Here is a 142,729-nt window from a genome sequence, read left to right as displayed (position 1 = left end):
ACAGGAAGTAAGAGCAGGAAACAGTCGGAAGTCTAAATGAAGGACAGTGAGGTGTGTAGGCGGGAGGGGAAGTGATATGCGATGGCTGGGGGCAGTTAGTTTCCTGACTCAGAGATCATATTCTTCCTAGGCACTAGACCACTGTAGCAGGATTGCATACTGCTAGAGGAAGGCCTGGTTCTTTAAATATTAAACAACCTCCTGCCTTGGTTTGCTGGCTTCTGCTAACTTTCAGTGTTGCTTCTGGAATACTGATAATGCCTCTCTGACACACCTCTGGTACCAGGAATAGTTCTCCTTGCTCTCACCACATGGCCACAAGTGTGTTTCCTCTCTGTGACCAAATACATTAGCAGTACCCTTCCTTGCCTGTTGAGTCTGTGGTAGAAGGATCTCCAAAATTTCAGGTGGTAATTTCAGCTTCCAGGCTGGTGAATCATTTGAGTCCTGGTAGATGTATTCTATTCTTGTTTGTTTTTAACCTTTTACTGGTCCTCTGTGAATTTCATATCATGCATCCCAATCACACTCATCTCCCTGTCCCTTTGTATTCCCCCTGCTGTTGCAACCCAAAAAAACACAAAGCAAGCAAACAAACAGAACAGCAACAACATCTCACTATGGAAGCTGTGGTGTGTCCCAGTGTGTCCCACACTATTCCCTTTTGTTCATGCATCTTCACTTGCAAATGTTCATTGCAATGAGCCATTGGTCTGGTTTGAGGCCCCTGGTATCAGCTATACTATCAATAATGGATCCTCACCAGGACTCCTCTCAGATATCCTGATGTTGCCCTGTGTTGCAGCTTTGAATCTGTAGGACTGTCCCCTTCACATGGTCCAGCAGTTCATAAAAGGGGTAGAGATTGGGGTGTAGTAGTAGCTGAGTTGGTCAGCCTGGCAGCTCTCCTGCACCCATGCCACCAGGGCCAGCTCTCCATCACTGCCCCAGCTAGCCCACCCAGTGCCATAGCCATCAAGGGGCAAGGCTGTCTCCCTGTGCCCATGCCACCAGAGCCAGCTCTATTGCACTGCCCAGGTAAAATGCAGGCATGGCCCACTTTCTTGAGTGTTGCAGCTGGGGAGGGATAGGGCCAGCTCGCCTGCTCTCATGACCCTGGGGTCAGCTCTCCTGCCTGCTGCAGTTGGCAAGGGACTGTGGTGGTGGTTGGGGATCTCTCATGTGCCCATGTCACCTCATGGCAATGTATTCTACTCTAAAGAATGAAAATGACCAGCCAAGAGATCCCAACATTGAGAAGAAGAATCAAATGTTTAGAATAGGTTCTCAGGTTTAGTGAGAGGAGATGCCCATATTTCTGTCCTTATTTCCCAGACCCCTGTGCTATGTCTATAATACACTTGGACTATGTAGACTGCCCTCCATAGTGGCTTCTGGCTAAGTATGTATATTCTAACTTGTCAGGTAGCATCCTATGCCCTGCCAGCTGCTGTTACCCAGCCTGTACCTGAACTGAACCTTCGGTTATCCCTTTATTTACCCAGGCTACCTGCTTCTGAGTGATGTCAAACATTCCAAGACCTGTGATTACTATGGGCACAGGACTGTTGTATTTCTTTTACTCCATTGAGTTCCTAGGTCAAAGGCAAGGCCTTATAGGATATTATCATGATGAATAGTTTGAATCTAAAATGTCTCTGGGGGAGTCATGTGTTAAAGGCTTGGTTTTCAGCTTGATAGGCTTTGGAGGAAATGATTGGATTGTGAGGGTTCCTACTTTGTTAGTGGATTAGTCCACTGACTTAGCCATAATTTGGTGGCCTTGCTGGGAGGTTATGGAAACTGGGAGGTCTGACCTAGTTACAGGAAGTAAGTCATTAATGGCATGCTCTTAAAGGGTCTGCTTTTGACCATACTCACTCCCCCTTTGCTGTCGTAGATGCCATCAGGTGAACAGTTGCTATTGAATGTCCCTTCTTTGGTATTTAGCACAGGCTCATAGAGATGGGATCAAGCAGCCTGGGGCTGAAACCCTGGCACTGTGGCCACAACATTTTCTCCTCACCACAACTGCTATTTTGCTGCAGTGAAAGACTAACATTGACCAACTAAAATGACTAACTGCATTGCTTTTTCCTTTACTGTGATAAAATATAATGAGCAAAAGTAACTTAAGAAAGCATTTATTTTGGCTTACAGTTCCACATAGCTAGGTGTCTGTAATAGCAGGGAAAACATGGTGGTAGAAGTAAGAAGCCAAGATCATATTTCAACCACACACAGGAAACAAAGAAAACAAGCAGAAATCAGGGTGAGGCTAAAACTCTCAAAGCCGCCCCCCGCCCCCAGTAGCATTTCCTCCAGCAAGGTTCCATGTCCTAAAAGTCCTACAACCTCCCCAAACAATGCGACCAACAGGACACCAAATATTTAAATACATGAGCCTATGGGGGACATTTCTAATTCAAACTACGACACATATAATGCATTTATTAATATATAGAAGGTGTCACTTGCAAATGCATTGTGAATAAGAGGGGCAAATTCATATTCAGAATAGACCTTTATTTTGCTAAAGAAAGAAACATTGTCCCAGGATGATCAAAGAGATCCAGTGTCATCCACAGCTGGATTCCTTGACCAGTGGGGTCCTTCACATCAGCTTAGTGTTGGTCCTTGTTGCTGGTATCTTGGGATCTTAGCAGAAGATGAGGCTTATCAGCCTCAATAAACTTGCCGTCAGTTTTCATTGATGGCACTATAGTCTCTCCCCCTTTCATGACTCTTTGGAACAAACACTGGGGTGTTCACAGACTCTGACTGACCATGTGATTTTTCTGATTCTTGCCCATTCTGGAGAGCTTGGCTATCACGGATGTACTTTGGTACTTGGTCACACTGAGTGCAGACCTCTTCACAATGTGTGTCCATCTTAGAGATCTACCACCTTAACTGCTGTCCAGACCTCCTCCTCACTATGCCCTTAGACTGGTATAGACAAACAGCTCTTTTGATTTTACTTTCTGGGTGAGATGAACTTGTGAAAAGCAGACATTGCTGTAAGTTCTGCCAGTTGGTAACACTCATTTAGCCTGCTGGTCTCCTTGAGGGCCCTTAGTGACAGGCCAGTCTTGGCTGGTCCTAGCATATTTTAAAGAACTATTTGCTATTTTAGGCTTGAACTTTTTTATTCCTGAGGGAATTAATTATAAGGAATAGAGGGTTTCTCACTAGACCATAGTTAAGAGCTGATGAAAACATGTGAATGTCATGGGACTCTGGGTTTATTTGAACTGCCTGCTCATGCGAGTTGTTTGTGTCTTCCACTGTCATGGTCAGTTAAGCCCAACCTGACACCTATTACTTCCACTTGATAATGGGATGTTTTTACACAGGCTCTGGTTTACTTTTGTACATTCTAATAGTGATAGGGAACTTTTATGTGTGTCCAGTTTTAGATATTGTGTGTTCTGTAACATCCAGCTCATAAAGAACCAGGGACTCATGTTCATAGTGTTCCTCAGTCAGGAATTCATTCTGACTAGGACCAGGAAATACCACTCAAAACAAGAAAAGTGATTTTAGAGGGAAAATTAGCCATCTCTAAAATCCTAGGTGCTGTGATTCATCTATTAATAATGCATGTTACCTCAAGAGAATTTTGAAGTTTGAGGTATAAAAAAGTAGTTTTACTTTTTTTTTTCTTTGTATGAAGGTATGTCTCTGTATTTTTAATTGTTAATTCTGTACCAGCAAAGAGCTACATACTGGCTGGATTTTGGTGTTGTCATGTCTATGGCCTATTACCAGGTTTTCTATTTTGTAAATATTTTTCTTCACTTGCCTAAAGGCAATCTAAATATGTATCAGAAGTTGTCTCATGCTGACTGGTTGTAATAAATATCTGACAATCAATAACTGGAGCAGGAAGTACTAGGATAGAACTTCTGGACAGAGGAGGATGGAAGAAGAAGAAAGCAGCAGCAGAAGAATTGAGAGTGGATATAGAGAGAACGGACACAGAAAGCAGTGGAGCAGATAAAGGCGTAGAACTAGCCATGAGGCAGGTGATAGGCTAGATAGTCGCCATTGGGTTAAGTTTAAATGGCAGCTGGGAGACTGCCCCAGCAAAGAGCCCTGTGACTTATTTATACTGCTGGAGGGTTCAAGAAAATCCCACAAAATTTTGCACCCAACATGGGGCCCAGAATCCAAGCTTGGGCACTTAGATTCATTCTTAGGCCAAAAGTTTTGGCACACTGCTCTGTGAGTGGCAGGTGGCAGAGATCTCAAAAAAGCTGAGAGGCAGCAGCAGTGGTGGCAATGGCAGCAGGTGGTGCCTGTGAGTGACCAGAGCTGTAAGCAAGTGGCACAGCAGACAGGTGTTGGAGTGAAGTGTATGTATGGTGCCTGGAAGTGGGTGGAAGGTAAGGTTGGTGGAGAAGACAGGAACCACATACTCTACTGTGAGACCTGAGTCAGTACAAGGGGATGCAGCAGAAGAGGAGCTGCAGCATTCAGGAAGCTGAGGCCCAGAAATCCTGAGCAAAGCCAGAAGCTGAAGACCTTGAGCTGGTAACATTTATGGAACAGGCCACCCAGAAGACAGCGTTTAGGGAAACTTAGATAAAGAAATAAATATGTAAGTTTAGAAACACTAAGAGAAAATAAATAGAAATGTCTTGTAAGCATGCTTAGATGCTAAAAGGAGGACAGAAATTTAATGTAGACACTCATAGAAAGAAATACTAAGTTAAAAAAATAATAAAATGAAGACTCCAAAGGAAGTAGAGAAAGAAAAATAGATAGAAATGTTTTGTATATGTACATAGACCCTGAAGGAGGAAAGAAAGTGAGTATAGGCAGTCATAAAGAGAAATGTTATAGTTATAGTCTCAACAATAAAAGAACTTCTGGGAAATCACCATCCAAGACCCCAAGCTGTACTACAGAGCAATAGTGATAAAAAAAAAAAAAAAAAAACCCTTATGGTATTGGTACAGAGACAGACAGGTAGATCAATGAAATAGAATTGAAGGCCCAGAGATAACCCCACACACCTATGGTCATTTGATATTTGACAAAGAAGCCAAAACCCTACAGTGTAAAAATGATAGCATTTTCATCAAATGGTGCTGGTTCAACTGGGGATCAGCATGTAGAAGAATGCAAGTTAATACATTCTTATCTCCTTGTACAAAGCTCAAGTCCAAGTGGATCAAGAACCTCCACATAAAACCAGATATGCTGAATCTAATAAAAGAGAAAGTGGGGAAAAAACCTAGAACACATGGGCACAGGGGGAAATTTCCTGAACAGAACTTCAATGGCTCAGGCTCTAAGATCAACTATAAACAAGTGGGATCTCATAAAATTGAAAAGCTTCTGTAAGGCAAAGGTCACTGTAAATAGGACAAAACAGCAACCAACAGATTGGGAAAGGAACTTTACCAATAATACATTTGATAGAGGACTAATATTTAATATATACAAAGAACTCAAGAAGTTGGACTCCAGAAAATCAAATAGCCCTGTTAAAAATAGAGTACAGAGCTAAACAAAGAATTCTCAACTGAGGAATATTGAATGGCCAAGAAGCACCTAAAGAAATGTCCAACATCCTTAGTCATCAGGGAAATGCAAATCAAAACAACCCTGAGATTCCACCTCACACCAGTCAGAATGGCTAAGATCAAAAACTCTGGTAACAGCAGCTGCTGGCAAGCATGTGGAGAAAGAACACTCCTCCATTGTTGGTGGGATTGCAAGCTGGTACAACTACTCTGGAAATCAGTCTGGTGGTTCTTCAGAATATTGGACATAGTTCTACCTGAGGACCCAGCTATACCACTCTTGGGTATATACCCAAAAGATGCTCCAACATATAACAAAGACACATGCTCTACTATATTCATAACAGTCTTATTTATAATAGCCAGAAGCTGGGAAGAACCCAGATGTCCTTCAACAGAGGGATGGATACAGAAAATGTGGTACATTTACACAATAGAGTACCACTCACTATTAAAAACAATGATTTCATGACATTTGCAGGCAAATTGATGGAACTAGAAAGTATCATCCTGAGTGAGGTAACCCAGACACAAAAGAACACGCATGGTATATATTCACTGATAAGTAGATATTAGCCCAAAATCTCAGAATACCCAAGATACAACTCATAGACTACATGAAGCTTAAGAAGAAGGAAGACTGAAGTGTGGATGCTTCAATCCTATTTAGAAGGGAGAACAAAATAATTACAGGAGGCAGAGGGAGAGAGGAAAGGAAGGAAAAAGGGGTGCAGGATCAGGTATGGGAAGAGACAGGAGAGAAATACAGGTCAGGAAAATGAATAGAAATATGTAGCAGTGGAGGTAGAGAATTGGGGGTAGCCACTAGAAAGTCCCAGGAGCCAGGGAAGTGAGAGGTTCCCATCCCAACAGGGATGACATTAGCTGAAATACCCAACAAAGGGAAATAGAACCTGTAGAGACCATATCCAGTGGATAAGCACGGCCCCTAGTTGAGGGATGGGGCCATTCAACCATCTCAAAATTTTTAACCCAGAATTGTTCCAGTCTAAAGGAAATGCGGGGACAAAAAATAATGGAGCAGAGACTGAAAAAAGGGCCATCCAGAGACCACCCTACCTAGGGATCCATTCCATCTGCAGACGCCAAACCCCAACACAATTGCTGATGTCTAGAAGCACTTGCTGACAGGAGCCTGGTATAGCTGTCCTCTGAGAGGCTCTTCCAGCACCTGACTAATCCAGATGCAAATAGATACTCAACAGCCAACCACTGGACTGACTCCGGGGAACCCAATGGAAGAGCTGGCGGAAGGACTGAAGGAGCTGAAGGGGATTGCAACCCCATAGGAAGAACAATATCAACTAACTGGACCACCCAGAGCTCCTGGGGACTAAATCACCAACCAAAGAATACACACAGAGGGACCCATGGCTCCAGCTACATATGTAGTAGAGGGTTGTCTTATCTGGCATAAATGAGAGGGGAGGCCATTGGTCCTGTGGAGGCTTGATGCCCCAGTGTAGGGGGATGCTAGAGTGGCAAGGCAGGAATGAGTGGGTGGGTAGGGGAGCACTCTCATAGAGGCAAAGGGAAGGAGGGATGGGATGAGAATTGTGCAGGGGAGACCAGGAAGGGGAACAACATTTGAAATGTAAATAAATAAGTTAACCAATCTTTTTTTAATCTTTTTTTTTTTTTAAAAGACCTGCCTGTCCAGCAAGCATGTAGAATTCCTACAATGCCTCTCCATGCAAATGAGGCACCTTCTCATACCTTTAACTCCACATAATGGTACACACCCAGCCAGGAAACCCCTACCCCATTCCAAAACTATATATCCCTGATTCACCCTGAATAAAGGTGAGCTGCGTCTCTGAAGCTGACCCCCAAAGTCTGTCATCTCCCTCACACTCAAAGGCTGTCTGAACTCTGATGCCCACCTCTGACCCCTTTCCTTACAGGCTGGTGACCTGCAGTCCCCAGGGACAAGGGAGGTCCACATCTTTGCTTGATTTTTTGAATGATTTTTGTTTTCTCCTGATAGCAGGAATAACTCAATATTAAAGGTCCCTTCATGTTTTTTAAAATTTTTCTCTAATATTGGGAATAACTTTTTATCAATTGTCCCCTTCATTGGGAAAAAAAATTAGGACAAGCTCAACTTTTAGTACAAAACCAATCAAAATCAAAGCGTAAATTTCGGGAGGTATTAGTCATACAATCTGTTTTGCATACAGAAACTGCTGAATGTATTCAGAAGTTCAGAATTTGTTATTTCTACAGCTACAGTGTAATTTGAAACAGAGATCACCATCATCCATTATATACAACCCGTTTTCTATCTCATACAGGTTTGTCAGGACCTTTGGCACTAGGAAATGAGGAGATAGTCCAGTTATTAATAGGAAATGTGTTAGAAGCTTCAAATTTTCATAAAAGTCGTCATGTAAATAGTAGAGGTTTAAAGAAAAGGTTTTCTCTAGCCAGGTAACAAGCCAAGGAAGTTATAAAATCGTCCTGCTTGTTCTTTGTATAATCAAGCTCCATTGCCTACCCAGAAGTAATACTAAAGGGTCCCAAAGAAATGAGATTTGGCAGATGAATGTGTTTCATTTTGCAGAGTTTGGAAGATTAAAGTATGTCCATCATACACCTACGCAGAACTCCAATGGGCTTCTGCCTTGAGTTAAAAGACTGATTTTGTAATTACATACTTATTAGAAATGATGGCTATCTTAGGGATACCGTTACAGATTAAAACTGGTAATGCTCTGGCATATATACCCAGCAAAATGCAACATTTTAAAAAACATTATAACAAAACATGTTACAGGTATTCCTTACAATCCTAAAGGTCAAGAAATTTTGGACCGATCTAACCACACTTTAAAAGAAATGGTCATAAAAACAAAAGAGGGTATGGGATCTCCCGGAGACAGATTACATAATGACTTAACTTTAAATTTCTTAAATGTCAAAGAGATGGGTAGCACAACTGCTGAAAAACACTGCGTTTTAGACAGAACTGCTGAATTAAACTATCCTATATACTTTAAGGATGTGTCAGCGTCAGGATGGAAGTCTGGAAATGTGTTGCATTGGGAAGAGGATATGTTTTTGTTTCTACAGGAAACAAAAATCTTTAGATTCCTTCAAAATTAATAAAGATTAGATTTCACCAGAGAAGACCTACTGAAATTTTTTTTGCTGGTGTCATGGAATAAGAGACTCAGAAAAACAACAAAATATATGACATGAATATTGATCCTTTTACATGGGAACAGCTCAGAGACTGGCTGAGACATGAAGGTCTCAGCAGTAGCCAGTGAACATTTTTGGCTACCTGGTTCTCATGACTCATTATTACATGCCATTCTTTAATATGGCATGAGTGGGGATTTATATTACAGTTTGGTTATGCAGTCCAAACAGACTTATTCAAAAATTGGCAGATACCTTTCACCATCTCAGACACTGAACAGAGACTCATCATCTGATTTATGCACACCCCACATTCCATAAATGTGTTAATACAAAAATGTTGCTACAATATTACCTTTAAATGTGTGTGTATTTACAGAGTAAAAGGTCCAGACACCAATGAAGACAAAGCAAGTACTCCAGGTGATGCAGCTTCACAGACAGCCTCAATTACTGTTTCCTCAAACATTGCAACTAGGACAGCTTAGAATGTGGCATTTAAGATGTTTGAATAATAAAAGTGTTTCCTGACAGAGAGATATATCATCTTCTGGCAGTATCCCCAGTCTACTTTGAAGAAGATGATGGGCACCAAAGAACCTCCATCTGGACTTTGATTCAAATATGGCAAAGCTGGAATCTGCCCTTTACCTTGACTGCTGACAGCATGCTCTCTAAATTGTGGACCAGCAGAACACTGAGAAGTCAATTGACCCTTTGCTGAAACAGATGGGACAATCCTTCAGAACTCCTGCTTTACAGAAAAGTCTGTCAGATCTTCCACGCTTGATGGCTAAAAATGGATGCTCCACCAACACAGAGGAAACTTGAGTGACTGCCAGTTAGTTAGAAAGTCTCTGTCATTTCTATAGGTTTGGAAGCTTCTTGCCCTGCACTTTCTGTTTTCTAGGAAGAGTTTATCCTTCTCAGGTCTCTGAGTGGGTTGAAGACTAGATAGTTACAGTCTTATAGATTTCCTTGTTATCAGATTCAGAAAAGAAAGCTCATGAAAGAGATGTAAGTTTAGAAAGATTAAAGACAAAAAGGATTAAGTTGTTTAGGGTCTAAAAAAATGTTTTAAAGTTGATAAATGAAAGTTATGAAGGTTAGAAGATATATATGTTTATATGATGATAGAAAATGATTTACATATTAGAAATGATTTAGGTACAGAACTTTGGACTCACCATGATAATGGAGTACTTTCTCCAAAGTCACCAAAAGAAATCAACTGGACATCAAGAATGTAATTCTTTCTGAGGGCTCTCATAATTGTTCTTATTGTATATAGTTCATTAATGTTAGAGATAAAGCTATTTCTTAGACTAAATGGGTGAGATGTTGGGATAACTTTTTTTTTACTTTGAAGGTGTGTCTCTATATTTTTGATTGTTAATTCTGTTCCAGCAAAAAGCTAAGTGCTGGCAGAATTTTTGTATTATCATCAGGTTTTCTATTTTGTAGATATTCACTCTTCCTCACCCGCCTAAAGGCAATCTAATGAAGTATCAGAGGTTGTGTCACTGCCGACTGATTGTAATAAGGATCTGACAACCAATGTCTGGGGCAGGAAGTACTAGGACAGAACTTCTGGGCAGCAGAGGCAAGGAGAAGGAAGCAGAGGCAGGAGAATCATGAGCAGACATGCAGGGAACACACACGGACCGCAGTGGAGCAGATACAGCTATAGAGTTAGCCATGTGGTGGGTCATAGGCTAGATAGTTGGGTTAAGTTTAAATGGTAGCTGGAAGATGGCCACAGCAAAGGGCCTAAGCTTTAAACTTTATTAGAAACCTCCATGTCTTATTTATACCACTGGCAGGTCTGATAAAGTTTCTCTATAGTTTTAGATTAAATTTTCCTTAAAATTTGCCAAAAAATGATCTTCAAAAATTGGATGTAATGTGTAAAGTAATTGTTCAAATTCCCCCTAACACTTGCCACCTATGGCAGGAGAGCTGGCCTCTGAGGTCATGAGAGCCGGAGAGTTGGGCCTGTCCCTCACCACTCACCACTTGTATGCTGTGAATTAGGCTTGGCGTGGGAGAGATTACACACACACACACACACACACACACACACACACACACACCTGCCCTTGCCACTTACGGCAAGTGGGAGAGCTGGCTCTGAGGTCATGAGAGTGCGAGAGCTGGCTCAGCCCGTTGCCTGCTGCAGCACTCAGGAGAGTGGGCCCTGCATCTTACCTGAGCAGAACAACAGAGCTGGGCTTGGTGGAGTGGGTGAGCTGTCCTTGGGCTCTGGTGGTATGGGAGTAGGAGAGCTGGCAGGCTGACCGACTCAGCTACTTCCCAGGCCCAGATCCTGGGCACTGAGCTGGCTCACCCTAACATCTACCCCATCTATGAACTGCTGGGAAAGTGTGAAGGGGCTGGTCCTGCAGAACAAAAGATAAAGGATCTTCATGGCACAGGGCAACAACAGGATATCTGAGAGGAGTCCCCGAGAGCATCCAATAGTGATACGTCACAGAAGCCAGAGGCCTCAAACCCAACCAATGACTCATTGCAAGGAACATTTGCAAGTAAAGAAGCATGGACAAAAGAGAATACTGTGGACACACTGTGACACACTACAGCTTCCACGATAAGAGTTTTTTTCTTTTGGGGGAGGTTGCAAGGGTGGAGAATGGGTACAAAGAGATGGGGAAGTAATCGGGATTTGGGTGCATGACGTGATATTTACAAAAAAATCAATAAAAAGTTAAATTAAAAATTGCTAATAAGTGACCTTAAAACTGGATATAATGCATAAACCCATTGTTCAAATTCTCTGAAATGCAGGCCATGGCAGGCCTTGAAAGCAAAGAGAGATACTCATGGTTGAATTGCTACTAGCCCTTTACTTGAAGCTATTTTCCAGGTTGTAAGGTGGAAGAGAAAGGCCCTCTCACAAAACAGAAATTTTGAGCCAAGGAGATATAGATTGGAGTTTGGGTGCTTTCGGTGATTGGAAGTTACGAGACAAATTCCTGTAAAGAATATGGCAGAGAAGCACTAAAATTGAGATATACAGTCCTTTTAGATTGCTGGCCAATTCTCAGGGGTGTAAATACAGGAGACAACTGGAAAACCCAGAAGAATGTAGCAGCCAGGATTCTAAAGAGCTATAGACAGATCTGAACAGCCACATGGTGTGTGTGTTCACACACACACACACACACACACACACACACACACACACAGAGAGAGAGAGAGAGAGAGAGAGAGAGAGAGAGAGAGAGAGAGAGAGAAACAGAGACACGTGGTTAGAGTTCAGTTTCTTCTGAGTGGAGAGAATTGCAGTTGAAACCCTGAAAATACCAGATTCTAGGAACAGTGGGTAAATCCTAAAGATCAAATCAAAACAAATGCCAGGCTAATCCAAAGCCAAGTCATGATAAAGATAGCCCATTGTGGTACGCTCACTGGAAGACGTTTTCAGATTTTTAACTCTCAGAACCCAATCAAGAAGGATGAGGCATGTGAGCAGACTGATGGGCAGGAAGACAGACAGGCAGACAGACAGACAAATCAAATGATCAAAGAGAAATAGAATAGAAATTGAGACCTAAGTGGTTAAGAGATTATTAGTCAGAAGCTCACAATAAGTAACTATCACTTAACTGTCAGATCTTGTTTTAAAAAGGGAAAAAAATAGGCAAAATGTAAAAAATGAGGAATTTAAAGAGATTCTAAATCCATTATTTAAGTAAACAAAGTTTCTAGAACTTAAAAATATAGCATCCAGAGGTGACCCAGACCCAAAGGACATGTGTGACAGACAGGAACCTAGCATAACTGTCCTCTGAGAGGCTCCACCCAGCAGCTGACTCAAACAGATACAGAGACTCACACCCAAACATTAGATGGAACTCTGGGAGTCTTATGGAAGAGTTGAGAGAAGATTGAGGAACACAAAGAGGACAGGAGCTCCACAGGAAGACCTACAGAGTCAACTAACCTCAATCCTTGGGGACTCCCAGAGACTGAATCACAAACCAAAGAGCAAACATGGGCTGGACCCTGCATATATTTAGCAGATGAGCAGCTTGGTCTTCATGAGAGCCCCTCAACAACTGGTGCAGGGTTGTCTCTGAGTCTGTTGCCAGCCTGCCTGTAGATCCAGCATTTAAATCCCTAAATGGACAGCCTTGCCTGGCCTCAGAGGGAGTGGATGCATCTAGTCCTGTAGAGACTTGATGTGCAGGGAAGCTTTCCTTTCTCAAAAGAAAAGGGGAAGGTGGAATGGGGGGAGGACTTGCATGAGGGGATGCTGAGAGGAGAGGAAGGACTGATATTGTGTTATAAGGTGAATAAATAAATAAATTAATTAAAAAATATAGCATCCAAACTTGAAAAAGCTTTTGATAGGTATTAATTTAAAAACAATGACTGAACTGGGAGACATATTTATAGACAATACCCAAATAGAATCACAGAAAAATAATTAAAAAAAAACTATTGTACTATTTGGTCAAAAGTTGTAATTCACATACAACTTAAGTCTTGTGATAAGAGAGAGGGAGAGAGAGACAGTGAGAGAGAGAGAGAGAGAGAGAGAGAGAGAGAGAGAGAGAGAGAACATTGACTCACGCATTTAAGGAGCTCAGAAATTTAATTCCGTGTTAAAATCAAGAAGAAAAATACAAAGGAGTCACACTTATCAAAGTCGAAGTAAGGGACCACATGGCTAGAGAACATACGGTGAGTCCCTTTATTGTGACACCAGCAGGGTTGGCAGCAATCCTTCCAACAGAAGTATGACAACTGGCATGCTATGAGGGGACATCTGAGCAGTGCTAAGTGGAGACACTAACCTCCATCTCCAGACACACGGACAGCAGTCTATAGAAACAGAGCTCACGAAAGGTCTCACAGAGAAGTCTGGCCTGAGAAGAACACCCTCACCTGATGACGGGCTCCTAAGAATTCCCAGAGCCAGTTCATGTTTGATGGGGAAACATTGGATGCCTTTTACCCAAACGCCAAGAACAAGACATGTTCTTCACTTACTGGTTTCATTTAGGATTGTGTTGGAGCTCTAAACCAGAGCAGAGATATGGGGAAAATAACAAAAGGCATCTATATTAGAAAGGAGCAAGTAAATGTCATTAAAAATGATGTGATGAAAAACTCTGAAATACAAAATAGCTACTAGAATAAATATCATTTAGCAAAGTATATTTTGTTTCTACATATAAGCTAACATATTCAAACTGCAAGTAAAAAGTATTATTATTATATCATAATTAAAGTGAAAATTTATTGATAGTGGCATGCAAAAGCCTGAACTGCTGAGGTCAACCTCCAGAGTCCAGATGATTGAAGGAGAGACCTGACTCCTGTAACATGTAAACTGTAGTATGTGCATGTTCACACATGCAGTTGCATACACATACATAACAAGTCAATGGATCAAAATGGGAACTGAACAGATCTTGGGTCCCAGCTCTTACCCCAGTAGTAACACCCACCCCACACTGTTCTGATACAACCAAGATAATAGGAAAGACAGGCTCCAGTCAGAGACAGGGCAGGTAGCACTAAGGAGATCCAGATGGGGAAAGGCAAATGCAAGAACATAAGCATCAGCAACCCAGGGTACTTGTCATCATTAGAACCTAGTTCTCCAACACAAGAAAGTCCTGAATTCCCCATATCACTAGGAAAGCAAGATTCAGATTTAAAATCACTTCTAATAATGATGATAGAGGACTTTAAGAAGGACATAAATAACACTCTCAAAGAATTTGAGAACACAGGTAAACAGGTAGAAGCCCTTAAAGAGGAAACACAAAAAACCCTTAAAGAATTACAAGAGAACACAACCAAACAGGTGAAGGAATTGAACAAAACCATCCAGGACATAAAAATGGAAGTAGAAACAATAAAGAAATCACAAAAGGAGACTTCCCTCAAGATAGAAAACCTAGGAAAGAAATCAGGAGTCATAGACTCAAGCATTACCAACAGAATACAAGAGATAGAAGAGAGAATTTCAGGTGTAAAAGATACCATAGAAAATATTGACACAACTGTCAAAGAAAACACAAAATGCAAAAAGTTCTTAACACAAAACATCCAGGAAATCCAGGACACAATGAGAAGACCAAACCTAAGGATAATAGGTATAGATGAGAGTGAAGATTTCCAACTTAAAGGGCCAATAAATACCTTCAACAAAATTATAGTAGAAAACTTCCCTAATCTAAAGAATGAGATGCCCATAAACATATAAGAAGCCTATAGAACGCCAAATAGACTAGACCAGAAAAGAAGTACCTCCTGTCACATAATAATCAAAACACCAAGTGCACATAACAAAGAAAGAATATTAAATGCAGTAAGGGAAAAAGGCCAAGTAACATGTAAAGGCAGACCTATCAGAATTACACCAGACTTCTCACCAGATACTATAAAAGCTAGAAGATGCTGGACAGATGTCATACAGACCCTAAGAGAACACAAATGCCAGCCCAGGCTACTATACCCAGCAAAACTCTCAATTACCACAGATGGAGAGACCAAGATACTCCATGACAAAACCAAATTTACACAATATCTTTCCACAAACCCAGCACTACAAAGGATAATAGTGGAAAAGCTCCAATACAAGGAGGGAAATTATACCCCAGAAAGAGCAAGAAAGTAATCCTCTTCCAACAAATCCAAAAGAAGATAGCCACACAAAGATAATTCCACCTCTAATAACAAAAATAACAGGAAGCCATAATCACTGTTCCTTAATATCTCTTAACATCAATGGACTCAATTCCCCAATTAAAAAAACATAGGCTAATGGATTGGATACATAAACAGGACCCAGCATTTTGCTGCATACAGGAAACCCGCCTCAGTGACAAAGACAGACTCTACCTTAGAGTAAAAGGCTGGAAAACAATTTTTCAAGCAAATGGTCCTAAGAAACAAGCTGGAGTAGCCATTCTAAAATCTCCAACCCAAGAACACAAAGGGAGGGACTCATGGCTCCACCTGTATAGGTAGTTGAGGGTGGCCTTGTTGGGCATCAGTGGAAGTGGGGGGCCTTAGTGCCTGAAAGTTTAGATTCCCTAGTGTTGGGGAATTTCGAGAGCAGGGAGACGGGAATGGGAGGATGGTGGGAGCACACCCTCATAGAAACTCCCAGAATTATATGGATTAGACATGACAGAGGCAGGCCTCCAGAAGACTAGATTCCAGAATTCAAACAAAAAATTATCTTGATACTAAAATTTGTTTTGAGAATTGTATATTGCAGAATACACAGCCTTGGTGTATCTACTTATCAAGCAAGCTGAGCAGACCTGCTTGAACCTCTGATGTCCTGGAATTTCAGCTGGATGCAGTGAAGACTCAGCATCAGAGGCTTATCAATTTACTCTTCCCCCCTGCCCCTCTTCTAATATCTCAATGCCCATAATCAGCTTGAAGAAGTTAATGAAGATTCAGCACCCCTATTCCCTGGGCTTGGGGGACTGAAGTGGTTAATATTGGGCTGTCTTTCTAGGGAAAAGAAGTGGTTTTGTTGGAACAGGGAGGATTAGCTAAGATTTATTGTATAGCCACAACCTATTGGTAGAAATATGTATAATTGTTATTAAGATGAAGTTATAATTTCTTAAATGGTACAAAATTTACTTTGATTTCAAATTTAAGGTTTTCATTGGTATGAGTTTCTTATTTTATTATATAAAAGTGAGATGAATATTGTTACTCTCATAGGCATTGTGCCTATATAACACATTTAGGAATACAAGGCTTAGACCCAGTCTTTCTTTAACTTTTCTAACTGATTTGAGATGGTTAGCCTGTGAGTTAAGGGCCTATAGCAAATTCATGGCTCTGAGTTTATTGTTAGGGTGTTTTCTATATTTTATTTAGAAATAGCCGAGAGGAGTTAACAGACAACAGTCTAGATTGCCTTACATGGATAGTTGGTTTTCAAAACGTCAGAAGTCCACAGAATTGACGTTACAAACATTTCTGGATTAATGTTCATTTTGATTAGAGACCTGTCTGCTCCTGACAGCTTCCTGTCTTGGATTCTAAGAAGAAATTGAGCATCTTTGGAGTTACTCCAGTTGTGGTGAGACAGCCACTAGACAACAATTGCCTCTTTCCATCTACAGACAAATTACTGTCCAGAAAAGGACACACTTGCAGAATAGTTGACTGGTTATATTCTGCCAAGACAGAGTAATCAGCCCTTAATAATCCTGCATCACTAGATCTGTCAGATGATCCTGGGCCAGAAGGCTGAAGATCAGATGCTCTAAAATTTTGTAGTATAGGGACTGTCCAGGTGTTCAGCGGTCTCTATAAATTGGTGAAGTTTTAGAAGCTATGCTTTGTGCTTCTCATAATTTCTGTTATCTCAGTCATTCTGGATTTCTGACAGGGTTGAAGACTTATATAGTCTCATAGCCAATCCAGGCTATTTACTTTGAGAGAAAAGATTTGAGGGGATAGTTTTTAGCTGACATTCATTCTAAAGCCAAGAAAAAAGTCAGGTTAAGAACTAAGTCTTTTAGTTAGGAGAGATGACAGAGGTTCTGGTTAGTCAACAAAATGATGGACTGGGTATTGGGTCTATCTTGTACCTTACGGACACTAATTGGTATAGTTATGCTCTAATTGTATCTTGAGAGAAAAGTTTTATTTTAACAGGAAGGGTGATATGTAGGGGGAGCTAAGGTGGGAGGAGTAAGGAGAGGGAGAGGAGGAGTAAGGAGAGGAGGAACTAGGTGACGGGGGGGGGGGGGGAATATGGAGGTGGATGTTCGCATGTCTCTGCCAGTCAAAGATAGTTGATAGTTGATATATTTATGTTGGGTATTGGGTTATACTTCTGATTGTATGGGCATCTTGTTATTGAGCATTACCAAACTTATAAAGCCTTTGATTAACATTAAAAAAAATGTATAAAAGCAAAAAGGAGAAGGGGGGAAGGAATAGGGGTTTTCTAGGGAGGGGAAATTGGGAAAGGGGATGGCATCTAAATGTAAATAAAATATCCAATAAAAATAAATTAAAAAAGAAAATGGACAAAAATATAAAATAACTCTTTTTTAAAAAACACAAAAAGGGCAATGAATTTTAAAATGACTCAAACAACCAAAGAATTGAAAGAAGACAAAGGAGCACATAAAAAAAAACAGAAATAAACAAACAAAAGAACAAACAAAAACCAAAAGGATTTGGGGGAAAGCCTCACCATTGACTAGAGTAAGTAGAAGAGAATATCAGGGCTTAAAAAGTGGTTGAAAAACTATCACAGGTAAATAAGAAAAATGTAAGGCAGGATGACCAGAATACAGAAGATCTGCAGAACATCACTAAAAGGGCAATTGTATGTATAACCAGGGTATAGAAAGGAGTAGAGAGACAAGGATAGAAAACTTGTATAATAAAATACCCAAAACCTCTCCTAACTCTTGGGAAGATATGAGTACCTAGGTACAAAGGCATCAGGACTCTAAATAGGTATGACCAAAAAATATCCTCATTGACTCTTTATGGTTGACCTTCCAAACCAAAGAAGAAAGAAAAATATTGAAAGGTACAAAAGAGAAATGCCAACTCACATACAAGGGCAACCTAACAGAGTATCAGCAGGTTCCTTCGAGGAAGCTCTAAAGGCCAGAAAAGCATAGAATGATGGATTTCAAGCCCTGAAATTAAATAACTTCCATGTAGATCTCCATCTCCATCAAAGTAATCCTTAAAGATCAGAGGGTAAATAGTGAGCTTCCAAGAGTATCAACAGCCAGAGGAGGTCATGACCGTGAAAACCACTCTGGAAAAAAAAAAAAAAAAAAAAAAAAAAAAAAAAAAACACTTAAAGGAATCCTGATTTCCGAAGAAGAGGAGGAGGTGGAGGAATAGGTGGGGAAGGAGGTGGGAGGAGGAGGAGGGAGAGAAGAAGAAGGAGGAGGAGAAGGAGGAGGAGGGGGAGGAGGAGAAGGAGGAGGAGAAGGAGGAGGAGGAGAAGGAGGAGGAAGAAAGAAGAAAGAAAGAAAGAGAGAGAGAGAGAGAAAGGAAGGAAGAGAAGAAGAGGAGGAGGAGGAAGAAGCAGAAGCAGGAGAAGGAGGAGGAGGAGAAGAAGGAGGAGGAGGGGCATAATTATAAAAGCATGAAAAATTTAAAAATTCACACCAGAAGAGTAGATGATCAAATGAGAAGCAAGAGAGGATCAATCACTATTAATTCAGTAAACCTCTAAGATGAACGATGGAGAAAGAAATGAACATGGACTGTTCAAAACAGCCAGATAAAAACGGACATGACTTCAGGAACTTGTCCATCCATTCAATACCAACTCTGAATGTCAATGGCCTTAATTATCCAATTAAAGATCGGACTGATTGAATTAGCTAACAAGATTTAACAACTTGCTTCCTGCAGGAAGTTTATCTTCCCAGTCAAAATGTGACAATTATCATGTGTGAAAAAAAAAAAACAGCTTAGATGCTAAAATCAGAAGAGATTAAGGTCACTATGCACAGGTGAAAGAACTATCCACTATGAAGAATGCTGAATACTGGACAGCCCAATTTTATAAAACAGATAGTGCTGGATTTAAGACAAAAATAGGCTCCCAAGAGAGTTTTAACTCCCTGCTCTCATCAATAAAGATCAACAAAGAAACAGAGTTAAATTACACTATAGATCAAATGAATTTAACAAGTGTATACTGAAAATTTCACCTCAAAGTGGCAGAATACACAATCTTCATATGAGTGCATGCAACTTTTCTAAAACGAGTCATATTATTGTAAGCTTAAATTTTTCAAACCCTATGTTTAATGATGGTTCTTAAACACCTTAACCTCCCTTCTCTAGCCCACCAGAGGTAGTAGAAAAGAAAGATTATTAGGATATGGAGGAAGTGGATCTATTTTTTGGAGCAAATTCCATTTGCTTTGTCAGGAAATCAACATTCAGTTCACAGGATTCAGCAATGGCAGCTCGATCCACTCGCAAACCCTTCACAAATATACCAGCAGTCCATCCAGTTCATAGGTCAGCAGTGCTGGCACAGCCTAGCAGGAACAACCAGGCCTCAGCTGAATTGGCATGAGTCAGCAGGAAGAAGCAGGACCACCAGGGATGTCAGGGGAGAGGTTCTTTGCTGTGCCTCTGTCAACTAAGTGAAGATGAATGAAGACTCGAGTCCAAGAAGCAAGCTCTACAAGCAAGCCTCTGTCACTGTCCGATGAGTCCAATTTATACTCCCTCCAAACATCATGTATCCTCCAAGAGTCTTGCCTCACCCCGTGTAGTGCCTCAGTATGTGAGTCTGTCTTAGCAAAACTCCACATGAGACTCCAGATGACATCACTCTGCCAGCTGGCTTGAATCCGAGGAAGTGGCAAGAAGTTGCAGAAACCTCTCTAGAAATTTTTGATGTGTTTCTCTTTATGGAGTCATGACAAATGGAGCTCAACAAGGCATGTAAGGCAGACCAGTACATGTATGTCATTAGGGAAGAACCCTTCATCACTTGTCCTTTCATGTGTTTGCTTTAGCAAAACATCCTTTCACCTGTGTCTGCTTCAGTGAAATGGTTCCTTCACAAGTCTATTTTAGAAAAACATCCTTCCACTTGTGTCTGCTTCAGGAAAATACCCCTTCACACGTTTGCCCCAGCAAAACAAACATCATCTAGCACAATGGCTGTCCCGAAGAACCCTTAAGTTTCCACTTCATATTTTAATCCATAAAATACATGGAGTTACTAGCAAGGGAAACTGCAGAAACTACACAAACACATGAAGACTAAATTGTGTACCTTTTAATAGTGTTGCTGGAGAAATTATAGTTTTCATAGAGTCAAATGAAGATTCTAGCCCTGCACAACAGAATCTGTGAGCTATGACAAACATGGTGAGCATCTACATTAAAAAACAAGCAGCGAGATCTCAAATGAATAACTTAATGATACACCCCACAGCCTTTAATGAAACAAGAGCAAACCAACTCTAAGTTAGTGGAAGGGAGAAATAATAAAGAACAAAGGAAAAGAACTGTAGTACAGACTAGAAGTACAATACAAGAGAACAATGAGACAAAGACTGTTCTTTCAAATGTAAACAGAATCAGCAAGCTCTTGCCCAGACTAACTAAAAGAAACATAGAAAGGACTCACAAGTAGAAAAGAAAGGAGGCATTACAACAAACACTACAGAAATCGACATGATCATTAGGAAAGATTTTTATAATTATAGTACTATAAACAAGAAAACTTGAAAGAAATACATAACCCACCAAAATTATAAGAATATAAGAAACCTAAATATATCAGAACCAAGCAATGAGACTGAAGTAGTAATTTTTTTTTAAATTTCCTTGACAAAGGATAGTGTATGGCTAGATATATTCACTGCTGAGTTTTACTATGCATTTAATGAAAAATTAATACTCATGTTCCTCAAACTATTCCACAAAATAGAAATAAATGAACCTAGAATTACTCTGCTACCAAATTCTGATATACAGAAGGATTCTGTTCCACCAGATAGATACCTGCTTACTCACTTTCATTGCCGCCTATTCACAATAGCTTGGCAATGCAATAAGCCCACTTGTCCATCGACTGGTGAAAGGAAAGTGAAAATGTGACACATACACACAATGAAATTTTATTCAACTAGGAAGAAAACTGAAATTCGCAGGAAAATGAGTGGAACTTGAAAATATACTGAGTGAGATAGCCCAGGCTTCTAAAGTCAAGCCCACACATCCTAACAGATCCTAACGCTGACTCTTTAGATTTTTGTGTTTAATTTGAACTGCCTTTAGTGGTCAGAAAGCTAGAAAAGACACAGTGAAAGCATAGGAAGGGAACATTAGAACACAGGCAATATTAAAATCGAATGGGGAGTCCTAGGGATGGCAAAAAGATGGTAGTTGTAAGAAGAGTTAATCCAAGCCAAGAATATATGGAAAATGATTATTTGTATTTTGTATATGAAATTCATATGGAAATCACTACTTTGTAAGTTGATTCAAACATATAATTTAAAAAGCAAGTTTTCAATGGTGTTATGGATAGATAATAAGTTTAAACAGAAAAACAAAACCCAATGCCATATCTGGGATACCTCCTTATGAGTTGTTGGTCAGGGAGGTGCCTGAGACCCTAAAATATGATAGTCTCTTGCTACTGCCCTTGGGTTGTCCACTAAATTAGATAGTAAGACATTATTGCTGAAGACATCATAGACTTTGGTGGCAGGACAGAGAGAAATCAAGCTGAGACCTAGCTGGTGGCTAGCTTTCAACTGCTGTGAGGTACTATTCAGGCTGCTGGAACACAAAGTTATCAATGATCTTACCTAGTGGCCCCCTGCATGTCATAATTTCAACCTACCAGGCAAGATGTGCCTACTAGTGCAATAGTGGCACAACTGTTATAGAGGTAACCACTTCAGCCTGAATTTAAAGTCTGTTCCACAGGAGGGAATTCATGCCTGGTATTGTGAGCCTAGTCAAAAGCCCAAGACTGGGAAGGTCCTGGCTACTATAAGGAACCTACTACTTTTGTTCTGCTAAACAGACAAGTTTTCAAATTACATTTTTAAGTACTTACATTTATTCCATGTATTAATGTTTCTTGCACTAATGATATAGGTATAGTCTTTGTTCTTATCTGGTTCTCACAACAGCAGAGGAGGCAAGAAGTAACAATGGGACAGGACAGGAAGTTCAAAAGGACAGAGAGACTTAGCGAATGGAATAGTTTGTTCGTTTTAACAGTGATGGATGAGGGTAGAATTGGCTCTGTAACCCAAAGCTCTATTTCTTGCCTTGATCACTGTAGCAGGGCTGCATCCTGCTCAAGCGCAAGCAACCTGGGGCTATTCAATATGGAGTCCCTCCTGCCTCGGTTTGCTGGCTTTCCCTTAACTTTCATTGTGGCTGTAGGAATAGGAATCTTCCTTCCAGACAAGACTCTGGTTGCAGAAATAGTTCCCCTTGCTCTGTATTTCCTCATCAGAGTAAGCTGTATTAGCTGTGTTTTTCTTATCTTAGTGATTCAGTGGCACAGAGTCTCCAAATCAATCGTACATGACAATCTCAGCTTCCAGGCCAGTGGAATCTTGGTAGATGTGTGCATTCTTAGGACTTATGGTATTTAGAGACACAGAATCTAAATCTAAGGAGAAAGTAGGAACTCTTTTGGTTCTCAGGGCTAGGGAAAGAAGCCCACCTATTTTCTACCTCAAATTCTAGACCTGTATACTCTGCACAGACTGCAAACTACTGTGCCTATTGGCTGCTTGTTAAAAGTACAGGTTTTAACTTATCAGGCAATATGGGTATGAATTTCCAGCTATGGTCAGCTAGCCAGCACCCAAGCTGAGTTTTCAATCTGTTATTGGTCCCTTCACACAGATTGCTTCCTTCTGAGTGATGGGGCTTCATTATAAGATCTGTGACTCTTAGGTGCATGAGAATTACTGCCTTACTTCTCTTGCTATGAATTGTGTGCCTTCAGTAAATGCAAGGTCATACAGGCTGTCATTATGCTGGGTAAGTTATTATGCTTTGCATAGAAACTATTTCCAGAAGGCTCATGTGTTGAAGGCTTGGCTGCCAGTCATTGTGATTGTATCATTGGTTCATGACAGCTTTCACCTCCTCAATGGATTTACTCATCAGTGGGTTCATAAAATTTGATGATGCTATTGGCAAGTGATGTAAAGTAGGAAGCAGGGCCTGATTTCAGAAAGCCACTGGAGGCACATCCTGTAGGGATTTAGCTTACTTGTCCACCATGTGGTGAACAGCTTGGCTGTGCTCAACACAAGCCCACAGAACCAAACCAATCAATCGTGGCATAAGCCTCTAAAGCTGTAAGCCAAATGGGTTGACTCTACCAGCCATTTTGTCACGATTATGAGAGGTGATTAAGACTTTGGGCAATTAAGTGCACAGGTGACAATTGAAAATACACTGTGAACAAGAAGGGCAAATCCATATCCAGACTGGGTTTTATGTCTGTAAAGACAAGCAGTGCCCCTTCCTTCATGAGGAAGGTGATTCAGCACCATCCATAGTTGACTGGCTTCCTTGAGTGCTGGCCATTCATATCCTGTGTGCAGTGCTGGCCATTCATATCCTGTGTGCAGTGCTGGCCATTCATATTCTGTGTGCAGTGCTGGCCATTCATATCCTGTGTGCAGTGTTGGCCATTCATATCCTGTGTGCTGTGCTGGCCATTCATACCCTGTGTTCAGTGCTGGCCATTCATATCCTGTGTGCAGTGCTGGCCATTCATATCCTGTGTGCAGTGCTGGCCATTCATATCCTGTGTGCAGTGCTGGCCTTTGCTGTTGGCATTTTGAGTTCTTAGCAGAAAATGAACCAGATCGGCCTTGGTAGACCTGTGTTCAGCCTCTCTCCATACTCCTGGAGCTTTTTATTCATAACTACTTTAAAAATATATATATTTCATAAAATCTCTCATTACCTCTCTTGGCCCCCCATCACTAACTCTGAACTCCTTCTTTCCCAACAAGTCCTCCTCTTACTTTCATGTCTTTCTTTCATTTGTTTTCTCTTTTGTTTTTGTGACCCACTGAGTTTAACAGGGGTTGTTTGCATGAGCATAAATGTCATTGATCTCTTGTATAAAACTGAGATGTTGGCTAAGCATCAAGCCTTTAACCCTTCAGGGCCAGGGTCATTTCATCTACTTCATGCTGCCCATTCCTGCTCATGGTGACCTTTTTCTAGCATTGGGTACCCTTTAGAAGTCACATGGATGGAGCAGGCACCCACTAGTCCCTACCTTGGAAAGCTTCCCCCACGAGAAGCCCTATATAAACCCTGCCTCCTGCTCAGTTCTTTACTACTTCTCATCTGAACAGAGGCAGCTACCCTCTTGTGTCTCTTCCAATAAATCTCTTGAATGAGGTTTGTTGTTCGGCGTGACTTTGTGGTATTCACAGCAAGGTCCCTTGAATTCATGAGATGCTGGCTAGAAAGTTAATTCCTGTGTATTAAGTAAGATGTTTAAAAGAGAAAAATAGTGAGGGGGTTTTAAGTTTCGCCAGATGAACTTTTTTTTTTTTTTACCCATAAATAGCATTGTTAAATCACATCACTTATTATCAATGAAGACAAAAGAACTGATTGGTAGCATGACAGTAATTGGCAGGGTTGCAGTATCTGCCTCTCTTCTAGGGATGGGAAAGTTCATGTGCATTGACAATTTGCTCATGAAGGTAGCTTATGTGGTTTAAACATTGTGAGCTGAGGACAAGACAGTCTGTGGCTTGTGGTGCTAACAGTGGAATGGGGAGCACATGAAGCCACAATCCATAAACCAAAGCCGACAGCAACCAGCACAGGTGTTACTTCCCTGACCTCAGCCCTACTTCAGAACTGACCATGAAAGAGGCCGGCCAATGGTTCACGTTCCCTTTCTAGCTTCCAAAACATTAAAAAGAAACTCATGGCTTTCTCTTACAGAAGTTTCACCTTGGAGAATGAGAAAGGTAAGGTTCCAATGGAGGGACTGGACCAGTACAAAGACTTCTAGGTAGGTTATTTGAAATCCAGCTCTTCCACAGATGAAGCCGGTCCTGATAAATCTCAGAAGTTTTCCAGGTATAGGACAATATACAGGTGATGATTTGTGGACCAAGCTGTGCTTACGTTAGAGATGCTGTCTTAGTAAATAGATGGAAACTTTAGTTTCAAAACCCAGCAGTCACATGGGGCATAAACACATTCACATGTATTTGCTGTTGTTACTGGGGTCTCCCCTGACAAGACAGCAATGTCTGCGGGTCGGTAAAGGGCTCAGAGAGAAACCACTCTGGAGACAGTTTCAAAGAACAGCATCTGCTTTATTGCACACGAGAAACTATTTACGTAGTGGAAGCCTACGAACCGTGATTGGTTAGCACATTACCTCGGAATGGACGCTGAGTGTTCATACTGTAAGTGGTAGAGCTGGAGGGGAAAGATTTCCCCCAATACAAATGATACAGCTCTGAGAGGAAAGGGCTTCTGGCAGTTTGGAGCCAAGGAATACCACAAAGTCACACCGCACACAACATGGCTAAAACCTTATCTACATCAGCACTAAAATAAACCTAAAGACAGGAAAGTTGCCTAAACAGAAGCTCTGTTACATAGATTTGTTTTGACATTAACCCCAAACAGAGCAACAGCATGATGTAATCCAGTGACTAACTCCATCATCCACTGAGTGTGGGCTGAGATGCAGCTCTGAGCTCCGCATATCAAACAGCATTCAGTGCTTGGGCATCAGCGTGCCGGCAGGTCTTCACCACATCTCCAGAAGAGAAGTTGCTGTGGAGATGAACTTTCCAGCCTTTCACAACAGATCATCTCTCGCCTCGTGCATTCATTAGATGATGTTGGCTCTCTGACAGTCTCTGGTGGTACCGATAACCTCCCACTACCAGCCCCATAACATGCTGGAATTCAACTCTCTGCTAAAGTTTCTTTTGTTGCTCGTTTTTTCTCTCACTAAAAGAAAAAAAAAATATCCAGGTTCTCATGAGGCAGCCCAGGCTGGTCTGGAATTCTGTTCTCCGCCTTCAAAGTGCTGGGGTTACAGGGATTGCCACAGCTCTCAGTTGCTTATATTTCCAGAGTTTTCTTTTGGAAGATGGCTACTCGTTCATTATGTCAGTGGTTTCCTCATCTTCATCTTTATCCACCTACACCACAACTTCTTCTAAAAGTATTTTTTGCTTCATTCTCCACTCCAGAGTCACCCAAGTATCCACAAGTTAAACCCATAGCATCCACAACAGGCTATTTTCATCTTCCTCATCACCACAAGACCGGCACTGGCCCACTGCTGGCTTCTTTTCCACCAGCATCAGGTGACTCCAGAAAAACAGCCAGCTGTCTGATGCCACCTTTACACTGCATGCCAAACTTTACACTGTATGTCAAACTTCACACAGAGACTTATTTGGAAAGACACAAAAGGGTACCTGCCTCAGGCAAGAAATAGCAAAGAACTGAGCAGGAGGCAGGCTTTATATAATAATGTTTCTTGGGGATAGAGATTTCCTGGGTGGGAATTCCTAGAGTGAGGATTGGTGGGATTTCAAGCCCGGAGCTTAAGTGGGCTCAGAGATTGGTGGGTTTTCAAACTCAGAAGTGAGCCTACACATACCACGGGGGTCTCTATGGTGAGGGGGCACACTAAAGTGGATGTGGAGAGCTCAGAGTCGTTCGCTGGCAGCTGCTCAGCTCAAGCTACGTCAGAATTCAGTGTTCTGACTTCTGGGAATACTCAGGGGCATGGTGTGCCATGCTTATTATTTAGAAGCATAGTATGCCAGGCAGGCGAGCTGCCAGGTCATGCCTGCATTTTCTCCTATAATTACTGTCCATTCTGAGGGGTCACCACCATAGCTCTTGTCTAGACTGTTGCTCACCCGTCCTTTCTCCCTGTTCTTTCCAATGTCCTAAATATCCTAATGAAGCCATTAGCCGTTGCTGGTAGACTATGGCATGCACCCACATCCTTTTGACTTGCTTTTCAGGGGACTAAACCTAGATGGAAAATCAAAGAGCCTCTCATGGAATCTGCCTAATGACAGCATCTGTTTTCTTTGTTGGTGCCTTTCAAGACCCTCCTGCATAAGGTTGTAATGTGGTCCTAGTTCATTTTTTAAAAGGCCTCAACATATTTCAAAGATTTGTAATTCCTTCCCTGAAGTCTACCAAGGTAGTTGATTCTAGGGATTTCACAATGAAGCCATAGCTAAGCTGGTTGAAAACTATGAAAGCCATGAGTGTGGATATCACCAGTCTGAGCTGCCTGCTCATGCAGCTTATGGCTTCTGGGTCTGCCCGAGCCTAATATGGCACACATCCTACTTGATCGTGTGATGGTTTTGTATGGGTCCCATTTTAAAGTTTGTGTGTTCAGTTTAATAACAAAATCATGAGTGATAGCTGGAGGCCTATTAGATTTGAATTTGGAATATGCCCTACTGTTGGAGACCGCACTAGCCCCAAGTTGGGGCAGCCAAAATAAATGTTGCAGCCCAGGCAAAATGTTGAGGCCCAGGCCGACCCACGTTTGGGCGGCCACTGTATCCCGGCCCAAGCTGCTGCTCCGGTCTGCAGGTCGGGTTTCAGCAAGAGCGAGGGTGAGGGCAGATTCTACCTAATTCTGATGTGTATGAATCTCTCTCTATATATATTCTCCCTAATGTCTGATTCTGTCTGTCTGCCTCTGCATTTTATATGTCTTACTTCTAAGCCACGCCTCTAAGTTACACCTTTAATCATGCCCTTAGGTCTTGTCTCTAACTCTGATCTCTATAATCTCACATACCTTTAATCTCAAGGTATCTAAACCAAGATTATCAGAGTGTGCTCAGTTGTTGTAGGCTATTGTAATTCAAATCTCATGTCAGGGTATATGGCTCAAGATGGCTGCAAAGCTGATAGCCACTTTCTGCTAAAAGTCGGCCCCCAACACCCTACAGCTTGTGTGTATTCTTCGTTCCTAACTAATGTCTGTTTGGGGAAGTTCTAGAAACTTCCTGTTTGGAGGAGATAGGTCATTGCATGTGTGTCTTTGAAGGTTGTGTCTTGTCTTGATTCTCCGTGTTTCTGCTTGGCTTCCTGTCTGCTAAGAGATGAGCAGCCTCACTTTCCTCCTTGTCCCACTGCTGTGCTCTTCTGCATAAGTGCACAGAGCAGAGTAACCATGAAGCGAGCCTTTGAAATCACGAGGAAGAGAAGTCTGCCCTTCAGGCTGTTCTCTCAGGTATTTTGACCACAGTTATAATGAAAGTGACCAATCAAATGTGGAGGTTTTTCTCTACCTACATATGACCATGTGGTTTGTAAGCCTTTGGAGTAGATTGGTGGGAGGAGTTTGAAGAGTTTGGAGATGTGCATTAGAGAAATGACAGAAAGCTAAGCTTCACGGGTGATTTCTGCTCTTTCCCTGAGCTACATCCCCAGTAACATGTCTATTCTTTGGTATGTTTTTTGATAGGATGTCTTTTGCCATGCATATTTTAAAAATCTTTAAGTGTACATGATCTATGTGCATTTTTTATGTTTCTCTGTATGGTTGCAGGCATGCCATTGCACACCCATGGAGGTCAGAGGACAATGGTCACATGTCAGGCCTCCCCTTCCACCTTGACATGGGAGCTTTTATCTGCTGTTTGTGGCCTGCACTAGGCTAGCTAGCCTGAGGAATTCTGCTGTCTCCACTTCTCATCTTGCTATAGAATCTCTGAGATTACATACGGTGTTGGGAGCGGACTCTTAGCAGAAAGCAGCTATCATCTTTGCAGCCATCTTGAGCCATATACCCTGACAAGAGACTTGTTTTTCAACAGCCTACAATAGCTGAGCACACTCTGATAAACATCTTGTTTATCCCACATATCTTGTTTTGCTATTTAGTGCCCCCAGCTGCAAGGGGCACGTGGTATCCACGCCTACAAGGCATGTGGCAAAGCATATAAATACCCAGGATTTTCTTTCAATAAATGAGACTAGAGACTTGATCAGAACCTCTGTCTTGTCTACATTCTTCGCATCTCTTCCCCTCCATCCCCACTCTCTCTCTTGCTAGACCCTGACCCATGGACCAGAGCAGCAGTTCAGGCCAGGACATAGTGGCCCCCAAGCCGGGCAGTGTGGGCCTCAACAATATGGAGGCTACCACATCTGGACTTATGTGGATTCTGGAGATGGATCCAAATTCAGGTCCTCATGATTGAATGACAAGTGCTTTACACACTGGGCCATCTCTCTAGTTTCCAATTTAAAAAATATACTTTGCTCAGCTGGAGTGTGGTGGCACATGCCTTTAATCACAGCATTCAGGAGGCAGAGGCAGAGGCAGATGGATCTCTGTGAGTTCAAGGCCACCCTGGTCTACAGAGTGAGTTCTAGGACACCTAGGGCTATTCGGTGCAGCCCTGTCTCATAAACAAACAAACAAAAACCACAGAAACAACAACAACCCCCAATACACACACATATGTATATATATACACACACATACATATATTCATATATATATATATTGCTTATACAGAATGTTTTTCTTTCTTGATTTGCAAATGTTCTTTTTCTTTAGTAAATGTTTTTGAATCATCCAGTAGTACAATTTTCAGACGAGCTTAGATTCTTATAAAAATAAAGGTTAACATTATCTCATTGCACAGAGGAAAAGCCATGAACCAAGTTACAAAGATTGAAGAAAGGCCTGTTCGATTGAGGGAATTTTTATTACGCAACATTACATTAATTAATTTGGCCATCTTTTTAGTATTTACTGAGTTTCTACTCTGAGCACTGGACCACTCTGAGTCTTTTTCTCTGAGCTAAACATAGCTAGTTGGAATCCTGAGGCAGAGTTGGCTTCACTGAGAGGTCAAACATTCACATTATGCCTTTGAGATGAACAATTTTAGTAATGGCTGCTTTGACGTCTTTGTTCCTCAGGGTGTAGATGAGAGGGTTGAGGATCGGTGTGAGAATCGAATAGACCACATTCCCCATGATGTGGAAGTCCAGGGGCAGGTCAGCCCTGTAGGCCACATAGGCTATGGCGATGGATGAGTAGTAGGTGCCCACCACCAGGAGGTGGGAGCTGCAGGTGGAGAAGGCTTTGGAACGCCCTTCCTTGGAGTTGATCCGAAGCACTGACATCAGGATTCTCACATAGGAGAGAAGCACCAGGAGGAGGGGGAGGAAGGATACCACCATGGCAATGCAGAAGCCCATGAGTGTCTGGGGACTGGTGTCAGAACAAGAGGACTGGACCAGAGCCAGGTGGTCACAGAAGCAGTGGTAGATGTAGGCGATGTCATTATATACCATCTGAGAGGTCTTTACTACTGCTGGGACAGGCAGGAGGAGGGCAGTGATCCAGGCACTGGCTGCCAGTGCAGTGTTTGTCTGTGGGGTCATGTGGACGGGGTAGTGCAGTGGGCGGCAGATAGCCACATAGCGGTCATAGGCCATGACCACCAGGATGAAGGCTTCTGAGCATGTAAAGCTTTGGAATAGATACATCTGCAATAAGCAGGCAGGGAAACTGAGGAAGCGGTCTCCCAGCAGGAGTAGGGACAGCATCTTCGGGACAGTGGTTGTGGTGAAGAGGATGTCTAGAGCTGAGAGGTTGATTAGGAAGAAGTACATGGGCTTGTGGAGGCTGGGCTCAGCCACCACAGCCACCAGGATCAGGGTGTTCCCCACCAGGATGAGCAGGTAGAACAGAAGGAAAAGAAAGAAGACAGGGAGGTAGAAGCGCTCTGGTAGGGAGGGAATGCCCACCAGGTAGAAGACAGTAGAGCCATCTACTGACCCATTGCAGGCTGTAGCCCCCATAGTGGAACAGCATCTGGGGTCTGGGTCATGGGTGGCTGGAAAATCTGAAAACCAGAAAAACAAAGAATTCTGTCAAAAATAATTCCATAATGTGTATTCTTTTTTTATTTTTTTTCATAATGTGTATTCTTAATTAATCTGAGAACAGTTATTTACAACCAACTCCAGAGGATTGATGTTAGGCTGTGGGATTGGCTCCCACCATCTGAGCTCCAGCTCTGCCAAGTATCAATTGACAGTCTACCAAACTGAATTTAGCCAACAACCCAACTCAAGAAGGCAGGTCCAGATCCCAGGCTTTCTTGTGGGAAGTCCAGAGGTAAACGGTTGGCCATTGGATCACTAACACAAAGTGCTTAGGAAAGACTCCCTCCAGACCTTATCCCAGACTCCACACTAAGTGATCCAGCTTGTTGGATCTCTGACATCAAGTTCTTCAACCTGTGCCCTACTTTTGCACTCACTCAAAGCTCCAGCACGTGGCTTTGCAGGGACAGCTTTGTCCAAGGTTCTCGGTAGCATGTTGCAGTTCACACATTCATCAGGTCTCCTTCTTTGTGCTCCTCCACCTGGGACTCTATTGACTGCGTGCAAGCTGGGTATACTGAGCTTTTGCTCTTTAGTAGGATATAGTAAGCCACGGCAGCCCAGCACCCCACTGTCACAATTAGGAAAACCTGGATAAAAGACATAAATCATCATTTCACTGAGATAGGGTCTCATGTAGGCTAGCCTGGCTTTGCATTCACCATGTAGCTGAGGCTGATCCTGAACTCCTAATCCTCCTGCCTCCACTCACCAAGTGTTGAGATTACAGACATGTGCCACCACATTCTAAAACTCAAACTAAAGAAGCAGAGCTGCAGTAAGGGTGGAAGGAATTGGTCTTGCCCAGGCTGGGGGACCTTCCAGAGTGAGTACAGTCATTGGCTTGTTTTGTTTCTCCCTCATAGTCTCCTATTTGATTTGGCAACCATCATGGGCTGGCTTGAACTAGGCAGGCGAACTTGGATATGAGAGAAAGCAGTAAGTTTTTGTCAATCAAGAGAGGCTTACAAAGTGGATTAGACAGTTAAAGCACTCTAGTTGTATAACTAGTCTTTTCATAAGTCATCTGGATTCTGGGGCTCTGCTAAGAAGCCTGGGGGGCTAAGCTTCACTAAGATCTCCCAGGAACCACTAGTACTTAAAAGGCCACGGGAGAGGGCCTGCCTCACATGTACACTGCTCTTCTCTTAACATTTCCCAAAGATTTGGAGCTGTGTGTATATGGGAAAGCAGGATATGGAGGTGGGTGGGAGGGACAACTAAGGCCCTCACCCATACCCTCCAAAATGAAGCAAATCTCCCACAGTCTGTCAGCACTGAGATGATAGATAACCATAACCCAGGAAAGGTTAGACTCTTACTGCTATTGAAGAAACCAAAAACCTGATCCCAATACCAATTAGCCTGAAGTGCTCGGCACCCAACTCTACCTGCCTAAGAGAGAAATGGGAAGTGTATCTGATGAGACATGCATGTTATCCAATGTGTCCATGCATCTACAGATATTCATGTCCATCCCACAGCAAAAGTTATTAGACATGCAAAGTTGGGAGGATATGACCAAAGGGAAATACACTAAGGCTGGAGGTGTAGACGCAAGGTAGAACATCCACTTAGCACGTACAAGGCCCTGGATTCAATGTCCAATATTGCAAGACAAAATGAAGTAAAACGTAAAAATAAATTAGTTAATTTAAAACATCTAGATCCCTAAATGAGTAAATACGGACATTAGTCTATAGAGGAAAATGTGAAATGACACATCTATTAGGAAATACCCCAGAACTAAGGTGTCCAATATTTGAAATTAAGAACTTGATGAATATAGCTCAAGTCTGATTCAGATGAACATCAAAAGTCAGCCATAGAGCCTGGACTGAGCCCGGACCTGTCCCCACCAACCCTGTGTTTTGTCTGCTTTCCCAGGGGAGTCTGGAAGCCCAGGTGAGAGATTGGATAGGATAAGGCTTTCTCTTACTTTTTCTATGTCCATGGCTGACAGTACCACCTCGTTGGCACTTCAGAGGCTGCTTGTCAGTCTCTTAAATGTGAAGTGAAGATGGCTGGTGACATGTCTTTCTGACCCTCTACTATCCGAGCACTCTTGAAAGCCCGTCTGGGATTCACCTCCACCAACCAAGCAGAAAAACAAACAGCAGAGAATTAACTCACAATGACCCAACCTGCCTATGCCTGCCACCTCATTACCTAACAATGAAGACATGCAAGCATCACTTCCCTCAAAGTCATGAAAGGTAAAAAAAAAAAAAAAAAATCACTGTGTATTGAATGGACTTGGATCAAATTAGGTCTCAAAGGACAGAAGTTCAAAGCCATCAAATCCAATTGTATCCTCTTCCCACCCCTCCTCTGCTTCATCTGTTAAACAGTGAGGCAGGTTGGTGTCGAGGCTCAAGGCCAGAAATAGAGAAGCCAGCAAACTCCTTGCAGAGACAGGTCTTGAACCCCAAATCTTCCAGTTCCCTAGTTTGGCCACCTGCAAGCCCCTCCTCTTGCCCCGTACTTCTGTGACGTTATCTCAGATGTCTCTTCCTCTAAGCTTTCCCCAGCTCTGCTTGGCTCATAAAGACCCCGTCCTTCCCTCTGTGACCAGCACATTACTAACATGGCTCTGGCTGCACCAGCCAGGAGCATTTTCAGGGTGGTTACAGAGTTGAGTGTTTCTACTGACCACTGCTCCCAGCCCTTCCCAGGAGCTGTCACTTGCAGGCGGGAGACACCATGTGGCTTCTCCTTCAGCTTGCCTCACTCTGCTGGTGATCGTGAAGCGGCAATAAAGGAGCCATCAGTGATGAAATCAATTAAATTGGTTTAGCCCACCCTTTCATCATACGGAAGGGGACACAGAATGAGGCTTGTAAATGGACTGTGATTGTCCCAAGGTCTCCAGGAAAATGGACTCTCAGTACCAGACATAGACTATCAACAGGTCTCAGTGGTCGGCCCCCTAGGGCCAGGGATAAGTCTGCAATGAGCCTGGCTGCCCTACAAGCCTGGATCACTGTGGAACCTAACAAGTGAGTCTTTTGTGCTCACCCCCAAGGCACTGGAAGTATTTGCTCCCCTAAACTGCTGTTCCCGTGGAGTGTGCTGGAGCGATGACAAGGTCTGGGAGCTGTAGCCAAAGAATAGCATGAAAATGCTTCTGAAAAAAAATGGTATTTGATACTGTACTTTAGAAAGCATTGGCCGTGTGTTATAGCATTAGATTCCTTTCGACTTTTATTCCGTAACCCAGAGGTAAGTGATGTTTTTCTGAATTACCATTCCGAAGGAATGTTGAATGCTTCTAGCTACTAAGGGTGAAGGGGCCTGGTGGGGTTTTCCCTGTTGGAATGCTCTAATAGTCCAAGAGTGAGCCAGAGAGAGGAAGAGAGGAAGGAGTCGTCCAAATATCCAGGCTGAGGCTGCACTTTGCAGACAACACCCCTACCACACGGTCCTGCCAGGGAGTGGTTATGCTTCCTCAGCAAATGAAGAGACCAAGAGTCAGAAGAGGTGAGGCCCTCACTCAAATCAACAGCTGGGGAAGCTGTTTCTGAACCAGACAGCCACAAAAATCTGAACCCACCTGACAAACTAGAGTCCTGGCTGCTGGACCAGCCTTCTGCCTTGATTGCTTTGTTTGGGTCTCTGAGCTCAGTCTTCACATCTGTAAAATAGGAGTTTAGAAAAGACCATCTCCTCTAATTCAATAAATATTTTTAAGGTGGTCTGTGCATTTTGCTGAAAAGGAGGTTTAGAGGTAGCTGGCCCAGGCCCCCTAAAGATGTATATCAAGAACCAAGAACTGTCCCAGTTTGTGTGTGTGTGTGTGTGTGTGTGTGTGTGTGTGTGTGTGTGTGTGTGTCCAGGTCCAGGTGTGGTGGCCAGAGGCCAATGTTGAATGATGCCCTCAGTCACTTTCCTCACATTTCTGAGGAAGCATCTCTCACTGAATCTGGAGCTCACTGATTCAGCTGTGCTGGCTGCCCAGGGAGCTCTGGGGATCCAGCTGTCACTCTCCTACCTTCACTCTAGCACTGGGGTTGTGGCTGAGTGCCTGAATGCTACCATGCCCTGTTTTTATGTGGCTGCTGGGCTTCTGAACCCAAGTCCTCATGTTTGTACTGCAAACACTTTACTGACAGAACCATTTCCCCAGGCCAGGTTCTGTTTTTAGGTCCCAACTGCAAGCTTGATTCTCCGGTGCCATTACACTTCACTGTAACCTGAAACTCCACACAAGCTCTCACAAGGCTGATTGTGCTGTTCCCACTCAAGAGGTAGGTGTGTGTGAGGCTCAGAATGTAAGTATATTAGCTTCCAGCTTAGACCTGGTTTCTAAAAAAAAAAAAAAAAAATTTATTTAATTTATGTACATGGGTACACTGTAGCTGGCTTCAGACTCCCCAGAAGAGGGCATTGGATCCGTTACAGATGGTTGTGAGCCACCATATGGTTGCTGGGAATTGAACTCAGGACCTCTGAAAGAGCAGTCAGTGCTTTTAACCATTGAGCCACCTCTCCAGCCCTAGACCTGGTTTCTATCTTGTCTCTACTACCTTAGCCTTCCTTTCTCTGACCTGAAGTTTCCCCACCATGACTCTGAACGTTAAAAGATGTTTCTGTTAAGTAACTCCAGGTCTCCAGTGCCATGGGCTTTGCCTCTTGGCAAGTCCCTTCTCCCAGACCTTTAGTCACCTACAGTCTCTGATTGGCCTGCCACCGAGTCTGATCCAGGGTCAGTCATACAGACCAGGAACACAGCTGATGTGACTCCAGGAACCAGGATATCCACACAGAAGGCGGGTGTCCTCAGACTGCACTATGGCCCTGCAAGTTCCCAGTGCCCTTGACCTTATCTTCCACCCTACCCTTTACCTGCTGCTTCGTCCTCTGTCCCCAGCCTTCTTACCTGTCTGATCTGGTCTATCTAGTGATCTAGAGAGGCACCGCACCTGGAGTCGATAGAAGAAGCCAGAGAGGGGTGGAGCCATGACTCATTAAGCCCTCGTCTCCTCCCTAGAGTCAGGCTCTCTGGGACTCTTCCTTCAAGCTGGCTCTTGGGACCACAGAGCTGGCAATCAGACGACAACTTTGTGGAGTAAAGTAGAAGTCCTGGCTCTGAGGTTTGCTGATAATGAAAACGGCATCATTAACAAGTCTCCTGGGTTCCAGACTCCATCGCCTGGAACAGTTACATTCTTAATTTCCCATCTCAATTACACAACCACCAGGGAAGACGTCGAGATTATCTGGCTCAAAGGAAGGAGTTGATGGTGGCTGTCTCATGGCCCAAGCCCCCAAAGATGGACAACAGAATTACAGAAGTGGAATAATGCACGCAGGAGTGAAGAGTGCCAAGGTCGGGGTTTTCTGGACCAGCAACTCAGTGGTCTGTCTTCTCTCAGCTCAGACCTGAGTCTCACTGAGCCTCCAAGTCAATTATTTCATGATGCTTCACATTGGCTTCCCCAGAACTGCAATCACGTATAGTTGTGAGCCGCCGTGTGGTGCTGGGAACTGAAGCCAGGTCCTGCAGAAGAGCATCCCATGCTCTTGACTGCTGAGCCAGCCTCCAGCATGCCCTTGCTGTAGACGAATGACGGTGGACTTGTTAAATGAAAACTCCTTTTCACAGTCCCTTCCCTGTCCTTCCTCCCAGGCATAATCACCTTTGGGCTTGTGCTCTTCCAGGGTTTTTTGAGCATTTTTGTGCCCGTTGTCTTTCCCTTTATAAATTAAATCAATTTGGGCATATCGTGTAACATGCCTTGGCTTATAGTAAGGCTTGGAAGCTTTTTTTTAAACACATATTTAAAGTTCTTATTAGTTTCTTTTTTAGTTATCATGAAACTTGACACATTATTCTTTGCTTATAATCACCCCATTACCTTCTGCTGTGCCCCCTCTCACTGGTCCCTCTCCTTTCAAATGTCCCTTCTCTGCTTCCATGACAGCTGTGGTTAAATGCGATTCAGCATGAAAGGGAAAGTGTACACACGTGAGCCATGTCTTCCCTTGTTCTTAGCTACTCTCCCCACTTACTGCTTCTCCTCTAACCAACTAACCAGGCCACTTTTACTTTCATGTCATTTATGTATGCATAGATATTTAAATTTTAATTTTTTTATATAAGAGAAGATAAACTTATTTGAGTCTGGCTTGGTTTACTTAACCTGACTAGCTCCATCTTCACCTGTCTTCCTTTGGTGGTAGTGTTGGTTTTAGGTGTTTTGTTTTTTTGAAATAGATGTCTCTCTACATTATCCTGGCTGTCGTGGAAATCACCAGGCTGGCCTCAAACTCAGAGATCCACCTGCCTTTGCTTTCCAAGTGCTGGGATTTAAGGCATGCACCACCATGGAAGCTCCATCTATTTGCCTTAAATTGTGTAATTTCATTCATAATTTATTCAGTGTGTATATATACCACGTTTTCTCATCTGCCCATATTTTAGCTTTTGTAAATAGTGCTTCTATAAGCATGGACACACAGTTGTCTCCATAGTGTGGGGTTTAGATTACTTTGGATACACAGCAGAAGCAGGCTGTATGGTGGTTTTAGTTTTAGGGTTTTTTTTTTTCCAGGAACCTGTACAAGAGGTCCTTTCCCTGTATTCTTATCTGCACTTTTTTGTTGTTTGGTTTCTTATCGTTTTGTGTGTGTGTGTGTGTGTGTGTGTGTGTGTGTGTGTGTGTGTGTGTGTGTGTTGTGCATGTGCCATGGTGTGTATTGGTTCTCTCCTCCTCCAGGTTTCAGGGATCGAGCCTGATGGCTGGGCTTGTATGGCAATCACTTTTGCAGGATGAGCCATCTTGTTGGCTTCTGGATGACGGTTCTGACAGGTGAGATGGACACTCCCCGTGCTGTTTGCTCTGCATCTCCCTGATAGCTAGGGATGTTGAACCTATTTTCATCTGTATTTCCACCTTTGAGAACTGTCTGTTTAACACATTTGTCCGTTTTCGATTGGATTATTTGGGGATATTTGATTCTTTAATCCGTTATAGATGCCAGCTTTTGACTACTGCCTTGTACAGCTGGCGGAAATCTCTTCCATTTGGAAACCTCTCTGCTCCACCAACACTTCTCTCTTCTATCATCTCATGCAGTCTCACTTGCCAGTTCTTGCTGTGACTTCTTGGTATTAGAATCTTTTTCAGAAAGTCTTTGCTTATTCCTGGACCTTGAAGCTCTTTTTCTCGTGGCTTCGGGATCTCAAGTCCTCCACTGAAACCATGGATTCTTGTTGAATTGAGTTTTGTATAGAGTGAGAGGCAGGAATCTGGTTCCATCCTTTTAGATGTGAACACCACGTTTTTCCTTCACCATTTGTTGAACAAAAAATGTTTTTTCCCATGTGTGCTTCTGGCCATCTTGTAGAAAACCAGATGGCTTCTATTCATTTGGTCTGTTAGTGTGCATCCTTTCCCTTTCTCTCTGTGTGTCTTTGCTAGTGAGGTATGTTTCTTCTAGACAACAAACAGGTCTTTTCTAGTCTGCATTTTTCAACCACAGTGTTAAGATTCTTTGCATTGAGCATTATTGCTGAGAAATATTTGCCTGGTTCCTGTAATTCTGTTGATTGTTTTATTTCCTGTGTGAGTGGAATGTTGTTTCTTCTCTTCCTCTTTGTGTTAAACCTGTGCCCCAATCATTTAGACTCTTCTCCCTCTGTCATACTTCTTTTTAAAAAATTATAATTTATTTTAAAAGACATTTATTTTAATCTTATACACACGAGAGCTTTGCCTGCATGTATATACATGTACCGCATGCATGCTTGGTGCCTGTATAGACCAGAAAAGGGCATTGGATTCCTATATGCTCTTGCACAGGCAAACACTTGTGCACTTACATGTACCACATACACTGAAAAAGCAGGAGCTGCAAACATTGCCTCACTCTGTACACATGACTCATGCCTCCATGAACAGAGTCTTGGGTTTGAGATAAATTCATGCACACAGCTTTTTGATTTGCTGTGACAAAGGTAAACAGTGAGCCTATTTCAGGAGAGTTTTAGTTACCCTCAAGTTAAAAATAATTCCACAGATTTACCAGACTGATGATTCTCTCGCTCTGTTTCTTGTTTCTCAGTCACTACCACAGAGATCCTTAGTAAGCTGTAGAAAGCCACTACTTGGCAGCACAAGAAGACCTGGAGGCTATTTGGTATGATTTACTGAAACTAGAGAAATAACACAGACTAGAAGAACCCACAAAGAGGCAGCAGTTGTAAGTAGAAAACAAATAAACAAAAACAAAGGTTATACTCCCCTTTTAAATGCTTCTTATTTTATTCTGTCTTTCATAAAATAGTAAAAACATTAGCAATAATTTTTTTTAAAAAACCAACATCTTAAGACTTACTGTTGTTAGAGTCTGACGCAGCTCAAAGGAGGCAGAATAGCCCAGAGACTGACCCCAACAGACTAGTGTTTTACTTGGGAGAGTCTAGGGGCATCAAAGGGCAAATACAGTGGGAAAGGGTGTCTGCCAAAGGGAAGGGGTTATATTTGGGATTTATATATGGGGTTTGGGAAACAGGAAGTTAATTAAGCAGCTTCAGGAAGCTACGTGCCAGTCCATTTTCTCTCCAAACAGGGCTGTTTTATCTTTAGAAACTGTCTTGCCCAGCTATCTGGATACAGGTCATAGTGAGTGACCTGCACACAATGGTGGTGATGGGGAAGGGTCTGGAGTTCCTACATAGGGCCTTGGTCACTGTCTGGAAGACTTTGCTCACAGTGTATCCTAAATACTAGTATAAAATTACGAGTTGAGATAGGATTTGTTCTATTCCTTCTAAGAATAAAACTCCTCTCATTTCTAGGAAACGGCAAGCTGCAGCTGTAACAGCGGTCATCGGAGCCTGTTTGAAACTCTTTTGAATTATTCAGTGATGGCTCCCCGTAAGTGTACATACCTCTGAAAAGCTGGTCACGCAAACCACTTCACCCGAGCAAATACCTCTGCAGCTGGAGGCAAGTCAGACCCTCTCCTACCTGCAAGGTCACTAACTCCTGGTCTAAATATGAAGCTTCCAACAAACTACGAGCCTGGTTGCCAGGGGAAGGAACTAGATTCTTAGGGCCTCGACCTAACCAGTGAGTTAGTTCCTTCTGAGAGATGGCAATAAATAAGAAGTCGGGCCTAGCTGAAGGAAGTAATCCATGGAAGCCTGTTCTTATGGCTTACCTTTGTTGTTTCCAGTAACTCTCTTCTCTTTCCCCGCCCCCTCCCTCTTTCACTGTGCTTTCTATGTCTCTGTCTCTCCCTCTCTTCTCTTCTTATTCACATTCTGCCACGAAGCTTCTATTTAAGCACAGGGAGCTAATGAGCTATGAACCAAATCCCCTGAAACCCTGAGCCAAAATAGATCATTTATCCTTTAAACTGTTTTTGTTGAGTATTTCTGTCACCACTGTGGGAGAGGTAACAAATACATCTCGTTTCCTCAGCCCTGTGCACTAAGAAGCAGACTGTGCCACACAGCATAGCATCCCTCATGTAAGCTACTACCCATGATCCACCTCCTGTTGCTGAGACAAAATACCCTGATACGAAGCAACTTAGGGGAGGAAGGGTTTGTTTTAGCTCACAGTTGTCTTCAGTCCATTGTCTTGAGGAAGTCAGAGTATCAGAAACTCAAAGCAGCTATTCATGTCTAGTCAATAGCAGAGAGAGCATGGGTGCATGTATCCATACTACAACACAGCTTGCTTTATCCACCCCTACACAATCCAGGACCCAAACTGAGGGAGCGGTGCCACCCACAGAGGGCCAGGTCTTTCGGGGTTTTTTTTTTTTTGTTGTTGTTGTTGTTGGGGTTTTTTTTGGTTTGGTTTGGTTTGGTTTTGGTTTTTTTGGTTTTTTCGAGACAGGGTTTCTCTGTATAGCCTTGGCCGTCCTGGCACTCACTCTGTAGACCAGGCTGGCCTCGAACTCAGAAATCCGCCTGCCTCTGCCTCCCAAGTGCTGGGATTAAAGGCGTGCGCCACCACTGCCCGGCGGGCCATGTCTTTCTACATCGATTAATGTGATGAAGACAATTCCCCACAGATATACCCACAGGCCAAACTGAGCTACAAGCTCTCTCACTGAGATGCTCTTCTTGGAAGAGTCTAGATTGCAGCAAGTTAACCTTAAGACCAATGAGCACAAATAGTAATAAATCCAGCCTTGTTTCAGATACTGAATAATGGTACACATTTATTATTTATTTTTATATACTCGATAGTAATGTCTCTGTTTCACTTTTTATTGTAATAGTCTTCTTTCCTTTTTTTCTTGGTTAGCCTGACTAAATGCTGATGCATCCAAATAGCCATCCCAAACTTTGTTTTCTGTTTAATTCTGTTTCAGGTATTCCTGCCTTAATTTTTATGATGTATTGATTATTGTATATTTGAGTTTAGTTTGCTCTGCCTTTTTAATTTCTTATAGTTGAAAGTCAAGTCATTTGAGTTTTTTGCCTTTAGTGTAAGCATGTCTGTCTCTGTATCCCACAAGTTTTGGCAAACTGTTCTTATTTTCATTCCTCTTAAAATTGTCTCTAATTTTCTTTGTGATTTCTTCTTTGATCCATCAATTATTTAGGACTGCTATGTCCAGTGCCCACATTTGTGGATTCAGCATCTAATGACTGTGGTCTTATTACTTTAATGATACCATCAAACCTGATGACACACACATGTGTAGTCACAGCTACTTATGAATGGAGCCAGGAGCATCATGAGTTCAAGGCAACCAAAGAGTTCTCATCACAAAAAACAACAAAGACCCACTGACAATAAAAAAACAAAAAAGAAAACACACACACATCCCAGAAAAAAACCAAAAACCCTCAGAAACAGTAAACGGGTTGTTTAAAGTATACATTTCTCAAAACCGAAAAGAGTGTTTGAAATAATGGAGTTTTCAAAGGAGAAGCAAGATTTTACTAGATAAATACCTAGGAGTATATTATGGAGGAACAAAGGAGAGAGTAAAATTAAAGTGAATCATACTATTAATGAAAAGAGAAAACACAACGTGAGAGTTTGATATTTTTATTTGCTACCGAGAACATACACTGAAGAAATTAAATCACTACAGACATTGTCCTTGTAATAAAGCAAAGCTTCATGGCTTCAAAATGACTGCATGAGTGTATTGACCAGATTTACATTATGTGGCAAAACACCTGAGCAAATCAGATTACAAGAGGAAACGTCTCTTCTTGGCTAACAGTTCCAGAGGCATTGCTAGGATGGTGTGGGAAGGCGGAGGTGGGAACTGGCTGGAGCTGTGGCTCAGCGGGCACAATGTGAAGGGCATTCCTGTCAGCCCAGGTCACTCTCTGCTGCTTGGCTTCCGTAGGTTCAGCAGCTTTCTCTGGCATGTCTGTCTCCCGCCATGATAGTCCACCACACAGTAGTCTCACTACAATGGAGCCAGCTGATCATAGATGTCTGAGTCTCACTACAATGGAGCCAGCTGATCATAGATGTCTGAAACAGTGAATTAAAATAGATCTTCCTGCCTTTAAACTGTTTCCCTTTTGCATTTATCACAGAGATGGGATGTCTGACATACAATAAATGCAGTCACATGTCACACAGTGATGTGAGATAGTCATGTTTTCCTGATGTGACTGTACCAACGGCAGCCTTCAGAAGCATCACCCTAAGAATCAAGTCTTTAATACACAGGCTTTTCAGGGACACTCAACATCTCAACTATTAAAAAAAAAAAAAAAAAAAAAAAAAAAAAAAAGCCCACTCCTGAAAGGTGGGAGGTGCAGGTAGAGAAGATTTTCAAACACCCTGGACTGGAACTGAGGTAATCACCAAGGCTGGGATTCAGACATTGGAGAGCAACACCAAGAGAGTTGGGGAGAGGGAGGACATCATGATGATGATACAGAGCACATGGGGGTCTGGAGAGTTCCTAAGGAGGAGGCCCAGGCCACAGCTAAGTAGTCACAGAAGCAGTGGTAGATGTAGGAGATGCTAACCATACTCTTGGGAATCTGTGAGAATTCCAGAGTGGGCAAACAGAGGATGAGCGTCCAGGCATGGTTTCCACTGCAGTGTTGGTTTGTGGGGTCATATGGATACCAGAGAATCACAAAGCAGTCATGAGCCATGGCCACCAGAAGGAAGGCAGAAGAAACTGTGGGCTGAATACCTCCGTGTGCAAGAAGAGGAAGTGGACCCCAAGCATGGCCCAGTGTCTTTAGAGAGCAATTTTAGCAGAGAATGCCTAGCTCTGAGAAGCTGATGATGAAGAATTCTGTGGGTGTCTTAGGGTTTCCATTGCTTCAACAAAACATCATGACTAAAAAGCAAGTTGGGTAGGAAAGGGTTTATTCGGCTTATACTTCGGATTGCTGTTCATCAACAAAGGAAGTCGGGACAGGAAAGCAAATAGGAGAGTAATCTGGAGGTAGGAGCTGATGCAGAGGCCATGGAGGGGTACTGCTTACTGGCTTGCTCTCCATGGCTTGTTCAGCCTGCTTTCTTATAGAACCCAGAACCAACAATCCAGGGATTACACCACCCACAATGGGCTAGTCCTTCTCCTATCAACTGCTAATCTTGAAAATGCCTTACAGCTGGATCTTATGGAGGCATCTTCTCAATTGAGATTCCCTCCTCTCAGATAGCTCTAGTTTGTGTGTCAGGTTGACATAAGACCAGCCAGCACAGTGGGCTTGTGAACTGGGCTCTATGAACAAGATCAAGCATCACTCACCTGGAAGAATAAGTAGATAAGAAACAAGTAGGCAGAGGATGGTGGCACTTGCCTGTAATCCCAGTACTTGGGAGGTTGAGGCAGGAGGACAGCAGGTAGGGTGGGTTAGGAGTCCTCTGGTCTGTTACAGTTCTGCTGTTGTGTGAACTCTTTCATAGCTGTGCTCAAGAACAGCTCAGTTTGTTAGGGCCAGCAGTCTCAGGGTGTCAGCCCATCACTGCTGGAATCTTTGTGCTTAAATAGAGAGACATGGTGGTGGGAGCCCAAGGCTTGAGCTCCTTACCTCCTGGAGGACAGGAAGCAAAGGTGACAGGGACAGAGGACCATGTGCAACCTCTAAGGCAGTCACTTACTTTCTCTATCTAGACCCCTCCTTCTAAAATAGTACCACTAGTCCATGACCAAGCATTGAGGAAGTGACCCTATGGTCATAGTCGTCCCATAGCCTTCCATAGTGTGTCACTGGTGGGTGTCAGCAGGTAGAACTAAGAAATCAGGACAAATCTGGAAACAAGAGCAACAGGGAACGCTTGAAGGTTTTGAGTAGAATATGCGTTAGTTTTTCCATCCACCATCATTGTTATCCCAACATTTTCTTTGTGTGTGATAGTGTGTGTGTGTGTGTGCATACATATGTGCGTGCATTCCATAGGTTAATGGTTGGTAGCTTCTGCAACTGCTCTCCACCTTAGTTTTTGAGGCTTGGTCTCTCACTGAACCTAGATCTCACCTCTTAGGCTACACTGGCTGGCCAGCAACCTTCAAAACTCCTTCTGTCTCCACCTCCCCAGTGCTGGGGTTAGAGGCACGTGCACTGCATGGCTTTTCACATGGGTGCTGGGGATCTAAACTCAGCTCCTCACATTTGCACAGAAGCACTTCTCCAAATGAGCCACTAGGAAATGTTATTGCACAATGAAGACAGTCGGGTTTATGGAAAACCTAACAGCAATAACTGACAATACTGATCCTGTTTAAAACATGGCAAAGACTGGGGCCATGGTCAGCAGCCTCAGGGGCCTAAAACTCAGTTCCATGGAGGGAAAAAATATTCCAATCAGCTTATCTCATAATGGAAAAGATGGGCTTGAAAATTAGCCACTTCCTTTGAATAATATATACATAATAATGTGGTCTTTGGGGTGGAATGATGGAAGATTTAACACTCAGGAGCTAGACTGACAACTTCAGAACAGCTTTCTAATCTGAGATCCTTTGGTTCTAAAGAAAGAAAAGTAACAGTCAAAAACCAGAGTTCAAGGTCAAAGGGCAGATAGTATCTGTCTGAGAGAAAAAGAAGCTCTGTCAATTGCTCAAATACCCACGAGAAACTCAAGTCATATCTTTAAGGGCACAGCCAGCCTTTCTGCTACTTCCTGCTGCCGTGGAGAAAGGGACATTCTGGGTGTGGCAGTGTGGACACATCCATTCTATGTATGTAGTTCCTGGCCCATCCAGTATCATAGTTCCTGAAGAGGAATCTTCAAACTGGGGCCTTCTGACAGCAACAGATTCACTGGGTAAGAGTGAGTGAAGTAAGTCTCTCTCTCTCTGTATGTATGTGTGTGTGCGTGTGCGTGTGCGTGTGCGTGTGTGTGTGTGATGTAGTGTTTACTCTGAGCTCTCTCTCTCTCTCTCTCTCTCTCTCTCTCTCTCTCTCTCTCTCTCTCTCTCTCTCTCTTTCCAGGGTTTTTCTGTGTAGCCCTGGAACTTGCTCTGTAATCCAGGCTGGCCTTGAATTCACAGAGATCTGCCTGCCTCTGCCTCCCAAGTGCTGGGATTAAAGGTGTGAGCCACTAGTCCATGGCAATCTCTGTGGTCTTCTTAACCATACCTGAGCCCTGAGGAGTGGCACTGGCCTCAGTAAGGACTCAGCTCAGGAGCAGTAAGGGGCAGCTGACACATTCCCCTCTGCTCCGCAATGGATTCCATTTCTCTTCTCATCTAACTTTCCTCTCCCTCCATCTGGGTGGAGGGATGCTAGCCTGGCCTTTACCTTGGACTTGTTCCTTTGGCAGCTGTCCAGGCCAGGTGGTGCTGGCTTGTGGGGCACTGCTTCTTCCTCTTCAGTGATGTTACAGCAGTTCTGTGGGTTCTCCAGCACTGCCTCCAGCTTCCTCTCTCTTCTGATGAAGTCTTTCCAGTGTAAGAGTGAAAATGGCCCTGCAGAGAGCTGTGTCTGCACCCTCTTTCATGACTGTAGAAATCAGACTGTGACAGGGTGCCATAGATGTGTCACCTTCCGGTCAGATCGGGTCAATGTCAGAGCTTGTCTAGTGACTAGACTTCCAGGCCATGACACTGGCTCCTTCTCCAGCAAGCCAGTCTGCCTGAACAACTTAGACATTCTCTCTGCTGTCTACCCAGAAAGAAATGAGGCTGAAGGTTTTTTTTTTTTTCTCAGTTTCTCAGACTGGTACCCGAGACAGGTATAAATTTCAGTTTTGCTCTGAGAAAATTTAAAACAGGTTCAGATGGCCTGGGTGATAAAGAGATGTTCTAAATAGTTAGAAAAAAATGTTCTCAAATGTGACTTAAAGGAGAGAGAGACTAGTCCCGTCTTCCTGAAGAAAAGTCCTGGCAGTCGCTTTGCATCTGGAGGGTAAATGTTTAGCAACTGCAGCCCAGGTCACCATGAACCTGTGGCAATAATTTTGACTGGTGAGTTCATTGATAAAAATATCTGGCGTGAGTTTAGCTGAGCTCTCCCCCAGTGGACCAGTCAGCAGAGATGCTGCATCTTTTTAAATGTTCTTTTTGCTTTTCCCATCCCAGGAAGCACAAATTGGTACCTTTTTCCAAAGGTTTCAACAGTTCTGCAAAGGGGATCCCACTGACTGGAACCATGTGCCAAGTTTTCTGGGAGATTCTGAAACACCAGAGCCAGGTTTTTTTTTTTCTTAATCAAGCAGTTTTGTGTACTACACAACTGGCATTTTCCTTCTGCCCAGCCCCCCCCACACACACACACACTTTTGCCTAAATAAAAGTGGTTCAGAGAAAGGAGTGAATTGGTTGAGGTCACACAGGCAGTTGGTGGTAGAAAAATCAGAGAAGCCTTCTGCCTGCCCCATCTCCCTGGGGTGCACTGTGGAAGAGGCACTGAAGCCCACATACCTAAGGATTGCTGTGTATCCATTTCTCTCACTGTTCTTGGAGGTTCTGGACCAGTCTCCTATAAAGCCAGACTGTCAGTGGTTCTCAGGCCACTAACTTCCCACAGCAGAGATTGGGCAGTGCTGTCTTAATGACTTTAGGGCTGTGTGGGCAGTTCTGCTGTAGAATTAGTGGCCAGTAAACTCTGTAGAGAGCCTCTGGTCCAGTTCCCTTGTGGTTGCCAAATGAATGGGGAGGCCCCCAAAGGGCTAAGACACTTGGTGGGAAACTTCGGAACAGAGCCAGGCACCTGAAATAAATCAGAGCAGGAGAGAGTAGCCATCTCCACCTGTGAGAGTCCAGATCCCTCACTTTCTGCCTCCCCAAACATGTTCTCCCAGAGCTGGCTCCCTCCTTGGACTACATATACACCTAGCCCTGGACATGTTATTTTGTTTATGTGTATGTCTTTTGCCTGCATGTGAATGCCTGGGCCCAGGGAGACTAGAAGAAGCCATTAGATTCCCTGGAACTGGAGTTATGGATGGTTGCACACCATCATTTAGATGCTGTGTAACTGAGCCTGGGTCCTCTGCAAGAGCAACAAGCTCTGAGACAGCTCTTCAGCCCTAGAGAATTTTAATTCTAACTTTCCTGTCTGGGACCTCTGTAGCTTGTCCCAGGGCCCCAATCCAGGATGCTATAGATGACTCTCTCCCATCCAGTGCTGCCTTATTACAAATGGCCAGCTTGGGGTGGAGCTTGACACCATCAGTCTCCTGGGATTTGGGCCACTAGGGATCTCTTTTCCTGAGGCTCTGGTTTGTTTTGGGGGCATTCTCGGGTGGCTTGTTCGCTGCTACTCCTGGGCTCTGTGAGAATCAGAACAACAAGATTAAGCATCCCCACCGGCATGACTTGTGTCCTCTGGGGCTCCCCCACCCACGGAGCAATGCTGGTATCGTTACGTAAGGACACCATAGGTCTGAAGTCCCACTGTGCCTCGTCCATGTCACAGTGATGCAATGAGCAACAGCGAGAGAATTCATTCTGGGGGTATAAAGTACCTGCGTCCTTGGCCCACGAGGACCCTTGGATGTTCTGAAGCTACACAAGTGTGACCAAAGAGAGAGTCGTTTGGTCCCCAGGCTACACTTTCTGTCACTCTCTTACCTATTTTCTCTCATCCACTCCTTCTTTTTCTCGGCTACGGTATGAGTAAGTTCAGCCTCTGCCAGGGAGCCCTCCATGACTTCATCTTCTGCCAGCTGCCAGTGTGCTTCTTTTCCCTGGAGTAACCAGGTCTAGCTGTGAATGCTGCCATTTTAAATCACAGAGATCTCTGGTTCCTCAATCATGCTGTCCTGTGAGAAACTGGTTTGATCATGAACAGGTAGTGGTCAGTGGTCAGTGTCAAACCTGGCATCCTAGCCACTGTGATCTGTGCTCGGGGTGGGGGTGGGGTGGGTGGGTGGGGGAAACAGGGAGGGAACAGCGCAGGGTTGCCTCCTGGAAGACAGTTCCAAAATAGAAAATAGAAGCAGATGAGGGGAGCTTGGCCAGGAAGAGATCAGCAAAGCCAGAGGGCGGAAGCTCGGAGGTATGTTAGGGAGATAAGGAGGCTCTTGTTTAAGTGCAATGTATGTGTCTTTTATTACCACTTGTGATCTCATGTGGACCAGGCTGGCCTCAGAATGACTATGTAGCTGAAGATGACCTTAAACGCCTTATCTTCCTACCTACATCTCCCAAGTGCTGGGGTTATAGACATGTGCTTCCTCCCTTCCTTCCTTCCTCCCTTCCTTTTCCTTCCTTCCTTCCTTCTTTCCTTCCTTCCCTCCATCTCTTCTCTTCTTTCTCTCTCTCTCTCTCTCTCTCTCTCTCTCTCTCTCTCTCTCTCTCTCTCTCCTTCGTGACAGAGTGGCCCTATATAACTCAGATTTGCCTGATACTCACTATTGTAGCCCGGTCTAGCCTCAATCTCTAGATCCTCCTGCCTCAACCTCCTGGGCCTGAAGTTAGAGGCCTGTACTAGCATACCTGGCTATCTGTGATTCAGTTGAGGCCTAGGGAAGAATCTGAAAAGATGAGGCTAAAGCAGCCAACAAGCTGAAGAGAAAAATGTCCCTGATTCCAAGCCCAGGATGAGAACTCAGCACGGGGCTGTTAGGGGCCAGTCCCATCCTTGGCAAAACTGACACAACCAACCACAGATATCAAAAACTCTTGGCCCCTACGGCAAGGAGAGTGGTTAAAACAGGAGAGGCTCCAAGCAGGAAGACTGGCAGGATACATGGTGGTGAAGAATGGGACAGGAACACCACTGGCCTCACATGTGCTTATGTGTGCCAACTATGGTTCCCTACTACTCACATACATACTTTAATATGAGCAGTATTGATTTTGTTATGCAGTAGGATTTCTGGGGCTAGGAAGAAGGCTTCATTGGTAAAGTGCTTGCCATGCAAGCACGAGGAGCTGAATTTGGATCCCCAGTACCACGTAAGAGCTGAGTACAGCAGAGCGTGTCTGCAACACCCCCCCCCCCCGCACTGATGTGGGGGAGAACACAGGTGGATCTTCATAGTTCATCAACAGGATTCAGGGCCACAGATCCAGTGGAAGTTCTCATCTGAAAAAAATAATAATAATAAAGAGAAGAGTGACCAAAGAAGCTACCCAGCATCAACCTCTGGCCTCTGCATGCACACATACAAACACGTGAATGCATTTGTGTACTATGTGTGGGTAGTCCGTATACCCACACACTCATATGTACACACACACAATATACCTCCCATATAGACATGCACACATGCGCATAAACACTGCACACAGCGAGAGAGACACAGAGAGAATGTTTTGTTTTCTGTGTGACATGTTCCACAAAAAGGCTCATGTGTGGCAGGCTTGTACCTCTGTTGGTGGCACTTATAGGGAGTCAGTGGATCACAAGGATGTCAACCTCATCAACAGATTAGTTCATTGGCACTCTTGTGGCTAAATAGGATTTGATATCTAGTAGGAGGAAGAAAAGCACTGGGGTTGGGGTAGGGGCAGTTAACATGCCTTTGATGGGCCGATCTTATCCCCAGATCACTGGCCCCTCTGTCCTGGATACAATAAAGTGAGCAGCTTTGCTCTGTCACATCCTTCTCCCATGATGCTCTGCCTTGCCATGAGCCCATAAGTGATGAGCCAAATGACCATGAACCTTTGAAGCCACAAGCCAAAATAGGGAGTTATTGTGTCACGGTGATGGAAAGTTGATTATGGGCATCTTGTTTCATAGATGAGGATGTCAGAGAGGTGAAGTGGACAAGCCTGGTCCTTCTGGTCAGTCAACAATGTGTTGTTAGAGCTCAATCTATCAAGAAAGTCTAAGCCAGTTCTCAACCCTCCTAATGCAGTGACCCTTTAATACAATTCCTCAAATTATGCTGACCCCCAACCATAAAATTATTTTGTTGCTACTCCGTCACTGTAATTTTGTTACTGTTATGAATCATAATGTAAATATCTAATATGAAAATTATCTGATATGTGATCCCCCAAAGTGGTTGTGACCTACAGGTTGAGAACCACTGATCTATGCCCTTCAACAATCAAGGGTTAGAGAAAGCATTAAGAAATGAAAAAGCTGGTCATGGAAGACTTCAATATGATGTGTTTGGGCTCGAAAAGAAAGACAGACAATATTGACACTGAGTGAGACAAAGAACATAGTAGTGGGTAGCAGGCAGACTAAATGAGATGAAAGTTTTAGAAAAAGATGATGAGGGCTGGAGAGATGGCTCAATGGTTAACAGCATTGGCTGCTCTTCCAGAGGCCCTGAGTTTGATTCCCATCAACCACATGGTGACTCACAACCATTTATAACGGGATCTGATGCCCTTTGCTGTCTGGTGCCCTCTTCTCTCATGCAGGCATACATGCAGATAGAGCACTCATATACATAAACAAACAAACAAACAAATACATAAATAAATAAATGAAAATTATGATGAGTTAAGCTTGGGACACATAGCACAATACAGATAGAGACAACCATGATGGCACACAGTTGTAATCCAAGTACTGAAAAAGCTGGCTCAAGAGGGTTTAGAGTTCAAAGCTAGCCTGGCTACATATCAAATTCAAGGCCAACTTGAGCTACATACCAAGACCCTTAACCACCAACCAACGACTAAATAAAACACCACTACTGATGGGCCCAGAGAGATGGAATCTGAATGTGCTTGTGAGATTCGGCAGAGAGATCCCTAGTGACCTTCACAAGCTGTGAAGGTTGATCAAGTAGAGAGAGAGTGTGGGTAACAGCTTCCAGATCAGAAGTATCTAAGTACACTCCAGTTGCTATATCAAAAGACTTCACCCAAGGTAATGGACAGATGACAGATCTGGGATGTTGGAGGTGCATGTGGGTTCCTCTGTTTCTGAGGATTCACTCTGCTTCATAAATGGCCTCTACTAGCTGAGACCTTGTATGATGGGGCCAGACAATCTCTTCCTGGCATTTTATAAGGCCACTAATCCCACGTGTGAAGGGTCTGCTCTTCCAACTTCAGTGCTCTTCACACTGGCTCACTGGAGGCTGGGTTCCAGTGGCTGATTTTGTGTAGAATACTTTGGGGTTGAAGGTTGATGTAATGGCTATTCTTGGTTGTCAACTTGACAGCATCTGGAATTAACTAAAGCCCAAATGGTTAGGCACACCTGTAAGGGATTTTTTTTTTCTTAATTAATCCTTGCAAGTGGGAAGACCCACCTCTAATTAGGATCTCTGGGGTGGGAAGACATTCCTTTAATCCAGACCTCTTGAGGTGGGAAGCTCCACATTTAATCTGGGCCACTCCTTCAGCTGGCAGCTTAAACAAAGGACATAGAAGCAAAAGCTCTGTCTGCTTGCTCTCAATAGCAAGTCCATTTCTTCACTAGGAATAGAGTCCATTTCCTCAGGATTCTGCTATACACTGAAGACCAGATGAGACATCCAGCCTGAGTTCATCCAGACTAAACAACTAACTGGATTCTTGGACCTTCTTCTGGTAGATAGCCATTGTTGGACTAGCTGGCCCACAACCTGTAAGTGATTCTAATAAATCCACTTTCTGCTGTTTGTTGCTGGGGAATCATGAGCAGAGGGTGACGGACGGGACATCTAGGGAGGGGTGACAGTTGCTTTTCTCATTTCTGTGAAAAACTACCTTAATATGTTAAGGAAGAAAGGATTTACTTAGGCTCTCAGCTTGTGGGTGCAGTCCTTCACGGTGGGGAAGGACGGCATAGTAGGCAGCAGGAGCATGAGGTAGCTAGTTACTCTGCATCCACTGTCAGGAAGCAGAGAGCAGTGGATGCTGGTGCTCACCTCACTTTCTCTGTTTTAATAAGTCTGAGATCCCAGCCCATGGAATGGTGTTGCCCACATTTAGGGTGGGGCTTCCCATGTGAGTTAACTCAGTCTAGAAACTCCCTCGTGATATGCCCAAAGCCTTGTCTCCTAGATAACTCCTTTGATAGATTCTGCAAAGCCAACAATATCAACCTGGAACCCAGGCTTCAGGTGAAACAGGCAAAAGCAAAGAGAACTAAAGGGTTCTCTTGCAGGTTGGGGTGAGGATTGAGAACGAGGTTTCTTTAAGACTTGAGTGTGCTCAGAAGCTGTAGGTACACTTACTTGATCACCACTCAGTGGGCCTGAGGACAAGAGTAGACCAGGCTCAGATCTCAATGCTGGGCTGATCGAGACCCAAGCCTTGCACATCTGATAATCTGTTTCCTTTACTGTAAAACAAAGGACTATTCATCAGGTGAGGATTTCTTAAGTGTTATCTCTGCGCTGATATAATACAGGTTAAAAAGGTGAGAGGTGCAAGCAGGCACCACAAATACATCTCAGCCATGTGGAATAGCCCATGGCTCTCCTCCAGGACCATAGGAGAGGCACTTGCTCACTGTCCCTTCAACTGTGAAATAGAGAGGTCCCTAAATGTCTCCAGGAGTAGTCCACACATCTCAGGAGCATGTACACACTCAAATCAGAAAACAGCCAGGGGAGAGGTGTCAGCAAAGAAAGGAATCAAAGTATATAAGGCACCTGCTGCTAAGTCTGGTGACCCGAGTTCAAATACTGGGACCTAATGTGGAGGAAGAAAAGAACCAAGTCCCATGAGTTCTTTGTCATCCACATGTCACACACACACACACACACACACACACACACTAAAGTGAAGAAGAGAAAGGAAAGAAGGGAGGGAGGGAGGAAGAAAGAAAGGAAAGAAAAGGAAAAGAAGAGAAAAAGAGAAAAGAAGAGAATAGAAAAGAGAAAAATAGAACAGCCCTCAGCTCAGAGGTCAGCTGGCCAGCTGCCTGTGCCCTGTGCCTGGACACCACTCTGCTCTTGGAGGGGGAGTTGAGAATGGTGACAGGCTGTCTCTCCCTGTCTGGCTGCCACTGCTCCTCTCCATCACCTCCACCCCTTCAGAGGTGTGAGGCTCTGACAGACATGACAGGCTGGAAAAGGAAAGTGTCAAGGAAGAAGAGGAGTTAAAAATACATCTCAGGAGAGCCTTGGCGCCTTCCCAGCCATGGGCAGGAGGTCCTCGGAGCTCTGTGGAGCAGATCAAGCTCAGCACACATGTCAGGGCCTCTAGTGTGGCTGTTCTTGTCATCCTCACTTCCACCAAGAGGCAGTGTGACGAGAGCAGAAGCCCAATTGTCTCTGGGGCTAAATGCATTTGGGCTGGAGTCTGAACACCACCAAGCAGCTGTGCATCCTGGGTAGGTGGCTGTGCTTCCCTCTTCCTTGGTATATAAGTATTAAGTATAAGTATATAAGGTAATAAAGGTATATATTACCTTTAAATGATCAGACAAGCCATATTAACTTAAGTGAAAATGCTGTGTGTGAATGAGTAACTGAGCAGCCAACCGTGAGCATCCCTCACAACATTACACACATTTGAGCGTGTGCTCACACACACACACACACACACACACACACACACACACACGATGCACACCCCTCCCTCTGAGGTTTTGTTTTGGAGAGGTTGAAGTTCCCCACTTGTTTTTCTTTAGGATTATCCTGCCCTATGATAAGTGACCCTAGGGTACCTCTGTCCTCAGCCTAAGGTCTTAGATGAGGAAAAGACATGAGAACCCTATAGGACCCTGATAGAAAGCCAGCTCTCTCTGAGAGAGAGAGAGAGAGAGAGAGAGAGAGAGAGAGAGAGAGAGAGAGAGAGAGAGGAGTCTCCCATCCAAAGGCAGTATTCTGAGACCCTGTACACCCTGTTCTGGGCCCAGCTCTCATCCCTCAGTCCTGTTTGTTTTCTGGGGGAAATCTAAGGCCTTACTGGAATCCGGGAGCAAAGGCCAGGGTGCAGACCTTCCCTCTGCCTCCAGGGGGCAATGTTGCGAAAATCTTTCAGGGAGCCAGGTTTTTCCTCCACACTGTTCCTTCCTGACCTACTCTGGTTCCCACTGTCTACCTGACTCTGTCTGCACCCTCACTCCCACCTTGTGTCCCCTCCAGCTTTGCTGTACCCATCAGTGTCATCTCCCCAAGGACACGCAGTATTAATAATGTAACCTCATTTTAACCCTTCAGCTTATGCGATCCTTCCAACTAATGAGACCCCTTCCAGCCATCTCCCCATTTAAATAAGGAAACTAACAAGCAGGCAGAGGTAGGACCTGACCAATGGCAGCATAGAGATGGTACAGTGACAGTTGGAGGTCCCAGGCTAGCCAGTGCCCAGCTGGAGTCCTGTAAGAGACCCTCTAAAGTACCCACAGACTCCAGCTTGTCTGTGAGCTCCCAGTTTGCCCTTGAGCTTCCCCTGTCCGAGGAGTGGGGTTTTCTGGTGATTTATTGCCTTGGGGCTCTGTCAGGTCAAGCTGACCTGATGCTCGCCTGCTGTGATTGACTTCCTCCCCTTCCTCTGCTTTCAGAATCACAAGTCATCATCATCATCATCATCATGGCTGCCATATTAATAATGGGCCCGTGTCTGCTCAGCACTCAGAACTTAGCAAGCACTAATCCATCCATCAGCTTATCCCAGCCTTGACAGCTCTAGAGAGACATTTCACAGACAAGGGCACGGAGGATCAGAGAGGGCAACCAACTGACTCCAAGTCATCCAGAGAGTTCTTTCTAGAGAGGGAATTCTGTCTCCTTGGAGAGAAGCTACCCACCCTAAATAGGTAGGGAGGAGCTGGGGCAAGATGATGATGCTCTGTGTGGTCCTACCAGGAGGTTTCTTATCTTTATAACTGCAGGGGAGGACACTAGGCTCCAAAGAATTCTTGCTGGGCCAGAATTAAAGCATCCAGTGCCTTAAAAGCATCAAGTGACTACAGTCCTGATCTCTGGGAAACAGGCCTGAAACTTCCAGAGAGGATGCTGTTTCTGGCCCAGCATAGAGACAGTGGGAGCCAGGGGACAGATGCTGAGACAACAGAGCCTGACATGAGTGGCACCCCCATACCATAGTCTGTCAGGTAGGAGTTCCGGAGAGTGAAGCAGCAGCAGGAAGCCCAACTGGTTGAGCCAAAGGTTCAGCCCCTCCTAGGGTCCCCTTTATCCAGCTGGCCTGCTGACCATGGGGTGTTTGGAAATGAGCTGCATCTCTTCAGGATAGAGAGGGGGGAGCCAAAAAAGGAAAGCCCTGACTCTCAGCAGGATGGAGACTATTTCTCCTCTACTGGCCAGGGAAAGAAACCCAGGGAGAGGTAGACAATCACTCCCAATGAGCCTCAGTCTCACAATCTGAAGAAGGGACATTGAATTAAATAAGTTCTATCTACATTCCTTCCCACACTGACCTCAGTCCAACATATCTAACACTGATGTCCTTAACTCACAGACCGTCTCCTGCTGGAGATGCTGGAGAGAAGCGTGTGTGTGTGTGTGTGTGTGTGTGTGTGTGTGTGTGTGTGTGAGCTCACATGTGTGTAAGATAGGATGGGATGGGTGGGTGGGTGCAGGGGTAGGATGCAGGGGAGGGATGTAAGCAAGTCACTTCTCTGAGTGGCAGTGTGAGGCGGTGAGGAGAAACAAGCAGAGCATTACCCTCCCTGGATCGAGCTAATGAGCCCTGCAAAAAGCAGGTCTGCACAGCAGGGATCTGAGCCCAAGGCAGTGGTCCAGGCTAGGAGCCCCCAGGCTCACTGAAGACACTCATTTGCCACCCATCCACTCCCTGACTAACAAGCCAGAGGGATGTGAGAATGGAGGAGCTGAGGTGAGCAGTTTGGAGCATTTGGGGGAAGGTGTCTCTGACTACTACTCCCCTTCTTTATCTGCTGAGCAAGGTCACAATGACCATCAGGACCTCCCTGCAGGTTGATGGTTTAATGCCATGATCACTTGAACAGATGGTAAGACTGAGTCCTAAGGAGCAGAGGGTTTGCCCAGTGTCCCACAGCAGGGTTGTGACAGAGCTGGGACCAGAATGGAGCTCAGCAATCTAGTTCCCTGCATTCTTCTTCTTGTAACCCAAAGCAGATGGCACCACAGATGAAGTCTCCTGTTGTGTCAGGTTTACAGAAAGGCCTGTCTGTACGTGGGCTACTCAGAGAGAAGGACTCTGATTCTGCCAACAGCTCAGGGTTTTACAACAGCGTCAGGCTTGGCATAAACCACAGGACTATGAGAATGTCAAGGATGCTGGAAGTTGCAGTTTTGCAAACCATGCCAACAACAGAGATGCTTTAAAAAGGCATCAAGTTTCGCAAATAATGAGAATCTGCAGATGGTGTTGGGATCCACACAGCTCGTGGGGTTGTGCAAAGTACACAGGCTGCAGCAAACACCAGCGCTCCCAAGTACACTAGGCCAGGGAGCCAGGCAGTAATCACAAAGCTTAGGACTCCTGTAGACAGGACCCTACTGAACTACTAGCTCAGGAACAGTCTGAGGACCTGTTAGCTCAAGTTTCAGAGGCTGAACTTTGCTCCACCAAAACACATCTGTGTCCATGAATACTCTGGTGTCATACAAACAGCCTCAGCCCCTAAGGCTAAGTCAGCGATCAGAGTTTCTAGACCTCCAAAGGGACCTTCTTTCTTGCAACTGTACACCTGTGATTTGATATCTTGAAGGTTCTCTGTCTTCCAGTTCCTAGGAAGACTCACTGCTGACTTTGGACTGAAGGGCTGAGAACCCAGATCTAATCTGGCTTTCCAATTAGGACAGAGTCTTCTTTCTATCAGTCCATCACAATTGCTGGCCTTCATCCATCATCACGTGCTCATATTGCTCATCCTACAATGACACCTTCACTCAAAAAGTATTGGGCATCCGGCTGAGTGCCTAAGTTCCAGCCAGATCTGTATCTCGGATGTCCCAGGTTTCTATGGCCAAGTGGGCTAAAGGAAGCTCTCTATTATTCCAGAGGAAGCTAGACTCTAAACCCACATCCCCATTCTATGCAAAGGTCCTCTTCTGGAAATGGGGTTGGGCTCATTTCTGTATCAAATAAGGGCAAACAAAGACTCTTCCCCTGAGAAGACAGCCTGGGTTGAAGGGCATCCCTGGTTCTAGCACAGTGGGGGTGGGGAGTGGCAAGACATGCTTCCCCAACTAGTGGGGTGCTCTGTGGCATGTGACTGAGACTCTGCCTCATCTTTAAAATGAAGGGCTCCAAGCCTGTTGGGTGAATGGGCCCTAGGGAACCTCACATGCAGGCTCTGCTTTCTCCCCAGTCTGGTGAAGACCCTGCCTCTTGCCGCTCCTTCCTCCAGTTCAGCCTCTGGCCTCCAGGTTAGCTTCTTTATTTACTGCCTCACTATTCACACCACAAGGACTCCTGTGACGCCTGTCCCTTGGCTGGGGCCTACACTGGGGTGGAATCATTCTTCCAACTGTCTAGAAAGCCTCTGTCCAGACACCTCTTAAGAATTTCACATTTACTGTTTTGCCTTGCTTCCTTTCCCCCTCCCTTCCTTCCCCTTCCATCTAGGTGGCAGAGATGGGAAGGGACAGATATTAATGAGGGATGAGGGGGACAGGGGTTGGGGGGTGAAGGCTCAGAGGAAAGCAAGGGCTTGCCTCAGAGCTCATAGAGGACTGGGGAGACAGCAGCCCCAGAGGAAAAGGGGTTCAGGCAGTGACTGGGATTGCAGCAAAGAAACTGAACATTCTGGAATATTTGTCTCTAGAATGATCCTGAACTTGAGAGCCATAAATAGCTTATCATTCTAGCCTCTGCTGCTCACACAAGGAAATAACCATAAGCCTCAGGGAGGGACCAGCCTCCTCACCGCATGGGGGCTGGACCTAAATAAACCCGCCTCCTTTGCAACTCCTGGTCCTGGGCTGTCCCAACCAGAGATCAGAGGAATTCATGGAGCCAAAGAAACAGAGACTGCAAGGGTTGGAGGGACCTAAAGCCAGATAAAGGATCAAGTGCCCAGAAGAGTTCTCAGGGAGGGGTCAGTTTGAGCAGGGCTGCTACCACGCCCGACTTGAGGGCAGCTGCTGTCCAGTGGGGCCAAATAAACATAGCCTAGTGAGGGACAGTCCTACCTTGACGCTCCCTGCTGCTGCTCTCTCAGAAGCTGTCTCCAGTTGTCCACTGACAGGCTCATTTCCTTTGTGCTAAGCTCCAGGTTGAACTGAGGGCCACAACTCTCTGCATTCCCCCAGCCATGGGGCCCAGAATAGGTAAGTCTAGGGGAAGGAAGGAAGGAATTGGGAGGGAGCCTGGGGGCTTCTACAGCCACAGGAAAGGGGGAGACTAAATATAGTGCCTCTGTGGTGTGCTGGGGAGACAGAGGCTCAGTTCTGCACAGAGCAAGCCCCTCTCCCCTGTCTGTGGAACTCAGGGGGGGTATATGAGTGAATGAGAGGGGCAGGAAGGGAAGCCAGTTTGCTCAGCTGGAGACAGGGAGCCAAGCCAAACCACTCTGCTGAGCGAGAGACCCAAGTCCTTAGAAAGGCCGGCCTACCCAGCTGCCATCAAGCTAAGCCCCAACCCTTACACACACCTCCAGTGTGAGGGAGGCAATGTAGAGATGGATGGACAAAGTAGAGAACCACAGAGAAGAAGGAGGGAGGGAGGGAGGGAGAGAGAGAGAGAGAGAGAGAGAGAGAGAGAGAGAGAGAGAGAGAGAGAGAGAGAGAATGTGCAAAGAGACAGAGGAACCAACAGGTGTCAGCAGGACAGAGGTGCAGACTAGGAGCAGGACAGAGGGACAGACAGAGCATGGCTCTGAAGGAAGGTCACAGTGAGGACCTGAAGGGACAAAGGGTAGTGTGTGAGCCAGAGCCAGAAAGGCAGAAGACTGCCAACCCACAGGGACAAACGCCCAAAGGGACTGACCGACAGATTTCAGACACAATCTACAGGATCCACACAGAGAGGGGACTCCGAGAGGCCTGCTGACACTTATCTGGAATAGGTAGTGGTGGGATCTGAGGAGGCTAGAGGGGAAATGTCTGGAAGCTTCCTGAAACCAAGCTTGGAACGGTAAGAGGAAAACACCAAGTGACCAGGTCAGAGTGACAGACCCACCTGTGACAGTGGTGGAACAGAAGGTCTTTAACAGAGTGTCTGGGCTGGATGCCCTACAATAACCCTTAGCCTCCCAGCCGCTGCCTGTCCACTGCAGTGTTAGCTTTACACCCACCCAGGCAAGGCCAGGCTTGCTCCCAGGCCCAACAGACTCAGCAGTGTGACAGACACAGCTTGGGGACCCTGGGACACCGGGAAGGTTGGGGATGGGTGCTTCCTCTATGGAGGGAGGCTTTATTGGAGAGAGGAAGATGAGGTCAGGTTGAGGGAAGGGTTGGGATTTATTTTGAGTTTGGTGCCACAGGTTTTTCTTGTAGCCCAGGTTCACCTCTGACATGCCCTTCTCTGGCCTCTGCCTCCAGTGTGCAGGGATCACAGGTGGGCACTACTGAACCTGGCATAGTAAGATGGTTTTGCTGGGTTTATGAGCTATCGACAAACAAATTCCTATTTACCTTTTCGGTACGAATGCAGGGATTGGAGATCCTGTGACAGAGGAGAAACTTACACTCGGAGTTCTGCACTGGCCTCCCCTCCCTGTAAAGGCTTGGCTCTGGGTCCTCTAACTGATCTCTGACACATATATAACAGGAAGCTGGTCTGAGTTCTTGCATTGAGACACCACCAGAAGCCACCTCAGCTGTGCTTCCTCAGCTTCCCTCTGGAGCTTTGGTCAGGCTCAGTACAGTGGACAGGATGAGTGATGCAGATGACTGTCAGCCTTTGAAGAGTCCAAGGCCAGCTGTTCTAGAGACAGACACCAAAAGGGGCTGAGAGTCAGATGTGTCTCCACAGAGCTAGCCTGATAGTTTGCATGCACCCTTAGGTAGCAGAGGTCCTTTGTCTGTGCAGGGAGGAAACTAATACCCCCAAACTGTCCCTATGGTAAGATCCAGGGAAACCACTCTCTGGCCTCTATACCCTTGCTCAGGGAGTCCTTGCCCACTGCTTTTTCTTGAGAAATTTGACATTTCCAACACATCCAAATGAAGCCTACCTGGGGGACTTCGTCCAAGCTAGAGGAAGCCTTTGTTAACCACCATGCACAGTGTTAGCCACCATTCATCCTTGCTTATTCTAGGTGTGGCCACTGTTTAAATGAGGTCTTTCCTGGGCAGACATGGAAGTTGACCATCAGCCTCACATTCAAATCCCAGCTCTGCCCCATGGACTGCATGAGAACTCAATAAAATCTTCCCTCCTTTTTAATAGGTGAGGAAGCAGATATTCAGAGAGGACAAGTGACTTGTCCAAGATTACCCAGCAACTCACTTGCTGAGTAGAGGCCAGAACACTGGTCTCCCTAATATTAGTGCTCTCCTCTCTGTCACTTGCCTGGGGCTTTCTCTTCGTCACTCCGTATTGATGGACTCTGGTCTACCTTGTGTACTTCTCCACTGGCTCCCCACAGAACAAATTATTTCCTGGGTGCCACTGACTGGGGAGCAGACATGGAGGCGGGTGTTACTTCTCCTATGACTGGTCTAGGAAGTGTCAGATGGTGAGCTGGCCTTGACCTTAACAAGGGTCCATGCCCAGTCTGCCTGCCTCTATCTCTTTCAGGGACTCCATTTTTATAGTAGGTGGCAGGGATAGTCCCTTGGTCCCCCATTGTGTTTATAAACTTGGTCTGTAGAGGGAGCAGTAGGGCAAGAGGCCTCTGTGCGGGGACTGACTGGGCCTTCATATCAGTATGGGGGGTTGAAGTATATGGGGGCCATGAGAATGGTGTGGTACTTTATAGGCCGCAGCCAAGGCCTGGCAAATGTTGGGGAAGGAACCCATGTTAATGGACTAGAAGATGTGAGAGACAAGACTTAATTTCATTCATTCCTGAGGCCTTGGACCCAGCTAGGACCAGACAGAGCTGGGATGATAGAACTGTCCAGTGAGTAAATGGTTCTGTGTCCCGGGTCTCAGCTCTGTGACGCCCATCTGGGGAGTTAGAAACACAAACCACATGAGTAAATGCTGAACCTTCCGAAGCCCATGATACAGACCTGTCATCCCAGCCTCCCGGGGGGCTGAGTAAGAAAGAGTGGCAGCTCAGCCTGGTGAACTATCTCAGTGCCAGAGCTCAAGCCTACCACAGGACCCTAAGTTCAATGCCCAGGATCCCAGAAAAGAAAAGGGAACACGAGAAAGAGAGAGAGAGAGAGAGAGAGAGAGAGAGAGAGAGAGAGAGAGAGAGAGAGATCAGAATGAAATATAATCCTCATGGAAGAGAAGATAAAGCCAATAGTTTTTCTAATTTCAACATTTCAACTGTCATGCTTTTCTTTTCTTTTTCTTTTCTTTTCTTTTTTTTTTTTTTTTTTTTTTTTTTTTTTTTTTGTGGTGGATAAGTGCATCAAAATGTAACTGACAGTGAACATGTAAAACCCCAAGTGAAGTCGAGTGACTTCAGAATGGCTAACTTCAAAGTACATAGATGTTCACTAAGACGTACAGTTTGGGATTAGGCAGTGTTTGAGTGACTGTTTGATCTAACTGTGTGATGCTTTTATTTGTAATTTCACTACAATAAAGGCATTTTTGTTAAAGGAAAATAATAATGAAAAGAAGAAAAAGCCAAAGTTTGAAATAGGGGTTTGTTTTTTGTTTTTTGTTTTTGTTTTTTTTGTTTTTGTTTTTGTTTTTTAAAAAAAGCTGGCCAGCATTGGGGAAGGGTGGTCTACACCCAGAGAGGGTAAAGGGCATTCCAGGGAAGGGAGTACCAACCAGCAAGGCCTGAACAGAATGTACATTCTAGAAGGACAAATGGGCTGGCATGTTTGTAGGCTCTGAGCAATCAGGTTAAGGGAGGAGACTTCTGGGAGATAACTGAGAGAATTAAGCCAAAGCCGACAAACTCTGACACAGGACATCCTATGGCTCCTCGGGCTTATAGACTAGCTTAGAGTCCACTGGGGCTCTAGAAGGATGTGAAGGGCTGAGTGGCCAGGCCTCCGTGATCCGTGTCCTGGGAATACTCATCAGAACCCTCCTTGTGTGTCACAGCTTTGTGAGTTCAAGTCAGACTTCTATCCAGTTTACAAATAGGAAAACGAGCTTGGAGGGGCTGATGACCTGTGACCTCAGGCCACATGTCTGACCACAGGCAGTTGCTGAGACAGCCAAGCCCCCTGTGGAGTTTGAGCTCTTAGTGGCTTCCTTTGTCCTCTTTCTTCAGAATCACACTGGAGGCTCCGAGGGTCCAGCCCCTGCCTGGTGTCCACAGGGGGCACCTTATGTGTGGTGGCCAAGCCTAACTAAGGCCCCCAGACTAATGCTGTGATTCAAGAATAAGGATTCAAGAATGTGACTTGTGACAGCAGTTCAACACAGAGTGACCAATGAGCTCTCTTCCAGTGCAGGGGAAGGCAGTGTGGCCTCGGGCCAATGGCTTCTTGTTTAGATAAGGAGACTGTCCTGCTTCCCCAAGGCTCAGGACCCTCCCCCCACCCCACCCCCACACCGTCTAGTCTACATTTTTAAGGTTATCTTGGGTTTAGATGGGGTAGTGAGGGCCAGAACCAGGAACAGAAAGTCCCAGCACTTGGCCCCTGACCCAACTCGGAAACCACCAGAGAGCCTGCCCCAACCTTCATCCTGACAGAGCTCCCTCAAAATGTAACAACTAGACCTTGAGGTCATTTTCCTGTTAGCAGACCACCCAAAGGTCCTTCCAAAGGAATTTCCCCAAAATGACAGCCAAGGCCAGTTGCTGTCTGGAGACTCCCTCCGCACTTTCTTCCTTGGACTCTTTCTCCTTCACAGTGCTGGACTAGGTCACACTAGGAACTGGATCTTGAGGCCCCACAGTCGCTCTGTGTCAACATGGCCACCCCAACTAGAGCCCAGCCTCCAGTCTTGTCAACTACCTCATGTGGACAAGCTCAACTCAGTCAAAAAGCTTGATCTTCAGTTATGTTGGGGCCGAGACCTGAGAAAGTAATGAGCAGGGAGACCGGTCGGCCAAGGGCGTGGCATGGATAAAGGCTGAGAAGCATGGTTAATCTGGAGAATGGCAGGAGTCCATTGGAGCTAGAGGATCATGTTCTATAGGAATGAATAGATGAAGCCTGAGGCTCTCAGGGGCCTTGAACTTGAGACTGGAAGTCTGGACCCCTGGTGTGGAGGAAGAAGGGAGGGAGTTCGCCACTGAGGTCTGCAAAGTATCAGGTCTAGGGCATTTCCTATGAGACTGGCTGATATATTTTGTAATGTGGTGGCGTGGTGTGGAGGGAAGGGTGTATTGGTGGGCCCATACTGAGGAGTCCCCCACCAGGTACCAGTCTAGTAAAATAACATTTATTTAGGGGCATGAGAAGGGGGGTTGAGAAGGGAATAGGGGCAGAGAAAGAGAAGAGACAGAGGAGGACAAAGAGGGAAGGAGAGAGAAAAGGTCCAGAGAGAGAGAAAGAGAAAGAGAAAGAGAGGGAGGGAGAGAGAGAAAGAGAACCCAGAGAGAGAGGGAGAGAGGGAGAGAGAGAGAGAGAGAGAGAGAGAGAGAGAGAGAGAGAGAGAACCCAGAGAGAGAGAGGCACCAAACAGTCCTTTTATAGCAAGCCAGCTCATACCTGGCTGTTGCTAGGCAACTGTTGAGCAGAGTCTAGAAGAAATGCTAAGACTGGCAGAGAAGGAAACTGAGGCTTAGGCAAAAAAAAAAAAAAAAAAAAAAAAAAAAAAAAAGCCATCTAAGGTCATGCTAATACTGTGCTGCACAAACAAATTTTTGTATCCGACGTATTTTTTCTGGAGCAGTTCAGCAGATTTACAACCTGCTCTATCTGAACAGGCCAGAGCCCAGCACTGCTCTGGAGGAGTTTACCAAATCAGGCTGATAAGAAGCTGATAAGAAGGAGGGCGTGAGGAGCAAGAGAGTGGCCAACTGACCACATAAAGGGCTGTGAGAACTGCCTCCGGATGACAAGGGCTCCTACAGGGGACACCAACCTGAGAGAGCTGGGCTGCATTCTGGAGGAGGCCAGAACGACTTAGGAGGTAGAGCTCAGGAGATGCTCCCAGCTCACACCTCTGAAAAGGGATCTGCCACTATTTTGAGGGATGAGACGGCTCAGTCACTATCCACCACCTAGATGCCACCCTCTCCAGGCCTAGACGTTGCCTTTAGTACTGGGAGCTAGTAGCTTTCCCAGTGGTACCAATCCACTATCCTGGAAGGTGGGTCTGAGGTGGCGGTCTCCTTTTTCTCTGCTCTCAGTTTGGACACCGGGTAGGACACGTTCAGACACTGATCTGTTAACATCAGCCTCACCTGCCTCTCAGACCCCTAGATGTGTGTCTTTACCTGGAAGCATGATCTTCTAGGGAACCCTCCCCCCTTCAGTGGCTATGCTACTCACCCAACCTCGTATGTCCAGTACTAAGCACAGTCTTTCTGTCCTCTCAGTGACCAAACTCATCATGACAGTACACCAAGATAGGAGTCGGAGCTGCTCCCTGCTTCTCCTGCCCCATCACTGGGTCCCCCTGACCTCTCTAGCCCTACGCCTCTTCTGTGCCTCAGCCTTGCCATTCGTCCTCTACCAACCTCTATACTTTCACATCACTGAGGCCCCCACCACTGCCGCAGCCACTGCCGCCTCCTCCTCCTCCCCTCTCCCTCCCCCTGTCTCCTTCTCCCTCTTCCTTTCTTGTCCTTCTAGAACACGTCCACGCCAGGCTAGGACATCTCTCCTGTTTCCATATCTTTGCCATACTTGCTGCCATAACACTGGGCACCGTTTCTGACTCTGAGTTTGAGGTTCTTTTATTATTATTACATTTTATTGTTTTGTGTGTGTGTGTGTGTGTGTGTGTGTGTGTGTGTGTAGGTCTGTATGCATGTGTGCACACCATGGTACACTTGACTGTGCACTTCTGGAAATCAAAGGACAACTTGGAGGAGCCTGTTTTCTTCTTCCAACAAGTGGATTCTGGGGAGAGAAAGGCAAGTGCTTTTCCCACGGAGCTTTCTCCATGGCCCTGGAATGAATCATTACTCTCACTTCTAGAACCAAAGGAACACCACTTCTCTGTCTGCTGTGACTGGGCTCCTCTGGCCTGATTCCTCACCTTCAAAGTATTTTACCTAACCCAGACATCCTATCCAGGTGGCTCCCAAGCCCAGTGTTCTGAGGCAGACAAGGAAACCCACAAGTGGGTGAAAGGGGCCTAGGAAATGTGCAATGGACACCCCCTGCTGAGGCTCCAGCCGGGCAAACTGCTCTGAGCAGGCACAGCACCATGGACAGCTGAGTCCGTGCCAGATCTGCTGATCTTTCAAGACAAAAACAAAAATCTGCAGTTTGCTGTGAACATTTCTGATTAAAAAAAAAAAAAAATGCTGGCAACTAATTGAAAAACATTCAGCAAGCCAGCATTTGCAGGCTTCAAAACAAGTCCCAGGGCCAGAAGAGCCTCCAGACAAGGCAAGTCCAGAGGATGCTGTTGGCCTCAAGGAACAAGGCTGAATGGAGGCCCTGGGCCAGGGTTTCCCTGTCACAACCTCTGCCTTTTTCTACGTGTTGTGTGCAGGTCCTTTGATGACTTAATATAGTGTGTGTGTGTGTGTGTGTGTGTGTGTAGAGGGTAAGGGGTGGGTGTGGTGTTTCTTCTTATACACCAAAGTTAGAAAAATAACAAAAACAAATAAATCCTGGAATGCAGCTGAAGAACACAGGAACTTGGGGATAAAAAGGCAGTGTGGAGACTTGATGGTGGGGAGACACAGAGAGCTGCTGGTGGGGATAGAGGGTAGGGGGTTGGGGTGGTTGTGCTGCTTCCCAGATCAGATGAAAGTAACTAAACTGAGCCTTCCATAAGCAGGAAATAAGTTATTCTGGGGCCTGGTGGTCAGACTCGCAAACAAACTCACTGGTGAGTTTGGGGCCAAAGCTGACAAAGCCCACCTCAGTGAGTCTTTGAAGTTGACCAAGCCCTTAGCCCACGCTTCCTCCCAGTGGGTGGAGAGGGAAGCAAGGCTCATTGTTCTAATCATACTGGTACCTGGAGGAGCTGTCTGATTGCCAGCCATAGAGCCATGGTCCTAGGTTTTGCTTTCTATAAGACACTGGCTAGAACATTCTGTAGAGAGTATCATGTCTGGACACTTTCAGATTCTGCCTTGGCATTTCTTGACAGTCATTGCTGTAGTTTTCCAGAAGGTTCCAACCCATGCTTTGGTTGTGGGTCCCAAAGCTCATCATACTGTGGATCCCTGGGCGGAGGCCCTCTCAACCTCCTCTCCACTTTTCCTTTCTTAGCCTCTTCAGGCCACAGAAAGAAACACCTGATTGACCAGTGAGCTGACCCACAAGCTACAGAATGGGCTGATAAAACGACAGATGGCAATATGGCCACCTTTGACAACTGACAGAGGGAAAGAAAGCTGGGCCAGAATAAGAAGTAACCACACAGGGACTGTCATTATATTTGTTCCAAGGCCATCAGTGCAGATCTGATGGCTGACATCAGCAGCCCAGCAGTCAGACAGATCTGGGCTCACATCCAAATCTCCATTCCTCAGCTCTGGGATTCTGGATGCCACTTCTTCTCCAAGCCTGTTTGCCCACAGGCATCCTAAGCCCTGGTAGCACACTCTAAGGATGTGAGGATACATGCATGCCCAACACAATCCTGCATGTGGTGATTGATGCCTGCTCTGCAGTAGCCCCTGCTTCCCCTCAGATCAAGACGGAACACACTAGCTGTGCATGTTGACACATGTCTAGGCTCTCAGAAAGCAGAGGCAACAGATCCCTGTGAGCTTGACACCAGTCTGGTCTATGCTGTAAGGTTCAGGCCAGCCAACTCTACATAGTGAGACTCTGCTTCAATAAATGAAGGAAGGAAGAAAGAAAGGAAGGAAGGAAGGAAGGATCCAGAGACAACTGTCTAGTCGGGCCTTCAATGACCACCCCACTGCCCACAGAGAAAGCTTTCCTTTCACCCAGCTCTCTGGTGTTTTGTTTTGTTTTGTTGGTTTTTTTTGAGAAAGGGTTTCTCTGTGTAGACCTGGTTGTTCTGGAACTCACTCTCTAGACCAGGCTGGCCTCGAACTCAGAAATCCGCCTGCCTCTGCCTCCCAAGTGCTGGGATTAAAGGCGTGCGCCACCACTTCCCGGCTCTGGTTCTTGTTCTATATGTAACAACTTGTTGCTCCACATAAGCAGATTTTAGTAGAAGCAGATGGTGTTTCATGACAGGACGAAGAGCTAGCTTATAGCAGGACAGACTCTATACCAGGGAAAGAGTGCCATTTAATCTAACACCGTAGATTCCCAATGAGGTAAGTTTATTGTGAGCCACAGCTGAGTAAACACCACAGTGCCTCTCTGTGATTTGTCTGATCACAGCTGAGCTGAAAGACTGGAAATTTGTTTCAAAACCTTTCAGTGAGGTGGGGGAAGGGTGGCCAGAGACCTGAGGTAAGAACCACAGTGTGGCACTGCAGGATGGGTGGAAATTATAGAAAGACATGAACCTAGGGCAGGAGGGGCCAAAGACTCTGAAGACACTAGGCTTGACAATGCATGCAGGTAGTTCCAGGACTCAGGAGGCTGAGGCAGGAGGCTTGCAAATTTGAGATCATCTTGGACTACATAGTGAGACTCTTTTGATAGGGGGAAAAAAAGGAAGGAAATGGGAGGGGGAAAGAAAGGAAAGAGAGAGAAAATAGAGGGGAACAAAAAGTAGGAAGAAAGGGAGGGAAAGAGGCAGGGAAGAAGAGAGGAGGGACTGGGTGGAGGGCAGGATGGCCCGAGGGCCAGTATTCTGTTGATGGTTCCCCTTGAAGAACGGGCCAGATTAATGAAGGGCCAGATTAATGAAGTCCCGTATTGAACAGTTTAACCATGAGCTTGGACTCAGCAAACTAAGAAGAGGGAAAAATGAGTCTGAAAAATAGACTAGCAGGGCCGTGCGAGTGGGGACAGGCCGTGACTCTAGAGGCTCTAGTGTGCAGGTCCAGTGTGCAGGTAGGCACATTGGGAAAGTAGGCAGCCTGGGCTCTCGTGTGCCTCCTGCACTAGGGAGGAGGGGCTGCCCTCCCCCCCACCCCCGTACTGGATGTGAGAAGCCAGAGAGCCCTGAACCTAAGGCTATCTGGCTGAACTACCATTGTGATCTGTCTTAGTCAGGGTTACTGTTGTGGTGATGAAACAGCATGACCAAAAAGCAAGCTGTGGAGGAAAGGGTTTATTTGTCTTACATTTCCACATTGCTTTTCTTTCTTTCTTTCTTCTTCTTCTTCTTCTTCTTCTTCTTCTTCTTCTTCTTCTTCTTCTTCTTCTTCTTCTTCTTCTTCTTCTTCTTTTTTTTTTCCCGAGAGCCCTGGCTGTCCTGGAACTCACTCTGTAGACCAGGCTGGCCTCGAACTCAGAAATCCGCCTGCCTCTGCCTCCCAAGTGCTGGGATTAAAGGCGTGCGCCACCACCACCTGGCCTCCACATTGCTTTTCATCATCAAAAGAAATCAAGACAGGAACCCAGGTAGGACAGGAAGTCAAGAAGGACAGGAAGCTGAAGGCAGGAACTGATGCAGAGGTCATGGAGGGATGCTGCTTACTGGGTTGCTCCTCATAGCTTGCTGAGCCTGCTTTCTTATAGAACCCAGGGCCACCAATTCAGGGATGGCACCACTCACAATGGGCTGGGCCCTCAGCCATAAAACACTGATTAAGAAAATGTCTCACAGCTAGATCTTATGAAGGCATTTTCTCAAATAAGATTCTCTCCTTTCAGATAACTCTAGTTTGTGTGTTAAGTTGACCAGCCAGCCCAGGCTTCAAACCTGGGTCATTGCCTCTAGGGTCATTGAGTGTATTCAGGGAAAAGAATTAGGTTCTCTGGGTCTTGTGGTTGACTGGAGCCTAGATGAAGAGAGGAAAAGGACAATCTAGAGACAACCTATGGGTCTGCTAGAACAGAGAAGGGAATTTGGAAACAGGAGGTAGCTCCAGTTGGGATGTGTTGTCTAGGACATTTTGGAAGATTTATCTGAAATTAGTGGAAAACGGCCCTTGGCGGGGGCCAGTCAGAAGGCCAGTCCTAGGAGATACCTTCCTCGCAGGGCCTAAGACAATAAAACAGAGCTTTTCTGTCCTTCACTGATCCTGGCTTCATTCCTGAGACACTCTGACAAAGGACAGATTAGCAAGATAAGAAACACAGCATTATTTAGTCTAAAGTTCATAAGATATGGGAGTCTTCAGTAGAAAACATGAAGAAATGGAAAACTGTGTTTTTATGCTATGTCTGGTAAAGTATCTGATTGTGGAGAGGCACAAGCGAATAAATGGGGTATGACCTGGTGGTGACAAACTGAGGGAGGGGGACTTAGCCAAACCTGTTTTGAAATACTTTGAATGAGAGGGAAGGGGAAGGTCATCGAAGAACTTGCCTAGGTCACTGACCTGCTCAGGGGAGGGAGGAGAAAGGGAGGGGTACTGCTGTTTTCTCCATCACCAACATGCCATATTTGGGAGCAGTGTGTCCTAGGTCCTGTCTGTAGACAATGTCATCCATAGCCATAAGCTGAGGATGTTGGGGCTCAGAACGATGAAGAGACATGGTCAGGATCACCTCGGAGGCTTGCAGGGAGCTGGGAGTCCAGCTCAAGCTTGAGGAAGCCTGTATTCAGCTCTACATTCACAGGCTTTGCCTTTTGCAATCTGACCCTGGGAGGTACTATGGGTTGGAACGTGGTACTGAGCCTTCCCGGGAAAGAATGATCAGAGAGGGAAGGGCCAGGCTGGTCTCTAATGTTTTCCCCCTTGCCGTGTATCTGCAGCTAGACTGAGCACCAGCTCTTGCTCATGAAGAGCAGCCTTGCACCACAGGCTCACACTGACCAGATCCTAAGGAGCATTTTGGCTGGCAGATGTTCAGATGCTCTCAAAGCCCAGAGCATATTGCTGGCCTTCTTCCCCCACCCGCAGAGTAGAGCTTTGGACTTTGTGCACCAGAAAAGGGCATTTCACTAACAGATAGAATGAGCCAGGAAGACTTTGAGCCTTGGCAGAGGAGGCTGAGGTTGAAGCTTCAGGAAGGACCAGGAGTGAAGCTGCAAGTAGAAGCTCACCTAAGTCAAGTGAGTGACGCTTTGGAAAGAACAGGTGAGAGGGCAGAGAGAAGAGGGGATGTGACTGTCAGAGAGGGAGGATTGTCCACAGTGTGCTCAGGAGCCCAGGCTGAGAGTCCCAGGTCTAGCCTTGGGCTAGAGGATGCATGTTCTGAGCTGGCCCACTGACTTTTCTTCCTGTCCCTCATCCATTCTTTGCATTTCTTTCTGAGCTATTCCTTCACTTCGTTGTCTTCAGACCTTCCATCTATAGCTCCAGACCTGCTGTCTGGTTGGCCAGGCTTTGGGGTATGCTGGCACTGCTGCCAAGGTGACCTGGCTAGGTTAGAGTGCCAAGACAGAAGAAGAGATTTGTGCTTTCTCCCCCCCCCCCCTTTTGGATCTGTTCAAGGAGGGCTGTTGAGCTTAACATCTGGACTGAGCTTCTGGGATTCTTTCTCAGAGGCTTGGAGATACATAGGACATAGGACCCAGAGCTCTGAAAAGCATTCGTGCATTGTGCATGCATATCAAGACCTAGATGGCAGCAGGTGACAGGCTTCTGCTGGTGAGAGGAGCTGAGGTTCAGAGGTGGTCACCTCAGTGTCTCTGGGGGCATTTGCTTTACAGGCCCATACCCTCTCTTCTTTAGTGATCTCAGCATTCTCCTACTCTCCCAGTGGTGCCCCCCATCTCCTCCCTGCCAGGTGTTGCTCTCCTGTTTCCTCTGGATGTTTGTGCCTCAAAAGGAATTCCTCCCAGTCATACGCACTTCCGTTTCCTCAAAAAATTTCCAGTTACTGTTTAGGCATTTATAAAAATGATAAATATGAACATAAAAAGATGCCTGACATTATAATCAAACCACCCATGCCCCCATCATACCTACCTGGGTGGCCATCGCTGGCAAGGCTGACCATAACATATCAGAGAAGGTGCAGAGAGACTGGGATGTTGCTGGTGGGCTTGTAAAATGGTGCATCTCCCCATGTTCCTTGAACAAGTCTGACAAGGGGAGGAAACGTGGGTACGCGTCTCCATTGGGCCTGCTCAAACCTAGCCAATCACCCCCTCAGCAGTGCCAGCATGCCCTAGGTCCAGGCCAACCAGATGACAGGGCTGGAGCCGAGCCTAGAAGAGCTGCAGCAAACAGTCAGATGGTTTCTCAAACAGTCAAACATAGATCTGTCATAGGACCCAGCAATTCCACTCCCAGGCATGTGCCCATGAGAACTGAGAGTGCATGTCACATGAAACGCTGCAGTGACTTGTTCACAACACCCCAAATCGCCCAAGTGTTTATCAGTTGATGAATGTATAAACAAAATGTAATCTACACATACGACGGCGTGCCATTCATTTGTACAAAGGGATGAAGTGTTGATAGAAGCTACAGTGTTGAGCACCCTTGAAACTACTATGGAATTTAAAAAATTAGTTACAGGTGACCGACCACATATTAGATCATTTCATCTATGTAACATCCTATGTCCAAAATAGGAAACTCAGAGCCAGGAGGTAAATTGGGGTTTTCAGAGCCCTGCTAAGGAGGAATGAGAAGTGACTGCTTGGTACCTAGCTTCCTGCTGTGGAAAGGAAGAGTTTTGGAACTTACAGTGGTAATGGCTGTACAATTTTATGAACATACAAAAACCAAAACGCACTTTATCCCTTGGCTCTAGATTGTGAGCCTTAAGAGTTTTATGGCATGTGAATTATGTACCTTAGCAGTCATTTCACTAGTTGGAGTCTGATAAAACAACCTAAGGGAAGTTGTGTTTGGGCTCGTACTGAGGGTACGTTCTATCATTATGGAGAAGGCGTAGCTGCGGGAGCATAAGATGTCCAGTTACATTGCATCTACAGTCAGCAGACAGAGAGAAATGAATGCTGGCATACCTGCACTTCACTCCCTTTGTCTGTTGTATTTAGTCAGAGACCACAGGCCAGAGGATGGTGCCACATCATTCTAAATGGCCCTTCCTCAGTTAAACCTCTCTGGAACCTACCCTCAGACATGCCCAAAGATATGTCTCCTAGGTGATTGTAAATCCCATTGACAATCACAATTAACCATGATATGTGTTAATAGTTCTCAAGGCTGGGGGATGGCTTTTAGTGGTTAAGAGAGTGTCCTGTTCTTGTGGAAGAGCTGAGTTCCATTCCACACCAGCCCACATCAGTGGCTCACAAACGTTTGGAGTTCCAGCTCCAGAAAACCCAGTGCCTCTGGCTTCTATGGACATATGTGTACATACCTACACACACGCTTTAAAAATGATCTTTGGAGGAACCAGGAGCAGGGGGAGAGGATGATGGAGAGATGACTCAGTGGTTAAGAGTAAGCATTGTTCTTCCAAAGGTCCTGAGTTCAACTCCCGGCACCTGCATGGCACCTCACAACTGTCTGATGCTGTCTTCTGGTGTGCGGATGTACATGCAGGCAAAGTACTCATATACATAAAATACATAAATAAATAAATCGTAAAAAAAAAAAAAATAGTCCTCAAGCTTGGAGGTACCTTGTGTGAGGAGCACAAAACCTTGGCCTGTGGAGGTTCAGGGTCTCGGTCGCCTTTTTGAGTTTTCTTCCGGGAATGGAGGTGGAATCCATGGCATTAAAGGTGTTCCTAAGACTCCAGCAGGCCATGAAATGAGGGGAAACTGTAGCCTGTGGTGAAGGGGACATGGAACAATGGAGGAGGCTTCCCACAGGAAATGGAGGGGGGTTGTTCAGAGGAAGCTCTGGTCTCCAGCTGAAAGGATGCTGTAGACTACTGTTGGCAGTACTTCTAGGGTTTCCAGTGAGAGCCAGAAGCAGGAGGTCCCAGGAGCTTGTAATGGACATGTTACCATAGTTACTATGTGAAAAAGCCATCATGGTACTGAGATCAGGGGTCCCAAACAGCTCTGAGTCTGTTTGTCCAGGCAAAGATCCCATGACATGCATTCTGAGTAGCTGTGTGCTTTGACATGACTGCTTGGCTCTGTGGCTATGTGCATGATGCTGTCTTATAAGGGCAAGAAGTGTCTGTCTGATAAAGAGAAAGCCTTTATCCCTTAGCTCTGGAGTCAACGTTGACCCCCATCCCTAGTCTAAAGCCTACTGAAAGACCACACAGCTCATATTTCATATGAAGTTGGTTGTTCCAGAGCTTGCTGTGGGGGAAAGGGGAGTGCTTCTCTTTCAGAGGTGTGTGCCTGGATTGAGCAAAGGTCTCCAGCAGGAGACATGAGACCCATGGTCTCACAAGAAAGTCCCTCCCAGGGGAGTCTCAGAATCAGAAAGGCTGATGAGACTGACTCTCAGACTCCCATAACCACCGAAGTCACATTTTCTAGAAACAGTTTGCTCCTGAAGTCAACATGAGTCAAGAGCTATTATCTAAGATTTTATTTCATTACTGGGTTGGATGTCCCACTGGACCCATAGGTGAAGGGTCCCAGATGGCAGACAGGAGCACCAAGACCACAACGGGCACAGAGGACATACATGAAAGGAAACTCAGTGTGGAACCTCAGGACTCACATCAGGATGCACACCCCCGAGGAATGTTCCAGAACATCAAGGTACGCACTGTCAGGGCAGGGCAGGGTGGGGCAGGGTGGGTGGGGCGGGGCCTGGGAACCACCAAGCCCAGTTTGGTACCACAGACCAAGTGTCTGCCTTCTCACTTCTTGAGGATGGGTCCGTAGGATGACTCAGGGAAGCTCTTAGCTTGATTCTGGGCACAAAGAAGGGGACCAGGCTCTCCTTGCTGAGGTTGATAGTGTTAGCCTATAGATGATGGGGGGATGACTCCCCTTGCCTCTAATTATTCCCTTGGAGAAATGGAGATAAACCCTACAGTCCTAAACATATGTGAATACTGAAGTTCTTGCTTCACAACAAGGGCCCTAAAGACTCACCCAATAGGTGTCAGCCCCTGTGTAAGGTGCTGCACACTGGGTCTTCTCTGTTATAGCTTTAGTAACAAGGATGAATGTCTAGACCTTGTACTTACAAGGCAGGTGTTTTTCCACTGAGCCCCACCCCAGCCTTCAAGATCTGAATCTCCTCAGTAATCCTAGGAGGTGGGGCCCTTGACCTTGTACTAATGAAGAAATCAAGGCTTCAAAGTACTAAGAAAATATGTTAAGCTTTGGCCTAAATTCTTCTGGATGTTGGTTCTTAGAAGCAAGCTTTTCTTCCTCTAGGAGGTTTGCCAGCTTTTTCCGGGAAGGCTGGGTTGTTTGGGGTGAGGTGGGGTGGGACAGCTTGGGGAAGTTAGAAAAGGGAGTGTCCCTAGAGCATCCCTGTGAAAATGGGTGGGAGAGAGGAGAAGAGCCTTCTGGGGAAGGGGTAGTGCTATAGAGCAGGGAGGAAGAGGTCAGCCCAACCCCTGGGGTGATGAGAGGGTCAGAAGGGCACTGATGCTCCTATATTTTTAGTCAAGTGTGTCTCTGGTACCAGCCATGTCCCCAAGTTCTACCTTAGCTTGTCAACCTGAGTGAGATTCCATGAGCTACTCCAAATAACTCTCTCCCTCTCTTCCTCTCTCCCTCTCTCCCTCTCTCCCTCTCTCCCTCCATCCCTCCCTCCCTTTCTCCCTTTTTTCCTTTCTCCCTCCCTCCCTCCCTTTTCTCCTCTCTCCCTCCCTCCCTCCCTTTTTCCCTCTTTCCCTCCCTCCCTCCCTCCCTTTTTCCCTCTCTCCCTCTCTCCATCTCTTTCTCCCTCCCTCCCTTCCTCCCTTTTTCCCTCCCTCCCTCCTTCTTCTCCCCTCCTCTCTTCCCTCCCTCTTGTTCTCTCCTCTCATATCTGCCTCCCCCCCCCCAACTCTGTTTACCCATCTTCTATTCCTTGCTCATCCTTGGGCCACACTTTCCTCTCCCTCTGTCTCCCAACTTCTGATGGTATCCTTTCACCTGTCACCATTGTTGCCTCTCTCCTGCAGTTCTTTGTCCTGTGTCACAGTCTACTGCAGCTGGCACAGCTAATGATCTCTGGCTACCTCAAGAGCTCCATCTCCACAGTGGAAAAGCGCTTTGGGCTGTCCAGCCAGACCTCAGGGCTGCTAGCTGCTTTCAACGAGGTACTGTTCCTACGTCCCCCTCAGGAGTGCATGCTGAGGAAGCCCCACATGCTTACCTCCACTTGCCCCCTTTCTTATACCCATAAACATTTCCTCCCATGCCCACATGCAGCCCCCAGCACTGCCTGCTCCCCAAATCTTTCATAGCTCTCTTCTCACAGCATCCTGGCCCAGGGTTGAAGCCCAGAAAAGCCTCCTCGTGCCCTGATCATCCTAGTAGGAAAACGGACCCAGCTATCATGTCCTTAAAAACCCTTTGCTAGAGAATGTGAGATATTTTCTAGCTTGCCAGGGTTGGGTAAACACCCACCCTCCTTGTGGCTCCTTTGTGTCTTGGGTCCTGTAGCTATTGTCTATTCCAGGAAGGAATCACAGAAAATCACTTCTATCCCTGAGAGAGGCTTGAGTTACCTCCAGGACACCCTCTGACTGACCTTGGTGACAAGAGGGAAGGGTGATACTGCAGTGGAGGTCTGGCCCCAGGATGCTCAGGATTACAGGCCCCTGCCTGTGGCTCTCAGCCAGGCAGGGAGAAGCTGAGCCCATCCATTCGGCTTCAGTGGAAATCGGTTCTGCTGGGCCTCAGCCATCTCCCACCAGATGTTGTCTCTCTCAAGGAAGCGAAGGCTCTTCTCTCTCAAGTCCCATCAGACTTCTGTGAAATTCTTTTCCCTGGGTAATGTGCCCAGCAGCTGCACAGAAGCCTATTCCCAGATGGGTCTCCACATGATGCTACTCTTAGATTTCACATGTGGGAAGGCAAAGTCAGTCCATTTAGTAAATGGGCAAAGTCCCTCTACCGGACAGTCGGTACCCCCACAAACACCTGTTGATACTGCTCACTCCCTCTGAGGACCCTGGAGCTTGCCCACCCCACCATATCTCCCTGAGATCATGAGTCTAAAACTTGAAGTTCCAAGCCTTAATGCCCTGGTGTTAGACTGTATTTGTGTCTCTTATTCTTGAGGCCCTGGGTCCCTTCTCTGACCACCCTCCTCCAAAGTGAACTTGACCAGCGAGCTTTATCCTCATTCCTCTCACCTAAAAAGGCAATGAGATCCTTCCCTTTCCTTGGAAGACTCAAAATCTGCATGCTGTTGTCAGTTTTGCACTCTGTTTGTTGTTGAGATAGGGCCTCACTGCGTAGCCCAGGTTGGCCTTGAATTCCCAGCTATCCTCTGGTCACAATTAATCTCTGGAGTACTGGGATGGCAGGCATGAGCCAATATGCCTGGCTTAGAATCTCCACTCAAAACATATCCAGATGGTTCTTATTCAAACCAGCTATCCCAATGTACAAATGGGAACACACAGAGAAGATGGCATAGTTCCTCGGTTGTGGACTCTGCCACGTTTTAATTGTCATTTCATCCTTTGTAGGTAGGGAACATATCCTTGATCTTGTTTGTAAGCTATTTCGGCAGCCGCGTGCACAGACCCCGGATGATTGGCTATGGGGCTCTCCTGGTGGCCCTGGCAGGCCTGCTCATGGCACTTCCTCACTTCCTCTCAGAACCATACCGCTATGACCACAGCAGCCCAGGTAAGACACTGGGCAAGAGATGACTGAGGGACTTTATCCTGAGCATGGAGCCCATCCCCAAGCCTGCATCCAGGATGGGCATCAGCATCCAGAGGACCTAGTGGTCCTCCTTAGATCATCCCAGTCGCTCTGATCCCAGTTCATGTTTGGAAGTTCAGCTGTAGGGCAGAGGTGAAATCTAGTCTTCTCTGGGCAAGGACCTGCTCATATGTCTCTGTGGGGTTTTGAGGTGGGAGTGAGTTTATAATACAGCCTGCTTCAAGGCCCAGCACACAGAAGTGTCTTGGGAGAAGTCTATAGAATCCTACGATGCTTCCTGGATACCAGACATAGTTCGAAGCATTTTTTTTTTTTTATTTGTGCATTTAATTGGGAGGTAGAAGCAGGAAGATAAGAAGTTCTAGGCTCTCCTTGGCTACATACTGAGCCAAGAGCCAGCCTAGGATGCATGAGACTATGCATCACAAAAAAGGTGGGGGGGGGGGAACCAGTGCTTGAATAAGTAGATGAATATAGTAAAAAATAAAATAAAAAATAACAGGATTTTGTTGAGATCCCAGTTGAAATAGAAAGATGTCTCTTAGAGCAAGCAAGCATCCCGAGTATTCACTTTCCTCTCCTCTTCATTCATCCATCCATCCATCCATCCATCCATCCATCCAGCCAGCCACCCACCCACCCACCCACCCACCCATCCATCCATCCATCTATCCATCCATCCAGCCAGCCAGCCAGCCAGCCAGCCAGCCAGCCAGCCAGCCAGCCAGCCAGCCAGCCAGCCAGCCAGCCAGCCAGTGATTCAGGAAACACATCTACAATACTGCCTACTCTGTACCCAGCCCCTCAGAGCATTCAGCCTTCTCTCCAGGAGGCTCCCAGCCCTGGAGAGGAGACAGACAGACAGAAAACTTAGCATGCCAGTTTCATCTCTGAAGTGCTAAGACCTGGGGGTGAGACCATGAAGCAGACATATCCTGGAAACTATGGGTAGAGTGAAGATGGCAATTCTACCTGACTGCTTAGAAGGCAGGGAGAGGAGGCCACGGGAGCCATGGGAAGAGGATGAACACCCATAGCTGAAGGGAGCTACCAAGGGCTAGAGGAAATGGCATGAGGGGGAGGGAGATGAAAACCGCAGGGAGTGGGGTGAGGCACAAACAGGCTCCCCTGAAGTTACGCAGTGTAAAGACCTTGAAGAAGGCTCATGCCTGACATCCTAGCACTTAGAAGGCAGAGGGATGTGAATGACCACATGTTTGAGGTCACTCTGGGATGCATAGTGTGTTCCAGGCTGCTCAGGCCACATTGTGAGCTCTTGTCTCTTACTTTAACAAAAACAAAAAAACTGCTGAGTGGGCTTCTAGAGCTAAGAGGACTCGTGTCGACAGGGACTCTTAGGATGCTGCAAAGAAGTACTTCCTCATAGTTTTTTGCCCAGAACTTCCACTTTAGCAGAGATTTTCTGTGCAAGGTTACACTTGTCTTCCTGGCTGGCTCTGATCTGTTCTCATGTCTGAGCCTCGCTGTTCACAAGATCAGATCAAAGGTTGCCATGACTCTAAGCTCCAAACCCTCTCCCTGCTCTGACAACCACAACTTCCCTCAGTTTATCTGTTCTGCTGTAATTGTGCAGCCGTGTGACAGGCTAGGCCATCTGTAAGACCCTAGACCCATGAATAGTCAAGGCAAATGTGACCCCTAGGGTGACTATTGTACTTAAATGTCTACTGGGAACTAAACAGGGGCACCTCTCACCACTCTGTCAATGACCCCATGGGGCAGAGGTTCTCACTATTACCTCAGGACCCTGAAGCCAGGCCCACAGCTAGACCCCACCCAGAACTGTTCCGCATTTGAACTTCTAACATCTAGAGAACATCTGTTCTGGGAGACTCATTTGAGGGGCGAGGACCCGAGAGACAAGGGTTGCACAGAGGGACAGCCACTGAGAACAGTGGGACAGTCACTGATGACTTTGGTTGCATGGTTCTTTCCAATAGCTGGGTGTGGCTCTCTTGGTTGACTTGGCACCTCTGGGTCCCTGCTGTCACAAAGAGAAGGCCACTTCACCACATTGGAGATAATAATAGAACAAGGGTCTCCTGGAATTTGCTCACCAAATATTGGTCAAGGAGTAAATGTCTGGAACTAAATTAAGAAAACACCCTTTTCTGCACTCTGTGTCCTGAACTGACGCAGCTTCTTCCCCAAATGAATGCCAAGGACACCAGAGCCCTCCATGTCTGGGGTCTTCCTGCTCCTCCCAGCCCTGCCTGTAGCCCTGGCCTGCCCCTACTCTGTGACTTGCTGTTTGGAACATCTCATTCCAACTCTATGCCCTTCTGAAGCCCCAAGTTTGCTCTCCTGTGAACTCTTCCAGGAATATCCTCTCTTCCCCTCCCCTCCTTTCTGGAAAAATCTTATTTGTCATTCTCCACCCAGTTCGAATTCTACCTATGTTGGTCACCACTGTTCCTCCACCCAAGAGCCACCACTGTCATGACCCTTCTGAATGCCCCTGCTTGGGTGAGCTGTGGCAAGCTAGGAGCAGGGACCGAATAGTCAGACTGTGGGGCCAAGCTGGTTGACATGTTTCTGGTTTGTGAGCCCTAGGTTTTGGGGAGATCCAGTGACTTACATCCAAGCACTCAGAACATGTTCTTACATTTGGTGAGTATTGTTCATCTTAGCTACGGTCATAGTTCTTATCGTCTTCTTTCAGAAGATAGGTCACAGGACTTTGAAGCATCCCTGTGCTTGCCCACGACTATGGCTCCAGCCTCCGACCTGTCCAATGACAGCTGTTCCAGAAGCACAGAAGCCAAGCATCTGACTATGGTGGGGATCATGTTCACAGCACAGACCCTGCTTGGCATCGGTGGTGTGCCCATACAGCCCTTTGGGATCTCCTACATTGACGACTTTGCCCACCATAGCAACTCACCCCTCTACCTTGGTAAAGATGGTCTCTCCCCTTAAGCTCTGAGAGTAGGGTCAGGCCCAGGCAGGGGGAAGAGAGGCCTGGCAGGAGGATGGGCCAAAAAAAAAAATCTGGAGAATTCCTAGAGAGCTCCCCAGCCCTGTCGAGGAGACACGACTGCTCTTGCCATGAAAGATTGGGTAGTCAGAGATCCACTCAGGGTGGTCACAGACCTTCTGGGAATAGGTGGGGACCCACTAAGAATAGGTAAGGACCCACTAAGTATGCAGGGATCTACTGAAGGGAAGTCAGAGAGATTATGATGGCAGGTAGTGCTTCAGGATCCTCACTAAGGCTTTGTATTACAGGAATCTTGTTTGCAATAACCATGATGGGGCCTGGCCTGGCCTATGGGCTTGGAAGCCTCATGCTACGCCTTTATGTGGACATTGACCGGATGCCAGAAGGTGAGCCTGTGGGGTGTTTATCATACTCAGGGGTACACAAACACCCTGTAACTGATCACTGCTCTTCCAGGAGGCACAAAACCAGGATCCATATGGCAGCCCCAGCAGCAGCACTGACCGTGAATGAGTCTTTTCCTTCGACTCTCTGGACCTCAGTTTCCTCACTCTTGAGATAATCTCTATCCTTCTGTCCTCCAAGGCTATGACCAGAGTCTGGTGAAGTATCAGAGATAAACTGTCAAGTGCCATCTTTTAAGGAGCTGTGCCCTTATCGCATACCCACCCTCCCCAGGCACAGACACACTGTTGACAGATAATAAAGTATACCTTCTTAGCCTGTAGGGAGCACCATCCTCAGAGGGGAAGCTTCCTAAGATTAGGGTCGTAGCAGAGCTCAGTCACTTGTGGTTTTCCTTGAGCCTCTCCCAGCTGAGACATGGCCTGGGGGAGCTGAAGGGCCCTTTTAGCCAAATGACTACCTCAGAATCTGAGAAACTTCTGGAAGTATCATTTGGGAAACTGTATTCTCAGAATCAGCTAGAGGTCAGAGTAGGCCAAGGAGCCTGGCTAAAGGTTAGTCTGAAGGTGGTCAGGAAGATCTGTAGGGGCCTAAGAGCCCTGGATCCCTGAATGTGCAGAAGGATGGAGGGTGGGGAATGCTATCCTATTAGAGCAAGCTACGTGGCTCTTCAGCTGCCTGCTTGTCCCACCAGCATACGAATGCCAGGCATGCCTTCGGCATCCTACTCCTCAGAAGTCCTGTCCCTCACTTGGAGATTCTAGAAGGTCCTAGAAGCCACCAACAGCACATGTGTGCCCGGGTGGTCATCCACTAGCTTTTTTCATGGGTTCCCTGAGCCAGGGCGGTCAGTACAGATCTGGGCAGTTCTGTACAACCATCACAAGGGGTAATACTGTCCATCTCTCTTCCCCCTAGAACCCTGAGCCCAACACCAGTGACCAAGAAGCTCTGGTAACAGCTCCTTGGTGTTCTGAGGGAAAAGCCCTGAGAGGTGGGGTAGCCTAGGCTCTGAGGGAAAGGCCCTGAGAGGTGGGGTAGCCTAAGCTCTGTGGGAAAGGCCTTGAGAGGTGGGGTAGCCTAGGTTTTCCCAGATGCCACCATTTGGGAGGAAGCATATGTTTTCTATCTGTTGGTATCATCTTAGCACACAGGGTGGATACTGCCTCTGAGATACCTCCCAGGTCATTTCTTCTCGGGGGATTTTAAGGGTGGGTAGTTCCTGTCTGCTGCAGGCATAGACTAGCATGTGCTTGGAGAGGATTAGGCTCTCTCTAGTCTAGCATGAGGCCGAGGCAGACAGGAAACAAAGAAGGCGTTCAATACCATCATCGGAGAAGCCACACCCAACCATGAGCTGGAAGGCATCTGCTCAGTGCCAGCTGTGCTCCCTAGTCCCTGCCCAGAGAACAGGCTATGTGAGCTGCTGCCAATTGGTGCTACTTGGGACTTGTATTTTTATAAAGTACTTGTGATGCTGGGTGTTGTGTGACTTTTACTGGAGAGAAGTGAGCAAACGTCTTTTCATCCCAGATAGGGCAATGATGACAGACCAAAGAAACAGTTAGGCAGGCTTGGTGAGCCCCGTGAGTTTACTGGAGTTACTTTCAGGAGCATGGGGAACTCAAGGGCATCACTCAGAGTCCCACCACACCCTAACTGACAGCACACAGAAGCTGCATCCGTAGAGTGTCCTGTACAACTTGCTGATAATCCCGCCAGAAAGGTTTCTCCTGCCCAAAATTGCTTACTGCTGTTGTAACCTTTGAGCATGGCTGTGTGGATCTTGTAAGTTTTTCAGCCTCCTGAGGTTTTTAGTTCAGAGAAGTAGCTACACATCACGGGGAGACTCAGGGAAGGTGTCCGTTCTTCAGCCTTTCTCTTCAGAAGCTTTATGGGCAGTTGAGCACATGTTCTAATTAAAATACGTAAGGGACCACAGGATAGGACTTGTTAAAGGAACACATTTGTTAACTGCCTTCCCCGACAACTCTGTGGTCATTTGAAGCAGGTCTTCAGTGACTCCAAATGGTTCTGTTAGACAGTCCCAGTTATTTTAAACATGGTCTAAAGACAACAGCAGCCCCACCTTCATTTGATTCAGTAATAGTGTTTCTTCTAATAGTGGAAATTGCAATGGAAATAGAAATGGGAGAGCAGGAACACATGACTACAAAACACACATCCCTTGAAGTGCTTTTCCTGTCTGTCTTTCGTAGATTTTGTTTGTGTTTTTGAGACAGGTCTCTGGTAGCCCAGACTGGCTTCAAACGCAATGGTTACTTAGCCAAGGGTGACCTTGGATTTAGGATCCTATTCCTTCTACTTCCCAAGTGCTCAGCTTAGATGCTTACATCTTTTATTAAATTTAATATATGTAATGTTTACTGTAATATATATATATATATATATATATATATATATATTCTGTAATTCTCCCAAAAACCCCTATGACATACAAAACTTTAACTCCCGATGCTATTAATATCTGTGTATCATAGTGGAAGAAACTAAGGCACAGAGACTAAGTAGCTGGCCTGAAATTGTAGGTTATCCCTGGGTTTTAGGCATCTGTTCCAGTTCTCCGTTGGCCTCTTGGTTGAAGGTTCCCAGAGGCAGAGATGACAGCCAACTGTGACACTAACATCATCACGGTTTTCTCTTCCAGGAGGCATCAACTTGACTACAAAAGACCCCCGATGGGTGGGCGCCTGGTGGCTGGGCTTCCTCATCTCTGCAGGACTGGTGGTCCTGGCTGCCAGCCCCTACTTCTTCTTCCCCAGAAAGATGCCCAAGGAGAAACACGAGCTTCACTTCAGGCGGAAGGTCTTGGCAAGAGGGGCCTCAAATGGCAGCAAGGTAAGTGCCCTCTGTGTACCAGCCCTAACTCAGGCTCCAGAACCCACCATGGTGCTTCCTAGTGAGGCTTCACCCTTCCTGAGCAAACCCCACTGCCTCCTCCCAACTGAGACCATCATGGGCCCCTCCCATGATCCAGGAGCTGTGGGGCCAGAGGGAGGATAAAGTGATTTGCTTGAATTCAATGAAGAAGTCCAGGAACCTTGGGGTGAGGACACAGGCTTGCTGGGGTTCACGCACTTCTGCATCAGTCACTTAAAAATGTTGGAAATTCTGACCATGCTAGAAGATGCTGACAAGTAGAGGGTGTATAACTAGGATGTAGGAAGAGTTCCTGAGACTCTTCCAGGAATTTGAGCTACACATGAGAACACTGGCAAGTTACAGAGAAGACAGCCAAGGGATACTGAGTGCAAACGACCTCAGCATGGGGTTCCACAACAGACATGAAGCTGGCCTCTGCAGCGCAATGACTGAGGGGTTGAGTACACACTGAGTATTCTGAGCCAGGGTGGTGGGAGATTTTGTCCAAGGTCAGATGACTGAAAGGCCAGGAATCATGAACCACAGGGCAGGATAGATGATTCTAAAAATTTACCAAAATATGAGGACTAAAAGACAGTAGGGTACTTCAAAATTGAAAAAAAAAAAAAAAAAAAAGACAAGCAACAAACTTATTTATTATTAGTATTATTACTGGGATCTGAACCTCTCAGGCCTTACACATGCAGTGGCAGGGGCTCTACCACTAAGTTTTGTATGTCTAGCCTTGGAAACAGTCTGAAAAGTCTAGTTTGACAACATAATTTCAATTTCACTCATAATTTCAATTTGATTGTTATTTTTAATATGTACAAAGTTGACTACATTATGGGGCTTTGTGCATTACGTTGTCTCTTTTCCCAAGTACGTGAGCTGCTTGCTAAGACTTCAGCTTAAAAGTTAAATAAGGTGCTTGTTGCTAAGTAGTTCTAATTGCAAAAGAACAATTTATTCTTTTATAGACAGGAAGCAAGGATTCTTGAGCTGCTTTCCCAGGTGCTAGGTGAACTAGAGACCAGAAAGATCATGAAGATTTTACAAAATCCTGCCAGATGTTCTTGCAGCAAAAGGAATCCTACTTCCTGCGGTGGCCTGGTACTTCTGGGCATGTTTATTGATGTGCAGGAGAGGGCTTCCTTCTTAGAACAAGAAAGTTTGACCCAGCAAGTAGACCTGAAAAGGTCATTTTTTTTTTTTTTGGTCATTTTTAAAATTGAGGGTCCATTTATTAGAATATGTGAGTTCAGGTCTGTCTAAACATGTCCATCTGCTCTACTGAGCCCTGTTAAGCACCTCACCACCCCAGGGCCAAAGACAGCTCAGGTTGGGACAGCCAGTAGGGGCCAGAATCACCTGGCTTCAAGACTCAAGGGTACACTTGGAGAGACAGGAAGCAAGGATTCTTGAGCTGCTTTCCCAGGTGCTAGGTGAACTAGAGACCAGAAAGATCATGAAGAGAGATCACTGAGACCTTCTTGGCCATGCTGGGGACAGGCAGCAGAGCATCGGTAAGCAGGAAATGGGATGGGACCCGGCTCTGCTGCCCTGGGGCAGGACTTGCTCAGGAGTGATGCTTGTTCTGCAGTGGTGGTTCCCAGAGGCAGCAGATGACTGTGCTACCTCTGGAGGCTGGGGGCGGGCTTGGAATCTCAGTCCTGCCTAGCTCGGGCCAAGATTCCAATTCCCAGAACCTGAAGAGGAGTCCTTGGAAATAGGAGTGTCATTTAGGAGGACAAGCGGTTGTGTGTCTGGTGACAGATACTCTGAGTTGGGCTCTATATTTGGACAGAGAACAATAGGCGTGGGTGGCTGTCTGCCGGACTGGGTAACAGGTCAGCCATGTTCCTCTGCAGCAAGTCACTTCCCTATGCTTGCTGCTGTGTGTGGCGTATATAAGGTGCAGAGGTCAGATTCCTGGAGCACTACCCAACTGCCTTGGGTTCTGAGAATGTACAGTCCTGACTGCCGTGGTTCCTAGAGTCGGCTTTTGAAAACTATGTGCCATGAATTGTGACACTGGTCCTGATTGTGTGCCTGTCTGGCTGTCTGCATCTACCCTGTCAGCTCGTGGAGTTCTGGGAGGAGGGGAGCTGAGAGGTTCTTAAGAAAAGATTGAAGGCTGAGAACATGGTGATCTGCTTCCAGCAGCTCTTGGGCAATAAATATTGGTGTGGGAGGAATTGATCCTCCACCTCCGCTTCTGCCTCTGCCTCCGCCTCCTCGAGGCTTCCAAGACCAGCCAGGCTGCTTGCTGTAAGGTTGGCTGGCCTGGCCCATTAGGGTCACTAGTGAAGAGCCTGGAGACGGGGTCCCACTGGGTGAGATTGGCTGCTACATCCTGCATGTGTCTCTCCTGAAGAGAAGGGGATGGGTAAAGAAGAAACAGTCAAAACCAGTCTGTTTGGGAAATCTTTTCAAATATCTTCTCCCAGACTTAGGGCTCAGGAACCCCCTAAGTGCCCTAAAAGTAAATGCAGCCATTAAAGCCAATCTCTACAAGCCAAAAGATTGTAGCACATAAAATAAGACTTGTCTGATCATGAGTGGGTCCAGCCAATGTATCTAATGTGTGGGCAGCAGATTAGACAAGAATAGCCAGATCTGCAGAGTGAGGCTGTGTCCTCTAACTGGCTTCATGCCGCTATGTTGTTTGTTCAGGGGAGTTGGAGGAGGCATCCCACACATTCTGCCTTGAGGAGTGAACGAAGACCAGGTGTGGGGAGATACAAGTGCCTGAATGGCAGCTCAGCGATGAGGCCTCTGCGGGGCTATGAGGAGCTCTCTGACAGATTCCTGAGTGCTTTGCCCCTCGGGTGATGGTGTGCCCCACACAGCGTTTAGGGGCATGCAGATGTAGGCACATGTGTATGTGCATGCCTGTGGAGGCCAGAGGACAGCCTTGGGTATTTTTTCTTGGTTTTTGAGATAGAATCTCTGTAGCTAGGGGACCTGGCCAGAGAGACCTAGGTACCTCTCTGTGCCCACCTCCTCTGTGCTGGGACTACAAGTGTGTGCCACTGTACCCAAATTTTTTATGTGGATTCTGGGCATCAAACCAAGATCTTCACATTTGCATCGCAAGCACTCCACTGACTGAGATGCCTCTCCAGACCCTATAATCTGAGGATTGATGTCAGACATTGTCTTCGAGCCCCAAAATCCACTTCTCTCTGTCTCTCTGTCTCCGAGTCTCTGTCTCTATTTCTCTCTGTCTCTGTTCCTCTCTGTCTTTTTCTGAGACAGGGTTTCACTATGTAGCCTTGATTAGCCTAGAGCGCACTATGTAGTCCAGGCTAGCCTCAGACTCATAAAGAATGGTGCAAATCTTTAACCCATTGAGTGCTGGGATTAAAGATATGTACCACCACCTCTGAGCAAAATTTACATGTTTAAGTGGCCATAATTTGGCTAAGAACCTGTGAATCCACAACACTGGTTGTCTTAGTCATTAACCTCAATGTACTTTGGGACAATAGCCAGGGATATGGGGTAGGAGCAGAATTCCTTAAAACCTAAAACTTAGAGCTAGCCTACTATTATCTGCCTGTATCCCCCCTCCCCCAGGACTTCTGGGCTCCTTCTGTAGCCTTTTAGAGTCTACAGTGACACTGGCTTTCCTTGTCATCTGTGTTTCCTCCTTGTGGGCTCTCCTTTAGAAGACTCCTTGTGTCTCCCTTCCCACCCTGGCAGTGCAGAGCTGAGACTCCAGTCTCACATTCTCCTAAGCTTCAAGGCTTAAGTGATCATGCAATCCCTTCTCCAACTCACAGAAGGAGGGACTGAGGCCTATAGAGAGACCCAAAGGTGTCCAGAGTGTGGTGGCCCTGTATCTGTCTGTATGAGGCCAGTCACTGACCCAAAAGGTCAAATAAGGATCTCTGTTTCTTCATACCAGAACTAGAATTCCTTTTGGGATGTACTTGAGTGGTCTTCAAACTGTACCCCATAGAACACCAAGGTTGACAGCATGGAGAGAATGAAGAAGTATGCCTTCCTCCACCCCTACCCCCGTTTCTGTTTATTTAGTGCTGGCTTCTGGTCTCATGCACACTAAGCAAGTGTTGTAACTCTGAGGGTGTAACACCCTTGTATCAGACATCATGATAGAATTTCCAATCGGTTAAAGGTCTCTGTTGCTAAGAAACAACTGGTCTGGACATACCACAGCTAGGCATCGGAGAAGACCAAGGCTGAAAAAGAGATGGAATTAGTTGTGGCATTCAAGTATTTGGGAAGTTAAGGCAAGGCCAGAGAATGACCACAAGTTTAATGCCATTCTGGGCAATGTAGTGAGTCCCAGTTTTTACTGGGCTATAGAAGTAAGGCTGTCTCAAAACAGACAGACAGATAGACAGAACTACACACACACACACACACACACACACACACACACACGCATTAAACAATAGGGAGGAGGAAAGAAGAGATAGGGAGAGACAGAGAGAAAGTGAAAGAGACAGAGAGACAGAGATCAGAGAGATGAGAAGCGGGAGAGAGAGAGAGAGAGAGAGAGAGACAGACAGAGAGAGAGAGACACAGAATGCTTTGGTCAAACAGGCTCCATGAATGTTTCCCTGGTATCTGAGTGTCTGGGGGACATTCATGATCTCATGATGTCTGTGCTATACTGTCTCAGCCCTGCCTCTTACTAATGCTGGAGTCCACAAAGCATCTACATTTTTGGACTTGCATAAAAATAAATGAGGCAGAGTGTAGTGTTGGGAGGTTCAGTGTGTGATGCAGGCTCAGTAACCAGGGGCCTTATTCTCAGTCCTTTTCTCTATCTGGCCAGATTTTAAGGGGGAGAAGAAAAAACCCAAAACAAACAGAAAACTTTTTCTAATATTCTTAAAAACTTTGTTTCCTAATTTTAAAAAATTAGTTGTTTTTTTTCTTCAAATTGATCTTTTGGTGGGCAAATAAAATGTGTGCCTATGTCTGGTGCACAAACATTTTGACCTATATGTACAGGAGGCCCCTGTTACATCAAACATCCAGCAGATGTGTCACCTCACATGGTCACTTTCTGTTCTTCCAATAATTCCTGTTTTCAGTACCAGGTTGGGTCGCTGTTGTCATCACAGCGTTGAGTAGTCCTCTTGAATTTGTTCCTTCTGTGGATCTGCAGTTTGTGTGTCCCCTGCAGCAGCTCCCTGGTTTCCTGCCAGCCCCCGAGAACCAGCACTGCACCCTTGCCTTCCTGAGTTCCAATTCCTTAGATTCCACCTGCAAACATCTGTCTCATCTGGCATCTTAGACTCAACCTAATAGACTTTTTATTCATCCACCGTCCTGAGAAATGAAAGACTTTTGTTCCTTGTTAAGAATAGTTCTCACTGTCTGGAGAGATGGCTCAGTGGTTACAAGCACTGGCTGCTCTTCAAAGGGTCCAGGTTCAATTCCCAGCACCCACAGAACAGCACACAACTGTCTGTAACTCCAGTTCCAGAGGCTCTGACACCCTCACACAGAGATACATGTAGGCAAAACACCAATGCATGAGAGGAGAGAGAGAGAGAGAGAGAGAGAGAGAGAGAGAGAGAGAGAGAATCATTCTCACATTGTGTTTGTCGTTCGTCTGCTAAGGACTGTTGTGAGACACTTAGGTTGACTGTGAATCTCAGTAACTGTGAGTAATGCTTCAGTGAGCATAGGCACTCCGCTCTTTCTAACACTAGACATTGTCGATTCTCCTGCCTGTTTACTTCTGTGATTCTAGGAATTAAACCTAGGACTGTGCAGGCTAGGCAAGCCCTGTACCCCTCGGCTAGACCTCCAGCCTTATTTTCACCTTCTCTTTCTTTTTGAGACAGGGCTCTGTGTATTCCAGGCTGTTATATAGCCACAGAGGACTGTGAACTCCTGGTCCTCCTACCCCACCTGCTGTGTGCTGGGAATACAGGCATGGGCCACCACACCCTTTTATGTATAGTGTGGCTTGAACCCCAGGACTCCCTGAGTGTTCTGCAAGCACTGTATTAACTGAGCTACATCTCCAGCCATTTTTAGTTTTTGATTGATTGATTTTATGTATCGGAGTACACTGTCTTCACACACACCAGCAGAGGGCATCGGATCTCATTATAGATGGTTGTGAGCCACCACGTTGTTGCTATGAATTGAACTCGGGACCTCTGGCAGAACAGTCAGTGCTCCTGACCTCTGAGCCATCTTTCCAGCCCCGTCTCCAGACATTTTTAGTTTTTGTGAAGCACCTCTATTCCTTTTGACTTAATGACTGCACATGTTCACATTCCCGCCAGTGGTGTGCAAGGGTTCCCTCTCCTACACAGCCTCACCAGGGTTTGCTGCCTTTTGTTTTCTTTTTAGCAGCCATTCTGGCTGGAGTGAGGCAGCTGATCACTGTGCTTCTTATTTGTCCTTCAAAACCTCCCTTCCATTATATTCTGAAGAGTTACAGGCAGCAATCACCAAAGCCAGGTCTGGTGTTTAGTGAAATAGAAGGAATTAAGTTAGCATGTATTATGTTCTTCCTGTCCCTCTGCTGGGTCCTGTGTGTGAATTATCTCATTTAATCCCCACTGCCTGTGCAGCAGATACAGTTCCTATGTCTGTTTGCCCCTGCGGGACTTGAGTTGCAACGACTGAATAGCATGATCACATGGTTTATAAATGCCACTGAGGTTCAGTTCCAGGAAAACCCATTCCCCAGGCACTCTCTCAAAGGATCGATCAATCAAGACAAAAGGACGGCAGAAACATGAATAGGAGCCATGAGTAATGAAAGAATAACATGTCGATACACGAGTGGAGAGATGTAGGGAGGACAAGTGAGCCACTCATCCGACTCAGCACTTCTGATGACCTGCTGCAGGACCCCTCACCAGAAGAAGCCTCAGGCCAAGACGCCCTGGATCTCTGCTCCAGTTCTCTGCCCCACCCCCTTAGATGGCCACCAGCTCTCAGAGATCTGGTGCCTGTGACTACTCTGTGATGACACAGGGTAGGAACTGAGAGCTGGCAAGGAGTCCCTTCTGAGCTGGCAGTCCGTCCATCTCTGGGCTCATAGACTGGGACCCACCCCCAGGATTAAGCTGTCTAGGACCTCAGCTCTGCCCAAAGATAGCTTCAGGATGGCTAGTGGCCCACAGCAAGTCCTATTTCACAGCATGCATGTCCTGTGGGCTTGCAGATGTCAGCACCAAGCCCCCCAAGAGAGGAAGTTCTACCAGGCTTGCTGACCTGGGCAAACCACAGGCCAGATGGGCCACCCAAGCTCTGCTTTGAACAGCACTGTGCTTCCTGCCTGAAGAACCCACTATTAGTCAGCGGTCCTCAAAACAGATGAGGGTCAAAAGGTAGAAATAAATTGGGGCATAGGAACCTAGAGCAGAGAGGGCTCTTGACACCCAGAATAAAATCTCCATCCCTTCATCTGGCCATAGACCAAAAAGGTCTGGCTACAGTCTGTACTTGTCCCCAGTTGCTTCCCTAGGGAGTACCAGCTGTAGTCAGATTGCAGTAGTGGCCACAATCTGTCCCTGATGCTGGCTTTGTCCACCTCCATGCCTCAGGTCATGCTGTGCCCTGCTCCATCCTCTCCTTCTCAGACACACTCCTCTCCTGACAGCCCCTGCAGATCTGTCTCTCCTGTCCTGTCCCCAAACCCCATGTCCTCTTTCACAACATGCCGGGGTACCAAGGAACCTGCATGTGATAGCCTGCTCTACTGTGGAGGCATTTCCCACTGTGTTGTCCCCACCAAACGAGTGCAGTCAGATAGCACCTGATCTGAAACTCTGGGATAGATGTGAAAGTACACCAGACATGACAGGGATGTGCATGGAGGGGGCAGGTCACACTGTGACCAGGACATGAAGCTCACCAGATTCCACTTGCTCTCAAAGGTGAGCCTGCCCCTCTCTGGTGGGAAATGTGAGGAAGTTGTCAGTCTGTCCATCTGTGACATCCAGCTTCTCCTACTTTCATCCACTCTTACACTCTTTCCCTCAACTGTCCAGGCCCTTACGCTGGCCACCGTGCCCAGAGCTAATAAAAAGTGCCTTGGTCTATGACAGCATGTCCAAAAGAGGCATCAGCAGAGCCATGTGTGTGATGCTTAGTCTCTAGTAGCTACACTCAAAAGTCAATTAAATTTATTTTAATGATAAGTTTAGACAGGGCATAGTGTCACGGGCTTGAATTCCCAGCACTTGAGAGGCAGAAGGATTAAGAGTTTGGAGTCTGCTGTATGTGATAACTTATGCCTGTAATCCCAGCACTCTGGCAGCTGAGGCAGGAGGATAACTATGAGTTTAAGGAATGATAAGCTCTAGGTCAGCTTGAGCTACACAGTGAGATTCTGTTTCAGAAATTTTAAACAGGAGTTGGAGGTCATGTGGTCCGTCAGCCTGGACCACATGAGACCTGTCTCATAAAAAGAAATCCAATTTGGGAATATAATAATATAAATGTTTATTATTATACTCGTGACATATTTGAGTTGGACTAGCCATATTTTAAGCGCTTCGTCATGACATGTGACTCGTGGCTGCTGCATTGGATAATGTGGCTCTGGCAGGCATGTCAAACTTATAGCCCAAAGGCCACCCTAATTCCAGATAGCTATGAATGCAAACACCACAAATCCTCGGGTCTCAGTTGTACCACTTCTAGCTGCATGAGGCTAGAAAGAGGATAGCACAAGCTCACACGTGTGCATCCCTGAGCCCACACATCCGAGGCCCCTCATCTTCTGGTTCTCCTAGCCCCTGGGGAGCTCCATAATTCACTGCCTGACTCTGAACCATCCGGTTCTGAGGGCTGCCTCCTACTGTGACAACATCTCCTCTTGCTGTTCTTGTTTTTCTTCCAAGAGCTTGGTGTTGGCAGCAGTAGCTGGTCAGAGCCATCTCCAGTTCTTCCTTCAGTGGAGATTTATCAGATATGATTTTGCTTCATGCTCCTGTAATGAACGCTGCAGCTCAAACAGAATGAGATGAACACAATGCCTGCTTATGCAGAACCCTGTACAGTATTGAACAAGACAGACCCAGAAAAGGTTTTGGCTTAGACCTATGTGTTTGTAAAATAGATATTTTATTTCATTTCTATAAAAATCTATTTAATTTCTATTCTGAATTCCCAGTCTCCCAAATAATTACCAAAAGTCTCTCTTAGGGCTCACCCACCAAGGTAAAACAAATCCTGATATACACTGTGACCATCCATCAGAGGCCTCAGCTCTACCTATAAAGCAAAGCATCTGCCAACCCTGGTCACTAGGGCTCATTTGGTTCCCCTTGGCATGCTTGAAACAGAGGCATCCTGGTATGGCCGGGAGTGTGGGAAGCCTGCCTCTTTGTGCCAGGTCTCTGAGGTACATGGCTCTCTGCTACCGACAGGAGCTAAAGGCTGCTTGCTGCCTGCCTCATACTCATTTCCTGCCACGGTCTCGTGTCTGTTCTTTAACCGCTAGTGCTTTCTTCCCTGTCACCCCCCCAACCCAGGTCAGGAAAGCCAAAGCTGTACCCAGTTAAAACATAAGGAGTTGGAAAGGCAAAACCCAAGGGAGATGGTGTGCCTGGTTTAATATTTGAGTGAATTGCCTGCTGAGACAGGTAGGCTTTGGCAGTCAGTGCAGGGAGCAAGACAGGGGGAGCTTGGACAAGGGTTCTGTGATAGAGGTGCCATGTGGGGTTCTGAAATGGGAAAAGAAAACTTGAGTCTCTTGGAATCTGAGATGGGAAGCCAGGCGCAGTGGCTCCTGCCTAAGGTCTTAGCACTTGGAAACAAAGCAAAACAGCCTAGTATATGAGGTAAGACCCTGTCTCAAAAGGAAGAAAAGATAAACAAGTTGAGAAAGAGGTATCTATGGAAACCACTGAGACACCTACTCTCTCTGTCCACGTAGTTCCAGAGAACTGGCTAATTCTTACAATGATACAAAGTCTTTTCCCCTGAAGTTGCTGGCTGCTGACTCTGACCTCAGGGTGCATAGAAAAATTAATGACATCAGACCCACAGGCACCACAGGGTGCTTACCATGTGGGGTAATAAGGGTGGCGAAGATGTTGCTAAAGGTGACGGTGATGTTGATGACGGGTGATAGTGGCGGTAGATCAATAACTTTGGTGATCTGTTCCAATTTACTTTCCTGTTGCTGTGATAAACACCTCAAACAAAAGCAACTTGGAAAGGCAAGGGTCGGGTCACAGTCCATCCTGGAGGGAAGTCAGAGCAGAAAAGTCAAAGAGCTCAGTTCCAACAGGAGAACTTCCTGAAGTGACATCATGGAAGAATGCTGCTCCTGGGGCTTGCTTCCAAGCTCATGTTCAACTTCTTTGTTATGCAGCCCAGGCTCACTTGCCAAGGGATAGTCCCGCCCATGGTGGGCTGGCCCTCCTACTTCAATTGGCAATCAAGAAAATGACCCACAGACATGCCCATAGGCCAATCAGATGGAGACATTTCTTCAGCTGAAATTCCCAGGTGTGTCAAGTTGATAACCAAGATTAGTCATCACCTAGTGTCAGTAATACTGATAATGATGTCAGCGATGAAAGTACTGTTGGTGACTGCAGCAGTGGTAGGACTGCGAGTGGATGTCCCTTTTGATGATGTTAGTCACTTAGTGACCCACATGAGGTTGGTGACATTGCTAAAGATGACTATACTAAAACAAGGATGATGATATAATCACAATGTTAGCAATGATTCTGAAGATACAAGTGACAATGCTAATAACAGAGATATCCTGTGGCTAGGACAGAGGCAATGATAACCACATTATGATAGTATCATCATGTATAAATTGGTCATTTAACTGGTTGTAAGATAGTGCTGAAATTTATAGGGGTGATAGGACAGATGATAGCTGTATCTAGGATAATAATTGTCACCAACATCCTGTTTAATTATGCAGCCTGAGGTCAGAGCATGTGAATGGCGACATGTTACAGTTTAATCACAAGAGTTTCATTCAGTCTTTAAATCCTCTTGAGTACCTACAGGGCCAAGAACCAGTGGAATACCAGTAGTCTATGCTCTTGATGGGTGCCAGAGCTTACTTATCCCAGAACTCCTCTGCCTATCCCACTGCCATGTCTGAACAGGATCTCTTGCATCCTGCTGACTGGGCTTGGCTATATGTCTTCCCAGGATGAGGAGCTCTCCTCCCAGCATGAACCTTTAAAGAAACAGGCTGGATTGGCCCAGATTGCCCCAGACTTGACTGTGGTCCAGTTTATCAAAGGTAAGTGAGCCGGATGAAAATGGAGGGAGGAAACCAGAGGTGCCTGTGAGATTATCCAGAATGCAGTCCCTTAGAGCTTCTCCCTATTACACAGTCTGCTTCTTCAGGCCTCTCGTGAGCTCAAACATTCCTAGTAAGGTTGGTCATAGTCCCTGCTCCTCAGGGTTCATCACCATCTTTCTTGTTCCACTAAGTCATGTCCAAGAGCCCTTTGGTCCTTATGTGCCTGGATCCCACCAGGATCCCTCTGTCCTCTGGACTCTCAGCACTCTTAGAGCTTCTGTCTCAGCTCTGCCTGTCTTTACCCATCCTCCACCATAAGGAGAGAACGCCTGAAGGACAAAGCTCATGTCCCACTTTCCTCTAAGCCTGCAAGCAGGAAGCCCTGAGTAAATTCTCATTAAATCTCCAGGCTGTGGCATGGGTAGAAAGCCAGGGGCCTTTTTGGTTCTTGGTCCTGGCTTCTCTATGGGCCTTGTTTTCCCAGGACAATTTCTCAGTACAGTAAGAAATAGACCTACTGACAGAAACTTCATGCTAACCTGATCCTGACAGAAGGAAATCAATCAGTCAGTTACTGGAGGCCACAGTGGGATTAGACAGCATTTTCTAAAGAACTCGATCCTGTGGACATTGATTGAGTACGTGCTGTGTCCAGGCAAGTCAAATGGCCCTGCTGTAAGGCCTGCCAGACACTGGCCATTGTACCGTCTTGGGAAGTTATTTTCTATCTCTAACCTGAGTTTCCTCATATAAAAATTGGGTTGGTAATATTTGCTTTGCCTTTCTCAAGGACTAGCATGTCGAGTAGGATGAGGCACGCACAGACAGCACCTGTCTACAGTTTTTAAACCCTGCCTGTGTAAGGTGTAGTTTTCTTTCTATAATCACACCTACATTTTTGTTCTCGATCATGTTTGAGCAGTAAGTGGATCTGCTGTTGAACACCATTTAGTAGGGTATTATCCAAATGGATACTTTACCCTTCACCAAAGACCTGTGTAGCAGAAAAAAACTGGATCCAAATTTTTTGCCAGTTTTCCAAGATTTGATGTTGAGGTATCTATAATCTAGCCCCACCTCCCTAAATTTTCCAGCATTCCCAAGAGAAGGGACTGTCTGAATTCCATGGGGCTGGGCCTAGAGGCAGTGGCCTGCACTGGTAACCTCAGGTCACCCCCATTGCTGGAAGGCCTCAGCACACCGTGGCATGGAAGAACATATTAATCTCCACTCTGCCGCCTGCTCAGGGAGCAGCTGGGGCTGGTCATGCAAATTAAATCTGAGAGCTGGTGGTCAGGGCCAGCTCATCTCTGGACCATTCAGCTTCTGTAGGCCTTGTTGCTGGTTGGCCAACTTGGCCTCTGGGCAGCAAAGCTCTACAAGGACCTGACTTTGAGCACCTGTAATCAGGGGGGTGGGGGAGTGGCATGAAGGAGAAGAAACTCTTGGGGAAGACAATCCCTGGCAGAGGAGGTTCTTACCTGATGGGGGAGACACATTCTCTCACAGTCTGCACATGGAGGGGGAAGCTATTTGACGAAAAAGACCAGACCAACATGACAGAGGAGGTCCTCACTTGTCGGGAGCAACATGGTCCAGGAGTTAGAGAGGTCTGTGACTTGAGGGAGGAGACAGCACTAAGCTGAGGGCACACTTGTCTAGTGCCTGGCCAATGCCTGGCCTCTAAGCTGGGCAAAGCTGGTGAGGGAGACAGTCCCTGGGTTGAGGAAGGTCTGTTGTCTGACGGGGAGACCTTGTGCTGAGTGAGGGAAGCCCTGTGTGAAGCAGGGGCTGAACCTGAGCAGGAGACAGGCCCTGGAATTCCCCTTCATGTAGCTAAGGGAAAGGCATAGCCCCGCCCTCCAGGAATTTTCCATCCCTTGTGGAGAGAAGGCTGTAGCTGCTGAGAAGTGGGGGATGGGCTCACTGTCCACTGCAGTGATGAGTACAGCAGAATGAGCATTGTGGAGAGAGGAGCCCTCTGGAGCCAGGCTGCCAGAAAGAACAGCATCGGAATGGGAGGGGCAGAAGGGAGAGCGGTTCTGTGCTGGAAGTGAAGAGAGCCTGGCCTTGCCCTGGCCTCTCTGCATAAACCTGGGTATGCCCCTGCCTCCCCCCACCCCAAGGTCCTGCTTTGCAGTGAAAACCAAGTAATATAAAAGATGAGTTCATATGGAGTTTCAGATACCCTGGGCAAGCATGGAGGGAGGGGGAAGGAGAAAAGAAGGAAGGGACAGGGGAAAGGGCTGCAGCAGCTACCTGGAGTGAAGTCTAGGTCGCCTAACTCATTCCAAATGCTAGCTGAACAGATGCTCTGGAGGCAAAGGGCTAGGGACTTGAAGAAGGCCGTCTGCGGCTGTAGGTCTGCCTACTCACTCCTCCTGGGCTGACTTTATTTTCTGACTCTGAAGGAAATAGGCCCAGACCTTGAGGATAGCAACCAAGCTAGTCTGACTATGCTCTGAGGGAAGATAGAGTGTGTGTCTCCTATAACACAGGGATGCAGTCTTTGGTCTGGCAGGAATCACAGGCTCCCTCGCCTGATCTCTGTGGCTGTCTCTCCTCACTAGCACATCCTGATTTCCTTCTTACCCACACTGTCTACCTAACGGTGGAGAACCCCATATGTCAGAGCAGAAAGTGTCCTCAGACATCCCTGGGCATCCTACACACCAGGACACTGAACCCAGGAGGGAAGGGACTTACCTTAGTCAGGGCTCTCTAGAGTCACAGAACTTATGGGTAGTCTCTATATAGTAAGGGAATTATTCTGAGCTCAAAGGTTTAGCACTTTCAGGGAGGGCACCCTGACCGAGGCACTGAGGTAGGATTTAGGATCTACCCACAGCCTGGGGAAGTTCCCAATGCCAGCACAGTCAGGACCACTGCCTGTCTCCAGTCTGCTCTCCTGTCCACACCCTACTAGGAATCCCTCTCCAAGTCCACTCAATCTCTAGGTCCTAGCTCTGTCCTACATCCAGGAAGCCTCCTGGCCCACAACTTCCCCTGGGCTCATTTTCTCTGGAGATCTGAGATTCTTCTGCCCCAGGCGTTTGGACATTTGATCTGGTCCTCATTCATTAAACAGTATTTACAATGCTTTTTACAAAATGACTAGTGTGCCCTGGGCTCTCGAGATAAAGTAACTGATACTGTAAAAATTACTACTCTGAGATAAAATAGGGGTGAGCTGGCAATAAAACAGCTAAATGAATAGAATGTGCAATTGGTTCAGTACAGTGCTCTAGAAACACACACTAGCCATGAGGCGTCAGGGCAGCAGTGGCCATCTGAGTTAAGGACAAAGAAGGGAAGACCGAAGCCCAGGCTGGCATGGAAAGAGCAAGACAAGATGGAAAGGACCCAGAGGGAGTGGAGGGAGGGAGAACAGTCCAATAGAGATGGGAAAAAATCCGAAATGAGATAGAGTGAATGAAATAGACCCAAATGAGATGGTGTGAAATAGACTCGACTCCAACAGACCCGAACAGAAATAAACATGTTAAATAAACTCCCACGTAACTCAGTGAACTGAAAGACATGAGGAGAATTTCAGACCTGGAGCAGGATGGAAAGGAGTCCAATGTAACACGATAGCATGGGACACTCTAGAATTAAACGGAATGGAAGAGAGAGAACGGAACCTAAGGGGTGGGGTGGACAGACATGGATGCTGTGGTAGGCTGTCCACACTGACCTCCTTCCTGCTTGTTCTGACAGTCTTCCCTAGGGTGCTGCTGCGGACACTGCGCCACCCCATCTTCTTGCTGGTAGTCCTGTCCCAGGTGTGCACCTCATCCATGGTGGCGGGCACAGCCACCTTCCTGCCTAAGTTCCTGGAACGCCAGTTTTCCATCACAGCCTCCTTTGCCAACCTGCTCCTCGGCTGTCTCACTATCCCCCTGGCCATTGTGGGCATCGTGGTAGGAGGTGTCCTAGTCAAGCGTCTCCACCTGAGCCCCATTCAGTGCAGTGCCCTCTGCCTGCTCGGCTCGGTGTTGTGTCTGCTGCTCAGCTTGCCACTCTTCTTCATTGGCTGCCCTACCCATCATATTGCAGGCATCACACAGGACCTGGGGTGAGTGGTCATGAGCATGGGAAGGTGCGTGGTGAGGGTAGGTCAGCGAGCCAGCTACCTCTCTCACCCCAATGCCTACAAAGCTCTATGCAGGTCCCTTCCTGGGCTCAGGTACAAGCAAGCAGTGGTCACTGGAAGGCATCAAATGCCACAGAAGAAGCATGGATGGAACATCAAAGACAGGAGGCCTGGGAAGGGCCAGAGGTTGAGCCAGGGTGCAGCCAGCTGCGGGATGGTATTTCCAGGGAGGCTGAGACCTGTGGCCCTGCAAAAGTGGGATGAAGGCCACGCATAGGATGCAGGACCCAGCATAGCCTGAGGGAGGCTTTTGCTCCTAGCTGAGGTTAGATCTTCCCAAGAAAGGACAAGCTCCATGCCTCAGAGAAAGTGGGTGAACACAGAGCTAGGCAGTCCTCCTCAAAGAGGCAGAAGAGGTTAAGAAACCCTGCCAGTTGCTACAATGACCTCATTTAAACTGGAAGATGTACTAAGCTTTCTTTGGCCTAGCACCCAGCTAGAATTCCCCCTTGGCAAGCCTCCTCCACTCAAGTGCCGGGCTCCCTCACCTGGGCTCTTACACGTGACTTCGGAGACCTCAGCTCAAGGCCAAGACACTTGGGCCCCACCCTCATCGCTTGGCTCCGTTCCTTCTCCTTTCCCTCTCCTTTTCTCAAACAGCCAGGCTGTCTGAAGTAGGGCCTTCTGTGTGCAGAACACGCCCTATGGGCTCTCAGGAAGCCCCAAGCCTGAGCAATGATGTTTCAAGAGAAGTCAATGGGGTTTTTAAGCAATAGGGCAATGGCAGAGCCCATTAGAGAGATTGCATGGAGACTGTTTGAAGCACACAGGGTGGGGTGGAGGAGACTTGAGCCTGCTGGGTGTGTAAGAGACCTGGGCAGGAGTCCATGACACTAGTTGTACAGGAATAGGGACTTTCCCCAGTTTACTCAACTGGTCTCAGGCCACCCTGCCTGTCTGTGTCTCCTTTCTCCCCTTCTCCCTCAGCCTCACCCATATTCTCACCAACAGTCTTATAATTGATAAGTTCTGAGTTCTAGTTTACTGAAGCTTTCTGAGGTCAATTGAGTTGCCCTCTTGTGTTCCACTGGGCGTCCATGAGATCTCTATAATTGGTTCTGTCTCTAGACCCACTTGACTGATGATAGTGTCACCTGGTATAGGTGCTGTGTTTCCTCCTGGCATGAAGCCAGGTCACAACCTATGTCCCAAAGCCATCTTCTTGCCCCTAACCCAGGGCAGTCACCCCTTTAGACTCAGCCTCTCTGCTAGCTCCACCTCCTATCCACCCTAAGTTCTCCAGCTAGTGCAAGAGCACCCCTGGGATCCTGGGGCAGGTCCTCTGGTGAGGGCAATTGACACAGTGAACAGGACAGGAGAATGACTACAGAGGTCATGAAACTTCAGGAAAGCGACAGTGAGAAGGGAGCCCCAGCCCAGATTGAGAAATCAAGGTCCCAGAGGAAGGAAGGCATAGGTTAGAGGCCCCACAGCTGGTCAGTCTCCTAGCCAGGGCCCCACCACAGCTGTTCTTGGCTGAGACAAAGTAACAATTCAGCTCGAAGAGAGAATGGCCCCTTCATCTGACACTCACTTCTGAGAGGGATTTCTCTTGTGTTCCATCCAGATACAGGAATATTTGCAGAAGCTTCCAAACGTGTACAATCCAGGGTTGAAAGGGCACTCCACAGCCTCTGGCCCAAGCTCCTCACTCCCCCATTAGAAAGTTCCTTGTGCGTCCACATCAGAGTTTCTCCCTCAGGGAACAGCTGCAGCTGAAATCACTGGCCACTCCTCTCAGAGTAGGAGCCAGGCTTCAGCTGCGGGCCTGAGAGAAGAGAGCCCAGCCAAACACACTTGCCTCCTCTCTGTCTAGTGCCCAGCCAGGGCCAAGCCTGTTTCCTGGCTGCTCAGAGCCCTGCTCCTGCCAATCAGATGACTTTAACCCTGTTTGTGATACCAGTGCCTATGTGGAGTACACCACACCCTGCCATGCAGGCTGCACAGGTCGTGTGGTCCAGGAGGCTCTGGGCAAAAGCCAGGTAAGGTCAACCTCCCATGCAACCTCCACCTTCAGACCCCTACCCCTCCTCGCATGTGCTGCCTGTCACTCTGAACCTCTCACTCTTGCTCTTCCCTCTGTGGCTGCCTTGTTCCTCTGCTTTGGCAGGTGCCCCGTTCTGTCAACAAGTTTCATTGCCAGCTAGGGCTCAGGGGGTTGAGCCAAAGCTCCCAGCTCCTGGTCTGCTCAAGGAAATGACCCACAGGAATTCCAGACTGCAGATGGGCAGAAGTTGTCCCTACCAGTACATACAAGTGAGGAGGGTGACACAGCCCATCCGGGAGGGTCCCAGAAGGCTCCAAAAGAAGCACGGTCTGTGACAGATCTTCCAGGATCATTAGGCAGATAAGGACTTGGGATAGGAGGGCTTTCTAGGCAGGACAGCAGCAGATGCAGAGATTGTAAGAATGCACACTGTGGCCAGACAGTGGTGGCTCACGCCTTTAATCCCAACACTTGGGAGGCAGAAGCAGGCAGATTTCTGAGTTCGAGGCCAGCCTGGTCTACAGAGTGAGTTCCAGGACAGCCAGGGCTACACAGAGAAACCCCGTCTCAAAAAAAGAAGAAGAAGAAGAAGAAGAAGAAGAAGAAGAAGAAGAAGAAGAAGAAGAAGAAGAAGAAGAAGAAGAAGAAGAAGAAGAAGAATGCACACTGTGCGTGGTCTTGCTAGACACCCCCTCCAGGTCTTGCACTAAGGGTTTACTTGTTGAGTTTACTAACAAGAAAGCAAGAAGCCACAGTTCTGAGGAGATGTTAAGCACTCACTTTTATTATGCTTGTTGTATAGATAAGGAATGAAGGCCTAGGAAAAGACTAAGCAATGCCCAGAGTCTTATACCAGAGCTGGGACTAGAACCAAGGTCTCTGGTCCAAAACCCAGCCTGCACTGGATCAGAGGATAGGCCACTTAGAGGAGGGTCAGCACTCAGGGATTCTTTCCAGCCTGGGATTATCTCTTGCCACATGTAACTCCTTGGTTCATCACAGGAACCTGGGCTCATGGATGGGCTGGTCAATGCCCAAGGTACACTCAGGTAGGGACAGAGGGAGATAGGGGATGGCAGACACGACTGGATCTTGGGCTTATAAGGCAAAGTCAGCCCTGTGGGAAGACTGTAGATGTCTGTGAGAACCTCCTACCATGGACATTGATACCTATGAAGGAAGCTTGGAGAGGAATCTAGAAAGCAGTGTCCAGCCTTGGTGTCCATCCCAGCTGTCCTTCCAAGCTAAGGAGCAGTGTTGGCGCTACCTGCCAGCCCTCTGCTTTGGCATGTTTCTCCATGGCCTGACTCCAGGCTGTCTGCAGCTCAATGGGCTACTTGGCATGTAAGCCTAAAGGCCACTTGTTAGTAGTGTGAAGCGCCACGAGGGCTCAGGGTTCTGGCAGTACAGCCTGGTCATACCTAGCAGCTCTGCATAGCGATAGGTAGACATCTTGGATGCCCAGAGATCCAAGCCCCAGTGACCCCTCCCTGTGCCATCCTGTCTTTCTTCTTTCATTAATTCTCCTAAATACTTCACCTCAAAATTCTCTTCCCATGCACCCTGGCAATGGGAACTTCTGCTTGCTCATCCCAGTAGCCACTTAGCTTAAATCCTTCCAAGCTACCACCTTGGGTTTCTCAGATCTTTCATACCGGAAATTATCAGGGCTTTTTTTTTTTTTTCTGTAGTAAGAAGTAAGAGGCCCAGGGGCCTCCAGGTACCCTAGCCAGCAGTCCATCTTTGAGATGGACCAATCCCTGCACATCTGGCTGAGACTTCCAGTAACTGTGGCCCATCTGTCAAGGTCTGACCTGGTGCTGCAAAGATGGCTCAACATTTAAGACTGTAGAGCTCTGGCAGGGGACCTGAGTTCAGTTTCCAGCATCCATGGCCAGCAGCTTGCAACCACCTGTAACTCCACTCCAGAGATCTAACACACTCTTCTGGTCTCCATGGGTACCTACACTCACATATGTGTGTGCACACACATGCACAAACAATAGGAAAGGGAAATGAAGCCCAGCTTGCTGGCTTGGACTTACTTGTGACAGGTACCAAAGGACAGAGGGATCAAACCACCTCTTAGTTGATCTCTGGCTGGAAGTTCTGCAGGCTGCCATCAAACACACCAGTCTAGGCTTAGGGACAGTGTCTGTCTCACATCTATGGCCCAATTTGAACACAGCCGGTCAGCCTCCAGGCACCTTACTTGACTCGAATGATCACACAGATCAACCAATGGTCAGAGTCTGGGACTCCAGCCAGCTCTGCTCTGCTGCCTGTAGAAACTTGGGAGCTTCCCAGGCCCTAGGCCCTTGGCTGGCTACTACCTTTGGAGGCCCCTGAAGACTCTTCTCCTTCTTCTCACCCCAGGTCTTCTATACCAACTGCAGCTGTGTGGCAGGGAATGGCACAGTTCCTGCAGGTTCCTGTGAGTCAGCCTGCAGCCGCCTGGTGCTACCCTTCATTCTCCTGATCAGCCTGGGGGCAGCAGTGGCCAGCGTCACCCACACACCTTCCTTCATGCTCATCCTGAGGTGACAGTAGAGTAGGCAGGGTGGGTGGGTATCAAGGAGCCCCTACTCTACCGACAGCCAGGATGGGACAGTCAAGAGAAGAGGTGAAGGAATGAGGTCACTCAAGTGTCCTAGGTCCCCAAGACAACCAGGACTACACAGAAAGACCTTGTCTCAAAAAAGGGGGGGGGGGGGAGAAAAGAAAGGAAGGAAGGAAGGAAGGAAGGAAGGAAGGAAGGAAGGAAGGAAAGAAAACAAAAATAGAAGAGGAAGGAAGAAGTTAGAAGATGGAGATTGTAAAACAGTCTGGCATGAGGGAGAATGTAGAAGCAGCGGATGCCTGCAGGGAGTTGAGCATGCAGGGTGTAGTGACATGAGACCTTGATAGTTGCCAGTCTCCTTATCTGCAGAACAAGGCTGGTGATATGCCCACCTCCCAGAATGAGCTGAGTGCAGAACTGACTTACAGAGAGCATCCCCTAAGTGCCAGCCATGGGAACTGTTCAGAAGCCAGTCACTGCTGGATAGCCCAGGTCACAGCGTTACAGTGTGGGGAAACTAGACCTGGTGCATGCCTGTCCCAGGATCAGGTCTCTCCAAGTGTAAGACTTGGAGAAGTCAGTAGGATTACAGGATGTGGGGCAGGTGGTGTCTGCGACCCTGGTAGTCGGTATGTGGACCTGGGATACAGGTAACTGGGCTCTGTAGGTTGTGGAGTGACAGATGTAAACTCTGAGTCTTCTCCACCCCACCCCACCCTTGACCTTCAGCCTGGGAAGAGATTAGCATGGAGGGCAGAACCCACCGATTGAGACCCTGCTGCTGCTTGGTGCTGGGGTTGAGTCTCTCAGTCCATCCTCACATAACCATGTCTTTCCTGGCAGAGGTGTAAAGAAAGAAGACAAGACCCTGGCAGTGGGGATGCAGTTCATGCTCCTGAGAGTGCTGGGTAAACTGCTTGCCCAGGGACCTCAGTGGTGGTGGTGATGGGCATCCAGATATCTTCTGTGTGCCAGGCCTGGGATACACAGGCCTGAGTGGGACCTTAGGGCTCCCAAGTGGGTGGGGTAACAAGACCTAGCCCTGTGCTTGGAGGTAGTATGCCTTGACCACATGGAGCCGTGATGGAGGCTCCCTCCAAGAGACCCAGCGCTCTTGTGGATTGCACGTGCTGAGGGTGGGGACTGGGGAATGATGACCCTTTACTATCCCCTGAGCCTCTCCTTCCCTAGCTTGGATGCCCAGCCCTGTCATCCATGGCAGTGCCATTGATACCACCTGTGTCCACTGGGCCCTGAGTTGTGGGCGGCGAGCCGTCTGCCGCTACTATGACCATGACCTGCTCCGAAACAGGTAAGCACCAGGGTGGGACGGTCCATGTCGGGGCACACGCATCCTGCAAGCCAGAGACTGCCTCTAGAGAGCTCTCATCTAGCTGGTCTGGAACTCACTATATAACTGAAGCTGGCCTTGAATTCCCATGAATTCCCAACCTTTCTGCTTCTACCTCCAAGCACTGGGGTTACAGGTGTGTGTGCCACTAAACCCTGAATTTTTTAAATTTTTTATTTTTTATTTTTTTGAATCACAACCTCACTTTATGCCCAAGCTGTTCTTGAACTCACTAGAGCAGCCAGGCTGGCCTTGAACCCATGACAATCCTCCCACCTCAGCATTTTAAGTGCTTCGATTTCCCACATAAGCTTCCACATTGGATAGCTCTCTTATGAGGAAAATGACAGCTAAAGAAAGAGGCCCCAGGCTCTTAGAAATGACAGAGCCATATCTCTCAGCAGAGATCAGACATCAGAGAGCCCTGACCCCTCCCCTGGGGCCCAGCTTCCTATCTATACAATGGAGAGCTCAGAGGAGCCGGAAGGCAGGCATGGGTAACATAGGCTGGGGTGGGTGTGGAAGAACTTGAAACAAGACAAGGGCCAGCCAGGGAGTGGTTGCCTCTGTCTCTGAGCCACAGGACGCAGTTCCTGCAGTCTGGGACTGTCTAGGGAGGCTTCCCTGCAAAGGCAAAGCCAAACAGGGGCTTTCAGGAGTTAAGTGGGAGAGGGAAGTCCTGTTTTCAGAATATGCAGGGCTAGCCTGGGTCATCCATCTGTCAGTGACAGAGTAAAAGAGATGTTTAGTCTCTCCCACACACACCCAGGGTCCCTGCAGAGCTTCCCCCCTCTCCAGGCCTCAGTGCATAATTGCACCCCATCTCTCGATCTACCATCCCCACCCTGAGGCTAACCAGTACCTGAGGTGTGGGCTTCTGAGTTCAAGGTTTCTCGTTCTTCCCTCAGATTCATAGGCCTCCAGTTCTTCTTCAAAAGTGGATCCCTGGTGTGTTTTGCCTTAGTTTTGGCCATCTTGAGGCAGCAGAACAGAGAGGCCAGCACCAAGGCCGCTATAAAGAGCTCAGACCTACAACAGCTATAAGCATCAGGACCAGAGAAGAAGCCTAAGGATTCCAGGAGGTTGACAGTCCCAGCCCCACCCTGACCAGGAGTGGCAGCCATAGCCATGCATCTTCTGAGCCTTTGCCAAAGATGGGCAAAGCAGCACCCACCCGTGTCAGAAGCTCCACAGGCCAGTGCCGGGTCCTCTACTAAACTGTGAAGTGACTTTGAACAAGCTTCTGGCTTTGCTTGCTCTTTGGAACCAAGGAATCACTGTGTTGCCCATTTCTCAAACGAGGGCCATCCCTATTCCTCCCCCAGCCAGATGGCCAACCTGGAGCCAAGCTTTACTGGTGGGCAGGAGCTGGACATCTCTCTCCCCTGATTCTAGAAAAGGGAGTTAGGCCAACTAACTAATCATGCTGTACTCCACACAGAGGCTCAGCCCAGCTCTGCCACTTGTGGAGCCCCTCTCCATGCTTAAGTAGGGGATTCCAGCTCTCAGGTTCCAGCTGTGCACATCTGTGCAGTCAAGGTAGGTACAGGCCTCCTCCCCAAGCCCCGGCGGCCTTCAAGTAGTGTCTATTTGGCGCCCCCTGGAGGCAGAGTCCAGAGACGAAATTAAGGAGATCTCCAAATGCAAGTAGGAGCAAGACAGCGTATTTGACTGAAGTGTGTGAGCAGAACCTAGCTGAAGTGGGAGAGGGGCGCTTTGATTCAGAATGTTGCAGCTTTTGTCAGGGAGCCACAGTTGGGAAAGGGACGTCTATCCTATCCTTTAGAGGCCTTGTAGCTTCAGAGACCACTTTATATTTGATCCTGCTCCTACTAAATGTGTACTGTCAGGATCTCGAACATTTGACCAGGGACCATCAAAGTCACTGTAGCTTTGGGGAATAGAATCCTAGTCCATATACTCTGGGCTTTGTAGCTAATATCTGATACTGTCATAGCCAAGTTGGGGGTGACCTCTGGTTCTCTGAGGTCTCTGGACCAATGTGAGGTCTCAGGGTAGAGAAGAGCAAAGCCACGCTCTGCACAGTGAACTATGGTACAGCATCCTTGGGTCAGATTCCCTAGAACTCCCAATTCTTTTCTAAGTCAGGCTTTGTCCCACTTTCTGGCCAGTCTTATCTGGCCTGCTTGTCTCCAGGCAGCAGAAGAGAAATCCCCAATCTGCTCCCAGCCTGACCTGTTGATGCTACACACCCCACCTGTGTGGCCACAAAGGGAGGTGAGAAGCTACCAGCAGCCTCCCTACCTATGTGCCAGCTCATAGCTAAGGGACAAGTTACTTGTCCCCAGTGAAGAAGGGACTATAGAAGCTCTCATTCCTGTCAGGCATGGTGGCATGCATCTGTGACCTAGCATTTAGAGACTAGATCAGAAGTTCAGTGTGAGTCTCAGCTCCATAGTGAGTTTGAGTCTAGCCTGGGCTACATGAGAATGTCTTAACAAATCTAAAAAGAATAGAGAATGGAAGAGGAGAAGAGGAGGAGGAAGAGAAGAGCCTGGTCGCTGTCTATCCTACAGTGCTTGAGACTATACTAATCAGTGCCGAGAATTTTGAAGTCACTTTCACCAAGACAAATGTGTTAGTGGGTTTCCATTCTGTCTATTCTCCGGCTTCCCGGGTTGTACAGGAATAGCCTGCCCATATACGTACAGCTTATTATTAAATTTGTCTCTGCATAATGCTTCTTCCACGACAAAAATTTATCCTTCTAAACTGCATTAGAGGTTTGCGTCAGCCACATTGCTTCCAGTTATTTAGACTTCATCCTCACCGGGTTAATTCACTCTGGCATCTTGCATTGTCTTCTGCCTTTATATTCTGCTCTAATTTTTCCTTTGACTGGCTTATTTCCTCTAGTAATGGTTTCAAAAATGGAATACAGTCACGAGGCTGTCCAAGTCCTCACCTGTCTCAGTTGTCACTCAGGTTTCACAGAAGAGAAACTGCCTCAGAGAGGTTAAATGACTTGGTTGGGACTGTAGTAATTCATATATGACTATCTATGTACATGGGACTATAATAATTCATATATGACTATCTATGTACATGGGACTATAATAATTCATATATGACTATGTTCATGGGACTATAATAATTCATATATGACTGACTATGTACATGGGACTATAATAATTCATATATGACTATATATGTACACACTCACACACACACACACTCAATGGTGGGGCCAGAGCTGGATCCAGATTTGTGGAAAGGGAAGCTAACACATCTCACGAGTTCTCTTTATGAAAAACAAATACAGAATATTGAGTGCAGGTTGAATATGTAGACCACAGTTCACCAAAATGCCTGAGACCAGAGTATTTGGGACTTGAGATCTGGTCATATTTTGAAGTATTTGTATCATAATCATGATTTCTCTCAGGGATAAGACTTTAATCTAAACACAAATTCATCTGGGTTTCATACACACCTTATCCAGACAGCCTGAAAGTCATGCAATGCATTTAGTGCTCTTGTATGTGCTGAGAACTCGACACTGAAATCAGGTCTGAAATATCCTACGCATGTACATTAGCACTCGGGAAGTTTGCGTGTTAGCACCTTTCAGATTGGGGGTTTCATGTTAGGAACGGTTAGTCTTTACAAAATTAAATAAGAAAGTAAACACCTAGAAAGTAAACCCACTCCATCTAGGAAAATGGCATATTTTTTAAAATTAAATAATCGCCCTGCATACCTGTAATCCATCCCCACACAGCTACCTTTATGATTGGAATTTTCCAGACTGGCTTCTGGCTCCATACGCATTCGTATTTCTCCACGTCCTCCTACACTCCTGTTTGTTTCCAGGGCCACATGCCACAAACAGAAGCTGTTACCTCAGTGTTTGGCTCTTCAGCATCATAATGCCAAATGAGGTGGGCCGGGACTGGGAGGTTCCCCCGGAAGCCATTCTTTATGTACCTGACTGGGGAATCTCAATTCCTCCTTGACCAGGCTCTGAAGCCAGAAGCCACTTGCTGAGCCACAAAGGAAGCTGCAGAGGAGGAAGTGGCTCAAGTGTCTTCCCTTCGCATGCTTCCCACTCAGAATACGTAACATTTCTAGAGTGCCATGTTGGGCCTGAGGAGAGGCCCAGATGCCTGCCAATCATTCATCTCAGTGGGAGCTGGACTCTCGGGGAACTGAGGGAGGAGACAAAGCCTTCATTCCACTCTGGGACTTGGCCTTGGGGAAGCTGAGAGCTGGAAACCAAGCCCTTGTCTGTGAGTGAATGTTTCTGGCTGGTCAGGTGAGAAGGCTTAGGTATCTCTGCAAGAGAGACGTATAGCCATGTACCAAGAGTAGAGCAAAGAGGGTAAGAAAGGTTTCTCTAGACTGTGAGAGAAAATGCAAACACACAAGTATAAACACATATGCATGCATATACATGATACAGACATGTATGTGCTCACAAATACATGCATACATATTTATACAAGCAGGCACATACTCCCTAACACACATGCATATAGCCAAATGCACATACATAAACATGCATGCATACACAGACACATAAAAACTGATACAAGTACCTCTGCATCTGCTTACATACACACATAATAATTCACATGCACATTTACATAGTCATATATGTCAGACACAGATTCTCACACATATGCATATGCTCACAAAACACCAACATGAATAACACGTGAGCTACACATTCTCACACACATGCATTCACATACTCCATACACTCACATACACACTTGCAAACACGTAATCTTGTATATACATACAAGCACATCTACACACTCACACTCATGCACACACAAGCTCACACTTAGAGTAAAATGCATACACATTCATGCACACATGCAGGCACAATGTATAGCAGGCACACATAAAAATGCACACTCACACATTCCTGTGACCCCATACACACATATACAGGTACACCGATGTGCATGCATATCCACACACATGTATACACATGCATACCCACAAACTCACACACAGAAAATCCAATAAACACATAAACACAAACCTAGTCTCCTGTCAACAAAGAGCCATGAGCATCTGTGTCTGACAGCCACCGTCTTTACCCTGCACCAGGCTCTACCCTGCATCACCGCTGGTGAAGAGCAGCAGATGGGACAGGCACCAGAAATAGCATCTCTGTGTCTGGCCTTCCGTTCCTTTTGCTGGAGAAGCTGGAAAGCTCCGGGGCCAGCAGATGCCCCCTGGGACCTGGCTCCAGGAGCCTCGGTCAGCACACTGCATGCTCACCATTCATCACCTGCACATGGGGAGCATTTCCCCCATACACCCAGCTGCCTTCCCTGTCCCACCTCTCCGCCCCTCTTCATTAAGTCCCATCTTCTATCAAGGCCCAGTTCAAAAGTGACTGCCTCCAGGAAGCAGTACAACAAGACAATGAAGGGGAAGTTAGGGAAGTCGGGGAAGTTGCTTCATTAAAGACATAGACACCATTAAAAAAAAAGTTATAAACCAAGCCAGATGTGGGGTGCATGCCTGTAATCCTATCACTTGGGAGACAGAGGCAGGAGAATTGGTGAGTTTGAGGGCAGCCTGGGCTACATAGCGAAACCTTTGTCTCAAGGTCCAAAATGAGTAAGTTAAATTCAACTCCACTCATTTCCTCACACACATACAAAGATACACAGTTGTGTGTGTGTGTGTGTGTGTGTGTGTGTGTGTGTGTGTGTGTGTGTGTGGTGTGTGATTTCAGAGGTGGAAAGACCTCTAAAGGCCAACATCTCGTGTCTTTAAAGTCCTTTATATTGGAGCTGCAGAGACATGAGACTTAAGTTCAGAATTAAGACTTAAGTTTGGAATGCAGGGAGTCTGCCTTGTATTCGCAGTGTGACCATGTCACTGACCACATCCCTCTGCTCCCTGACCCTTACCTGTAAGAAAGGTAGAGTCGCCCTGTCTCATCTCCCACGATTGTGGAGACAGGTAAGCCAGCACCCTGGGCTCACAGGCGCAGCACCTGATGAGCTGTAGCTTCCTTCCCTTCTCCTGTCTGAAAGGATTTATTAAGCACCTGAAGCAGAGAGCAGGAGGGGCCGAGGGGACAGCCAAGGCTCACCCCCTGTGCTCTGCCCTGGCTGCAGCTCCCTTGCTTTCTAATCTCTTCCCCGCTGTCAGTGAGGGTTCAGCTGGCCCAGTCTTATCTCTGCTCACAGCCAGCTTGGGACAGCTTTTCACCTCCAGATTTACATTTTTATTGATTTTTCTCCTCCCTTCAGAGCTGCCCTTCCCTCCTGCCTCCCTTTTGGCTATAAAATGGGTCTACTGTGGGAAATAATAGTTCTGGGGCCAAGCAGAGCTGTGTGATGGCTCAAATACGCTTCAGCCCCACTCACCCAAATCACCCACCCGATTTATCCCACCGGTATCTGGGGACTCAGCCACGTGTCCAATGCAGCCTGCTCTCAGGAGAGCTCCCGAGAGCACCATGGGTACAGGGCAATCAGAAGGCTTTGGATGCCTTCCTGGAGGGCAAGGAGGAGCCCTTGAAACATTGATTGATGGATTATTCCATTGACTGGTTATTTTAAGCAGAGAAAAACAAAATGTATATTTTAGAAAGGGCCGGGGGTTGCACTTTGGGGCTTTAGGGTGGGGGAGAAGCTAAGGTCCAGAACTCAGGCAAGAGGCTATAGCGGTAACCAGGAGAAGGCCTCGAGCAGAGTCAGAAGCAGCGCTGTGGAAGTGGGACAGCCAGGCTGGGTTTTGAAAGATGAGCAGGGACTGGGTAGAGCCGGGAAGGGTGCTGGGCGGAAGAAGCTGCAGAGATAAGGGGAAGGTCGGGAGAAAGCTCCTGACAGGCTGAGGAAATTTCCACTCTTCCGAACGCTCAGCATGACCTAAAAGGGCAGGTGATGGGCAGAGGCTGAAAAAGTGTGTCAGGGCCCTCGGCCTCTCATGCTCCCGGGCCCCTGAACCCGGACACGGAGGGAGATGGGCTGGGCTCTGAGACTCAAGTTGGGGTTCTCTTTCCCCAAAAAAAACCTTCCCTGTCCACAACACTGCACGTTTTGTAGAAAGAAGGGTAGGTATGGGTCGTTCTTTTTATTGAATAGTTAAAGGAACGGAGGCCCAAGGAGGGCACTGATTTGTCAAACCGAGCACCATTGCACGTTCCTGTGCATCCATGCACGCAGAAGGTAAAGGCAGGAGATCCAAAGTTCAAGACAGTTCTCTGCCAGCATCAAAGATGCAAGCTAGCAAACAAAACGAGAGAGAGAGAGAGAGAGAGAGAGAGAGAGAGAGAGAGAGAGAGAGAGAGAGAGAGAGAGACCCATGTTCTGTGGGCAGCTCTCAACTGCCTGTAAATCTAGCTCCAGAACGCCCTCTTGTGGCCTCCCCAGGCACTTACACACACACTTACATATAAATAAAACTAAAACCGAAAGGCTTTATAGAAAGGAAGTGGAGGGGTTTGTCCCAGGTCACTCAAGAGCCCAAGCACACAAATTTTTAAATCCCCATGTATGTTTCTGAATCACTACACACACAGTAAGTGGGGTAGAAAAGGCAGAGGAGAGAAAACCACATTAAACAGAGTTGGGGTTTTTGTTGGTTTTGGTTTCATTGTTTTGTTTTTTTTTTTTTTGGTCCTCATTTCTTCTTCCACTTTCTTACTGGATATGAGAAAACACAACCAGACACCCTCTATGCTTTGGAGAGCACCTCCCAGCCCTGTCACTAGATGAGTAAAGCCACCACACACTGCTTTGTCTCCCTACCCACCCACTTTTGTGAATAATAAACTCCAATCTTGAAAACAATAGAGGAGGGAATACTAAATTGTAGCAGCGTAGTGCTTGTGTCTATTACCAAATAATGAATGGCCCCAAAATGTATCAGCTTAAAGCAACAAGTACTGTTTATCTTATACAGTTTGGGGATGTCAAGTTAGTGAGTTAAACAGAAGCTGCAGCTCAAGGCCCTCACTGAAACTGCAGGCAAGTATCTGCTAGGGCCATAATCAGCAAAGACTTGGTGAGGGACAAGCACAGTAATGCATTCCTGTGATCCCAGCCAACAGGAGACAAAGGCAGAAAGACTGCCACAAGTCAGAGAGAGGCTACAGAGCCAGACCCTTCCTCAAAAAAGAATATTGAGACAGGTGTTGGTAGCACACAGCTTCGAGAACAGCTATTAGGAGGCAGAGACAGGAGGATCTCCGTGAGACTGGTTTGCACAGATAGCTCCAGGCTAGCCAGTGCTACATAGTGTGGCATACATATGTACATACATACATACATACATACATACATACATACAGCCAACAAAGTTGCTCAGTAGACAGATACTTGCTACCAAGCCTGATGACATCAGTTTCATCCCTGGGGCCCATGTGGTGGAAGGAGAGAAAATTTTCTGGCAACTTGACCTCTGACCTCTGTGTGTATGAACCAAGGCAAGTATCTGCCAACATACACACACACACAAGACAAACAAATAACCAAACAGACTCAACTGGGGCTAGAAGATTCATTTTAAACCCAGCAGTTGGCTAAAGGCTTCTGTTCTTTGTGCATGGCCCTCTCTCCTGAGGCTGCTCATTACATGTAAGCTTCCCCTAGAATGAATGAGACTGTGCGCTATCGAGATGGAAGCCGTGGTGCTCTGGAGGTGACACACTACAGCCTAATCCCACTACAATGTAGGAGGAGAATACAAAAATATAGGGCCACCAGGAGGTGTGTGTGCTGCTTGGGCCAGTTGAAAGGTGTCACCCATATGCCCAGAATGACAGATGGCACGCAGTAGGTGCTTATTCCTTACAAGCTACTATTACTCTCACTGTTGTCACAGCTGGGCTAAGAGGACAAAATTGGATGTGAGAAAGGAGAAAGCAGGGCAATGGGAAACTCTCTCTCACTAGACCATGCTCAATTGCAGTAAGAAAGAATGTCTAAATGAAGAGGTACCACTGGGGAGACTTGCTAGCACAGGTAAAGAGCAGTCCTGAGGGAGACAGGCATCATGGCAGCACCATTGCACCTGCCATGGCTTGGGTGTGAACCCCTCTCCCACACACAGCTAATGTGCTTGAATACTTGGTCTCATGTGGTGGCACTGTCTTAAGGAGCCTGTGGAATTTGTGAGAAGTGGGACTTCCTGGAGGAGGTGGGCCACTGGAGGCTGAACTTCAGAGCCCAGCTCCAGTTCCACATGGATTTCTCTGCTTCTTGACAGATGATGTGATGTGAACTTTTCAAGCTCCTGTCATAGCCCTGAGCCACTCTGCCTCCAGGCCTTCCCCACCATGGTGGACTAGATCCCTTAAAACTATGAGCCAAACGAACGCTCTCCTCTCTTTAGTTGCTTCTTCTCGGGTACTTAGTCATGGTGATGAGGAAAGCGACTGACACACCAGCCCATCATCAGTCTCCTCCTCTTTGGTCCAGTAGCAAGGTGCCCAGCCACAGGAATGACCCAGGTCCTCAGTGAACATGCCTTCCTCTCTGCCAGAGCCAGAGGTCACGTGACTCACATTGATGGACAAGATGAAAGGATGGTCTAGTGTGAAGTCTGCATTCCTAGCTGAGAGATAGGGTGGGATAGGACACTATCCACCATACTCTTCTTTTAGCTGATGCTGCATCAGACATTTGTGACCACAGGGGATGGGAGCTCCCACACAAGTCCAAAGGGGAAAAGCCTAAGTCATGAGAGAGGTGGTCCAATCACCAGGCCGAGCCCAGGACAGATTCCCTCTGGGGTCCTTGTTAAGTAAACATGCTTCTGTGGGACAAGTTCTTCCACTCGTTCTAACTGATCCTGCCTCCCCGCTGGGGTTTTCTTTTTCTGAGGCAGAGAGAGGAGTGGGGCAGTGAAGGGCCCTGGATTTGGAGACAGAAGTCCTTGGTCTAACCCCAGCTCTGCGTCTAAGATGCTCTGCAATCCTGAGTAAGCCCCTACCCCCACTGGGCCTTCAATAATTATAGCTAATATTTATCGACTGCCTGCTGTGCGCCAAGCACTCTGCTAAGAGCTCCCCTTGCATCCTCCTGCTCCTCCTCCCACAGCTCCTATGCTCACACTGCTCGCTCTCTTCATCTCATGGATAAGGAGACTGGAGGCTGAGACCTGAGGCTGCACAGCAAGTGCATGGCAGATGTCTGGATTTCAAACCCAGGTTTGCCCCCCTGAAACCTCAGGCTCCCAACCATACACACTATGCTTCCTAGCAGTAAAAGGACACCCATGGGCAAGGTGACCTCTGAGGGACTTTCCAGCCCAGATATTATTTGGTTTGTTGTCCCATTTGTAGCTAGATGATCAACAACCCCGCTTAGCCTAGCAGAGAGGAGAGAAATAAGGGCTGTCTTTAACCATCCCAACAGCTGTCATGTGAGTGGGGATTAGATTTGCTCAGTGTGGATCAGAGGACGTGAGCTGGGCCAGTGTGGAGACACTACAGGGAGACAGAGGGTGCTGCTTACATATGGGGAATCTCTCCAGTAGCCCTTTGGTAATGGCTAGAGCTGTACCCAGAGGCAATGACTCCCCTGTCAAGGAAGTTATACAAAGCTTTGTCAGAAGTCTGGCATGGAGTAGAGACAGAAGTCGATGATTTAGGGTATGGAAGCTAAGCAGAGTAAAGTGCTCCCAGCACCAAGTATATAAAGTTAAAAGGGGGTGGGGTTCGATGAACTGAGTGGTTTCTTCTTCTGATGCTGAAACTCTTACACTTTAAGATTCTCTAGTAATTTTTTTTCAGTTATGGCTCTAATGCTCTGTAGTTCTGTGATTTTAAAGTGCCCCAATTCTTCCCTCCTAGATGCTATGGATTTTAATACTTTAGCCTGCTGTGACTGGGACTTGAAAAGCTGAGAAGCCTGTGATTTTTTGATTTAATAGCCTCTAGCTTTAACGATTCATTAAAGTGCCTCTCGTCAGTTCCAGACACTAGAGGGAATTGCTCCAGATGCTGTGTTTTGGCAGGCTGGACACGGGCTGAGCTGCTCTCCCCACCATCCACCCTATCACCCCCACCCCAGCCTCAGCTCTCCCTCCCAACCAAGCAATGGGTCTCCCCAATCCCTGCCCCCATCCCTACTCTGCTGCTGTGTCATGTTTGACCAGATGGGCACTACACTCCCTTCGTCCTGGATGGCTTGTTAGACAAGCTTATAGCTAGATCTTCCAAAGGTGGCTAACGAGAACAAGAGGACTTAGCACCGTAACCCAAATTAGGAGTGTGAAGCTCCATCCTCTTTGGTTGGTTGCTGTGCAAGCAGGACATTCATCTGTCTGTCCTGTCTCCCTGTCTATATATGAGATTTCTCTCGGTTCTCAGCTAGGTTGGAACTTATCTTCCTACCAGAATGGAGGCTCCAGACAGACACAGTTGCTCCTTCCTTATATTATGCCTGAACTATAATGAAAGGTTAAATCCTTTCATCGTAGTGAAAGGTTCTTCTCCCAATTCAACACATTTCCGAAGGCAAGTGCGTCTCTGTCATGGAACTGAGGAGTGCATAAAACTAGAAAGCAAGGGTCCCTTTAAGATAAGGAAGTCCCCAAGGTCAAGGGCTGTGTCTCCACCCTCAGACTGCACCAGAAGTCTCACTGACAACAGGAAATCTAGGGCTCTTCCAAACTCTGTATATTCCTTCCATCTCAGCCCAGGACTGGACACAAGAAGAAGTGATTTTCTTAAAGCAAACAGACACATTTTTTAATGAAGACTTAGGAAGTGGTTTGGGAATTCAGCACCTTTAGACCGTCTCTAGGGTCTATTCTGCACCCTCTTTTCTAGAAGCTGGGGTAATCGTCTCCAGACTCCTCCCAAGAACTCCGGAGCGAGTGAGATGTCAGCACATTGGACAGCGCCCAACCCATTACAGGCCTCTGAGCCAGAGGAAGCAGAGCTCTCCAAGTCCCTCCGCCTGTGGGTGATGGATTTCCTCATTCCTCAATTTGATTAAAGCCCAGTAGATAACCAGAGCGCCTTGTTCCTTTCTCTTCTCCCTTCCTGATGAACATAATTAACTCTGTTAGGCTGGGGATACTTGATCTCAAATGTTGCCTCCCAGCCCCCTCCCAGGATGAATCAGTAGGACATGGCCAGGACACTCGAAAGGTTCACAGAGTTCTTCCTGAGCAGTGGAGGTGGAAGAGGAAGCTTGCCTGAAGGAATACAGAAGCTGCATACAGAGACTGGGGTGTGGTGGTTGGATAAGGGTGCCTCTAAACAGGAGGTCTGAAAATTAGGGGTTTAACCCTGACTTTATCATAAATCTAGCTAGGGTGAGCCGTGTGCCATTTTCTTCTGAGCCTGATCTTATATTGGCAGGAAGAAGACACTGGACTAGACAACATAAAATGCTACATTTTATGCTAAGATGCTATGAGAGAAAACCTTTAAAATAGAAGGGAAAGAGTTTGTCCAAGGTCACACAGAAGCTCATGGCAAAACTGGACTGTTCTTCCTACCCCAACAGAATTTCTCACGAACAGAACTCATTCCTTTATCTGCATCACAGATTTCCTTGCCAGGGAATGGAAGCTTAGAAAGTTGAAGACAGGTAAGATTTTATTAATTGGTGTTGTCAAAAGAAAGCGATATTTAAGATATGTAGAAATACCAATGTCTCTAAAGAGAACAGAGTAACCCACGAGTCATTAAGATTGAGAAGAAATGCTCACCTGAGGTTCAGACATTCAACCCTAGATGCATATCAACCCAGAAGTGTTTGAGATTTGCCAAGGCCATCCAGAGAGGCAACTGTAGACTGTAGACTGTAGAGTTCTCTTCCCCCCTCCTCCTCCTCTTCTTCTTCTTCCTCTTCTTCCTCCTCCTCCTCCTCTTCTTCTTCCTCCTTTTCCTCTTCTTCTTCCTTCTCCTTCTTCTTTTTCTCCTATCACTCCCTCCTACTTTCTCTCCCTCTCCCTCTTTATTTTCTTCTCTCTGTTTTATGCAGGGTCTCATGTATCCCAGGCACAACTGATTCTGTGAAGAAGGGTTACCTTGAACTTCTGATTTTCCTGCCTCCACCTCCAGCATGCTGGATTACAGGTATACATCACTTCACCCTGTTTATACAATGCTGAGGGCCAAAGCCAGGGCTTCAAGTATACTAGGAAAGCCCTATCAGCTAGCCATTTCTCATCCCCCTATAGAAACCTCTACAAAAAAAAAAGTAAATTAACCTAATCAAGCATCAGGATTCCCCATCAGAGGAAAATGGGAGAATATATAAGCCAATCTTCAAATACAGTTTAGGTGTCTGTACTGTGCCCAGTTCCTTGACTGACAGGTACAGAAAGAACGATACATAACTCATGTTCTCTAAGGATCACATCTTTGATGTGTCTCTTCTGCTTGGAATTATAGTCAATGCGCCTATGCATCTAAACTTCTGTCACATCAAGGCCAAAACCAAATGTCTTCTGCCAGGAAGGCATCCATAACTTCGTTCTGATGACACTTCTTCCTCTGACTCTCCAAAGCCTGTTGTTTCTGTTGTTTCAGTACTATTTCCATTATCTGCTTCTACCCACTTCAAGAAGAGTGATGAGAGAGAGACACAGAGAGAAAGAGACAGAGACAAAGAGAGACAGGGAGATATAGAGACAGAAAGATAGACAGAGACAGACAGAGAGACAGAGAGAGAAAAGGAGAGAGGGGAAGGGAGAGAGAGAAAGAAAGGGGGAGACTCTAAGAATACCTTTTATTCAACTTTGAATTCCTTGGAATCCTCAACACAATATTTGACATATAGTAGGATCTCAATAAGTACAGAATGGAAGGAGAATGGATATACATATAAAGTAGGGGTAGATAGATGATGGGCAGATAGATAGATGATGGGTGGATAGGTAATGTATGGGCAGATAGATGAACAGAAGGTAATGTATGGGCACATAGATAATGGATGGATAGTAATGTATGAACACATAGATGATGGATGGATAGGTAATGTGTGGGTACTTAGATAATGGATGGATAGGTAATGTGTGGGTACTTAGATAATGGATGGATAGGTAATGTATGGGCAGATAGATAATGGATAAATAGTAATGTATGGGCAGATAGATAATGGATGGATAGGTAATGTATGGGCACATACATAATGGATGGATAGGTAATGTATGGGCAAATAGATGATGGATGAATAGGTAATGTATGGACAGATAGATAATGGATGGATAGGTAATGTATGGGCACATAGATGATGGATGGATAGTAATGTATGGGCACATACATAATGGATGGATAGGTAATGTATGGGCAGATAGATAATGGATGGATAGGTAATGTATGGGCAGATAGATGATGGATGGATAGTAATGTATGGGCACATACATAATGGATGGATAGGTAATGTATGGGCAGATAGATAATGGATGGATAGGTAATGTATGGGCAGATAGATAATGGAGGGATAGTAATGTATGGGCACATAGATGATGGATGGATAGGTAATGTATGGACAGATAGATAATGGATAGATAGGTTATGTATGGGCAGATAGATAATGGATGGATAGGTAATGTATGGACAGATAGATAATGGATGGATAGGTAATGTATGGACAGATAGATAATGGATGGATAGGTAATGTATGGGCAGATAGATAATGGATGGATAGGTAATGTATGGGCAGATAGATAATGGATGGATAGGTAATGTATGGACAGATAGATAATGGATGGATAGGTAATGTATGGACAGATAGATAATGGATGGATAGGTAATGTATGGACAGATAGATAATGGATGGATAGGTAATGTATGGACAGATAGATAATGGATGGATAGGTAATGTATGGACAGATAGATAATGGATGGATAGGTAATGTATGGACAGATAGATAATGGATGGATAGGTAATGTATGGACAGATAGATAATGGATGGATAGGTAATATATGAGCAGATAGATGATGGATGGATAGTAATGTATGGGCACATAGATGATGGATGGATAGTAATGTATGGGCACATAGATGATGGATGGATAGGTAATGTATGGACAGATAGATAATGGATGGATAGGTAATATATGAGCAGATAGATGATGGATGGATAGTAATGTATGGGCACATAGATGATGAATGGATAGTAATGTGTGGGCACATAGATGATGGATGGGTGCATGACAGCTGGATTAGTAGGTAGATGGATGATGGATACACTGGACACTAGAAAGTAGAAACACTGAAGAGATAAGTATGTGAATTGGATGAGTGAATATTTGAATAGGATTGTGGGTGAATAGATAGGTAGGTAATTGGGCGAGATGGAAAATGGATTGAAAGTAAACTGATTGGTAGATGGTTGGTGGAAAGATGACTAACATTTGAGTGAGTCTGTGGATAGATTGAGTGAAGTATGTACATACAGCAGATGGAAAGGCTTCTGTGCCAGCTGGGTTTTGTCAACTTGGCACAAACCTAGACATAGCTAGGAATAAGAAACCTCAGTTGAGTTTTAAAAATTGCATCTATCAAATTAGCCAGTGGGCGAGTCTGTGAGGGCCTTTCCTTGATTAATAATTGATGAGAGAGAACCTAGTATGGGTTCTTCTCTCTTGGGCTGGTGGTCCTGGGTGGCAAAAGAAAGCAGGCTGAACAATCCATGGAGAGCAAGCCAGTAAGCAGCACCCTTCCATGTTTCCTGCCTCCCCTCCTGTATTGAGTTCCTGCCCTGTCTTTCTTCCCTCAAAGATGGAGTGTGACTGGAATTTATCAACCAAATAAACCCTTCCTCCCCCAACTTGGATTTGGTCAGTGTTTTATCACAATAACAGAAACCTAACTAGGACTCCTAAATAGATGGAGTCATATATAATTGGATGAGTAGATATATAATCACATTACTATACAGGGAGGTAAACATCAGGGTATGTGGAAAGTCCTATATTAAAAAAAAATCGTATAGATGTACTTAGTGTCACAAAGTTCATTTTATTACATTTATTTAGTGTGTGTGTGTGTGTGTGTGTGTGTGTGTGTGTGTGTGTGTGTGTAAAACTGTGTACCTGTATGCCACAGCACTGAGAGTTGGTTCTTTCCTTCTACCATGTGGGGCTGGGAATCAAACGCAGTAGTCAGGCTTGGTGGCAATCATCTTTGCCCACTGAGCCATTTTGACAGCCCACAGAGGTCTTTTTCCCAGCGACTTTCCTTTGGTAGTTCCAGAATGATGATGGGAGTTTCTGACTCTGCTTTGCTGAGTCAGGAGTGGAAAGTGCTCAGGTACCAATGGTCTCGGGCTGTATCCCTGGAAATGTAATAATGAGATTTTTTAAAAAGACAGATGGTCCTGCCATGCCCTGAACTGTTCACACTGCCCTGGAGTCCTTTTTGACATCCATGGCTTATGCACATAGGAGAGACAGAAGGGAGTAACCAAGAAAGACTACTAACTAGAGAGCTGATGAAGGAGCCAGGCGTGTTCACCCCAGAGTGGAACAGACTCAGGAGAGGCAACAACCTTGTCCTGGGCTCTGACTGCCCTAAGACACATGGAGTGTGCCCTGTGTCTTTGGGGGCAGAGTTAATTCCAAAGAGAAGCCCAAGACTGATGCCCTGTAAGAGAAAGAACTTTTCCCAGGCGGTGTTCCTACATAGAGAAGGATTGTCCTAGGGGTGAGCTTCCCATCCCTGAAGGCATCCTAGCAGGTCTGAACATCCTCTTTCAAGGAAGCTGCTGCAGAAGGTAAATTAAGGTCTCCACCCCGCATCTCCACCCCTGCATGCACTAAATTAAACATCTGTCCATTTCTTCATTCCTAAACAAATTAGGTTTCTCTGTATCCTGTGCTCAGAGTGGAATGCAGGGAATTTCTGTCCAGGACTGGAGGAGATCTGAGAGGCAGACAAGTGTCTTATGGGATTCACAGCTTCTTTCCATGGAAGCCTGGGACTTGAGGAAAGAGGAGTCACTGAAAATGCCCTTTCACGCACCCCAAGTGACTAGAGAGGAGGATCAGAGCCTCTAAGAGCCAATCCATGACCCAGTTTCCCTGTAATGAACGTGCCGGCACTGACGTGTTGGCTCCCGATCAGCGCCATCTCTTCAACCCTGGCCTCGCTCTCTGTATGAGGAGATTAAATCAATTAGAAGGAGATCTGGCTGGCTCTGGGTAGGGACAGAGGATAATTCACTTACATAACAGGGGATTGAGGTTTGGGTTTAGCACTTGAAGGGAGGGGTGGGGACCTCAGATACCATGCTTTCACTGAGAGGACTTCTGGACCTGAGAACCAATACAGATGGGAGAAGTCCAGAGGAAGAGAAATGATGAATCCACACCCACCTCCATCTTCCTTCTGGGATCTAACCCTCCCTTCCCTGGGTTAGAAGAGAGCCAAATGGAAAGGTCACTGTCTTGTCCCCAGATGAGGGTATCTCAGATTTCAGGAGCCCTCATCTATGCCATCACCACATGCTCCTCTCCTTAGCCGTGTATCAAAGCCCTGTGCACCTTCTGCTTCTGTGGCTTAGGGTGGACAGAGAAGCAGGCACCATGTCCTGGTACCCTCTGTGTCAAGTAGTGTAATGGACTTTTTTATGGGTAGAGCACAGAGCAAACAACAAGCCAGGAAGTCTCTGAGGCCAGTTCTGGAAGGTTCTCCAGAGGAGGCAGTGAACAAGCTCACCAAGCTGTAAAGGAAGGATGGAGTAAGAGATAACCAGGCTGACCAGGGGGAGGGGGCTTTGGGTGAAGGAAACAGAATGCATGGTGGACGGAGCCTCAACCGAGGCAAGAGAGGGGGAGATGAAGCAGGAGGCCTTGCTGGGTCCAGGTCTGACTTGGATGGCATGTTAAGATAAGACTAAGGCGGGGACCCCAGTGTCTCAGCTCAGCCTCCACTTCTTGAGCACAGACAGCATCCTGGAATCAGGGGTGTGAAGTGAACAGAGATGAGTCTGACTAGAGTTTTGAGCCCAGGAGTTTTTAAATGGGTAACCAAGCATTTTTCCTTATGGAGCTGGCTAAGTCCAGTTAACGTTAAGTGAGCCTGGGTGTTCCTGTAGCTCCCATTGGCTGGGCCCACCTGAAGTCCTTTGCCAAATGCCTGAGATGCCCAGCAAGCAGACTTGCTGGTCAAAAAGAGCTGACCTCTGACCTCTGGGGGCTCCTGACATGTCACTGACCACCACTGGGAGGATGTGGTGAACAAGGGCCTCATCAAGAGGTGAGACAAGCACAGGACAGAAGTCCCCTCAGATGGGAGGGTAAAGGTGTCTAGGTGTGCACTTGCCAGGGTCTACCTACTAGCATGGAATAGCATGGAAGAGAAAGCCAGGCAGCACCATGGTGATAGTTGGGATTTTGTCTTGGGCTGTGCTATCCCCTAGAAAGCATCATGGGATAGTAAGGATAAAGGGTATTTCTGGCCATTTGAATCCTGGGATGGATCAGCTGAGGCCTGCAAGCCTGAGTTTAACTAGCCTACGCAGAAGCTGCTACACAGACATATTACCTCATCCCCAAACCCAATTTTATTCCCGAGTCTCTTTAATTCTTTCCTTTGGCTGCTTTCTCTGAAACCTTCCCTTTAGGCCAGCTCAGTGGAACAGAGAGGCAGGTACCTGAGGGTTGTCCTGTTCTTTGTCCAGAGGCCCAGCACGAAACACAGTACATCCAGGGTTCTTCTGCCTAAACGCTTGGGCTTCGAGATGAGTCACATGCTTCCAATTTATTCTCTTGTTGAAAAGATTTTAGAACTAACCTTTGTGGTTGCAACAGCTGGTCCCAGTGCTGGGAAGAGAAGGGGAAGGGAAGGAAGGAAAGGAAAAGGGAGGACAGGGAACGGGAGGGTACGGGAGGGAGGGAAGGGTGTGAAACACAAATTGTTCAAGTAACTATTCCAGCATTTTCACATGCTGATTGATGGGATAATGAAACAGAGGGTAATATTTTCCTTTGTTTTGTTTTATCTTTCTGTACTTTCTCTGTTTGAAACAAAAGGCATAGAAAACAAAGCCAAACAGTTTAAAAACAGCAGCATTAGCACAATTAAAAGATAAATATGACTAGGAAAAAAGACTAGAAGGAAATTGGTCAAACAGATGTGGTTCTATTGCTTTCTAATTCTATTTTCCAAGTTTCCCATAGTAAATACACTCTAGAAAAACCATATATTCAAAAAACAAGCATATCATGGTACAGGCCCTTAGTCCCAGCACTTGGAGAGTAGAGGCACGGGGGTTACTGTGAAGCTGAAGCTAGCCTAGTCTGCATAGCAAGTTGCAAACCAACCAGGGCTACATAATGAGATCCTGTCTCAAAAAAAGAAAAATAAAAGAACAAGGAAAGAGAGAAAGAAAGAAAGAAAGAAAGAAAGAAAGAAAGAAAGAAAGAAAGAAAGCAAAAATCACATAGCAATAAAATTAGCAAGACGCTTGGTTCTCTGTACTGCCGGAGCAGTCCTCAGGATGCAAAGGCACCTGGGAGTTTTCTGGGCAGCCTGGCAGCTCCGAGCTGTGGGCCAGAGGCAGAGCTGATGCTGCCTCAGCCCATCCTTAGTAACCATCCTTATCTCAGGCTGGGCACTGAGCCTGGGTGGGAATAGCCCAGAGCTCCCACGTCTTGTAAGGATGCGTATGTTATCAGCTTGGTCTGTGCTGGGAGGATTCCAGCTCTGAGGAGGGGCTGGCCTCTTCTCTCCTGTCTTTATCTCCCATTTCCCAGGCTTTGAAGCTTAACCTCCCTCTCCAAGTGGGCCAGGGTTGCTCCATTGTGGACTTTGGGCCCCTCTGAGGCTCGTCTGTGTCTCTCTTATCTGAGTGGTAAGCCCCACCCCCTTGCCTCCCATTTACTCTGTTCTGCAAGTCCATTTCCTCAGATAGACAGATGATAGAGATTGGGGCCGACCTGCACACTAGCAGGACCCCAGGCTAATAGGAAAGCTTTTCCCTATCCTACAGATGCCCTAATCAGATGGAAGAAGACAGGACTCCTCAATGGCAGGAGGCCTGGTATGTACAGAAAAGTCTATCTAAACCAGGTTGGACTCCCCAAACCAGACCCCAGGCCTCCCTTCTCTCTCTCTCTCTCTCTCATGGCATCCTCAGAGCCCTTCTTCTTTCCACCCCTTCCAAAGTACAAGAAGCCTTCTTTGAGTGCTGTGCATCCTCTATCAACTTGCTTCCCCTCTCTGTGCCTTGCTGTATTTCCTCAGCAAATCTATAAAACTGACTAGCCTTGAGGTCTTGCAGCTCAGTAAGGACATTCTATATCTCTTTTGCCTCTTTTCCCTGACTCCCTTTTCTCCTCCTTCCGGTGACACCCCCAATTCTGTGAGCCCTAGACTCTCCATGGTGGGCCACTGGATGCCCTATGGCTGAGAGCTGCAGAGAGAGATGCAGTGAAGTGGGGGCTGCTGGGAGGAAGAAGGCCCAGGCCAAGGCTGGGGTTGAGGAGGCGGGGTAGGGCAGCCAGCCAGCTTAGCAGGCCATGCCAGCACTACCTCAGCAGCTTCTGCTAAACTCCAGCATCTACACTTGGGTGGCAGCCGCAGGGCTGGAGAGGCTGGGTGGGGCGGGTATCCTGCTGAGGTCAGCAGCCTCCAGAACCCTCTCTGCAGAGGAGGAGGCTGCAGAGAACCAGGGACCAAGCCTGAACTCAGGAATAGTTGGGAAGGATGCTTCTACTGCTCCCTAGGGTGGGTGACTCAGATCACCTAGACTCTAGGCATGGGCAGGGTCCCAAAGGATATCTGATGAATATGGGAGTCTCCTCTAGCGAGCTCAGTGGTAGAGCACTTGCCTAGTCTGTCTGAGGGTCTTGGATTAGTTTCCAGCACTCATTCTCACCCAAAGAAGGTTATTTGGTTTTTTTTTTCTATCCCACATGGACCCAGGAGTCTTCTGAGGCAAGAAACTTACTTGTTCCCATGGCAGCTTTTCCAAAAGTTCATGTGTTGATTGTCAGGGTCTTAAATGTCCAATTATTCAGCACGCCTTACTTCATCAGTACCAAGCTAAGTTCACCCTTCCTATTCACCCGATACCTTACCTTGTTTCTCCACAAATGTCCTGCCATCCACAAACCAGGAACCAAGGCCACAGGCTCTGACTCTGTGTGTGCAGTCTGCCTGCCATCCCCAGCACCCCACCCCCAGTTCTCTGCATCTCCACACCACTTCCCCACCCCAGCATCCCTGTCTTTCATTCTCCCGTACTCTTCCAAGCTTTGAGTTTGTCTTGCACCTTGCTGCTTCAATCAAGCTGTGAAAGTGGTCTTTACAAAATACAATAAACTGGCAGCACCTCTCAGCCCTAAAGCCCTCCTCAGCTTGTTCTGACCTCTGGGATAAAGATCAACTTCTTTGGGCTGGGGGAGGGGGAAGCTGGGGAAGCCGGGTCTCATGTAGCCCAGGCTGTCCTTGAACCTAATGGTAGACCAGGATGGTTTTGGACACCTAATCTTCCTGCCACCCCCTCCCAAATGCTGAGATTACAAGTTTGTACACCCTGGTAGGCCAAGGTCAACATCTTTAAGAAGACCTTTGTCTGAGCAGGGTATAAGTCAACAACTATACACACACACACACACACACACACACACAACCCGCCTCTTTCCAATTTCCAACCCACTGGGCTTTGTCTCCCACCTTAGAAACCTTTGTATGTGTTTCACGTTTTCCCCCCTTGTGGTCCTAAAGCTTGGGTTGGTCTCCTTTTTGGCTCCAAATGACTCCTAGGACATCTGTTCCTCGAATATCCCCTGCCCCTGAACATGAGTCCCCAGCCCATTCCACCTGCAGGAACAGCTGCAGGGCTCAGCGGGAGTTACAGAGTCAAAGTGTTCAGAGCGGAAGCCCTGAAGCCACCTACTGCACCAAAGGGCACAACCCCACTGAGTCCCAAGGGCCTTCCAGGTCTCCCACCTACCCCACACTATTGTCTCCCATTTATGAAAAGGGGACAAAGGGGGGCTGGCAAGCCTCCTCTCAAGGTCTGCTCCTCCTGGGGCTTTGCAGTGAGTCTCAGTGAGGTGTCAGGACTGGTCTATGCTGCCTGCCTGGACTCCTAGCCAAGCCAACAGACCTGGGTACTCAGGCCAAGAATAGCTTCTTAAGCAGGCTTCAGGGAATCCGAAACTCTGGTTCCTGTGGGTCCCTACAGCATCCTGTGCCCCAGGCACTGTCACATCTCTTGTGGTATGGGGTCAGGGGTTCTCCTCTCAGACCAGGAGTTCAGCTTAACCCAGGGCTTGGAGTTTTCGTGTCAGCATCTGAAGCTTGGCTCAAGGACAGGCCCAGAAAAGAAGCCAGAAAAGTCTCTTCCTACTCATTCAGGAATCGTAGCATTGACACAAGCTTTTTTTTTTTTTTTTTTTTTTTTTTGTCTTCTTTTCCAACAAATTGTATTGAGTGCTGTTTCCTATGTCCAGAACTTTCCATGAAGAAACAAAGAATTTAACCAAGAATATGATGAGCCTGGATTTAAAAACACAAACATAAACACACACCAACAACAACAACACAAAAAGAGGGTCTCACAAAAAAGGGGGAGTCTCACTATGTCACTCCAGCTGGCTTTGAACTCAGAGATCCACCTGCTTCTTTTTTTTCTTTCCGAATGTTTTTTTTATTGGATATTTTATTTACATTTCAGATGCCATCCCCTTTCCCCATTTCCCCTCCCTAGAAAACCCCTATCCCATACCCCCTTTTTCCTTTTTGCTTTTATACAATTTTTTAAATGTTAACCAATGGCTTTATAAATTTGGTAATGCTCAATATCAATCAGAAGTATAACCTAATACCCAACCTAGATATATCAACTATCTTTGACTGGTGGAGACATGTGAACATCTGCCTCCATGTCTGGCCCCCCTCTCTCTTTCTCTCTCATCACCTAGCTCCTCCTCTCCTTCTCCTCCTCCTCTCCTTATTCCTCCTCTCCGTACTCCTCCCACCTTAGCTCCTCCTACATATCACCCTTCCTGTTAAAATAAAACTTTTCTCTCAAAATACAGTTAGAGCAGAACTATACGATCCACCTGCTTCCGTGTGGAGTGCTAGGGTTAAAGGTGTGCCGCACCACACCCTGCAGAACCTGAATTATGATATAAGCTCCATCCATCTCTTGCTTTGCTTAGGGTTTTCACAACTAATCGAGCTCTTGAGAACAGTGCCTCCTTCTCACCCCAGTCTCGAGTCCTAATGGAAACTTGAAATTTACCACCATGCCTTTGAGCCTATGGTCGTTCCCTATGGACTGCTTTGAAAGTCCATCTGGTATCACCACTATCCCACCCACAGGCCTGATGGGAGCACTTTATTGGACCTTATCCAAATCCCTCAAAATGCATCCGATTGAGTGAGAGAGCATGAGGCTCTACACCAACTGTCCTAGGTCTCCTTATCACTGGCTCTTGATACTGTCCAAGTGGCAAGTTAGCCCCATGCATCACTGTTTGGTCCAGCATATGGACTCCTATCAAAGGGCTGTGTCTGAGATACAAAGGTCTTTTGCAAGGTTCCAAGAGAAGTTAGCTCGATTGCTTTTATTTATTTTTGTTTTTGTTTATTTGGTTGGTTTTTGAAGATAGGATCTTTTGCAGCCCAGATTAGCCCTAATGCCAATCTTGCCAAAAGCAGCCTTATATTTCCTGGCGAGGGTGTGCATGCCTGCACCTAGTGTAGTATATGCATGTGTGTTTGTGTGTACACATGCACATACATATGCCTATGTGTATTCATGTATACTTGTGTGGTGTCTCTATCACTTTCCTGTTTATTCTCTTGAGACAGGGTCTCTAACTGAGCCTCAAGTTTCCTCTTTTGCCTAGGCTGACTCATCAATGAGGCTCAGGTATCCGCCCATCTCCACTCCCCAACACTGGTGTTATAAGCAGGCACAGCCATGTTCAGCTTTTACACGGTGCTGAGGGTTCAAACTCATCTTCTCACATTTGTCCAGGTGAGCTTACTCAGTGAGCCATCTGCCCCAGCCCAAGCTCCATCTTCCCGGCTCCACTTCCCAAGTACTGAGATCATAAACACATGCCACCACGCCCAGTTTATGCTTCATTTTTCTGCAGTCTTTATTAATGGTTCTAAAGCTGAAGACTTTCCAGTGATCAGTGAAGAGCCAGAAAGGTTGCTGTCAACACAGACCACTTGCCTACAAGAGGCAGCCATTGGCTGGAAACAAGTTAAAACAGAAATGAATCCCTACCCCACAGAATTTGGGGGGGGTTGGATTTTGTTTTTTAAGACATGCTTTCTCTGTGTAGCCCTAACTGTCCTGGAACTCAATCTGTAGACCAGGCTGGCCTCAAACTCAAGAGATCCTCCTGCCTCTGCCTTTTGATTGCTGGGCTGAATGGTTTGTGCCATCACTACCCGGCTGGAAAAATCTACATTTTAAAATGAACGTGATCTTTGAGAGGGTGATAAATGTCCGTTCTGCTCTGAGTCACTGTGCTAGGGAATGGTGGGATTCAAGTAGTTGCTGCCTTGTATTAATAACACTGCATCAGGCATTCACTTGACAATACTGTGTCTTAATAAAAGCTTGGCCGCCTATTTTTAAGACCTAGAAAATAAACTTAGCTGACCACAGCTCTCAGATTTTTGTATGATTATTGAGAACACAAAAAGCCAGCACAGGAGGAAGCTTAATGGAATCCAGCAGGAGTAATTTGTGATTAGAAACCCCCACGCAACATCTCAGCCAAGGATGATGGTGATCCATCTTAAGTGCACACGTGTCCCACGCTGGGCACTGATGAGTCTAATCAGACACACTTCACTGGCATTTTTCACAATACCAAGGGGCTCCTAATTGTCAGTGAGCATGGAGAGCCGGGCTTCTTGCTGTGACTTTGGGGTTGATCGTAAGGATGAAGTCAACAGCCCAGCGGTGTAACCCCAGCTTCCCAGAGCCTCAGTGGCATCTCTCTACCACCGTTTCTTCGTCTTCATGTTGTCTCAGCTTATTTTGATTTTGTAGACAGGGTCTCATAATATAGCCCAGGAGGGCTTTGAACTCAACATGACCCTGCCTTTGCCTCTAGTGTACTGGGATTACAAGAGAGCTCTACAACCTGAGTTAGTTTTCTTGTCTTTAAACAGGGTTGACACCTTTCAGGGTAATGTTGGTTTGATTGTTTTGTTTTGTTTTGTTTTGTTTTGTTTTGTTTTGGGTCTCGTGCATCTGAGGCTGGTGTTGAATTCACTACATAGTCCACCATGACTCCAAATTCCTGATCTTCCTGACTCTGCATCCCAACTGCTGGGATTATAGGTACACACCACCACGCTCAGTTTCTCAAGAGATGGAAAATCGAGCCCCAAGGCTTTGCAGATGCCAGGCAATCAGTCCACCCACTGAGCTACGTCCCTGGCCTGTGGTATTTGTGGAGATTAAACCAGCTCTGTTCACCAGCCTGGCCCTCAACATGTCTGTCTTATTCCCCCATTGCTACTTCAGGGTGTCCACAGGAAGGAACAGCTGATGGTCTTTGTTATGGACATTTTTCTCTGCCAGAAGATCCAGACTATGTGGAGAGACATAGTGACCACAGCAGCCCTTCCTGGAGCCCAGTATACCCTCTGCTTCCCAGTGACCATCACCCAACCTGAATCACAGCTCAACTCTGAGTTCATGGCCTGCTGTTGATATGCTCAGCTCCGGCTGGGGAGGCTTGGCTCTGGCAAGGGTTAGACATTCTTCATTTGGTTTGGTTTTCTGCTTCAATTTAACCACCTGCAAAAATGAGGATTGGTAAAGAGAGGAAGACAAATAATATATTCCATGTTTACCTCCCCAGCTCCATCTTCCTGCCCTATGTCTGGGCAATAGCCATACTCGGGCACTGATGTAGGCTCCTGGAATCCACTGCATGGCATCTCATGGGCTGGAAAGATCTCCCCTCTCCATCTGAGCACATCCACCATTTCCCCATCTGTTTTCGCTTTCTGTCCTTTTCTGGCTCAGCATCTCCTGCCAATGAAGTCCAGCAGCTCCTCTCAGCACTCAGCACATACCTGACCCTGCCTGGAGTGATTACTGGGGATATTAGGATGCCATGGGCCACAGTTCTGCTCTCCAAGTGTTCTTGTCTCAGCACCCAAAGCAGATGGCAAGCCTGAGCCCGCCTCCCCTCTGCTGAGGATCTTTCAAACTCCTTGGTCTTAAATCAGCCACTTCATCTGAGTGGCCATCTTTGAGTTTAAAAATCCTGGGCCCAATCTATGTGTTAGGAAAACTGAAAGACATAAATGTGATGGTATGCAATGTTCTCCATGCACTGTGCCGAGCACACACGGTGCATGCTTCGTGCACAGTGAAGTCTGCCCACCCTCCCTCTTCCCTTCAGCCAGATGCCTTCTCTGAAGAAGATCCAGCAAGGTCTGTAGGTGGCTGTGGGGCCCAGAATCCCACATCAGGTGGGCATGGGGGCCAAGGCCTGTACCAGGCAGTTTGAAGGGAGAGGAGCAGCTGAGCTCTGCCTGCTAAGTGCATTCTTTCCAAAGGATCCTCAGCCCTCTGACCTCCTTTTCCTTTCTCACAGTGGCTAATTAGTGCCCATTGTGGGCTCCTTTTTAGCCTTTCCTTTTCTGAACTTCCAATTGGCCCCTTTTCTTTCCCTTGCCCTCTGAGAAGCAAGGCTGAGACACATAGGCTGAGACACGCTAAAGCAGCCCAGGGCCTGTGCTAAGCCTGGGGAGAGCTGCTTATCTCACTGCATCACTGGGATTCTGACAACTAGAGGGAGAAAGGGTTACCCCCACAGGGAGCTCCTTGTCTGCTCTCTGCCACCCACCTGTCATCTGGAGCTGTCTGTCCTAAGCCCAGAAATATACTGGGCAACAAGAATCAATGTCTTGATCAAAGTTCAAGGTCTTCCTGCCCATCCACAGCCTTCCAGGGTACCATGATCACAGAGAGATCACCAGGGACACCCCAGGGAGAAAGGAGGAAGCCCCAATCCAACCTTATATGAGGGTGACCACTTTCTCTATAACTGTGGGACACAATCAGGAGCCTAGTCTCACTGGAGTAAGCTAGCAATAGAGCATCTTGGTGAGTGGTGGCCAACATGAAGCAGAGAAGTTAGAAGAGGACCTATCATGAGCTACCCAGTGAAGCAGGGAGCATAGTTGTGAATCACAGGAACTAAGATCAGCAGTACCAAGGAGTACTGAGACATGCACTCACCCAGGCCACTGGGGAAGGCCTCCAGCTACAGTGCAATGAAACTGGTTCCGCTGAGTGGAGGAGGGCTGTGGACCCAGGCAAAGCTGCCGATTGCAAAGGAGCATGAGCCCACAAGAAGGGTAAGAGGTCAGACTGGCTCACAGAAGCTCTGAGCCTAAGCTGAGAAAGAGCAACCAGGGCCAGGGGAAGGCGTCCTAAAGAGGGAGGTCACTGGAAAGGTTGGGAGACCTTGTATCAAAGGTCTGGGAAGAACTGAGGAGGGCTCGCCAATGATTCAGTGATTGGGAGCTCAGGCCTGTGTGCTCTGCATTCCTGACTGAAGCTGGGGAAAGACACTGGAGCCGCTCTGAGCCAAGGTGTCCTCAGGCACCACTGCCAGTGAGTGGGAAGACCACATGTTCCCAGCATGCCTTCTCACCTGGTGCTGGAGCTGCTGCTAATGGCTTCCAGGTGTGTCCTTGGGCCCCTGAGGGGGAGACTTCCTGGAGGACACACCTGCTCCTTTGGTCACCTTTATCCACAGAACCTGGTGCAGGCTCCGGTGCCTAGCTACAGTGTTCATCCAGATGACAACTGGGGGCATCAAAGGTCAGACGTCCTCCTTATTTGGTTGGCTTCTTACCCCAGAGCACTCCATAGCTGTCATTTCTATTTTCAGTGTGTGGGAGGTCACATGAAAGCTGTCCTTTGGAATAAGATGGCTGGGTGGCCGGCCTCCCTAGGGAGCAAGCTTGCTGTGGACATTCTCGTGCAACAAGTGTTGCCAGGCCTATAGGGTCTGTGACCATGGCCTTCTTCTGCCCATGCCTATAACTCTTTCTGCTCATCTGTCTTTGTAATGATGCCCCTCTATTTCTGAAGTGCCCGTGTGTTTCTCTGCATTTCACAGCAAAGCTTCCCTTGTCCGTAACAGCAAATTCCATCTGTGTGTATTATCTAATAAATGTTACTCCAGTGTTGCCCTTCCTGCTTGACCTCTCAGAGGCCCAGAGTCTCAGTTCCTGAGTCATTTGCAGCCTGATCCGGGTTTGTCTGACACACACTGTTGTTGGGGTCAATTATTACACATCTGAATATCATGTTGCATTGAGCAGTCCAGGCCAGTGATCTCTCTAAGAAATTGGAAGGGGGGCCAAAGGGTAGGGGGCAGGGACACTAAGATATGGTAGGATCCCTGCTGTAATGAGTAACCCCATTCTAGGCAATCATCAGAAAAATAAATAGTGAAGATGTGGGAGAAGAGGGTTCCTTATTTGCTGTCAGTGGGGATGTAAATGGTATAGCCACTATGGAAGTGAGTATGGAGGTTCCTCAAAAAACTACAGAAAGAACTAACGTGATCCAGTTATAACAGCCCTGAGGATTTGCCCAGAGGACGCTAACTCAGAATATCACAGACGTATGTGCTCAGTCATGCTTGCTGGGATGCATTCACAGCAGCCAGGAAATGGAACTAGCCTAGATGTCCATCTACACATGAATTGATGGAGACCATATAATACATATACACAGTGACACTTATTCAGCTGCAAAGAAGAGTCAATGATGACATTCACAGAAAACTGGGTGAAACTGGAGATCACTGTTCAGTGAACTAAGCCAGATTCAGACAGACAAATATCACATGGTCATTTCTCATATATGGCATCTAGATGTGTGTGTGTGTGTGTGTGTGTGTGTGCATGCATGTGAGTGTGTGTGTGTGTGTGCGTGCATGCATACATGTGAGTGTGAGTGTGTGTGTGTGTGTGCATGCATGTGAGTGTGTGTGTGTGTGCGCATGCGTACATGTGAGTGTGAGTGTGTGTGTGTGTGTGTGTGTGTGTGTGTGCCTGTGTGCCTGTCTGCAGATGCCCAACCCCTGAAACTGGAGTTACAAGAAGCTGTGTGAACTGTTGGGTGTGAGTGCTGGGCCTGAACTCCAGTGTTCTGCAGCACCAGTACTTGCTCTTAAACCTCTGAGCCACCCCTTTCAGCCCCAGAAGTCGCATTTAACATGCAAACAAAACTGGGCATAGTAGCATCTGCTGGTAACCTCAATGCTGAGGAAGTAGAAACAGAAGGATTCCCAGAGCTGGCTGGCCAGCCGTTTTTGAATTCTTGGTGAATTCCAGATCAGCAAGAGACTCTGTCTCTAAAAATGAGTGAACAGTGTCTGAGGAATGAAACTTTAGGTTGTCCTCTGGATTTTACATGCACATGTACACACAGAGAGAGAGATAGGAAGGGTGAGGAGGGAGGGAGATGGAGACAGAGAAGCAACCAAATACAGAGGGGGGAGAGAGGGGGGAGAGAGAGCATATATATACCTTTCACATATGCATGTACACTCACAATAAAGACAAAAAGCGATAATCAGGATGAAAGAATTCAGGACCATGGACAGATCAATCGGCTGAGTCGATCCCTTTGAGTATGCAGCAGCTGCTGTCCTTGGGCTAGGTAAATGTCCAGAAAGCCCAGCTTGAGCTTCTGAGTCCAGAAGAAATAGATCAACACGGAAAGGCTTGCTTTCTAGAGATGGGGGATTCGGGGGATGGAGGAACAGACTGTGTGACAGAATGGACAAAATGTTGAAGAATAACGGACCATAAGGGTGGAGAGGACTCAAGGCTAGTAAGGGCCTGTGGGGTAGTGAGTTGGGTAGTGAGCTGGGTAGTGAGCTGCAGCTGGGGTCCCACGGGCAGCTGCAGTTGGGTATATCACCTAGGATCTGCTTGGTCTTGGGGGATTCAGCTGAGATTGCTCACTCACTTCTGGTTCCATCTTTGTGTTTGCAACTCCAGGGAAGTCAGGGGGGCTGATGAATAAGCACTTGCTAACTCCCCTCCTTACACCACACTTACTGGCACGCCATTATCCCAAAGAAGTAAAGTGGTCAAACCAAAGTCAGTGTGAGAAGGCACAACATGAAAGCACAGACCAGAGTGGTAGGGTGCATTTGGGGATGCTGGGAATGGCGGCATGGCTATGGTTAGCTCCCACCATTCCCAACTAACACCACAAGAGCCTGTGTTCTGCTTCCCAGACACTGTACTCTATGGCTCTCCAAGGCTGTTGCTCTAAGAACTCAATGTTTTGACATCAAGATTCTGTGATTCTGAAAACAGGAAGACTATATGGCTGAAGAAGAGCACAAAGGCCCAAGTGGAGGCTGAGGAAGCCCTGCAAAGGAAGGCCTCACCCAGACCTCCACCCCCAGCTTTTGTCTGGCTCATGTCAACGGCATCAACAACATGTTTGGAATTAGAAAACATGGAATGTAGGCCCTGGATCATGGGAATGTAGTCCTTGGGACATGACTCATCTGAGATGACCCCAAGCATAACTTAAAAAAAAAAAAAAAGTGTATGTATGGGAAAGGATTATGTACATGAATGCTGATACTCCAAGCACATAATTTTTATTTGTGATTTTTTCCCCCAAGGCTGGAAGTTGAGCCCAGGACCTGGTGTGTGCTAGGCAAATGCTCTACACTGACCCACACTCCCAGCCAGGCAAGCATAGCTCTAAACCAGCCAGTGTTCTCTCACAGACAACAGTTGCCTAGCCCTGTTTTCTGAGTGATGCAGAAGATCAGCAAAGCCAGACCTGAGCCGACTCATTTCCATAACTGGGAGCCTGGCCCCCTCCAGATGAGGAAGAGGGGCTGGTTCCCAGCTCCTCCAGCTGCAACCGTAGCTGCTGAGACCCTGCTTGAGCTCCCAAAGAACCAACACTCACATGCGCTCCTGCTCTTCACCTCCACTTTTACCTGAAAAAAAAAAAAAGAAAGAAAGAAAGAGAGAAAGAAAAGAGGGCAGAGGAGGGGAAGGGAGAGAAGAGACTCAACTCTGTACTTCCTCTTTCCCACTCTCTCCTGCCTCTGACTCAATGGAGCCCTGCACCAACCACTGCCTGTACCTGAGGGTCAGTGCTCCTCTCAGCTCTTCCCAGACAAGTGATGGAGAAGCATGGGGTCTCTACAAGGGAAGGAGGCCTGGAGCAGCACAGGAAGCCATGGCATCCCACTGCTATAGAGGGACCAGTTGCAACCCAGCAGCCAGACCACCTTGTAGCACAGGAGAGGAACTGAGAGACAGTGGCCTGCTCAGCCACATCCCAGCAGTATACCAGCACCAAATCCCTGCCCTTTGCTAAGCATATGGGATCAAAAGCCATCCTAAAGTACATGTGTAAGCCATCAAATCCAGGACGGGGTAGTAACAGAATCATCTTTGTCAGTGGAGCATGGGTGGAGGAGGGAGGAGAAAGGAGGGGGCAAGAGCACTTACTCTCCCTAGGACCCAGCCCACTCATTTATATTAGCCTTCCCAAAAGGCAGGCCACAGAGTGGAGGAGGGTATTAAATATCAGAGAGTTATTTAAGAGCCAATTGCCTGCCCCTCCCAAGCAGAGTATGGATGGCCTCTGCTGACTCAAAGGAGAAAATGAATCTCGGGCCTATGGATTTTCCTGTGTCTCAGAGCAGTGGGGGAGGAGGCAGGCTGTGAGGAGTGATGGACGAGGGAGGCCCACAGTGAAGGTCCCCTTTCCCAGCCAGGACAGCACAGAGGAGAGGACCTGGGCCTCCCCACCGTCATCATGCCAGGCTGCTGGGTTGCACCTCCATCTGCCTCAAAGAAGGGTGCACAAAGAATCTCCTGAAAAGGACCCCTCCAAACACACACACAGAGGAGGTGGGGTGGGGAGAGTGAGCTTCTAGATGATTTCACTGTATGACTAAGCAAGTTAACTGCCATGGAGCCAAGTTCAAGGCCACATATAAAGGTGGCGGCACAGATAGGAGTGAGTTATATCTTATTTCCAAGCCTAAGTATCTAAAGAGCCTAGGACTAAGAGGTCCCCTGTCCATATACACTCTTCTTTCTTTTTTTCAGATAGGGAAACTGAGGTCTGGGAACAGAGCCTTGCCCAAGAATTTCAGTGATCTTTAAGCATCTCTGGGGGCTCAGAGGAGCTGGTGCCTGCTGAGTGAGGGGATACTGTTGAGTAACCCCAAGAAGTTACCAACCTCCCTGTGTGCTGAGATGCAATGGAGTGTAGAGGAAGCAGGGTCTTTTCAAGAAGAAAAAAGGCCTGAGTGAAAACCCTGAGCACAAGAAGGAACATCATCTTGCAAGGCTCAAAGAGTGGATCTGAGATTTAGTAGGATAAGAATCTCAAGAACAGAAGCCCAAGCTAGGCATAATGGTACTTTCCTTTAATCCCAGAACTTGAGAGGCAGAGACCAGCAGATCTCTGTGAGTTCACGGCCAGCCTGGTCTCCATAATGAGTTCCAGGGCAGCCATAGCTATATGGTAACACCCTGTCTCAAACAAAAACCCTGAAGCCGGGTCCAAGAACACGGCAGCCAGTTACTCTGCTTGGATGTGATGCAGTGCCTGCCCAGCTCTTCACTCAAGGAAAGGACCAGCTCACCACCCACAGGCTCCCAGTCTCACTGCTGAGGGAGGAAGCCTGGGCCCCAGAGAACTGTTATGTCAATGAAGCTATGGAAACCTGAGCTCTGAACCTGGCTAGGGAGAAGCACTTAACCATCCAAGTGAGGGTCTCCTGGTACGGTTATAGATGAAGGATCCTCAGCGGGCTGGCCTCAAGCCAGAGATTTCCAGTGAAGGCTCATTCCCTGGCTCCTTCTCTGTGCTGAGCCCTGATCTGTGTCCTGACAATACAGGAATCAGATTGCTCTGGAGTCCCCACTACCGACAGTTAAAAAGCTCAAGAGATTTCCAGCACGCTGATCACTAAATGGAACTCCAAAAGAAGACAGGAGGAGGCCATTGCAGAGGAGATAAACAGTCAAAGAGCAGATCCTGCCATTGACTGAGTCAGGGAGGAAACACAGCCTCAGCCTCAAACAGAAACACCTACTGGACATAATACACTGACGACTCCCAAGAGGAGAGAGCTTTTCTTCCAGAGAACACAATTTCCTCATTCATACACCAGAGAACATGGGTCCCCTCGCCTAATCATCGTAGGTTCTTCTTAAGCGTCTCTTCCCCAGCTGAGGTGTTTGACACCAATCAAGGAAGGCAGTCAGCAGCAAGGAGAAGGCATCCACCATGAAAACCCTATTGGGAGCCTTGACCTTGGCAGTGGTCTATACTTCCTTAGGGACCGGAGGCAATTGAATCAGGGAAGCAGACCATTCTGGTCACTCATTATTTAAGCACTTGTGCTGTGTGAGAAAAGTACGTGTGACCTCCAAAGGCCAAGGACACCGTCCAGGGCAAGAGTGGGCTCCATCTGTTACGTATTCACTTTCACAAGAGTCTGCAAGCTGCCCCTGTAAGGCTGCAGTTGAAACCTGCATTGGCCCAGTGAGTGAACATTCAAGCACTTTGGTGTGCTTCTGAATGTATGGACACATACCAGGTTACACTCAAAGCCACTATGTATACAGGCACAAATGAGCCTGCGTGTGTCTCTGTGAGACCCATTTGTTTGGAACTGCTGTGTGCACCCATTTGTTTGGAACTGCTGTGTGCAAGCCTCCCAAGCACATGCATGCACATCCAAATAAGAAAAAAAATTGTTAGACCACACATGGGCATGTGTAGGTCTGTTTGTGTAAAGCCTGCCTTTCTGTGTAGGGGCACATATGTATGTGTAAACTCAAGTGGCCATCCATGTATACAGATACGTCCAACTCCAAGCATAAAAGCGACTGCTGTCATCTGCTGGTACCTGGAGAGTTATCATGGAGACAGAACTAGGTCGTCATGAGCTGGGGGACCCCCAACATCATCACCAGCCTGGCCCTTAGTGTAGGTGTTTGCATGAGACCCAGGCCACCACAGGGTGTGCCTTCTAAAGTGGTTTCAATCTACTGGTAGATCTGCTAAATGCAACTTCTGTGAAGAAACCAACCAATTGTCCCCAATTCAGGAGAAAGAGACTGACTGATTCTTATGGGGAGGAGGGGAGCCTCTATCCCAACCAGCTCTGCCAAGTAAGATACTCGAATGGCCTGCAGATCAAATGTCAGCTTCTCCAACCTGAATAATTCATGTCAAGACCAGGAATGCTCCCTTCTCTGGAGTCTGTCTCTTTAAATCAGGTCTTGAGCTTCTCAGTTCTGGAGGAAAAAAAAAAGTAAATAAGTAAAAACCCAGAACAAAACAAGCCTATTAACAGCTCAGCCCCCACCTCAGCCCTGGATCTTACCACACCCCTACCCTCCACTACAAAATTAGTTCCTGATTTTCCAGCTCATGGAGCCCTCTCCCCAACCGGCACCCCACTCAATATTGACTGGTAAGGGAGTTCAGAGGGGAAGGGGCCAGCTGACCACACTGTATCCTGGAATTGCTCAGTGCTGGGGTGAGGTGGAAAAGCAAAGAGCTGAATCACTCCACCCACCGGCTCCCTGAGCCTAGGAGGGGTCCAGCCTGAAGGGTGGAACCAATGGGAGTGGTCTTGGCAGAGGCAGGGCAGCCTGAATTAGGGGCGTGAGAGATGTGGGGACAGAGGGTGCTTTAGACTTCCCTAGGGCATAGGAAAGAGTACAAAAGACAACACACAGGACCTGCAGAGGTGGAGACACAGCCTAAAGGAACTGGGTTCGCAAAGGAGGCATCCAAGGCTAGGGATTTTTCCAGGCTCGCTCCCTTAGCACAGCCCCTTTCCTTGACTTCAAGAAGAGTAACTTAGTCAGCCCACCCCTCAGTCCTGCCTCCTTTTTCCAGAGACAGCTCTAAACTCTCCCACCTTCGCTGGGTACACAGACCCACCTGCCAGGTCAGCTCTGGGGGCCCCGCCCCACGTGTGCTTCGGAGGGAGGAGGAAAGAACCTGCCCAAACGAAGGGGGTGGGGAAAGAAGCAAGTCAGAGCTTGGGGAGCCAAACTTCTCAGCAGCTCGTGAACTAGAGAGCAGGGGAACAAGAGAGCGCAGCGGCCCTAAGCCTGCTCGGGAGCCTCCCACCCCGCCTCCCTCGGCGAGGAGGTGCGGAGACTCCGCTGGGGGCGGAGGAGGCGGCCGGGAGGCGGGGAGGGGGAGGCAAACCCTGCCCACTCGGCTCGGAGCCCGGAACGGCCGCGGAAGTCGGAGGCCGGAGCGCAGGGCGACGAGGGCAACGGGGGCGGGGGGCTCCGCTCCCTGCCTGACCCCTGTCGCCCCAAGCCATCAAAGTGAAGGCTCCTCGGACTTTACAAGCCGGAGGACGGACCGGTTGGAACTGTCAGCTGCTCCGGGTCAAGGTCTAGCCCACCGCCACCCTCCAGTGCCACCCCCATCCCATCATCTCCAAACGCTCCCAACTCACTGGTGAGCGCTGCGGGCCGGGGGCTGGATGCGGGGACGGCCGCGATGGCCCCGCGCGCGGGACAGCGGGGGCTCTGGAGCCCGCTGCCAGGGCTGCTGCTCTTGGTGGCGGCGCTGAGCCGACCCGCCGCGCCCTGTCCCTTCCAGTGCTACTGCTTCGGCAGCCCCCGGCTGCTGTTGCGCTGCGCATCGGGCGCGGAGCTCCGGCAGCCGCCCCGGGACGTGCCGCCTGACGCGCGCAACCTCACCATCGTGGGCGCCAACCTGACCGTGCTGCGCGCGGCTGCCTTCGCGGGAGGGGACGAGGAGGCGACGGACGGAGTGCGCCTACCGCTCCTCACCGCGCTGCGCCTCACACACAACAACATCGAGGTGGTGGAGGACGGTGCCTTCGACGGGCTGCCCAGCCTGGCAGCACTCGACCTAAGCCACAACCCGCTGCGCTCCCTGGGCTCCCGCGCCTTTCGCGGGCTGCCTGCGCTGCGCTCACTACAGCTCAATCACGCGCTGGCTCGGGGCAGCCCAGGGATGCTGGATGCACTGGACGCCGCTCTGGCCCCCCTGGCCGAGCTGCGCCTGCTGGGCTTGGCAGGCAACGCGCTGAGCCGCCTGCCACCCGCCGCGCTGCGCCTGCCGCGCCTGGAGCAGCTGGACGCGCGTGTCAACGCGCTGGTCGGCCTGGGCCCCGACGAGCTGCGCGCGCTCGAGCGCGATGGCGACTTGCCCCAGCCGCGCCTTCTGCTAGCAGACAACCCACTGAGCTGCGGGTGCACCTCGCGCCCCCTGCTGGCCTGGCTGCACAACGCCACTGAGCGCGTACCCGACGCGCGCCGCCTGCGCTGCGCTTCCCCGCGCGTACTGCTCGACAGGCCTCTGATGGATCTGGACGAGGCGCGGCTAGGTTGCTCCGACGGCGATGCACACGAGCGCGGGGAAGAGGTAGATGTCGCCGGCCCGGAGTTAGAAGCCTCTTACGTCTTCTTCGGGCTGGTGCTGGCGCTCATCGGCCTCATCTTCCTCATGGTGCTCTACCTAAACCGCCGTGGCATCCAGCGCTGGATGCGCAACTTGCGCGAGGCCTGCAGGGACCAGATGGAAGGCTACCACTACCGCTATGAGCAGGATGCAGACCCGCGCCGCGCGCCTGCTCCGGCCGCCCCTGCCGGTTCCCGGGCCACTTCTCCAGGCTCGGGTCTCTGAGCATCTCCTCCCTGGTGGGAGGCTGTTCCTCCTGGTAGCTGATGACTTTACTGGGGCCATGCAGCCTTTCCCTGCCTGGCCTGGACCCTGGAGATAACATACTCGCGAGTTTGGATCTCTGAGACCTTTGGATCAATCGTAGTATCTCTCATACCGAAATTCCAAGGTGTACTCTTTCCCTGGCCTTAGAGTTTCCAGATCAAAAACCCAGATCTGTTTCCAGAAACAAAGCCTGCCTGCCAGTCTGGACCATTGAAATTCCTTCTCCCTATCCAGGCTCACCCAAAGACCCTGCTCTTCCATTTCTCCACCACTCTACATGCGTTGAGCCAGACACCCTGGCTAGATTGCACTGACCCCTGTGCCCGGCTAGGAGACCTCAGTCCCTTTCTCAGAGTCCAGGGGATCTACCCTTCTGTTTTCTTTGGAAAGTTTTTATGAAGTTTGAGCCTTTTGTCCCACCCTCAGAACTCTGGGCTCTCCATCATGTAACTCACATGTGAAGCCTCTATGGTTTCAGTGACCTCTAGTCTGATGTGCTTCATACCCTGGTTCTAGCTCAGACCTTCCATTCCTTGGCCCTGGCTGGGTCTCAGCGCCAGCCTTGTCTCTCTCATCCCAGAGGCAAGCCTTGGAGTAGATCCATCCTTAGCCTTTCTGTTGGGGCTCTAATGTCCCAACACTCAGTGTTTGTCCTCGATCTGAAACTCAGCTCTTCACCCCAGTCACTTTCATGCCCTCATTCAAGACTTAGGCTCTCAGTTCCCTTGGCATACATCGCTAGCACTTTTACCATTCATCAATCAGGGGCCAGAAAGGACTCTCCCTGTGGTGGGGTGCTACTCACTGTCCTTCTAGAAGAAGTTCTCCCATCCTTCAGGACAAGTAAAAGCACCCCCATAGCATATAGGCAGACTCTAGTGAGGGAAGGAGTGGTGGGGTGAGCAGGGTTTCCAAACCAGGGTCACTAGTCTGTCAGGAAAAGTGAGGCTTGGAATTGCTGCCCATCCAGTCCTCTGTGTTCCCCCACTACATGGTCCTCCCCTGGGAACTCCTTGCTACCACCTCTCATGCCTTCTGGAAGGAAATAGAGTCTGACCTCTTGTCTCAGTCTTAGTCGGAAGCTTTCCTGGTCAAGGTCATGGCCTCAGTGCCCTGCCTTCTGCATGATCCCGAAGCACAATGGTGAGTGAGGAGGGACCGCCTCCCTGCCTCTCACCCTAAGTCAGGCAGAATGGCAGGCCTGTGCTGCCTCCGCACAGGACGTCTTCCTCCTCTGTGTATTGGCTTTGAGGCCCGCCTTCCCACCCTCAACTGAGAAATCTGGACCTCCCTTGGGCTGTTTTCTATAAAGTCTGCAATAATCTCTGATGTTCTCT

General features: G+C 47.0%; 3 protein-coding genes and 1 long non-coding RNA gene across 10 annotated transcripts; 2 read left to right on the top strand and 2 right to left on the bottom strand.

Annotated features, from left to right (window-relative positions):
• Positions 1-29,559: 29,559 nt before the first annotated feature.
• On the bottom strand, positions 29,560-34,798 carry LOC117696526 (olfactory receptor 2AT4). 2 transcript variants are annotated; one of them, XM_076938760.1, is made up of 4 exons: positions 34,714-34,798; positions 33,100-33,248; positions 31,538-31,750; positions 29,560-31,117 (listed from the first exon to the last, which is right to left on the bottom strand). In XM_076938760.1, the coding sequence occupies exons 3-4, from the start codon at positions 31,593-31,595 to the stop codon at positions 30,123-30,125; spliced, it is 1,053 nt and encodes a 350-aa protein (XP_076794875.1). In that variant the 5' UTR covers positions 31,596-31,750; positions 33,100-33,248; positions 34,714-34,798; the 3' UTR covers positions 29,560-30,122. The 2 variants fall into 2 exon arrangements, with proteins under 2 accessions (XP_076794875.1, XP_076794877.1); XM_076938762.1 differs by lacking the exon at positions 33,100-33,248 and having other exon boundaries at positions 34,714-34,792.
• A 10,670-nt stretch (positions 34,799-45,468) lies between these two features.
• Positions 45,469-72,070, bottom strand: LOC143443146 (uncharacterized). 3 transcript variants are annotated; one of them, XR_013111915.1, is made up of 4 exons: positions 71,425-72,060; positions 59,945-60,236; positions 46,986-49,596; positions 45,469-46,737 (listed from the first exon to the last, which is right to left on the bottom strand). It is a non-coding gene; the product is annotated as an uncharacterized LOC143443146 (long non-coding RNA). The 3 variants fall into 3 exon arrangements; XR_013111914.1 differs by lacking the exon at positions 45,469-46,737 and having other exon boundaries at positions 46,832-47,836; positions 48,138-49,596; positions 71,425-72,062; XR_013111913.1 differs by lacking the exon at positions 45,469-46,737 and having other exon boundaries at positions 46,832-49,596; positions 71,425-72,070.
• On the top strand, positions 58,303-107,428 carry Slco2b1 (solute carrier organic anion transporter family member 2B1). 4 transcript variants are annotated; one of them, XM_076938749.1, is made up of 14 exons: positions 58,303-58,639; positions 73,969-74,105; positions 75,470-75,607; positions 76,988-77,150; positions 79,876-80,106; positions 80,439-80,537; positions 83,225-83,415; positions 94,579-94,672; positions 98,396-98,753; positions 100,648-100,813; positions 103,195-103,358; positions 104,222-104,286; positions 104,570-104,690; positions 105,638-107,428. In XM_076938749.1, the coding sequence occupies exons 1-14, from the start codon at positions 58,624-58,626 to the stop codon at positions 105,771-105,773; spliced, it is 2,079 nt and encodes a 692-aa protein (XP_076794864.1). In that variant the 5' UTR covers positions 58,303-58,623; the 3' UTR covers positions 105,774-107,428. The 4 variants fall into 4 exon arrangements, with proteins under 4 accessions (XP_076794864.1, XP_034342521.1, XP_076794854.1 ...); XM_034486630.1 differs by having other exon boundaries at positions 58,304-58,639; positions 79,873-80,106; XM_076938739.1 differs by lacking the exon at positions 58,303-58,639 and adding an exon at positions 70,445-70,590.
• A 31,551-nt stretch (positions 107,429-138,979) lies between these two features.
• On the top strand, positions 138,980-142,721 carry Tpbgl (trophoblast glycoprotein like). Its single transcript, XM_034486511.2, has one exon. The coding sequence runs from the start codon at positions 140,196-140,198 to the stop codon at positions 141,348-141,350; it is 1,155 nt and encodes a 384-aa protein (XP_034342402.1). The 5' UTR covers positions 138,980-140,195; the 3' UTR covers positions 141,351-142,721.
• The last annotated feature ends 8 nt before the right edge of the window (positions 142,722-142,729 follow it).

The sequence above is a fragment of the Arvicanthis niloticus genome, chromosome 1, assembly GCF_011762505.2.
Source record: "Arvicanthis niloticus isolate mArvNil1 chromosome 1, mArvNil1.pat.X, whole genome shotgun sequence".
NCBI classification, from domain to species: domain Eukaryota; kingdom Metazoa; phylum Chordata; class Mammalia; order Rodentia; family Muridae; genus Arvicanthis; species Arvicanthis niloticus.
This window is presented reverse-complemented; position numbering and strand designations above follow the sequence as displayed.

Coding starts and splice junctions, on each gene's coding strand:
- LOC117696526 (XM_076938760.1), bottom strand. CDS start 31,595: ATGCTACCGAGAACCTTGGACAAAGCTGTCCCTGCAAAGCCACGTGCT. Junction 31,118..31,537: donor GCCACGTGCTGGAGCTTTGA/GTGAGTGCAAAA, acceptor TCTGGTTTTCAG/ATTTTCCAGCCACCCATGAC.
- Slco2b1 (XM_076938736.1), top strand. CDS start 70,467: ATGAGCCAGGAAGACTTTGAGCCTTGGCAGAGGAGGCTGAGGTTGAAG. Junction 83,416..94,578: donor GGGCCTCAAATGGCAGCAAG/GTAAGTGCCCTC, acceptor ATGTCTTCCCAG/GATGAGGAGCTCTCCTCCCA. Junction 94,673..98,395: donor TGTGGTCCAGTTTATCAAAG/GTAAGTGAGCCG, acceptor TTGTTCTGACAG/TCTTCCCTAGGGTGCTGCTG.
- Tpbgl (XM_034486511.2), top strand. CDS start 140,196: ATGGCCCCGCGCGCGGGACAGCGGGGGCTCTGGAGCCCGCTGCCAGGG.